General features: G+C 40.8%; 3 protein-coding genes across 4 annotated transcripts; all 3 read left to right on the top strand.

Moving 5' to 3' along the window:
• Nucleotides 1-37,157: 37,157 nt before the first annotated feature.
• Nucleotides 37,158-47,506, top strand: pmt (phosphoethanolamine methyltransferase). Of its 2 annotated transcripts, none has more exons than XM_012866152.3 (12): nucleotides 37,158-37,258; nucleotides 38,598-38,769; nucleotides 39,883-40,038; nucleotides 41,284-41,420; nucleotides 41,685-41,836; nucleotides 41,979-42,167; nucleotides 43,641-43,730; nucleotides 43,841-43,930; nucleotides 44,055-44,177; nucleotides 44,300-44,431; nucleotides 47,107-47,223; nucleotides 47,335-47,506. In XM_012866152.3, exons 2-12 carry the CDS (start codon nucleotides 38,609-38,611, stop codon nucleotides 47,443-47,445), a joined length of 1,458 nt encoding a protein of 485 aa, XP_012721606.2. In that variant the 5' UTR covers nucleotides 37,158-37,258; nucleotides 38,598-38,608; the 3' UTR covers nucleotides 47,446-47,506. The 2 variants fall into 2 exon arrangements, with proteins under 2 accessions (XP_012721606.2, XP_012721605.2); XM_012866151.3 differs by lacking the exon at nucleotides 37,158-37,258 and adding an exon at nucleotides 37,528-37,673.
• Nucleotides 47,507-54,395: 6,889 nt separating this feature from the next.
• Nucleotides 54,396-100,408, top strand: zgc:152774 (uncharacterized protein LOC553526 homolog). Its single transcript, XM_021318310.2, has 17 exons — nucleotides 54,396-54,719; nucleotides 54,843-54,915; nucleotides 59,656-59,788; nucleotides 59,981-60,201; nucleotides 68,414-68,561; nucleotides 69,134-69,287; nucleotides 74,615-74,743; nucleotides 75,395-75,514; nucleotides 75,597-75,700; nucleotides 75,857-75,985; nucleotides 83,825-83,941; nucleotides 84,125-84,202; nucleotides 94,996-95,035; nucleotides 95,113-95,444; nucleotides 95,662-96,154; nucleotides 96,484-96,581; nucleotides 99,684-100,408. Exons 1-17 carry the CDS (start codon nucleotides 54,681-54,683, stop codon nucleotides 99,838-99,840), a joined length of 2,565 nt encoding a protein of 854 aa, XP_021173985.2. The 5' UTR covers nucleotides 54,396-54,680; the 3' UTR covers nucleotides 99,841-100,408.
• A 3,280-nt stretch (nucleotides 100,409-103,688) lies between these two features.
• On the top strand, nucleotides 103,689-128,913 carry f8 (coagulation factor VIII, procoagulant component). The gene is made up of 27 exons (XM_036127523.1): nucleotides 103,689-103,849; nucleotides 103,989-104,089; nucleotides 104,786-104,908; nucleotides 107,336-107,548; nucleotides 107,637-107,819; nucleotides 107,928-108,031; nucleotides 109,845-109,965; nucleotides 110,089-110,356; nucleotides 110,444-110,609; nucleotides 110,702-110,789; nucleotides 111,815-112,032; nucleotides 112,134-112,278; nucleotides 112,389-112,598; nucleotides 114,431-115,068; nucleotides 115,144-115,280; nucleotides 116,218-116,383; nucleotides 116,981-117,211; nucleotides 117,292-117,520; nucleotides 117,608-117,790; nucleotides 119,663-119,779; nucleotides 121,199-121,270; nucleotides 121,453-121,538; nucleotides 121,627-121,779; nucleotides 121,877-122,021; nucleotides 122,134-122,282; nucleotides 125,847-126,029; nucleotides 128,294-128,913. The coding sequence occupies exons 1-27, from the start codon at nucleotides 103,689-103,691 to the stop codon at nucleotides 128,486-128,488; spliced, it is 4,785 nt and encodes a 1,594-aa protein (XP_035983416.1). The 3' UTR covers nucleotides 128,489-128,913.
• The last annotated feature ends 15,266 nt before the right edge of the window (nucleotides 128,914-144,179 follow it).

Raw genomic sequence — 144,179 nt, 5'->3', positions numbered from 1 at the left:
ATGATGTTTCCACAAACTGTTACTAACAAAAAACAGCATTTGCCATTTTTTTTTCTGCAGGCATCCAAAATCTTTTGGCCCGCCGCCTCTTTTCATACAGCATAGTGATTCATCCCACCATCCCTGGTCATGCTAAATTGGCAACTGAATCACAGATCTCATGGTTGGTCCAAAAGTTTCATGAAACCCTCGTCCTTCCTTGGAGTGTTGCTCAATGATGCCCTCACTATTTTTTTTATCCTCCCTAGCTCTTCCAAGACATGAACAGCAGGATCCCTGGGAGAGGAGATGATATTGTTATCCTGGAGGCTGCAACGCTCCGCACAGCTACGCATCAATATCTCCCATCTGCCTTTGATGTTCTATAAATAGATAAACCTTTTCTCTGTGATAATGAACCTGGGCTTGAAGATGTTTCCTGCCAGCTGCACCTTTGTCTGCAGGCTGACTTAGACAGGGCAGAAAAACTGTGGTCATCTATTGGGCAGCTCCCCTCAGAGCACTGCCCCGCTGAGATAAAACGTATCCGAGCCGGATTAACAGAAGGATTAACAGGTAGAATTCGTCCTCGAAGAGGATTTTTTACCCAACTCTTGATATGCTATCTTCTGCTGTTGGATTTGCCATCGCAGGCCTGAATACTCGCCTCTTTACTCAGTCAACTGACATTTCGAAGCTGCCAAAATTGAAATGTCACCATGTGAGGCTTGCAACTGTGTTGTGTGTTAGTTATAACTCATGCTCTGGCACCGACTGCAACTGGTCCATCCGTTCTCTGCAGTGAAGTACGTTAAACTGAGAAAAGGAGGAGAAATGGACAAACGGTGACTACATCAAGAGACATTTTGATACAGACGGTGTCCACTGGATCAGAATATTCAATTTCTATTCAATTCAATTCTATGTATATAGCGCCAATTCATGAAACATGTAAAACTGTAATCTAACTTTTACTGCAATTTACAAAGCTGTATGCAACGAAATTTCGTTCTGTACGCACTCTGTGCATACAAAATGACAAATAAAGTTGTCTAAGTCTATGTCATCTCAAGGCACTTTACAAAGTCAAATTAAATCAGATTATACAGATTGGGTCAGATTATACAGATTGGTCAAAAATTTCCTATATAAGGGAACCAGTTGATTGCATCAAAGTCCCGACATTCAAAGCATTCACTCCTGGAGAAGCGTAGAGCCACAGGAAGAGTCATCTGCATTGTCCATGGCTTTGGAGCAATCACTCATACTGAGCAAGCATGAAGCGACAGTGGAAAGAAAAACTACCCATTAACGAGAAGGAAAAACCTCCTGCAGAACCAGGCTCAGTATGAACAGCCATCTGCCTCGACCGACTGGGGGTTAGAGAAGTCGGTTGAGGATGATGACCGTATGCACTTATCAATAGCTAACTCATATATGCATGCAGTACAATCATCAAAGGATGTATTCAAGTGTTTATTTCCGTTCATTTTAATGAATGATCATGACTTATGGCTAACAAAACACCAAATTCAGTTTCTGAGAGTCTTACAATTTGACACAAGACCAAGAAAAACAGAATATGGAATTGCTATGTTATAGTCTGCACAATCTTCACATCGTGTGAAGATTGTTGACTTGGCAGCTGTTCAGTAGAAAGTCATAGAGACTCTCCACAGCGAGGGTAGGCCACAAAATGCCATAGCTAAAGAAGCTCTCCTTGCAGTTAAATCTAAATTTCATATCTTGTTTTGAAACCAAAGTCCCACACTGTGAAGTAAGGGAGGAGAGACATAGAGTCCAAGTTATTGAAGGTCCAGTGTGAAGTTTCCACAATTAGCGATCACTTGGGGTGCCATGTTTTCCTGGTTTTGGCCCATTGTGTTTGATCTAGTCCAAAGTCAGCAAAGTCACCTACCTGGAAATTTTAGAGCACGTCATGCAGCTCTCTGCTGAGGGGTTCATGGAGATGCTGATTTCATTTTCCAACAAGATTTGGCACCTGCTCCACACTGACAAAAATACCAATATTTGCTTTGATAACCATGTGCTTGACCAAATATTAGCCTTAATCAACAAAAATAAAAGAAAAATTTGACATATATAACTTGATATATTATACAATAAATCTATATAATATCAGAATTAATTTTTTGAATTGAATCTTAAAAATATAAATATTTTATTGATATTCTGATTTATTGAGATGCACTCGTATTTAGGGAATCACAAGCCCAAGGAATTTGAGCATCTGAAGAATAATAGCCTGACATAATCCCTTCATTAAGCAGAAACCATAATTTAGGACTTTGTTTTCAAGACGCAACAGTTGATCTTCTCAAAAGGATTACATTTCAAGGAACAATTAGGATTCCATTAGCAACTAATAATTCAATGTCGGTAGGTCTGACTATGTGTGCTCTGCCACTGCTGCTTTTCTTTATCGAGAAACTCACTTATGCCGACTCTCACGCTCCGAGCTTACCGTAGGTTTTGGTTTACCTCTGCCAGCGATGGCTAATTAAGACCTCTTTTATCCCATCAGACTGCAACAATGCTGGCTCCTATTGGCGGCCCTGTTGTGCTGCAGATGTCTGAATGCAAATTCAACTTTTATCTAACTGTGCACCACTGTGCTGCAAAATGTTTCTAACCACAAACACCTTTGCAAGAGGTTGTTCCTTACTTGAAGCTACTGCATTTATAAAGTTTGGACCTGTACACATATATATGCTCATGTCAGTGTGACTTCCTGCACTGATGTGTGCATACGTGTATTTTTTGTGCAACATATACACACATTCTTCAAAAAAAGTAAAGTCTAAAAAAAAGAGTCTTTTTTATAGTAAGGCAGCCTTTAAAATCCCACCATACATGATGATACATTATGCAAACTTACTGCGTAAGGCATTGTGTCTGTGCAGCTCTCTGCGCACACATCAACCAGATGTAAAAGCCATTCCGAAATAGGTCAGACGAAAGGCAGGTCCACAAGGAGACAGAGCTCCTGAAGGGGTGTGTGATGATGATGATGAATACATGAAAGCAAAGGAAAGAAGAAACATCTTTTTCAGTCATGGCAATATCTACTGTAGCGATAACATTACTGGAGAAAATCCTGCCTTTAAGTTTTGATATAATAAAGAGGAATATTTTAACTCTGTCTTTATGTTTTCCGGCATCCTTTTTCTTTTTATAAACACACCTTAAGGAATAAAACGTGCGCAAATTTACCGGGTCAGTATTGCAATTAAAAAACAACTGGAGCTTATGTGTTTCTTATTCTTTACAACCACTTGAATTATAAACCTTTGAGTTTTAAAGAGGGATGTATCGTGATCCACAGCTGTTTGTGTCTTGTTTTAGTTTTCGCTTATGTTTGTATTAAAAATATTTTTGGTGTTATTTTTAATAGCCTTTCTCCATAGTTCACTCCTTTATGTTGAGTTTCTTAGTTTTTTTTTTTTTCATGTCTCCTTGTAGTTTAGACTCGTATGTTGGTGTTTGTCTTTAGCTGTGGTTAGTTAGATCCTCTTTGTTTTCATTCAGTTTCCCTCAGTGCCCTGCTTCTATTCTCCCCCTGCTGCTCTGCTTTCTGTTGACTGTACTCACCTGGTTTACCTGTTACTCATCACATTTTTAATCTTCTGGGTTTCTTTATCTCGCAGCGGGATTCCACTGATTCCTGTGTGATCTCCTTCGTGTTCTCTGTATGTCTGCTTACGTATTCATTTACACCTCTCCATAGATAGACATCACTATCTATATTTCCATCCAACTGTCAAAAGGCCACTTTTGAGTGAACTTTTCAAATGTCAGGTTTATGTGACCATAAACACACAGCAAGACTTGCAATGGTACAGTTTAGAGCAAAACATACTCATGAATTGCTTAGTCAAGGTCAACAAGACCTAAATCCAATTATGGAAGTCCAGCAATACTTGATGATTGATGTTAAAGGCATACTATGCAACATTTTTCAGTTAATTAATGTGTTCCATACCGTTTTGGACGATTAAATGAGTCATTTCAGGTCGAACAAAGGTTTTCTCGGCCGCCCTGGGGGTCTGTGGGGGAAATACCGCACTTGCAATGCGGTACCGCGCACGTGACGTCACCGTCTCAAGAGCAACGCCCCTTTTGCCGCTTAGGTAGGGCATACAGGAGAGAAAGCACGGATAACCCAGCTATTACAACCGCAACAGAACCAGCGATCTGACCGACTTTACAGCCGTTAAACTTTCCCAAGACGATGTCCCAGGCACACGGTTTACTGGTCGCACTGTTGAAGAACACACCAACCTTCAGCTCAAACGATGGCTTGAGGTTCGAGGGCTTAAAAAAACTGGAAAACTGGCCGAGTTGATCGAACGGTAAGCTTTGTTTTTTTTTCCTGCGCGGCGATCATGGCAGTGTCGGCCGTTTTTTTTTTGTTGTTGTTGTTTGCAATCACCGTCCAGGAATGGGTATATGTTTAATGTTTGTCTCATTTGAAATGTTTTTGAGTAAGCTATCCTGGTAGCAGGCTATCATGTTAGCGCCTGCTACCATGATAGCCTGTATGCTATCATGGTAGCAGGCGCTTCATTATTAACATGTCGGCCACCAAAATACTCTTACCTTGACTTGATGTCGCTGGAATTGGGTCAGGATGTTCTTCGGTTGTGCCCTTTCCTCCGACAAAATGCTTGCTACATATGTACTTGAATTTGGTAACTTTTTCCGGGTTGAACTGTTGTGTAGGCCGACCGCCCCGGTCCCAGCGCACACATTTCTCCTTGGCAGTCTTGAAGAAAACATCCTTCATATGCGGCCGATCAGCGTACCTCGAGTCGCTGTTGCACGTTCCATAGCAACAATGTTTAAAAACCATGGTCTTAGATTTGGAAAAAGCAGTCGTTTACCGAGTAAAACCTAGGCTAACGCACGTCTCTTTTAAAGCAAAGCAGCGGCGGGTTTCAAAAGTTTGCCCCACTGCGTACCACGTGATGTGACGTCATTGTGACGTTGTGTTTCTAAAAATAGCTCGCGCGCGGTACCGCATTGCAAGAGCTCACGGCCCGCACACACAGAAGTCTTGTTTACGGCGAGAACTCCATGTGTTTTTGCCCTGCCATTCACTATATGCACGCGCGAAAGCAACAACAAAGAACCGCGTGTAAACGTCAAATAAACATGCAAGCATATCGAGTTTTTATTATTATTATTATTATTATTATTTAATTATTTATTTATTTATTTATTTTTTATGTTGGCGAGATGCCACCGCGGCGGCCGCGACTTGGCGAGGCGGTGGCGGTATCGTCTCGCCGACATAAAAAAAAAAAAAAAAAAATAATAATAATAATAATAATAATAATAAAACTGGCGAGGCGGCGGCGGCGGCGGCGGCGGCGGCGGCGGCGGCGGCCGCCTCGCCAAGTTAGCGCTGCGGGAACCTTGATGTTCATACCTTCACTGTTAGTCATTGTTTGTACTGCCGTTTTTTCCACTTTTCGTTGTGTTCGCCTGTCTGCTAAGCTCAAAACAACCGCGCCTGGCTTGATGGAGAAACCAGAACAGCTGAGCATCTTTACGACAGTGCACTTTTACTTTCGCCCTCTGGGGGGGGGCTCGCTGGAAAATCAACCCCGGTTGCATAGTATACCTTTAATAGGTGGTCTCAATCCAATCTGATTAAGTTTAACGTATTTTGCAAAGAAGAATGGGCAAAAGTCTCTCTAGATTTTCGAAGCTGGTGGAGGTGTGCCCAGAAAGGCTTGCGGCCATAACTGCAGTGAATGGTGGTTCTAAAAAGTACTGACAAGCAGGAGCGGAATACTAATGCACAACACACTATCAAGATGATTAGTTCTGGAAAACAAAACTGAAAAACATACATTATTTCCCCTGCACTTCAAAATGATGCATTACTTCATGTTAGTCTATTATTATAAACTCCTACTGAAATACATTAAGGCTTGTGTTTACAACTTGACAAAATGTAAAAAAGAGTGAAAAAGGGGTCTGAATCCTTATTGAAGGCTCTGTAAGTCCAATAACAGTGACTAGAAAAATAATTTGAACAGATGTTTGGAGACATGTTAGTTCAGTTCTTTACTCAAAAGCATCAGATCCAATTATCTCAGAGTAGCTAAGCCTGAAGACTGAGGACTTCCTGTTAGCAAGGCTTCTTTTAATTGGATCTCAGAAATGCCTTATGATTGATGTTAATATGATATGAAACTGACATCCCCCTTTGACACATTTAAACAAATTGTGACTGTTATTCTGTTATTTACAAGCCTCTTTTGAGCAGAGACATCAAACTGCCATTACACTTTAGTTTTCCTACATAAGCAAACAGTAAATTGATGCTAAAACAATAATTTAAACTGATTTTACAGATTCAACCCAAAGTATCTGTGTCATCACATTATGTCTCCAAATTGAATTATTTATTTTCTATAAGATGTGTTGATGTAACTTGACATCACATGTGACCAGGCAGGGAAAAACAAAAGGTCTGGAGTAAAATAAAGTTGTGCTGCCTCTATTTATAGACTTACATCTGTATGCCAGACAGAGATCATTCAGGTTCGTTCTAATGTTAACTCGCATGTATCAGCTGTGTGTGTGTAATGATCCAATAATCGCATGTAACACAATGTCAGTCAAGGCCTGTAGAGCTGGGCTAATATAAAACATCACAGATTCAGATGCTCTTGCTTTGGTAAATGAATGATTCTGTGTCAATCACTGAACTGATAGCATTCGCATAGCATATGCTTAAAATGAAGTCATGCTTTTGCAAAGAAACACTTGCATAGAAAATACAATGCAACACATTGTTGTAAGGCAAAAAAAACATGTTTATATGCTAAAAGGCATCCACTGAAATTAGAATCTCAACACTCAAATATAATAGTGAAAAGAGATATGAATGATATCTTGGTCGTACAAACTGAATCAAACCAAAAACCAGTGCAGTTGTTCGAGGTTAGCTTTTTGAAGTTGGCTGAACAGGAGCTTTGACCGGTCGATGTCACACCGGTGAAATGTAGTTTGTATTTTTACTCAAACCCTTCATGTAAACTCACTTTGTTCATCCTAGTAAAGATGTCTCCTGTTACAAATAAAGGCATAGCCTCAGTAGAGCGCTTGGATGTTTCATCATGCTTCATCATTTTGTTGCCTTCATAATTTAAAGTCACGGCCAGTATAAGTTGTTGTTTGATTGCTATGAAAAACAGAAATTAATATTAAGATGAAAAGTTGATTAGTCAAAAATTATTAGCACGGTGAAGCAGTTGTTACCTGTGTTATCTTGCAGCAAGACCATCCTGGGTTTGAATCCAAGATTGAGGATCTTTCTAAATGCAGTTTGCCTGTATTTCCCGTGCAGGTGTGGGTTCTCTCCAGGAGTGAATGTGAGCATGATTCGTTGTTTGTTCTCTGTGTCTCTGTGTTGGCCTGGAAACCTGGCCAGGGTGGACCCCACCTCTGGGCCAAAGACCGCAGGAGACAGTCACCAGTCCCACAATGAGGATGTAAGGAAAAGCGTTTGTAGACAATAGCTGGGTGGATATAAAAGGTAACGTAAATAATTGTAAAAATATTCACTCCCTTCAGTATTTGCTAATTTGGCTGCAAACAGAGGTGAGTCAGTATAAATATTTCTCGTGCATTTTTTTCTGAATTCTTTCTTACAATGTCACTTCAGAATGCTCACCCTGTTTTTTTTTTTTCAACCCTTGTTGCACGCTTGAGGTCATTGTCCTGCAAAAAGATTAATTATCTTCCAAATAGAGGTCAGACTGAGGCTATCCTCCAGGATTTTATCATATTTTGTCAGTGTTCCTGTTCTACTTCTACCACTGTTAAAAAAATGACAATTTGGACAAACTACTACTGTAGAACTACAGCCACATCTTAAGCCTACCATTTATCAGTAAGATTATAAAAAAAAAAGCTGTGTTCCACCAAATTAACACCTTCTTAACCTTGACCAGCTGCTTTAAAGTTTTCCCGTCAGGTTTCCATAATCACCACAGCACAGAGGCTGCTCTTGTCAAGGTGTTTAATGACATCCATATAAATACAGACTGTGGAAGTACCACAGTGCTGGTATTATTGGACCTCAGTGCAGCATTCGATACTGTCGATCACTCCCTCCTGTTAGAACGCCTTGAAAACTGAGTCGGCCTTTCTGGTACAGAATTAAAGGATCTGGAAATATTAGCTGATCGAGAACGCTGCTGCCCCCGTCCTCACTAAAACTAAGAAAGTAGAGCACATCACCCCAGTTCTAAAGTCCTTACACTGGCTCCCTGTATCTCAGAGAATAGACTTTAAAATACTTCTGTTAGTCAATAAATCACCGAATGGCTTAGCACCTAAACACATCACAGAGTTGTTCAGTGCATCAACCCTCCAGACCACTCAGGTCTTCTGGTTCAAATCTACTCTGCATATCCAGAACCAGAATGGAGAAGCTGCATTTAGTTCCTATGCTCCACTTATCTGGAACAGATTTCCAGAAGACTGTAAAAGTGCTGAAATCCTGGGTTCCTTTAAATCAGTGTTAAAAACCTATTTGTTTAGAGATGCCTTTGAATGTTAATGTTCTATTAAACTGTTGTAGTTCACTGAAACTTCATCAAATTAAGTTTGTAGTTTAGGTTATAGGAAATGTCCTCTACAAATAAACGTCCATTGCCTTTTACAAGCCTTTGTACCCTTGCTGCTGAGAAGCATTCCCAGAGCATGATGCTGTTACCACCATGCCTTGCAATGGAGATGTTTAGCTTGTAGTGTTGTTGCAGTGTTTAGTGCTTTTCAAACATTGGGTCTACTTTGATGGGCAAGAAGTTTTATTTTCATCACACTAAATAATATTCTTCTAATTAATGAGGTGTGTGTGTGTGTGTTTGTGTGTGTGTTTGATTGAATACAAATTCTTCTAAAAAAATACATAGTCATATTTAAAAGGAGCAAAAAGTAATTGCTTCATTGTGGTGCAGATTTGTGTAATTTTATCCAATTGATGTAGGAAAAATGTGAGGGTGTCTAAATCTTTGCTCACCAGAATGAGCACTTTAGATTGCTTTTTGTAGATTTTAAAAAAAAAAACATATTTTTTTTAGTTTTTATTAGTTTATTGTTTTCTCAATATTGTACCATTAACATTAAATATACAGTTCTACGAGTCAAAGCTTTGACACAACTCACTCAATGTGTTGTCTTTATTTTTAGAATCAGAATCATCTTTATTTGACCATGAAAATCAAGGAACAAGACTTCAGTTTCTGCGCTCACAGCATGTTTGGTATGCATATAGAAACAAGTTTTTTTTTGTTTGCTTGGTTTTTTTATGAGGGGAGGTGGAGGGTGTCTTGATGTAGCGAGAATAAAAGGGAGGCTGTGACTTTTGAAAGCACAGTATACCTACTTTGTTTCACTACAGTGTAGCTGACTAAGCACGCTGTAAGGTGTTCATGGTGTTCATCAGATTGACAGCCAGGTGGCAGTCTACCTACAGCACTCTGTAGTGCCGACCTAAAGGTAAAAGCACAAACAGTGGGTGTTTGGGCCAAACAACCAATATAAAAGGGTTAAAGTGTGCAGGATGTGTGGGGCCTGCAGAGATGTTAGCAGCGTGTCTCCTGCCCGGTAAGCAAATCGGCAGGTGTCCAGCAGGGGGCGTGTGATCTTCTGATGCTTCAACACCAGTCTCTCATAGGATCTCATGACAAGACTTCATCATGATGATGATGATGATGATGATGATGATGATGATGATGATGATGATTATGAAGATGAAGATGATGATGATGATGATGATGATGATGATAGACTTATTAAAGATCTGAGTGAAGATTGGGGCCAGCTGGTCAACACAGGCTTTCAGGTAGTAGAGGGAAATACGATCAGGTCCTGAGACTTTTCTGGACTTCAGAAGCTGGAAGACCCTGTTTACATCATAAGAGAGAGCAAGGGGGGTTGTAGGGTTGTTGGTTGGGGCTGCAGGAAGGCCTTTTACATAACAGCTGTATTGAACACATCTGTGTAAACATGACGTTTTTTTTTTTGTTTTTTGTGTGTGTGGATGCATATGCCTGTGCAATTGTACTTTCACCAATATGTCCCTATCCCTCCCCACCCAACAAAATAAAAGGGAAACTGATAAATGAGTCTGGAAAACACAGACAGCACGCAACATTAATTTGGAGAATAACAGTTTATTTTTGCTCCAGAAGCCTCAAATAATGATTTATTGAAACACTCTGTGAACGTCTGCAAGCATGGCTGAAAAACTGGAGGGAGGGAGGGAGGGGTGGTTAGTGATTTGTTTGTTTGATCCAGAAGAAATCAACTGCTTTCTTTTTTGGCACAATCATACAATTATTGTGGCTTGTAGTAAGCTACAAATAATTTATGCATCACCGAGCAATTATTGTTTAATTTATGAGACATTTATGAAAGCTTTTTGACGCATGAACCATTGCCAGCATGTGTGTGTGTGTGTGTGTGTGTGTGTGTGTGTGTGTGTGTGTGTGTGTGTGTGTGTGTGTGTGTGTGTGTGTGTGTGTGTGTGTGTGTGTGTGTGTGATGTGTATATATGCCTTGGGCTTATCAGTGTTCTGTCTTGTTTCTGAACAGCACACATCAGATATGGAAAAGTGCATTTTTAACTATGACTGTCCAAGCATGGAGTTTTCCACAGGCCAGAAGATGTACACGGTGACACCAATTACCTACGGCTCATGATTAATGCAATTTATGACATACTATGGCATCATATGAAAAAGTGCAGCGTTGAAAAAGGGCACAAAGTAAATAAGAGATAAAAATGACCGTATAGCAGGAAAACACCAACAATATAATGGAACCACTTGTTTCTGAAGCTTTGAAGACATACGGAGACAAAAGAACCATCTCTTTACTATCATGTCTACAGGAGTTGGGAAATATATTCATCAACTTTGTATATTAAAAATATGAAATGTGTGGCATATATTTTTGTCAGCTCCCTTTACTCTGATACCCATAAAAAAACATACACCACAACTAATTGGCAGAGGTGGGACCGAATCATTGTTTTTGAAAATCACAAATAAGTTTTATGTCTTTCTACTCAAGTCATACGTGAAACGCTTCCTACTTTTGGGAGATGTAGACCCTATACCCCCTCAACATTGCTGGGATCTTACATTACAAATGCATTGCAGTCAGAAGGATTTCGTTAAAGATCATTGGAAAAAATGGTTAAACGTTGTCAGTGGGGAAAGTACAATTCAGACATGTGTTGTCCTGGACGTTTAGAGGGTGGAATACAGTTTATTCTTTCCCCAAAACCCAAACGGAGTTAAGATAAATATAAAAGATGTATTAAAGTCATGTAGCCAACCACATGAACAGCTGAACACGACAGTGATCGATGGGGTACTACCGCATGTATACTGTCTGTACGAAGGTACCTCAATTTTTGTTCAAAGTAACCTTGTATACTCAACTGTTAAATTAAAGGGGCAGTGCTTATTGCTAGTTTTGCTGTGTTGTATGTGCTCTAGATATATGTGTGTTGCAACTTCTGGTTGCATAAGGGGAGTCTTTGTTAGCTACGATCAGTTACCAGGCCTCTGATTTTGCACAAAGCTTTAATAGGTAGTATAATATAAACTTTGCACTCCTAATACAGAAGCTCTCTGTAAATTATTTCCATAGATAGCTCGATGGCATCATGAAAACATCTACTGCAGTAACTTTGTAAAAGTTATTAATATGTATTTTACGTTGGGTACGAGTTGGGTACCTTTAGCTTTAATGTCGATTTGTCCGTGGTCACCTTGAAATAACTTCACTAACTTGATGTACAGCTCGGCTTAACTTTCTGTTCCCCTGTTTTCTGTGCCTTAATAAGGCAAAAATGCCTCTGGTAACACTGTGAGCTTCACCAGGACTGCCATTACGTCTTTGCTGTCGAAGGTTAGAGCAGCCTGGGGTACGCTTCCGCATGGTCGGAGCGTTCTTACAGTTGGTGTCACATCAATTGGCTCCGATTTAAGCCTGTTTACTGTTTCCCCCGTTGTTCACGCTTTTGTTGGTCATTGTTTTTTAGCTGGATTGTTCCGTTTCTGTACGTGCCTCCTCGTTCTCGCTCCTTGCATGTTTTGCCTGCAGGTTGTGCTTTCGGTTCATTGAAATATTTTATTCACTGTGTTGCCTGCATGTCTTCACTTTGCTCCAGCTACACTCCCAAAAACGATGACAATTAGAGGTCCTGATTAAAGTTAGCCAAAAAATCATGTGAAGTTATGGCAAACATAACTTCACAGATGAGACCAAAATGAAACTTTTTGGGCAACATGCAAAACATGATGTGTGGCAGAAAATTAACACTGTATATTACCCAGAAGGCACCTCACTCACAGAGACAGTTGGTGGTAGCATCATATTCAGCAGATAGAGGGGAAGTCTTAAGAGTTATTGGCACCATGGGAGTTCCAACATGAACCAGAAAAATACAAGATCCAAAAACCATTTATTATCTCACTACATGCTCTAATTTCTCATCATATTCTATTCTTAAATTATGCAGTGCCACATTGGCTAAGTGAATTACGTTTACTCTGTGATGTGAACATTACATGAGTGCAGATGACTGTTGTAAAGGTCATGCTGTACGCTTTAATTATCTTTTGCATGGTTTAGTTCTCGGGCAACTCTCGTGCAGTGGTTCTGAACTACAATATGTTACCATTTTATGTTTCATCAAACTACAACAGGAAGATGATCATATCAAAGCAACAACACGTGAACAAGCACGTTATCAACCAGCAAACGAGACAACATTTGGGTTATAGAGGTACAGCAGTGGAATGATCCTCTGCAGTGATCAGCATCACTGATGTTTCTTTACTCAGATTGTCCACAAAGAAAACCAGTCTTTGATAAACCTACTTATACTGAGACAAAAAAAAGGATTATGCTTTGGTGACTACCATTTAAAACTCTGCTTGTTGAAGTGTCAAAATGTCATCATCAGACACGCTCGAGGAGAGATGGCTGTCTTTGTTGAGAATGAATGGTGTGATAACAATCTATTTGATCAGATTTTCAGAAGTGAAAAGCAGTAGGGATTTGGTGCCCCGACACTGTGGACCAGTGTTGTATAAAGTAATGAAATGCCAATGCAACTAAAGTTCAAAATTTCAACATATCGTAGCAAACTTTTGGATTTTAGCGGTGAAACGCTAAAATGCTAAAAAAGTTTTTTTTCTTGGCTTTAACATGATCAAAGCAACAAGCAACATCACAGGCAACCTCTTTTGTTTCTGTTATTCATTTGGTTTACATTCAAATTGTGTTTCCAACATTGCCATATTGGACATTGTACTGCAATGTGTAAATTCATCACATTTTATTTAAATTTTCTAATGAAAGTGTGTTTCTAGAGACATTATCTCTATTCCCTTGGTTTAGTGCAATCATACACTTGTGACCTATTTAGTGTGCCCCATCTCTAAATAAATAATAAAGCAAAAATCCCTCATATACTGTAGATACCTGTCATAAATGGTTTCTGCCTTCAACAGCAACAATCACTGGGATCCCAGGAAAAAAATGAGAACAAAAGACTTAAATTGTTGTTATAGACATTTTGTAACTCAATTATCCCTCTTTTGCTGCATTTCTCTGATAGCTTTTTAACCTCTCTTACCCTCCTCGTGTATGTTGGGGGAAAAACTTTGCTCCAAATCCAATCTTGTTGGTCACACTTTCTAGTTCTTTTAAAAGCATTTTCTACTCTGACAGTATACTGAATGGGAAAGTTAAGATGATCAACCTGAGAGCCTTTCAACTCACAACTGCCTGACTTGAATGGCATTTTCTCTTGTCTTTCCCTTTTTTTTATAGCTGATTCTGTGTCATATTGTCATATTGAGGGAGACTGAAAAGTTATGCGCTTATATTTTAAAAGTTCCTCTACTAAAGTATAATCTAAGCTGAAGCAAAGCCACTGGTGATTTTGCACAAAACTAATTATTTATTCATACAGGATTTCTTTTCTCCCCTGAATGCATGTTATATAATTAAAGGTTGGATTTTTACATGCATCCATATATTCATTTTAGTGTAGGAATACATGAATGCATTAAAATAACATTTTAAGGCCTCTTACACATTTTTACCAGCGGTGTCAACAACCGTGGAGGGTGCTTTATGTTTGTATTGCAGTCTTCAGCTGACACTCACATTGCTTGTCACCAACTGTGTGTTTCTATTTTGCTGATATAAAACAGTGTATGAAGAGGTTGCAGAGGTTTAGATGCAGCTTTCTGAAACACTCTGGCTGCAGGGAAGAAAATCGTCTCATCATAAAAAAAAAAGCTTCAGATGAAATGTTACGTTAGAGGCAAATTGAAGATGAGGGCTTTTATGCCGCTGTCCAATTAGGGATTTTGAAGGAGCTCCAACTGATTTACAGGCCTTGCCGAAATGCTTTTGCTTTGTGTGCAAAGGCCCTAAAGTGGCTTTGGAAGCAAAGTGGACAGAAGAGTCAAAGTGAGTTTCTAACTTTCTTTGAGCTTTTTAAAATTATTTGAAACCAGCATTGAGTGACAGTGATAGCAGTAAAAAAAAAAAAAGGCTTGTGTACATGTCTTTGCTCCCATTAATCTGTTGGAGCCCACGTTTTAACTCTTCGCCCAACTTGAAAAGACTGAATAAGACTGCTCGGCGTTCCAGTTAAAGTCCTGTTTAAGGTACTCATTGCCCACAAAATGAAAAGAACTGAATCCTGATGTGTTTTTGACATGTTTTTCTGAAATGTTTTTATCTTGTTTGATGTTTTATGTAAATCTCAGATGATTCCTCACAGATTCGTGCTAAACTGTCATGTCCATCAGTCGTGGAAGGGGGGCCTCACCAGGATTTGTTGTTTGGATTATCAGCATGAAAATTCGCCAGATTGTGGGACTGTTGTCGGTGGAACAGCGGAGGCAGACAGGAAATCCCTCAAGGGTACTCATACCTGAGCTGATGGAGGAATGAAAATAATTACTTGAGGTTTTTTTTATTTATACTGTCAGCCAGGCTTGAGGGCATGCCTTTATGGTACTTCACTGACTGATTCACTGAGCCATTATCCCCTGGCCTAAGTCTGCAGTTCTCAGTTTGAGCGTAAAGAAAAGCGCTCCTACGTCAGGGAGGAGAAGCCCAAGTTCCAGCTGATTATCAAACATTAGCTGCTAAAGCACCACCTTTCACTCACTGAACTGTAGGTTAATGTTATTTGAATAGAAAAAGGTAAGCATCAAGTCTTTTCGGTTTAAAGTCGAAAAGGTTCTCTGTTTTGTAGCAACACAAACCGGCTGTGTAACAGGTTAAGTGTTTACTGGAAAAACTTTCTAACTTCTGTGCCCACCCATTAAGGACGTTAGCCAGTCTGGATATTTTATCACATGTTATTTGATAAGCAGTCAGCACTTTATTGGCCTATAAATAATCCGAAGCAACATGTCGGGGTCAGGTTTCCAAGATGGAGAAAGATCTAGTTTGACTCCACATGATGAAGGCCAAACATCATGTTTTTGAGACTGAAAAACCCGAAAAAGTTTTAAAAGCAGCATTTGGAGCCGCCCCGTCTCAAACGGATCTCCAGCTCCATATGATGTTGGAGGCTGATGATGCGCATGATGCTGCACTATCTGGAACCACACCACTGTTTCTGGCTGTAAGGAGAAAAATGTTTTATTGACAGAAAAAAAAGAACAATAAATGGTGGATATTTTTGTGGCTGCTCATTTGCCACATAGAAAAGGAAAGAGTGGGCATTATTACTCTAACCAAAGATCCTGTATGCAGGAAATATGGATCAGCTCGGTGAAAGCAAACAGGCGAAGAAGACAAATTTGTCCACCAAAAATATAAAACAATAATCTTTCCTTCTGCAATGACCCAAAGCTGAAGATATAATTACAACAGAGATCAGCTGGGCTCTGCTGGAGATTTCTTTTTGTAAAAAGGTTTCTTTCTCCTCTCCACTGTCACCACATGCTCGTTCAGAAGTTAGTAACTTGTTGCAATCGGCCAGATTTCTTTCGGTCATTAATAAAACAGACAGACTGTGCGGAGAAAAGTAAGGCTTACCCAGCTACTGCACAGATCACCAAAATAAAGAAGGCTACTAGGCTAGGAGAAACTAGGTCACAGCCTTGCACATCAGTGTAAAAAGGCTGATCAGAACTGGAGTAGAAATTACATCTAAACTAAATGCTAGCAGGATTTATTTTATTACAATGTTTTGTTTTGTTTTTTTTACAAGTGGTCATTCCTCGCCGTGGTGAATCACAGACAAACGTCTTTTCTATATTTCTCCTTCCCAGATGTAGATATGATCAAAAGTACTGTGTACCAAATAAATAACTGAATAACTGAAAAAAAACTGAAAATATATGCTCGTCAAAACCCATTTTGTGACCGTACATTTCTTTGGTTATCACAAAGAGCCTCTTTTGTGCGAAGGACCCCTGGGTTTGTCTACACGTTTCTGTTGCACCAGATCTGGGCTCTGACATACCGGAAAAGTAAAAGAATGAGGAAAAAATGTCTCTCTCTCCGTTTTGAATCAATTTATGTGAAAGAGCTAGAGCAACGGAGCTTTTTTAATAAAACGCATCACATTTATTCAATGGGAACTAAAACAACATGAAAATAAGCTGTTTACTGTCTTATTTAGCAGTTTGTGAAAAACATTTTGTGGATATTTGGCCCTTTGATCAAGTTATGCACTTTACCCTCAGCTTCTCTAAAACTACAGAGACAGCAACCATAAAGACTGTTCTCTGTTGAATGTGACCACTGCAGCTTAAACCTCTGCATTACTCTACACCTCTAACTCTTAGTAAGGATAAAAGTTTCTTAAAAGCTAAGCCTATAAATTATCATAATCCAGTAGCCTTTTTGGACAAGGAGTGATTACAATGCAGTCTAATAACTCCTGAAAGCTTTCATACATTCTGAAGATTGATCTTTCACATAAAACAAGGGCTTGCTTGTGGTCTGCGGGTTCAAAAGTGAGAAATCAATCAAACACAATATTACATTAGTTTAAGTCCCAACGCTTTATGAAACTGTGGCCACAAATGGTGAAATACTATACATGAGGCATAAGCAAAGCATTTTATCCTTGGTTTAAAATGCAATACCCCAACCCTCCCTTAGCATCAAGATAAATATGCAGAATTGTGTGTTTAAAATCAACCAGAGAATAGACAGCTGGTCAGCTGGAGACCAGAAAGTAAAAAGTAAAGACACCAAATCTAATGGTGTGAATTTACTTATGCGACATAATTGTTATACAAAAGATTTATTCTCACAGCACATTGTTTTCCTACAGTGACGAGATCACTCTGAGCTCCAAAGTAAATCAATAACCAGTCCAACACATCTTGACAGTTGTTGCTCCCCCAGAAGTATGCTCACAGGTGTTGTTTAGATGTACAGATGTTCAGACATTTTGGACAATTTGTCCCTTTGCAACCACAAACATCAGTGCATTTTATAGTGATTTTATGTGATAGACCAACACAAAGTAGCACATAACTAAGAAGTGGAAGCTATTGCATTTTTGCAAATGAGGAAACTGACAAGTATGATGTGAGTTTGTATTCAGTCACTGAGTCAACGCTTTGTGGAAGCGCCTTTCTCTGCAGGTACAGCTGCAAGTCTACTGGGGCATGTTTCTACAAACTTTGCACTTCTACAGGCTGACATTTTTACCCATTATTATTTTTATTCTTTTTGCAATATAGCTCAGTCTTAACACAGATTTTCAACTGGAATGATTTCTGTACTTTGACTAGGCCATTCGTAAACATGAAAAGGTTTTGATCTAAATCCATATTTTGCATCTCCTATCAAGATTGCTCTGTTGTTGTTTTTTAACCTACATCATTTTCTTTTCTACTTCAGCATTATGCAATACTTTGTTGTTGGTCTACCACATAAAATTTTGTTTGTTGTTATAATGTGACAAAATGTAAAAAAGGTCAAGGGTTGTGAATACTTTGCAAGGCCCTGTGTGTATCTCTCAAGCAACAACCAACATGCAATAACTCATTTTAATTTTGCTACGACAAGCATTAGTTGTCATTATTCTTTATGCAAGTATTTGCTGTTTTTGTTGTTGTTGTTGTTAGGTTTGCTTAGCCCCATCTATCCATCAGTCCCCTGTCAGTGCGCTTCCCGTTTCTATTGTCTCTCTCTCTGTTGTGTTTTCCTTAGTCAATAAGAGGGGCTTCAGTAAATTGTCAAATCTCATTCACTCTTCCATCATTCTTCCTTGTATATCAGCTTGTTGTTGACTGTGATTGTTTGCAAGGGCATCTCAAATCAATCATGTTAAGAACAGTGTCTCTCATTACCTATCACATTTCCACAGTTTGACAGTCAGCCGCTTGCAAAGCCTGATGAGGGGTACAGGGACACACATCCTCACCTTCTTTCAGACCGACACACACACACACACACACACCTCTCAAGGTCCCCTTCATGTCTGAGCGACCACAGAAATTATGTGCTGATGACACCGCCACAGATTGTGTAATTACTTTTGCCCCGGTGGCCCTGGCCTGCAAAAGTGATTTTCAAGTTTTAAAGCTGGTAATTGCAGATCCAGATTTGTAGTGTTTGTGCAAAATTGGACACAGCTGTCTTTTACGATGAGATCCAATATGAATATAGATTCAAGTTTAAGCTTGCACCCAGACCAGCAAAAAAAAAAAAGGGGAGATGATCTGGGTTAAAGACAGCAGGTAACGGTAGAGGCAGAAGGACGAGGACTCATTTTAGATAAGGCCCTAAAAAAACGGGTTGACAACCTGCTGTCATTTAAACGTATGTCCTTATGCCGTGTGTGTGTGTGTGTGTGTGTGTGTGTGTGTGTGTGTGTGTGTGTGTGTGTGTGTGTGTGTGTAGTGCATCATCATATTTATTTACTCATTTTTAATAATTCAGCTTTTTGGACCTAGCGTTTAATTCTGTGAAATAATGAAAGTCCCTGGTTCTCAGAGTCTGGCTGAACACAGAGTTAGGGTTTGGCAGGTTGTCAGGCAGGACGGCCGGATCTGAGCTACAGGAAATAATAAGGCTTCAAGAACACAACTAACAAGGACGTGCATGAAGTGAGGCTTTGGCCTCAGACTTACTCAGCTGGCGAATACAAGGGGCTTGCCAAGAGTTGAGGAAAAACCCTTCGAAGATTTACGGCTTGGTAATGAGTCTGATAAGGATCAGGCGTGTCAGGAGGATCCATTGGGATGGCGGGGGGGGGGGGGGGCACACCTGCAGAAGCTCTGACGGGAAGAGACAGACAAAGAATGCAGACAGAAGTGAGGATCATCCAGCGGGATGACAGGAAGAGAAGCTTGAGCAGAAATAAATTTCCCTATTCAACAACAAAGCAGAGTAGAATATCGACCATCCCTCCACCCAAGGACATTTTTCAAATGTATTAATATGTTAGTCAGCATAATAACCTGCTGAAACATCTCCATAGGCCTGTTCCTCACTGGATTGTGTCTGTGGGTTAGCATGCCACAGAGCGACAGAACGGCTTCTCAAGTCTTACCCACACAGGAGTTGAAGAAAACAACTACCTACTCCCATCCGCAGTTAAGCCATCACACACTGTGCAATAAGCTTTTATGAAACTGAGAAGCAGTGAATACTCAAGTTTGGCATCATGATCAAAATATATATTTTTTTTTTATCTTTTTGCCACAATATGTTGTGGTCCTGACCTTCAAAAGGTTTTCATGTATTGAAACACATGCAAACTAATTAGCGTGTACAAAGCTGATCTTCACACCGGCAGGACCACCCAGAGGCTCTGGAGACGGCTGGGGACCACCAAAGAGCTCCCACAGAAACACAGAGAGGAACCCAAGAAAGATCTGAAGCACCATCCTCAAAGAGCCTAGTCAGGACTGAGTCAGCTCCACTTCTGAAAGCCCGTACCTCCAGGGAGCCGCGCAGGGCTGTGCCGATCCCCGTTAATGCTAACGCATCTGCTTCAGATGCAAAGGCAGCTGATCTACGGCGGTATCTGTGGAGAGCAGAGGAGAATCCTGTTGGCGATGCAGAAGCCATCGCCAACTGTGCCCCGTCGAAACACATCCCACAACTCCTCCAGCAGCAGAAGGTAAGGCGTCTGTGTCCGCGTAAAGTCCCTCAGCCTCTTTCAACTCCTGCTGGATCCGATGCAGAGTCTTGGCTTGGCTGCATGCTCGGTCCAGATTTATGTCAGGTTCTACTGTCAGGTTTAAGGTGTTGTTGTTTGGACCGAAGTGCAGACAAGAGTAGGGAAACCGCATGTTGAGTGAAGAATGACTTTGATATATAAATAAACAAGGCTTAGAGGCAGACATGGAACCAGGAACACGGCAAGGAGGAGACCAGAACAGGGCAGCATGACAAAGGACCTGACAACTCAGTGTGGCTGGCTGGCTGACTAAATGGAGGAGGAAAACAAAAGGGACAGTAGGTGGAGCAATCAAGTGCAGGTGGACTGAGTAAAAGCAATTACACTGCAGAAAATATAGGGTAATGAACTGGTGGGTGCAGGGAATTAACAGAACCTAAGCATACACTGTGCGATATTTTCAATCGTTGTACTCAGATACAACGGGGTTAAAAAGTTCACAGCTCATCATATCTGTTCTTACACTGTACATCCAAAAAACGGACGTCAGACTCAGCCCTATAGAGAGACGGTGCTTGTCAGACTCGTCAATCCGGAAGCCAAATGTAGACAGTAGAAGAAGAAAAAGACGGAAGTGTCGATGCTCACTATTAAATATGAGGCTCAGTGGTACAAAACGCGCTGCTTTGCCTATTCTACGAGTTGCTCCTCCGTAGTTTGACTCCAGTTTGTCACACGTACCGCCGCCATGCTTCTCTCCACTCCTATGTTTTCATCTGAGAAGAACAATTCCCTCTTGTTTGCACATGTGCAGTGTGTGAGGTTGGGGAAAATCGGCTCGTAGCTCTGCTTCAACAGCAGGATGCGCTCACAATCACCTCACCAGGGCCGACTGAATTTCAAACGGGTTTGATTTTCATCCGACCGTACGATTCCTGATCGGGAGGTGTTCGTGAGAGGCTAATCGCGCCTGGTTACTCCTGGATACTACATGAAGCAGGATGCATGATGCAGCTGAAACTAGACCCGATCCAAAAAATTATCGCATGACTGAAGAATCAACCCTAAAAAGGGCAAAAAATCGTACAGTGTATGCCCGGCTCTAGCAGGAGAGGGAGAATGGACCAGATAAGGGGAAGAAATCTAAATAAACCAAGAAAGTACAGAAATAACAGAATTACAAAAATAAGAAGGGAAGCTAACAGAAACCGGATCTACCAGTTACAAGAATCTAATAACCTAAACCCTTAATAGATAAGTAAACATGAATTCTAGGGGACATAAGTGAAAAATCTTTGGTTACGTTATGAAAACTAAACACCCTTCACGTATCTACCACAACATTTTCCATTTTGTTGGCTTGTCACTTTGCAAAACACAAACAACATGGTTTGGAGGGTGTCTTGATATTAGACTGATATAATGATTTGTATAATAAATGTTCCGTTTAAGAGCTGTTATCATTCACATTGCAAAAAAGGACAATAAGTCAACACAAGACAATTATTTGTAACAGCTATACCTTCAACAGTTTGCATGTGAAAATGTAAGGACTCATTCTTAATTGCCTGTAGTTCTGTGGTGTTATAAATCACCTCAACATGGAAGAGATGGCAACCATAAATCCTCAATAAATCTCGGAAAGTTTAAATGTCTATTTTCTCACCTAGAGTGGTGCTGTTGTTTTTGGTTTTCCAGTTTTTAAGTCACCAACCATCAGTCTTACTTAATCAAAAATCTAATTTATTTAAAAAAAAAAAAGGTTAGTTTTGTTTAGGACGCTTGAAGACTTTTTTTCAAACTTACTTCCTGCTGCGATGCATTCCTAAAAATATACTGCAGAAGGTGTTGCACACTTTGCCAGATTGGTGTCTAAATTTCTAATGACATGGCTAAATAACACGCTGTTTTCTAATTTGCTAATTAGCTCATTCGTTGTTAAGTCTGTCTTTGTGGGTTTTATGCTGCAGGCATGTTGTGCCTTCAGGCACTTTAGGACCAGAATATCTGATTTGTTTCCCGCCTGAAAAAATGAAGGATTAACAGGATACAGAACTGAAAAATCTGCTGAATCTTTTCTTTTCTTTTGTTCATTTTGTAATACTTAATCAGTTGTATGCATCGCAGCAGCAACAAAACAGGATTTATTCCTTTGATACATCGCTTTTTGGCCATTTAGCAATATCAAGGGAAGATTCAACTCCAAAAATTGTAATGTGTTACTAACTTCGTATTATGTTGATATGCGTCTGACCCTAATGGGCTATCAGTGTAAATTGAGACGGCAGACCTATTTTGAACATCCTCCATTTAATTTAAGAGTGAAATTCCCTTGTCAAATGAACCTTATCTCAGGAGGCTAAATAAATGTGTCCTTCAGTAAAACAGGGGATGGCACTGGTACAGTTACTCCCACAGAGATTAAAAGAAAAGAGGGGGAAAAAAGCTTAATTTCATATTTAGTAACTGGTTTCTCTTTAGCAGGAAATAGCTGAGGGAATTCTGCATTTTAGATATGCGATACAGCTTAGTTTAAGAGGCGCATACTGCCATCTGTTGTACACTAACATCCATCTTATTCTACCAGTCTACTTGCAGTATTTATTGTAAACTTTTCCTTGTGTGTGGATATATAGTTATACTTTTGATTATAGGAATATATTAGATATGTTTTATATATATATAGCTGCAACATTTGCATTGCATTTTGCATGTGAAATTGCATGTGTGATGTAATATAACTGAATTGGGGTTTACTGCAGCAATGGATTTACATTTTTTAAGTTTATTTAGCAGATTCTTTTTCTAATGTCTGTAATGTAAAACAGGAGAGGTTATCTTTACGCTGCATCTTGAAACACTCGCTGCACTTATTCATCTGTTACTTTAGTGGAGTGTTTGTTCCTGTGGAGAACCGTGCATGTTGTGCACCGTAAATGCGTCGTGTATGAAGCCTAAATGTTTTCACGTTGACTCGCTGTTTGAAGGTTACAATGAAGCCATCTAAAACCACAGTAAAACTAACATACACAGACAAATGTACATTTGGTTAAAAAAATACAGTTGCCTTGATATGCAGTCGAAACCATATATTTGCATACAGGGAATAAAAACACACGTAATACATCAGGCTAAAGCAGATAGGGCTGTCATAAATCTCATTACAATGTCAGATTTTTGCATACATTTCCTTAGTATCTGGTTGAGCTTCTTTTCTTAGTTTATATGACCTGAGTCTGATTTTTCAGTATCCTTCTATAAACCTTTCACACTAGTTCCCCATTTTGTCCTTTATAAACTGGTTTAACTCAGGCTGCCTTGCTCACACACACCTTTTCAACTCTGCTCACAAATTTTCCATGTGCCTGACATTCAGCTTTTGTGAAACATTGACTTCATTGCTGCCAAGCCACTTCGCAGCAATGGATTATGGTTATTTTGAAGACCCATTGTTACCCAAGCTTTAACTTTCTGGCTGATGTTTTGAGATGTTACGTCAATATTTCCATATATTCTTCTTTCCTCGTGATTCCATTTATATTGAGGAGTGAAGTGCACTAGTCCCCCTTGCAGAAAACCATCCCAAGGAGTGATGCTGCCACCCCCCGTATTTCACAGCTTGGAAGGTGCTCTCGGAATGGCAAACTCCCGTTTCCCTGTAAATGTGACCTTGGGTCTCATCAGACCACTGGACATGTCTCCAAAAGTGACAGACTTTGTCCCTGGGTGCATCTGCAAAGTGTAATATGGATTTTTTTTTTGTTGCTTTTGTAGCAATGGCTTCTTCCTGGCTTACTACACAGAATCTGCTTTCTGAACGGTATGAAGGCTGGACTTAAACATTTAGTGTTTGTGAGCTTCTTAAAAAAAAAGAGATAATAATTTAGCCAAGACGCTCTCTCATTATTCTGGCTCTCAGGAGTAATTTGGGTAATTCTAACTGACTTAATGAAAGAAGAGTTTAGTCTGATTTGATCTCACAGAGTGTTACGGCCAGTGGCCTTCGTTTGTGTTTTTTCTTTTCTCACGTTATCTAAATTTAGGGGCAATTGCTGCTTCCTGACAGCTGGCTCCGCTATGGGATCTTGATGCAGATCTTTTCCTGGATTATTTCCTGTATTTCGTCCTGCATCACCACTGATCTCTTTTATACACTGGAGTGCTAATAGCCCACTGTTAGAATGAGTCGCTTTGAAGCCATCAGCCGCCATATTGGTACTCCCTATTTCCCTCCAGTAACTAAGGAATATGTGCGCTACAGCATCGAATAACGAGGATTTTCTCATGTTCAAGGGGGACTTAAAACTTTTAAAATGTCAAATGCCATATACTTTTATGTTATGTTCTAAAACTATCAAGTACTGAGAAAGTCATGTGCTGAAATATTTAGCATTTTATTTATTTTATATATATATATATATATATATATATATATATATATATATTTAATATGAATAACAAGTAAAATATTTCAGCATCTAATTTCCTAGTAGTTGATAGTGTTAGTAGATCCACTGACTGTAGAATTACCTGTGAAACGTTTTCACACAGCCAGAAAACTGCTTGTTGTTGCAACCAAATCCTATTGGATTCTGTGACAGTAGGGAGTAGCAAGATGGCGGCCAGTAACTTCAGTTTTGCGGCAAAATCAGCACTCCAGTGTATAATATAGCTCAGTGCATAGACATAATATAAGAGTAGACGCGTCATTGGGCGGGTTCTGCCTATGCTGCGATGCGTCAGAGCGTCCGCCATCTTAAATGTGGCAAATCTGCAGTTACTCAGTCACTTAAACAGTATCAGAGGGACTTTAATCTCTGAATATACTTTGTATTCGTAGTATTTCTTTTTTGTAATATTACAAGTTTATTTTCGTATCCCTTTAGCTTCATTCTCCTGAATTTATTCTCCTAAAGAATAAAAATATTTAAAATAATCTAACCTGGCCCGATTACTCCAGGAGTGAAATAATTCTGCAAACTGTGATTACTCTGGAATTGTTCCCCCTTAATTCTCATAATATGATGTTTTTATCATAACATTATCACTTTTGTGTTTGTTAGTTTATTTTTTACTTTAGGACTTTTTTTCTCTCATATTATTAATTTTACCTCTTTAATACTCACCCAAAAAGTCTGTTCCTAAAGGTTCACATGTGACACGGTTTTATGAAATAATGAAGACCACAATGTTTAGATTTAACAAATTGAACCTTATATTCATAACACACACACACACACACACACACACACACTATATATATATATATATATATATATATATATATATATATATATATATATATATATATATATATATATATATATATATATATATATATATATATATATATATATATATATATATATATATGCGTGTGTGTGTATTTATTGCAGCACAGGAATGAGGCATCTTCACTGATCCACGTTCACAATAACAGAACTCAACTTTTTTCTGCCACATACAATATGGCGGTGACGTTGACGTGCGAACCTGCGCCCTATGACGCGTCTACGTATATGATGTCTATGGCTCAGTGTGCATCACTTCCTGTTAAAATTCTCTTCTTCTCCTGATTGGATACTCACCTTGATTGCTCCACCAATCCTGAAAGCGACCTCCCTATTTAAACTGGCTCTTCTTTACAGATAGGGCAGCTGTGTTTAGTTTTGTAGCTTGCCTGGTATACATTGTGTTTTTTTCCTTTTTGTTATGGCCTTTGAGCCAGGTTGTAACACAGAGTGATAAAAAACAATTGATTACACCACTTTTCTGGCCATTTGAGAAAAGCACCAGCCCCCACCACCTGGCAAGGACAACTGTGTAGATATTGGATGGATGGATGGATGGATGGATGGTTGGTTGTGCGGACAGGCCGAGCTTCTCCAGGGTTAGGATCAACCTGAAACAATGTATGACTTTTCAGCAGAGTAGAATAAGATTCCTCACAGTCCACTGTAACATTACATCAAATAAAATAATAAATATATAGCATTAAACATTGCGCCTTGTTGAACCTCTGGTTATTTTGTATGTTTACCTTTTTCATTCTGCGATAATTTAAAAAAAAATACACAGGCCCAAACCCATTTTTGCCAGCTAGCTTAAAAAGACATTTAATGCAGATCTTTGGCATCTTTTATGTGGAATAAATAGTATCATCTGCTCAGTTTCCCTCTGTTGTTTCCTTGTCTTCCAGTCATCGCATCGCACCATCTCTATAGTTTAAATCCCCGGGCATCGGCTTGAGGATTTGCCAACGCAGCTAGATATGTTGCTTGTTATCAGATCATGCTCACATAGCATGCTGGCATCCTGGGGGACGGCACAAAGTCCTGCAACTTTACTCAGCTGGCAAACATATGCCTTCAGTCATTGTGATTCCTTAACAACCTCACACACTCCCAACGGTGCCTCTCAGGTGGCTTCAGCATTCATTTTTCAGATGTCACAGCCACAGACACATAAAATCTACACCCAGAGAGGTTTTTTTTCTTTTATTGCAAAGTTTTTCCTTTTCATTGCAATCCTTACATAGCCATCAATGTACCATACAGGTGTCATATTTTCCATTCAGCATGACTCAAGTGTCTCAGAAGCGGGACAAAACCTGAAGTCTTTGTTGAGCGCAGCAGTGACTCATAAAGGTCAGATCAGCATATGGTTTCAGGATTAATCAGCAATCTCTCAGAATCCTGTTTACAGCCGTGTTTTGTCTGTTTGAGCTAAAAGGGCATCCGTGCTGTGCTAAGAATTTAGGAACAACACACCCGTTCAGGAAATGCATGTCTTTTCCTTTGTTTAATAAAGGTTTCCACATTTTGCTGTCGCTGACATTTTAGCTCACGCAGACATTATTTAACCATCTGATGTTTAAACCTCTATTAAAATGCATGTGACTTCTTTTACTGTCTGGCTAAAGCATCCAGAGATGTGGAAGTTACAGCTGACATTTGTTAATGGCTGTAATGTTCTGGTTTAAAAAAAAAAAGGTTATTCTCCATTTATTCTCTTTCTGATACGTTATTTCTCTTCTGCTTTACAGCCTAACTTTAAATGTAGCTTTTTATTCATATTATTTAATCCAGTGTGTGCGTCTGGTGTCGTTTTGCCATTTCTATTCTATTATTACTAAGAAGTCCCACTATCTGCAGCAACTTCAGGCATTGAACAATGCATCTTGGTTGTCAATCTATATAAAACATGAATGTTTAAAATAGAAATGAAATAATTATCAAGATCAGATTAAGAAGTCTAGAAGCAGAAATTGGTTTTCTGCTCATTTACAGGAGTTTTTAAAGGTCCCTACGACATTACTGCATAAACCATTTTATGTAGTTGATATTGCTGCATATCTAAATTCTCCAAAGAATTTTATTTAAAAAATAACGTCATATTGTTAAATGTTCCTCCTCAGTAAAACGGTTGGTTGTGTTTGCTTGATGGTGTGCTCTGATTGGACAATATGAATACTTAGAAAGACGGCTGTGTTCTGATCTGACCGTTTTTGGGCCAATCAACAGAGCTGACCGCCCCTGGGCAGATGCTTTGGTGTTCACGTTTGACATTAACACGGCCTCATCAGTGCACAACAGACCATATTATAACCCCAAAACCTCAGAAAAATGAAATATGTCGTTATGGCCCCTTTAAGCTTTATAGTAGGCTGCCATCAGTTTTCTTCAGTTTGCAGAAATGCTTTTTTGAGCTGGAAATAGTTGTTGACGTATGAAAATAAAAGCCTCTTGACTTGTATGAGTGATCAAGTTAATAATAAGCTGGGGTTTTTTTTATTATTTAGAGAGAAAATGGGCAAAACCTTGACATAAAGAGCTGCTTATAGTGGCGATGATAAGGTTCCGTTCTGTCAATCATATTTTATGAACCTTTTAGTTTAAAAAAATGCAGCTACTGAATAAACGATCTTTGCTTTTGACTTCTTCTTTTAAACATGGGGTTGAAACTAATAATTTTTATTTGTTTTTTTAATTAATCAACTAATGCTGAATTGGCGACCTCTCCTTGCTGTACCTGGCCTGTTGGCCAATGATCGCTGGCAGTAAGCACCCCCCCCCCCCCCCCCCCCAGACCCTCCATGGATAACAAGGCATAGATAACGAATGATTGGATGGATTAATTATCAACTACCTAATCGATTACTCTGACTGAATGTTTTTTTCCAGGCGAAGGGTTTATCTATTCTTTACCATAATTTTCATTTGACTGATGCCTCTCAAGAATAAAAAAAAAAACACAGACAATTTAAACTATTTTTAAAATTTTAAATAGAACGTGTTCATATTTTATTCACCATATATTTTGCTTTCCAGTGACATCCTGTGAATTATTAAAAGGCAGCCCTGGGAGCGCCTAATTTATTAACCTCGCTAAGTATAGCAAACATTTTAGAAGAAAAGGTGACCCATATCCAGGTCTTGTTGCTAAGAATGGACAAAAAAAATTAGACAAAAATCATTGATAAATAGGGAAACTTATTTAGCTTTCTTTTAATATGGCAAACATGCTTTTCCTGAAAGAGATTTGCCATGATTTAGAAATCCCTGTTACGCATGAATCAGACTACTTTGTTTTATAAATATATTTTGTGTTTAGTTTTTCGCAGATTAGAATGAAGAAAAAAAATCACAGTGAAACTTTTAGCTAGACTATTTTCACGGTGCGGCAGAAGGTTTTGACACACCTGGTCTTAAGGCTTGTCAGAGCAGAACAAGTATAAACCTAAACCTCTACCATCTTTAAACAGCCCCAAGACTGTTTAAACAGTGGCTGAAACAGCATTTACACCATAACATATATTCTGACATAGATGACTATAATTTATTAAAGGGTTGATCATGGTGGGATGAGATACTCAACAATAACACTTCCATGTGAGACATGCACCGCTAAAGACCACATAGGAGATCCATCTGGAAAATTATATTCTATTTTATTCTAATACTGACTTTTTTTATTTAGTTATATTTTATTCATGTTCATTTTATTTACAGCACAAAATAACAAAATGCATAATATCAATTCAAATACCATTGCGCAGAATCCTAATCAGTCCAAATTTCATTTATATCAAGCTGATCCATTAAAATGCAGTCCAGTCACATTCGGCTCTGATTATATAAAGTTCAGCGTGATCATAAGTATGGTGGAGAACCTCATAAACTCATAATGCCATTGAATTATATATGAATGGAAGGCCAACCCGGTGCATCAAGTGAGGACGACAAGAAAGTGAACCTCTGCAGGTAAGGTGCTGACTATCCACAGCCTCCTAATAGACACACACATCAGTAATCTGAAGTATTAATTTAAGTTCAGTGTCCTTTCTACTTCTCCATCATGGTTTCCAGATCAGTCATTGTTCGGTACTGTATAGCATGTATGTCCATTTTAAATTTTAGTGTATTTGAGCTGTGGAGGTTGTTGTGGTTCATCATAACATTTTCAATGACAGGATGATAGGCTGACAACTGAGTAATTACTGGCACCGGGCAGGTAGGGAGAAATGTTGGATTGGATGAAGCTGTGCGGAGAATTCAGTCAGTTGTAGATGGAGATGGAAGGAGAAGATGGATACACAGTCAGGAGGGGTGAATCATTTCAGAAAGGCATGCATGGAAGATTAATAAATAAATATGTGCCTCCTACACGTTAGACATAGCATCATATCTTGAATGCTTGCCTCAACTTTTCCCCGAAGAGTCTGTAAATATGGAACAACTGGATGTAGTTTCTGAGCTCTCCAATGAATCTTTAATGCTAAAAGACTTTTTTCATATATTTCCCTCGCCAATGACGGCTTTTGAGCACTCAAGTTCAAGTGAGGAGCAATTACTTGATTGTCTCCTGGGGACCGAGCACAGCCAATATGTCTCCAGTAATTTTACATTTTGTTTTTTTTTTCTGGGGGAAATGCAAATGTTTGTTTTATTCAGCTCCGCATGTCTAACAGCAGCAGCACCCGTCTCTGTCTGTTAGGAACAGCCCTCAGAGAAACGAACCAAGATGCTCGTCTGTCCCAAGACAGACTAATTTTAGGCCTCCGTAAACAACACATCTCCACATCAAAGGCCTGTTGAATATTTATGATGTACCTTGGACTGTTATTATCATCACACCTTATTTCATGGTGGTAATGTTGCAGCAGCTCCTAAAATCAAAGATCTGCTCAATTTCAACTTTAACATGTTAAATGTTGGTTCCTGTTTAGCAGCATTGAAACTCCTCTTGACATGCTGAAAGATACAAAACAATGAAATGAAGATCTTCTTGTTTTTTTCCTTGTGTGTTTAATACTTTTATTGTTTTGAATCAAACTTAAGTACAATGTTTAACTCTTAGCTAAAGCAGAACTAAATGATAATAAATATTCATTTACTATTCTTTTGAAAAATATCTTTACTTTATTATTTAGTTTAAATCTTTTTTAAACTGATGTTTGTTTGATCAGTCTGTTTGTTTTATCAAGCCTGTTTTATCATGAGTTATTTTAAAGAACTTCAAGATTACTACCATCAATGTTTTCATATATTACTATTTTTTAAAAAGAAATTAAATCAATAATGTCTGGATTCTCTAATTGGATCATTTTGTGTAGCAATTCTTCAGTATCTCAGCCTGAAGCAACAGCTTGACTTGTTCCAGAGATATACTGACATCTAGTGGCCAAGGTTGAGATTGCGCCAGATTGAACGCACCAAATAATATGGCAGATTGGGAACAGTTTTAGGGAAAAAACGGGAAACAGAATATCAACACTGGTCAATTTATGCGAGTTCTCATGCAGAAAGAGAGATGTGAGCTTACGTTTATTCCTTAGTAATTGACAAGATTTAAAAGGAAATGCCTTTTCAGATTATAGATTTCATCTTGTAAATTCAATTATGTCTTGTTTATTCATTTAGCGCTTATTTGTAAAAAAAAAAAAATCACAGATCAAAACAGTTAATTTTCAGGTATATGGAATCCATCCATCCATCCTTCCATTTTCTGACCCGCTTATTCCCTCATGGGGTCGCGGGGGTTGCTGGTGCCTATCTCCAGTGTTCACTGGGCGAGAGGCGTGATATGGAATCTAATTCAGCCTAAAATGTATCCAGTTCATTTCTCTTTCTTAATGTCCTCCTTAGAAATAAATACATGGTATTCAAGCCTGCAAAGGAGTGGGGGGAGGTGGGGGGGGGGGGGGGGGGGCTTCAGATCATAACTTGGAGCCATCTTGACAAGCTGCAGACTGGGTGCAGACACATAGGTTGTTTGTGCTTATTACACAATACAGAAAGTGTTGCAGAATGAAGGTGAATTTACCCAGAGACGGGATGCAGTTCACCGGCCTTGCTGAAGCACATTACGTTTTCCCATCATGATAATGATCATAATCAGTAGAATTGTAAATCTACTCCATAGTGAGTTGGAAATTAGCGTAAATTACAATCAAGCCATTTTATTTCAATCTGATCCAATCATACTGTTACTTTAAAACACACATTTTTGTTTTTAACCGATCTCTTGATTTTAACCATTTTAAAATGTGGTTTATTTATGATATTTTTCTCATTTATTTATTTGTCCCAAGATTTGTTTTACTTGGGGAAATATACATTAATTCCAGTGCACAACTACCTTTCAATACAGGTAAATAGCAACACATTATGTTCTAATCTATGCTGAATTGATACTATTTGTAACAAGTTCATTGATTTTTTTTTGTTGGGCTTCTAACTGTTGCTGATCACTAATACCTTGTAACTTTTAATTTATACATCAAATAAGTTTCACAATTAATCTGTGCTGTGACAGCAAATCAAAACCAAAGAATTGCTCAATTTTCTCCTCATTAATCCCTTTTTCCTAGAAAACCACGTAGCGACCCTTGAATGGCCTCCAATCTGAAGTTACTCTGAGCCAACATGTGGGTATTGTGCGATCAGGCTGCTCTTAAACAAACATTCTTACATAAGTTAAAAGCTTTCCAGGTTTTGGAAACTATGAACTCTCCGATTCACTAGTCCTTACTAAACAACGCATGGTCAGGTTATAAAGTTGTAAAAACAAGTTATAGGCTGTAAAATCTAAAATATTGTTTTAAGTGAAATGTGTTACTTAAAATGTGAAAAAGCAAAAAAAAAACATTTGTTCTATCAGATCATTAAATTCTGATGTTAAAAAAAGTGTCTGGTTAATTCTTGTGTGTAAATTTCTGTGTAAACCAAGTATGTACTGTCATAAGCTGAGGTTGGCGAACTTGAAATTCAGCCGCACACAGTGTCATGATTAAGAAGTTTATTGAAAGGATGAACAGTCAACAGCAGATGAAACAGATGAACAGTGCCAGACGTGAGCAGGTTAAATAATGGCAGCAGGAACAAGCGGTCCGGGATGAGCAGGAGGCCGAAAGGTGCAGCTCAGAGCGGAGCAGATCTGGCGGTGAAAGCCCGGGAACCACCAGGGTGGGCAGAGCAGACGGTTGGGGCTGCGGGGGAACCGGTAGCACTGCAGCGTGGAGACACGGGCAACTTGGAGAGCCAGCAGGCAAGACACCGTAGAGAGAGAGAGAGATCCTGGCGGAGATGGGTTGGCTGAGAAGGGTAGATATAGGCTGGTGAACAGGTGGGCTAGGCAAACCTAATTAGTGGTAACAGGTGGAGATGATCTAGGGTGGAGAGAAGGCTGGAGGTAAACTGGGCTGTTAGTGGAAAAGTCCAGAAAATGTCCAAAGTAAAAACAAACAAAACCTGAATCATGACATGTACTGGTGCTTATGATGATTGTTTGAGTTGCGTGTCACAATCTGTTGGAATTAGAGTTTTGATTAGTCATTTTGGTTTATTTAAGCTTTATTGTTTTATGATTTATGACGTTTTAGGACATTTTAGTCTACAAATTAATTTGATCATAACCTTCGGCCGTATTTTGTGTAGTTGACACAGAACGGAGTAAGAACCAACTTCATTCCTCAAGTTTGTGGGCACAAATAAAAGATCTGACTCCGGATTCAAACGCTTGCAGCGTTTAAAAACAAACAAACAAAGAAAACAGGCAGACAAGTCACAGCAGGCAGAAAAACAAATTACAATCGATAACAGAAAAACAGTATGTTAGAATAACGATCACATATTTTACATAGTACAAAGTCCACTTGAAAGCCCTGCAATGATTTAAGAACATTCCTTGAGATTTGGATTAACCTAAATGTGTCAACAAGATGTGAACAATGCAGGCGCGGGATTTTAAACAAACAAACTTCACACTTAAAAAGTTACGTTCCTTCAAGGACTATTGTGAAGTGTAAGAGGTACTAATAGAAACCTTATCCTTAAAATAGTTAATTTTAGCATTACCTATTACCCAGTTATTTTGCTGGCAGCCAAAGGAAAGGAGTCAGATTCTTAAGTTCTCAATCATTATTAGAATACAATGCATATTAATCTTCTTGGGCTGATTGTGCCCCGTACAATAGGCTGGACTGAGGCATGCAACGCGATCTATTTGGCTTTATGTAAATACTGTGGGTAAGCCAGCTTCTGCACACATTATTCAGATGAATATACAAGAAAAGTGTATGTGTTGGTCCCTGGTGTGTATCTAATTGCAACAGACCTACAGAAACATAGAGAGAAGACCTTGAACATCCCTCCTCTATTCCTCAGCCCTATGAAGAGCGTCTCAATACAAAAGAATATAATGTTGAATACAAAGGAAGTTTCCATAAAATATCATAAAACTAATCAAATGAATGCTACCACACAGACTAACCAGTATATGTCTAGTATTAATTCAAGTAAATGACTAATATAACTTTTAACAAAATCAAAAAAGGCCAATTCTAACCATTAACAAGAAATAAAAAGCAAAGCTAGGTGCTAAAGGAAGTTAGAGTTGTTGTAAACATCAATGAGCCATTGCTTCAAAAAGTCATGACATTGTTGTGGAAAACAAGTTAGCAGATAACTAATGAGCTGAAAAAGTTTTTACTATTTCTGAAAATGTTTAACATGATAGCCCCAATAACAAAAGATCCTCCTGAAATGACTTTTATGCTGCCAGTCTGAACCACCTTTAAAGACCTTCTAACTCTAACTCTCCTACCAGAGCCTGACTCTGCCCACATTTGATATTGTAAAAATGCGCCTAAAGAGGTAGTGCATTGCTAACCAGGTAAGGTGCGGGGGTTGAGGGCTTCGCTTGGCCTGGGCTACTACAACAAAGTAAATAAATCCTAAATAAATTAACTGTATGCTAAACTAATACATTTCTAACCTGGAAATCAATAGAAACATCATAAAGCTTGCTAATTTCCAACTCACTACGGAGGCGTACAAATTGGGGCCACTTTTTATCCCACAGCGGCAGAGCTGCTGATGTTAATAACTGAGATACTGGCATCAGAGAACCAGGGAAATAATGAACAGGAAACTGAAAGGCAATAGAAACACAAAGAAACCAGCATGGAGACAATGGAGAATGAGGAGATAAGGAAACTACTGGGAGGGCTGATGAGTGGCGTGAGAACCAGGAGAATGTAAAGCAGATAGTAAAGCATCTCAGCAAGGAAGCTGAGGGAAGGTGACTAGTATACAAGGAAATTAATATAAAAGGGCACAAAAATATCCTACTAATCAAAAGCTAAAATCTAGCTAATTATAAAGGAAACCTAAACCTATACATAGTAAACATTACATATCCAAGGACAAAGAAACTGAACAGAAAGTGATTGACTGGCTATGGAAACCCCTAACTGGCAATTATCAACACCCCACTTACAAAACCAACTGAGAACCAAAACCATAAATGGCCACCAATCATGACAGAAATGTTTTGCAACGTAAACTGATTCACTTGTTCTTACAAAATCTACACACAATCCCAGAATAATGCATCCCCCATGAGCCTGAAAGCACAATCCACAGGGTCCAATTAAAGTATTTAAACATTTTGTACGAGTTGTGTCATTCACATTAGGAAAGAGATGCACAACATAAACATGTTCTTGCTCTGAATGCACTAACAAAAAAACTCAAACCATAGTTTTTCTCATGGAAGTAGTCCTGCACACTCCTTAGGTTACGGCTCTCTTATCTCTTCTCAGCGAAAGCATGACAGAAAGACAACAATGGCAAAGTTCACAGCCAACCTCACTTTCGGCAGGTCAAAGTTCAGACTAGGCTCACATCAGGAAGGAAAAACACTACTTACAAATAAGGCGGAAAAAAACTGGGTCAAAATTAAAGTATGGATAGCTGATAGTCTGACACTGGGCATGACAACCACAAGATGTTAAACATTTACAGTCCCGACAAGCAACAGTGTGGCGTGAGAAAGAAAGTACATCACACCACCTGCACTGCAGAGAACTGTGACGACGCAGAACCCGCTCCACAGTCATTACAACCAAACACTGGTAGTTCATCACAGAGTCAGACACATCCCACACAGACTGCAGAATACGAACAAGATGATATATACTGGACCTTAGAACCTTTTCACATTTTGTCACGTTACAAACACAAATCTAAGGTATTGAACAGTTATGTAACAGAACCATCACGGAGGGAAAGGATATATACTTTTGAATGTTTTCGTTTCCTATTAGAAAACTGAAAAGTGTGGAGTGCTAAGCCCCTTTTTCAGAGTCCCACTCAGCATCTGTTCTACAAAGCTCCTAGAGGTTTGTCATGAAATATTAATCAACAAACAGCTTCCTGACGACGGAGCACATCACACAGGTCAGGGGGAAAGGTTTGAAGGAGATACACCCAAAGTGACAGGTCAGGCAAGAAAACCATTGATCAGAGGAGCAGCAAAGAGGACCATGGTAACTCTGGATGAGCTGCATACATCCACAGCTCAGGTGGTAAAATATGTCAAGAGGACACCCATTAGTCATGGACTTCTTCACTAATCTGGAAGATTGGCAAGAAGAAAACCATTATTGAAAAAAAGACATAAGGAGTTGTGTTCAAATTTTGCCAAAAGTCTTATAGGGGACACAGCAAGGATGAGGCAGAAGGGACTTTGGTCAGGTAAGGCTGTTGATTTGGTCTACATTGAAAACGGCACAGTTGGCAAAAAACAACATCATCCAGAGCACACCATCCTCATTGTGAAACACGGTGGTACCAGCATCATGCTGTGGGCAAAGAAGCTGGTCACAACTGATGGGAAGATGAATGGAGTTAGAGGAAAATGGTTCTAAAATTAGTGACGCAAGAAGGTGGTATAAAAATGCAAATTACGGATCTCATTATTGTAGAGCTGGCGTCCAGTGAAAAAGACTCGTGTCTTTCAGGATTCCAAACAAAAAGGGTGCTTTATTTTAAAAAAGTCTTTCAGAAATAAAAAAATAAAAAAAATATGTAGCAGTGTTCCTGAAACATTAACATCCTCACTTCTTTCATCTTAGCTGAGTACTCTAAACTGAGGCAAACAACGGTTTAAAAAAGGCAGCTCCTCCCGCCATGCCATGTCCTCTTCCTCTTTGCCTATTTCCTTGTCTGTGATGAAAACATGCTCACACTGCTCCCTTGTGGCTTAAAACGTAAAGGAAATTAACTAATGTTCACATTCACAGTTAAAGATGATGCAATAATCAAATTTGAGTATTAATATAAAATTGCCCCTACAATGGTTATTATTATTATTATTGTTGTTGTTGTTGTTGTTGTTGTTATTATTATTATTATTATTATTATTATTATTATTATTATTATTATTATTATTCCTGTTGCTATTTTGGGGAAACAAGATTTTACACAACCTAGTAACTCGTACTTCATATATTGAGTACATACTATGTAATAACCCCCAATTGATGTGCACTATTTTCTAATTTTAAAAGTCAGAAATCCAAAGATAAAAGCCCATTGAACTTTCTAGCAACTTTTGCAGCTTTGACCTACAGTGAAGCAGTACTGACTTTGAGCCTGAACTGGATGAGGCAATATTGCGTAATTCACACATGCCACGAGACATTTCCTATCGTGTCAGCACAACCCCGATGAGGTGAGACAGAACCAGTGAAGCAGACCATCGCCTGGAAACATCACAGAGACCGACCGTCGAGCAAAAACAGAAGTAAGTGCGCATCACAAAGCCTCTGTCCTGCCTTAGGCTGATAGCTATCACAGGTGTGTGTTGTTTTTTTTTTTATGATGGGAAATCTGTGCCTCTAACAGTGGGGACTCTTGTCCTTGTTTGATTATTCATGTTCATCCCCTCCCCTGCCATCGCATTGGACGCATTCTAATGGTCAGTTCCCAGCATGCAGACCACCTCCTATCCGCGCCACTTTGACCTTTTTATTTAAAGAGCGACCACACAGGCAAAAATCTGCACTTTGTTTACGAGGGGCTACAAGTAGTAAAAAAAAAAAAAAAAAAGTCTTATCTGAGACAATAATAGCTATTACCAGCCAGATTGAATGGATATTGGAGATTAAATCTTATTATCTCCGGCTGCACTAATCAACCAGAAGTCACCATGGAAAAAGGTATGAGGAGAACAGAAATCTCTTGCTGTCTTTGGGGGGATTTCAGCGAGCCTTCTGCAAATGATGACGCCAAAGTTGGGATACAGCTGGAGCCGCCTCGTGTGGTTTTGTTGTAATTGTTCACTCAACTGTTGGAAGTAATCCTACTGGGAGCGCTGGGCTGCCAAAACATCCCTGAAGCTTTGTCAGGTTCACAGTGCTAACAGGCAATTATCTCAGCTCTGTGGACAATGACCACAACAAATGTTCCTGCTCATTCATTTTCCTTTTTTTTATTCATGGTAATGAATTGGGAGGAGGTTTTTTTAAATATATGAAACAAAAGACAGTCAAGAACTAATAAATTATATGGCTATTTTTAATTCACTTGTGATGCATTTTTTTTTATCTGATATTACCGACACGTTACTGTAAATATTTCCTTTACATGACTATTTTTTTTCGTCAAGAAAGCAAGATAAAACCTTGAGAGAAAACCTAACATGGATTTCTGTCTATATATGCAGCATGTCACTGTACTGTTTTAAAGATTGTCTAATCCATTTAATTAATGGTTAATCTGTATGCTGGACAGGATGTTAGGGTGGATTTATGTTTAAAAGATTTTAGCTCAAACATTTTACATCAACCTCCTGTTCAGAATATAATGAATGGATGTAGCAAACAATTACAGGAATTGGTTTTAGGCGGATTATGATTTACTAGATGCCTGTCTTTTTAACCCGCTTGTCAAAAATCTGTGACACAGGAAAGAGTTCAATAGTACAAATTACGTAACAACTTAATATTGATGTGGCAATAAAATCCTTTACACCTGACCGAAGTTTGTTTTGTTATTTGACTAACCTTTTTTTTTTTTTTTTTAATCCTCAGTTTCAACTCACACAGTCTTTTGCCCTCTCTGTTCCCCTGTTTGCTTGACAGTCCGTAGCAACATGACCGAGTTTTGGAAAGAGCACTCCAAGGCCGCCACCGTGGAGGAGATGATGCTGGATAGTCGAGCCAAAGAGCTGACTGAGCACGAGCTGCCCGAGATCCTCGCCATGCTGCCTCCCCTGGAGGGACGCAGAGTGCTGGAGCTGGGAGCTGGGATCGGGTGAGCATAGAGCTCAGTAACATTCTGTATTTGATCAGTGTAATTGTTACAAAGGCAAGATTTCTTTTGTGGAACATCATTAATACGTAAGATGAATGAAAATACTTCCCAGGACGATAAAGGAACAGAGAGTAAAGGAATAGGTGCTGCACCCATATAAATTGCAGGAAAAAGGTAGACACAGTAAACATAAATTACAAAAAAAAATAAATTATTATTATATCTGTTCCCTGATAAAACTTCAAGTCTAAATTCATATTTTCTTAATGGCTAACGGGTGCCAGCAGAATAAGTGTGTATGTGTGCTTTTAACTTCTGGCTTCTATGTGACTTCATTCTGGTCTCTAATTGGTTACTTAAAGATTTGCCTCAGGATGCAAGCTCTCTGGGGCCAATCCCCTCTGTTTTTTTTTTTTTGTTTTTTTGTCATTTCTGGTCCAATCAGATTAATTCATGATGCCTGTCAATCAAAGACACACCCCTGGCAGTTTAGATGGACAGATGCAAATATTACTCGTGCATAAGATGCAACAGAAAAGTCTGGCAACAACAGTACTGGAGAGAATGGTGACAGAAAAACAAAATCCCGCCATTTACTTTCAAAATGATAATTTCACGCTTAAATCGGAGGCAATCGGACTTTCGCTCAGGTCTCTCTGAAAACGTTTCGACACCTACCAGATCGACCGGACTTAAAAATTCAGCAGCAGCAAGTGACTGTGGATGGATTCATGTTTAAGTAGTTTACTGTTGTGTTGTAATCCCAAATCTCTAGTGTGAACGCTCACTCTTCCTATCTGCCCGGTAGGTAATATATTGTGACCAGATGTGTCGACTGCAGCACCAAGATCCAGTAATGCTAAGACTGAAAATTTGGACGCATCACTTTTAAGATTTTTATCATTTTAAACCTTTAACAATCCAGTCTCAGTGCTGTAGTGTGGTTTAGACTATGTTTTTTTCATTGAAAAAGAATCCAAAACAGAGCTTTGTTATGCATGAAAAATCTTAGCTATACTGAAATTATAAATGTCTCATTTCAATAGTTAAAGTTATTTGAATGAGGTTCAGTTTACATGATGCCTCATAGAAAACTGTGCTGTGCCAAAACAGCCGCTACACCAGCCACCTGCTGACCAAGGCGGCCCACGTGACGGCGGTGGACTTCATGCAAAGCTTTGTGGACAAGAACAGACAGAACAATGGTCACCATAGCAACGTGACCTTCATGCAAGCTGACGTCACCAAGCTGGACATCCCCAAGCACAGGTATGAGTGAAAAGTAACAACTTGTTAAAGGTTGAGCAGAACGGAGCAGAGAAACCACGACTCCTCGGTGAACCAGTCCAGAAACAAGTGGCAGAGAAGATGATCCACGGACTTTTGCCGTCACACAATCGGATGAAGCTCATAGCTACGGTTTTCAGTGAAGTACACCAACAAATTGTGAATTAGTTTCACTAAATTGAGTTGCTTGATTTGCTTTGAAAATGGTTTTGTGTAACGGATCTTATAGTAGCTACCTGCTGTTGATTCTAACCTACTTTTCAGGACTGATCTCAATGGAAGATGGACAGCTCCTGTTTACTGTTATTATGATTCTCTGTTAGTATGTCTGCATCTTTGTTTGAAATAACAGAGAGAAGTTACTTACATTACAATGTTTAATATTTCACCATTTACTTTCACTTTATATTATTTATTGGTGTCCAAAATATTTTTCAACATATTGTTCTCTGTGTTTAGTTCTTGAGCTCTGTCCTCTCTATTGACTGTTTGAATCCCATTGAATTAAAATTATTTGACAGTAACATATTTATAAAACTTGTCCTCAATGTGAATCTCATAACAGAGGGGTGCTTAAGATGGTATTGTTATGGCTGTTTTCATAGTTTTGTTTTTAATATAGACTATCATGATACAGGCAAAAGAAAACAAGAAATTAGAAAACTATTTTTTGTTTGCTTTTGACAGTTAGGCCTTTGTGGAGCTAAGAGAGTGTCATTAAGGATAAATACACTCACTACATTCACATATGCACACTCAACACATAACATCTGACTTAAAGACATTTAAACATTGCAAAAATGTTTTGTTTGTTTTTTTATCTTGACTCGTCATCAAATTGTGGTTCAAGATCACAAGTTATATCTGTGAATTGTCTCTAATTTTCCAGATAAATCTGAAGAAATTAGAACGAAACTGAATTTCGTTTTTTTTTAGCTATTTGCCCTTAATATTAAAATTAAACAAAATGCACTTTTGAAATATATCACTTTGTGTGCAATGAATCTATTTATACATTTCCCTTTTAGAACTGAATTACTGAAATATTATCCTTTTTAAATATATTTCAAATAGTTTGAATGCACATGGGGTACATGCACGTTTCCGGTGAAGTTTAGTAAAAAAAAAAAAAAAAAGGTCCAGGGTTGCACTAACTTCTCCTGCATATTCTTTATTTTCAATCTAGCTGTACATTTTTTTTTTTTATTTCCTTATTTGTTTCCTCAGCGTTGATTTGATCTTCTCCAACTGGCTGCTTATGTATCTGAGTGAGGAAGAGCTGAAGTCCTTCATGGAGAAAACATTGGACTGGCTGCAGCCTGGTGGCTTTCTCTTCTTCAGAGAGTCCTGCAACCATCGCTCAGGTACTGAGCAAGCAGGAAACCTTTTTTATCCATTGAATTCAGCATTTAAACAAATGTAAAAATATTAACTGTATGTAGTAAACCTAAATTAAGAATTCACATCAAATGAAGTCTCATTATTTTGAAGAAAAAATGTAGCTTTAGTAATTAAGTTTGGTTTCACCAATGCATATATGTCATCATGTGTCCTTTGTTTCTAACTAAATAGTCAACTGTTTTGTTTTATTCTATAGGAATAATTACTAATTTTGAAATTATTTACAGGTGACTGCAAGAGAGATTTCAACCCCACCTGCTACCGCAGTGAGGCAGAGTACACTCACCAGGCCACCTCAGTACAGGTGGAAGCACCAGAGGGGGGCCAAAACTTTGGTTTCGACATTGTCTTCAAGAAAAGAGTTCAGACCTATGTTGAGGTACTAGAAAGTCCCTATCTCCAGATAGTTATTTTGATCTATGGGATTTTCCCGTATTAAAGTGGAAAAAAAGTAGTTTTAGATACAGACATGTCATCCCTTAATCCCCTTTTATTTGCTCCTCATCCTTCTTCTGTTTCAGATGAAAAACAATCCGAACCAGATGTGCTGGTTGCTGCAGAAGGTGCCCCGCTCCTCAAACAGCCAGAGCGGTTTCAGCACATTCCAGCAGTTCCTAGACAACCAGCAATACACCAGACGAGGCATCCTGCGCTATGAAAAGATGTTCGGGGCTGGCTATGTCAGCACAGGAGGACCGAGCACCACCAAGGTAAGGGAATACATTTAAGGAGATTTCAGAAAGAGGGTAAAATGCTGAATAAATACAAAACATGTGATTCTGATGACAGTAAATGACAAGCTTATCCATTCCTCTGGCTGATTTAGATTTAAAATAATCGGTTAATTTTAGGCTTCCTTTTTTTCTGACTAGAAGCGATGTTAATGTTCTGGATTGTCCTGTTTTCAATCTGATATCTGAATGTGTGGAATGAACTCCTGATTAGGGTGATGGCAGCGATGGCTTCCAACCTCAAAGACCCAATCCTCAAAAACAAATTGTCAAAGGCTGGTGGAAAAATGCTAAACGCTGATTAGGAATTATAAAATGGGTTTTATTTGTGTAATACCAATAAAGATTTTTCCAAACATCATCAAAAAGAGTGTAATTAATCAAATAATTTTCAAAAGCAGGCCATATTTAATTCTAAATACAAACAGCACAGTTATTTGTATCAAAACTGATGTTGTTTTTTTTATATAGTTTGAGAGATGCTGGTCTCATTTTCCTATAGGGAACAAAGCTATTGGTTGAATGAGAAGAATTTAAATCTAAATCTGCCAGAGGCATGAACGAATTTGAGCTTGACTGTATATGGTATTAGGTTAGTATATTTCTGCATTTTCATAGGCCAATACCACAAAACAAACAGTTATACTCTCATCAGCTTTAGGCTTACCTCATTTTTATAGTTAATATGAAACTATTGCAAATGACCCAAGGAAGGAAGCCTTTTCATGAAAGGGGTTGCTTTATTCTCTGTTAATGTTGCTGAATTTAAGTTAGAAAGGTTTGAATACTGATGTCACACTTCTCATGTGCTGGGAAAAACATGTTAGCATAACATCAAGAATTTAAACTCATGTTTCATCAGGTACTGTCATTTCTAGCAAGCATAATTTTCACTTATGATGCACCTTGGTTTGTAAAGTGGATGTGTTTTAGAATGAATGATGTGCAATGAGCGACTTTATTACCGAAATGTTTGTTTGTTTGGTTTTGTTTTGTCATTTTCCTTGCTTGGTGCCTTAGTTTCCTTGCCTGACCACCCTTTATAGTTTTTGAGTGCCTCCCAAGTGGATGAATAAAACTTTGCAATAAAAATAAAAAACTTCAACATAGTAAATGGATTTGTCTTCAGTAGTGCAGACCAAGCATCTGCATAGTGTATGTTGAGAGTATGAAACATTATAATTGTTTCTGTGTCATTCACATAGTGCCTGTATAAATTCTGTAGTGGTGGTGCATATTTGCACTATATCTGAGTCTCTAAATTGATTTCCTTTTTCAAATAGTACAAAAAGTTCTGTGGCGTACTCGTTTAGCAGAAGTTCACACCACCCATGCCAGCAGCAGAAACCATGTCTTTGTTATCTATTGAAGCATAAGGCCGTAGTTGTGTAACAGGGAGACAGGGGTTTGATCTTTAAGAAAATTAAAGATTTAAAAAAAATCTCCCAACAGGAGTTTGTGGACCTACTGAACCTGAAGACTGGACAGAAGGTTCTGGATGTTGGTTGTGGCATTGGTGGAGGAGACTTCTACATGGCAAAGGTAAGAGCCACAAAACCTGGGAAAGTACCATCATTAGCAGCCAGGTTTAGGCTGATGTTAAAATTATTACAAAAAGTAAAAGTAAAGCAACATTTTATGTTATTCTGCAGATGTTTGGGGTGGAAGTGCTCGGTTTGGATCTGTCAGACAACATGATTGACATTGCAGTAGAGAGGGCAAGAACGGAGAAGCTGCCATCAGTATGTATCGTGTTAATTTCCCTTTTCTTATTCATTTGAAAGTCACAGAGGTGACTCTGTAGGTCCGTTGGAACCACTTAACAACTGTGAAGCCAAATATCTCTAAGCCGTTTCTTTTCCTTAGGTGCAGTTTGAGGTGGCAGATGCCACCAAGAGGACATTTCCAGAAGGGTCATTTGATGTGATCTACAGCAGAGACACAATTTTGCACATAGATGATAAACTGGCACTTTTCAAGCGCTTCCATGTAAGCATGTCATTTATATTATTGCTAAAAACAATACTTTGTTTATTAGAGATAGATAAGAAAAACAATGTTTCTATTATTTTGCCATTTGATCAATGATTTATCTGCTTCTTGGTATCCAGTCCTGGTTAAAGCCGGGCGGTCAGCTGCTACTCAGTGACTACTGCTGCGGGGAGAAGCCATGGACTCCAGTGTTTGAGGCCTACGTCAAACAGAGAGGTTACATCCTCTACACACCATCAGAGTATGGCAAGGTAAACCACAGTCCTTTAGTTCAGGGGCCACTAACCCTCTTGAAATCACTGGTACAGAGTCATACAAAGGGCAACCAGTACTGAATTTGGAACTAAAAGGAAATCTATATAAATGCAAGTGTGAATAAACAGGAAGCGTAGCAGAATAAAATAAGGTTTTTGACGCAGTTCACTGGTGGATTGTGCTGTTTTATAATAGGCTTGTGGGCACCACATGTGGTCCTCGGGGGCTACTTGGTGCCTGCGGGCACCATGTTGGAAACCCCTGCTTTAGGTCATAGTGTGGATGATCATCCGGTTTAAACTAAGCAGTCTTATTTATATAATGTTTTGTTTTTACACCTTTTGTTTGAGTCAAAATATAAAATACAGTGGCCATAATCTAGTTATGAATTTGTTTTCCCAAATATCATTATCATTTTACATGAAAACCAATAAGCTCATAAATATAAAGTACATTTTTTAACCAACTTCTGTAAACCTTTTGTGACTGCTTTTTTGTGCCATTACTGTTATCTATTGCCTATAGAGCAATAAAATATTGGAATAGTTAGCTTTCATGACAAAGTTGCATGCATTAAAACACAGCAATCCATTTGGTGCTTTCAGATGGAGACATCAATTGTTGCTTTAGATTACAACTAGGATTAAGTAAAACAAAGTAGAATTTATAAGTGCATTGATAGAACATTTAAAGTGAATTTATTGACCCCTTATACTGTAAAAGATCATTGATCTATATAAAGATGCAAATGGGATTAATAGTATTACCAAGAGAAATAGCAGCACTCACCTTTGAAGCTTAGGATTCAGTGTAATAAATTTGAAATCAAATCAATCTATTAATCATCAGCAAGAAAGGAACAATAAAGTCAAAGTTCAAGACACGTCATCTCTATCTACCCCAGAGACTGCTCACGGGTTTGAAACTCTGCAACATCACACTTCTAACACGTATGACGCCTAGCTTCCTGCATCCACCCCAACCAGTGTCAGTTTATTTGGTTGTTTCGAAGTGATACGAGTATGATAGTGTAGTTACATTACATCCTTCATTGTAAATCAAACATTAATCAGTTTTATTATTACTGAGCTTATCTCTACTTTTCTACTCAGAAATTTCTAATCAGAGATTTATTGCCATTTATTCATTTTTTTAAGACAAAATCAACTTGTTTTGCATAAACAAAAGAGACATTTATGTCTTTAAGGGGAAAGAGAAGGTTAGGCGCAATGTAGATGCTATGATTTTTGCTAAAACAGTGTAACAGGGTAATGGGTCTGTCTCTTTAGTTCCACTGTAGAGATTTTACTGACTGAATGTTTGGTCTGTGACCATATGCTGCTTCTGTCCAGCTGAGACATCGCTCCCACTGTGTCAGTGTTTTTCCTGCATGAGTGTGAAAGTGTGAATAATCTGTAGGAATATTTACCGGGTGTTGTAGGCATCAAAACAAGATCCAACTGAATGCCAGTTGTATTGAAAAAAAAGTCCATTTTACCAGTCAATGGTTATCATGTTTTGCCTAATTGGTGTAATTATACAGTATGTTTAATTATATTTATTACTTGTGAACTCATTCTCCATTTGATTTGGTCAGTAATAGTTGTTCTAAAGAGGAACAACAGGCCAAAAAACAAAGAAAAAGAAATAAACTTCCATGCAAACAGTACAAATGTGACTGTTTTAGTGATCTAACTGTGCTGCTGCCTCCTCGACCAGCTCTCTCTTGTTAAAGATGGGATTATCCTGGTGAAATAAAGGCAAATAAATAAATTAATTAATTAATTAAAAATACAGTCTGTCAGTTCTGTCCTAATGGAATAGCATCTGGGCCTTCCACAGTTTCTCACAGGCTCACTGTGTACACAGCTGCTGAAGGAACTGGTGCACATGTTGCTTTCACTACACCAAACATTTCAGTTTGTATCCTCCTTCAGCTTAACCACTTCCTTGCCTCATGGCTGCGCTGTTCAGATCCCTGCTGTCTCTACAGCCCCGGCAAACTCCCGTTTCACCTGAGTTTTCCCAGCTGTGTGACTCCTACAGGCGGTGGCACTTTCTGATGCAGACCATACGGGCAGTTGCCCACGATGGCACTAGAAGAGGGAGCGCACAAGCATTATATGATAAAAAATACAATTATTTATGTGTAATTTGAAATGTAAGTAGGTTTTATATTGTGCATGTGTGAGCACCCCTGCTTGGTGCTGGGAATAGAGATATCAGGCTCTGTTTGCTGTCAACCACACTGAGCTTGTGTTGAGTGATGTGCAATGTACCCTGTGTCTGAGTGTTATCCACCCCCAACCGAGAAATTTGAAAAAAAAAAATTTAACAAACTCTTATAGTTGCTGTCGAAGGTGGCAAAAGCCTCTAACTTGATACAGTGCTGCTTAAAGGCAACGTTACAAACAAAAAAAAAGGCTACTGTCCTTCTGTTTGTCAAAAATCCAAAGCTACAAATGATTGTTTAGATTTGCAGCAAGACATTCTTGACAGATATGTAAAAGGACAACTGTAATTCTCCTACTAAAACCAGCAGCTTATTTTTGATCTCTGAGTAAATTAGTACTAAAGTCCACCAGGAGACGGTGCTGTCCCCTCTCTTCCTCACCACCCCCTCTCTTTCTCTCTCTTTCTTTCTCTCTCTCTCTCTCTCTCTCTGATGCAGTTCATTGAGGAAGCTGGTTTCTGCAGCGTTCGAGTAGAGGACCGAACAGCCCAGTTCATCCAAGTGATCCAGACTGAGCTGCAGAAAGCAGAGGCCATCAAAGAAGAATTTATTCAGGTTAGTATTAAGAGGAGCCAAACAAAAAAACTCACACTTTTACAGAGAGTTGCAAGAGTTTCATGTTTCATTGACTTACTAACATATTTTTCTCTTTTATGTCATTTGCAGGAATTTTCTGAGGAGGACTATTTTGCAATAGTTAACGGATGGAGGGAAAAGCTGGGACGCTCTAAAAGCGGAGACCAGCGATGGGGACTCTTTCATGCAACAAGAACCTGAGGGATTTCTCAAAAAAAAGTGAAGGAGATAGTAAAAGGAGAGAAATAAAAGCTGTTGTTTTTTTTTTATAAAAGTCCCTGAAAACTATGTTGTTAATTTATATTTAAAAAAAAAGAGTTTCAAAGCTTTATAACTCTAATTACAATGCTTTTCAAAATAAAGAAAGAAAACGTTTTTTGCCTGGTTTTGGTTGTACTTTAAACTTATTATCTGATCAGCAAATCACAGAAATCTCGCCAAGAGTTAAAGATCAAAACACAAGAAAGACAATGAAAAGTTCTGCAGTTTTTTGGTGCAAGATTCAGGTCTTGGAAACATTTAGTTTCGCTTTATTCTGTTCGATGATGTATGAAGGCATCGGTGAGTCTTTCATTTTGTCTCTTGAACACTTGTCATGGTGAAATTTGGCAAACATGTTCCTGTTCATCTCTGGTTGAGAAACTGTGCAGTGTTGGGGACGTGATTTAATTTTGTGGTGCATTTGTTACTCTGGACACCACAGTTTGTTTGAGTTGGCCAAGAGTTTATCAGATCTTCTCTTACCACACATGTCTATTGATATGGCAACACATGGTTGACCAAAGTGCTGCACAACAAGTAAAAAAAAGCTTGTTTTATATGCACAGGCAGGTTGTTCCAGAGTTTTGGGGCCACAGCAGAAAATTCTCAGCTCGATCACCTGTCCTGTGATTTGGGAACCCCCAGCACCATCTGGTTAGTGGATCTGAGGGAATAAGATGGAGTATGGGGGTACAGCAGGTTGGTCAAATATGCTAGCATGAGGCCATCAAGAGATGTTGTTATTTTACCCGGGGTCTGATTTGCGGACGTTTTCCCCTCATGGGAGCAACAAATGGACAAACTGAGTCACAGTGAGAAAGTAACTCCCCATGGTTGAGATGACACTTCTCCAGGAGTGCTTTAATACTATTAGACTTGATATTCTGGGAGGCAGCCTGGAGGGGATGGGTGTGGTTTATTTCCTTACCTCCTGGATAATAGACTATCTGAAGGAGCGGCCGCAGTTTTTCAGGTTGCAGAGTTGGGTTTCTGAGCAGCACAGGGGCCCCATAAGGGACAGTGCTAGCTCCTTTCCCTGTAGACGTTTGACTTCCAGTACTGCTTCGTGTACTGCCATGTCCAGAAGTATTCAGATGACACCACCATCATGGGTCTTTTTTATTTCCAGGTTCATTCCCACTGCAATCAGAATACAGCGCTCTGTTAGCTAAAGACCTGGCTGTTTGTATATTGTCTGTTGCATACTTCCACATCTGATACTTTAGCTAACAGTGTATTGAGACACTGTAGCTAAATACATTATTCATTGTACATCATATTTATGTAAATGACTTTAGATTTAATTTTATTCTATTCAACTTTTTATTTTCCTCTATATTCTACTCTCTATACAATTTCCCTTAGGGGATCAATGAAGTAATACTGATCTTTAAAAGTCAATTAGAAAGTTCTTACTATACTTTGGATGCCGACAAATTAATGGCTCTTAATGAGTGACATTCTACTTGTCACGTTATAAAAACAAGATTTAAAAAGTGTGTTTTTAAATTTGGTGCATGCTCTAGCCGTCCAGCACCGCAGACTTGGTGAAAACCTGTCAGTCTTGTCCTTCCAGAGAACGATCTCCGAGGCCCCACCCTCTCACACCAGCACTAGTTCCAACACATCCATCCTGACTAAAACCCACCAGCAGCTCGGACAAGCAAGCTGCTCATCACATTTGACAACAAACTAAATGTGTATGATAGCAGATGCACGTGTCGTCGTTTGCAGTGCTGTTGTTGACCCCGTTTTACCAGGGAAAAGAAGATTCTGTTTATAGGGAGTAATCACTATGAAGGATGACATAATGTGTACTGTTTTGCATACCATTCTTTACAGGAAGACAGTGAAAATTACATGGAAAGTTATTACATCCGTCTATTCTCAGCCTCAGTACAGTTTCCAGTTAATTCAGTTTCTAGATTTAGAATCCAGCATAAAAGTGTTGTGCTCTTGGTCAATGGGGTCATAGTACGACTGACCGAAGCAGTCAGCTCCAAAAACAGGCAGAAGCTAGAGACTCATATAAGACATCATTACAAGAAAATAAACTACAAGCAAAAGTTAAACATGGCAAACAACGGCAAATCTTAAACTTCCTCTGCCCAGACACTTTTAGATGTTCGATCTGCCGTAAAAAAATCCAGATTAGTACCTCCTCTCACTTTTTTCTCTCTTAGATTTTCCTAGACATGAGAGATAATAATCTATATCCATAAAAATGCTTATTTTCTTGTATTTTAGCGGATGGATGTGCTTACTGGTTCGGGTTGGCAAAGTGTATTTATGAAAAAAATTAAACATCTGTAGCAAAAACAGTTATTAAGAATATATAAATAAAATCCTGGGCTTCTCGCCTCATCACTCGTAGGTACATTTACACAAGTAAAAACAACAATAGAGTTAACAAACCATACATTTCCCTAAAACAGAAGCTAACTGATTGAATTTGACTTTGTAAAGTGCCTTGAGATGACATGCTTCATGAATTAGCGCTATATAAATAAAATTGAATTTAAACTGAATTGAACTATACCTGAATTTAGATCTATTTAGTGTTCATTATAAGAATAGGTGACATTGCTGGAGTGTGATGTTCATCCCTGGAGATTGCAATATTCAGTTTCACCTGATTGTCAAATCCTAACCTCATTCCTATCATTATTTAATCCCTCCCAATACCACAAAACATTCCAACCCCTTGAACATTACAACTTTTTCACATTAAAACTACAAACTCTATTGTGTTATGTGTTTTATCTGTGTTTTATTTGACAGAACAAGTAGTTCATAATTGTTCAATGGAAGAAAGTTTAAACGTATATAGCCACATTAATATGCTTTTAAAAAACAAAAGACCAAAAAAAAACGTATGATCATGATAAAATGGGGTTATATACGCCAAGACTCCTTCCTGATAGCGTTTTGATAGTAATTTATGTGGATAAATATAGCCCCAGTGCCAGGCGGATATAAACAGCCGTAGCGCCATCTAGCAACAGTATCGCAGAACTAGCTGTTTCACAAGCTAAAAACTGAAAAGTGTGGCGTGCATTTTCATTCCTCAGGGAGCCAGAGGAATATCGCTACGAAAGAGGTGCTAATAATGTTTAATGAAAGTAAGAAATCAAGTCAGAGGGAATCTAGTAGTTGCCAGATGACAAAGATACAGGTTTATCAACTAAATTAATTGAATTTCTTGAGGACAACTGACAAACTGACAGTGACTGAGCCAAGAACAGAGAGATTATTAAAGTGTGAATAATGTGCCACATAGGTGTGACGAAGCTATCCAGAACAGCCGAGTATTTGGACATGCCAATGTTACGGATTACAAGATTACAGAGACTGGGCTGCGAAAAGCAGTTACCATGGAAACAACAGATAAACAACAGACACTGGAGACACAGAGCCTGACATGCTTAGATTGGACAGAACGATTGATTAGGAGGAAATGTGTCAGTTTGGACACGTCTACATTATAGTATGATTTTCTCCACCAATGTGATGAAAGGAACACTGATATGTGTAAAAGCCTATTTGGGCATTTTAATACGCAATTTTGTAATAAATGACACTAGTAAAAAACATGCTTGTACAAAAAACTATTTTCATTTTTATTAAAACTGACAACCCTAATTTGAACATATATAATCTAAAAGGCAGAGGAATGTTTACAGCTTCATTACTGGACTCTCATACACAACAATGCGAGACGGGTAGATATCCGGATGCCAGAGAGTGCCCGTTCATTCCTCACACAGACATTAAGTTATATATATATATATATATATATATATATATATATATATATATATATATATATATATATATATATATATATATATATACATATGTGTGTGTGTGTGTGTGTAGACAGACAGACAGACGGATAGACAGATAGACAGACAGACAGATAGATAGATGGGATCTGGTTCCATAGGAGAAAGTTCTGCAAACTAACAACCTCCCAATATACTTTTTGAATGTAACAAGTACTCTGATAGGACAATACACACTCACTAACCACTTTATTAGGTACACCAAATCAGCCAGTCACATGGCTGCAATGCAATGAATCTTGGCTTCTAGACTTACAGAAGCTGACTCACTAAAGTGAGCATCGTTTAACCACGACAGCCTTCCTTAGTTTAGTTAATGACCATGTCTAATCTTGTTATGACCACAGTGTAGCCATCTTATGGTTGGCTCCTTCCAGCACGATAAAGCTCTGTGCCACAAAGTCCTGAGAATTACCTAAGAAAGGGTTCTGGAAGAAAATGGATTTTACAAAGCTTTCTCCTGTTGCCACAGGAGAAAGCTCATCTCTTTGTATGTTATCTTTATGTTGCCATGAGAAATTGCTCGAGGACCTACCAATGAGGTTTTTCAGGTTCTCAAGTGGCCAAGGAAACTGGAGTAATAACTTGTTTAGAGAGCAGGTTTTGTTTTAGGAGTATAAACAATTCAGTTTGATTTAATGTTAGAGGACCAGAGTCACATGATCTGCATTCAGGCATATTTTTTGTTTAGCTTTATTCACCAGAGTTTCATAGTTAAACAACTGAGACTTGTGAGGAGCAAAGAGATAATGCATGTAACACGTCGTTGTGCTGCTTAAGGGAAAACCGCCAATGAGTATGTCATAACAACAAAAAGGGTGGGACCAAGAAAATTACTATAGTTACATTTTCAGAGAAACGAGTTCAGTCTCATTGTTTTCCATTGCGCAATACTGATGCACAAAGGTGATCAAAAGTGGGACTTGTTAAATAAATAAACATTGGCTTGGGTTTATCTTTTGTGGAACTTGGAAGATTGCCACCAATTGATCTTTGTCTCTGAGAAAGTGATATGACTCAGGGGCCTTTGACTTTCCCCAGGGTTAAGATAAAGAAGTAAATTAAGCATGAAATGATTCATAAAACTATGGGAATCATGTACACAACCAAATATTATTGCTTTAATTATTTATATTATGTTAGCAAAATGGACAAGAAACAGTAAAATGTCCATAGGCACGGATGAAAAGCAGCAAAGATATTTCATATGAGCAAAACGGACACATTCAAACACCAAATTTAGAACAGACCCAGTTATTTCCATGCTTCTTCTAGGCATATAGAAGCTTTCTCAGATGCTTTATGGCCAAGCCAAGCTGAGAACAGGCAGGAGGTCTTCTATGTTTTAATTGAAAATACTAAATAATGTTTAATTTTAAGAACAGTATGAAATATTACCAAAAAGAAAAAAAAATGTCCATCTGCATCTGCTCCATTTGCTGAAGAGCCAAATATGTACCATTCTTGAACTGCAGTCTGGGAGCACACAAAATTGTTCCAATGGCTGCAAATGGGCCACACTTTGGAGACCCCTGGTTTAAGAAACGCACAACCCGATGTAATATCCTGCACATTACAATGAATTTTTATTCATTCCTATCAATCAAAGTTGACAAACGTCATTCCTGAACTGCACCTTGATCCCCCCCTCCCCCCGTCCAAGCAGGATTATCCCTGAGACAGGAGCCTTATCTCTGAGAGGCTTTAAATCAGTTGTCATCGGTTTATTTGCTTGTTGTTTTTCTTTTCTCGTTGGTCTTCAGCAAAGCTAGACTTGATCCCCAGAAAGTTCAGCTGAGTCTTGGCTCAGGTTGACCTTCAGACTCTACGTGAACTTATGAACGCTATTTTGGGGTTTCGTTTTTTTTTTTTGCACCTCCAACTCAAAACAACTATACTCCACAGCAATATTGCTGAAATGTGCTGACGAATCTCAATAAATTACAATATTATGGAACGTTAATTTATTTCTATACTTTAGTTTATTAACTTATGTGAAAATCATAATTAGGTGCATTATGCGGGTTCATAACCCACAGCGTGATTTATTTCAAGCAGTTATTAGGTTGACTTTCATAATATGCCATACAGTTAATTATACCCTAAAATTGAATTTCTGATTTTTCAGGTGGTTTATTTAGTGACAACAAACATGGTGGTACATGGTAGTACTCGTAGTACTTTTACCAGTGTATACAGGTGCCAAGCTGTTTGAAAAATGAAAACTCCATCTCCGTAAAGTTTGTCAGCAGGTAGGAAAGCATCTAACAGTTCCTGCTAGACGGCTGTGTTGACTGGACACTCCAGAGAACACATGGACCCACACCAGCTAATTCCCAAATCATCACTTGACTGTGGAAACTTGGCACTAGACCTTGAGCAACTCTGATGCCCAGGGACTCCAGGACCTTGATTCCCTGAATGCAAAGTGTACAATGGATCACAGATCATCAAAGCTTGGCTTGGCTTGGCTATGGCTTGGTTTTGTTTGAATCTCTCACAGACTCTTGAATGGGCTTTGGTATACAGTCCCCTCAACACTGCGGTTATCCCAATTCATTGTGTATGTTGTTTTTTTTCTACCACACTTTCTCCTTCCACTTAACTTTCTGTCAGTATGCTTGGATATTGCACTTTGCAAACAACCAGCTTCTTTAGCAATAGTATTTGTGTGTCCCCAGGACAATGGAGCCACAAAATATTAATTCCTAATTAGCTGTGAAATATAATAATCAAATTTAACATAAAAGCTTAATATACCTGTGCATCCATGTCTTATAACATAACATGGGGTTGTGTTTGTCTTATCAGTAGCTACATCAAAAGATGTTGCTCAGTCGGTCTGTGTTTGCTTTATTTTATCTAAAATATTATACATAGAGCATAACGTCATAATGTTGTATCTTGGAAATTAGATTGTCCGTTTAATTTGAATCCTGGGGGTTGAGCATGAGACTTTTATCAGCTTTGTGGGTTTGTTTTAATGTCCTGCAACACAGCAGCTTACAGACATACTTTGAAACAGATAGGAAAATGAGGGCGCGACTCACCAAACCACAACCATGCCTGTAACTGCGAAGGGACCGTGTTCGACTATTTGATTTATTATCGCTAAAATACGGGGAGGAAAAACAAGAGGATTTTTTTGGGACGTGGACAGCGTACCACATGAGTCAATTTAAAGTCGTTTAAAGCAGCACTTCCTCTGTCTGTCTGTCTGTCTGTCTGTGTGTGTGTGTGTGTAGCGACCAACAGGACGCACCCACTGCTCGGCTCTGCCGTGTGAAGTTACGTACCTGCTCTCAGACGCAAAATTATCACAGAGAAAACATGGCGAGGTTAAGCGAGCAGGGGATTCGCCTCAGTTCGGTAAGTTTTTCAAACACACACAATTGCTTCCGCCTCCAAAAAAAAAAAACAACAACAACAACACGTTGATTTAGAAACAACAGGGGAAAGAAAGCGTTAACGATTGTTTCTTTCTTTCTGCAGATGAGCCCTTCCTTTTTGAACAGCAACTCCACCAGTCATACCTGGCCGTTCAGCGCGGTGGCCGAGTTGATAGGTAAAACTGCGATGACACGGAAACTTTGCATAGGACAGCGCACCTGCAGTCTGCATTATTGTGCCTTTTGCTGGCTATCGGGGGTTTTCATTTCGATGTCTCTTCCGCTCCCCCACGCTTGAAAGCTGCGTGTTTCACCAACTTTGTGCTAAACTGGAGCCGTGGACTTCCTCTTAAAGGCTCCTGACCCGATCAGCCTAAAGCGTTTTTCTTTTCTTCTTCTTTGGTTTATGTTTTTGTTTTTTACGCGTGTAAATCTGGCTGCAGTGTAAAATAATTTTTAGTTCTGCGAGTTTTTTCCTCGCACACGGGGCATGTTTTCGGATCATTTCCCCTCCTCTGTTGGTGTTTTCAGGCTGTCGGTCTGAAACGTGACTTCGTAGTGCGTCTCTGGGCTGTCATGCCTCCACTGTGTGTGCTCTCATTGGCTCAGACTCAACCGCCATTATTTAGCTGCCAGGAGTGTTTCAACAGGAACTGTGACAGGGCTGCTGCTGCAGCTGAGAGGTCCGTTTACACTGAGTTTCACCTCAATGCAGTGTGTTGTGTTCAGATAAGGCCCTGTCTGGCCGGAGACTTGCACGATGGTGTTAGATTTTGGGCTGGAGGATAAAAAAAAAGAAAAAAAAAGAAAAGCATATCGATTAAAATTGAAATCATATTGATCGATATCGATTAATTATCAACAAATTCAAAATATATGGTTTGAGTGCAGCAATGCTGATGTTTAGAGACCTATTTTTAAGAACCAACAAACACTGAATTTAAATGTAATTTAGCTTTTTATTTTAAATAGTAATATCATCTTTATTGTCATTGAAACATACATTACAACGAAATTTGTTCCCTGCTTTTAACCCATCACCCTTGGGGAGCAGTGGGCTGCCATGTGCGGCGCCCGGGAATTGTTCTGGGGTTAAGGGTCTTGCTCAGGGATCCAGAGTGCAGGCGCTGGGGATCGAACTGGGTACTTGCATCCTTTTCTGGGTGCAAGCGCGCTGCTCTAACCACTAGGCCAACACTCCCCATACACGGTAGGCAATTTGGGGTTAAGTGCCTTGCCCAGGGGTACAACGACCTGTGGCATGGGGAAGCTGGAATCAAACCCACAACCTTCTGATTGCCAGACAACTACTCAACCCATCAAGCCACAGTCACCCCCAACTGTTTACCAAAACTGCAGGTTTTCAAAAAGAAGAAAAGCAACGCGTGCTCTCTGAACTCTTTGAAGAGTGCTCCGCTTTATCCTTATTTTGGGATTCTTTCAAATTCAATGGACGCAGAAACTGAACGGAAAAATAGGAAAACAGGGAGGGAGAAAAGGTGAGGCACAATGATAAAGGGGAGAGAAGATGACAAAAAATAGAGTAGTGGGAAAAAGAGGGTGCAAGATAACGTCCTCGGAGTCTGCTACACCTGCAGAAAGAGATATAGACTAGGGATGTAACGATATCAAAATCTCACGGTACGATACAATTTCGATATTGACCTCACGGTACGATATTTATTGCGATATTGTGGAAAAGCTCACGGTACTGTTAAATAGCTCACGATAGTGTTTGTGATGATAATAGCAAAAAAATACAGACATTTTTTCTGCTTTTGCCAGTCAACAGGCAATTTATTGTTGTATTTATGGATCATGACAACATAAAACGCTGATCACATAGTGCTTTTAAAGTGCAAGTTGTAGTCAGGAACATCAATATTCTGTTGATTCTTCTGTGCAATGTTCAAGTTAAGAAGAAACCAAACAATTGTAAACAATAGGGAATTCCCTTTAAGTGCAAACAAATATCAAGTTAAGTCAGGTTTAAATGTGCAAGGCAAGTAAAAGCAGCCTTTTAAAACTGGTATTTAGGAACATAACAAACTTAAATAAAATAATCAGTCAAAAAGCCTTTTAAAAAAACACTGACCTATCCAAGCTTATGTTCAGCTTATGTTCACGTTTTTCATCAGAGAGATCAAAAGATCTACATTTCAAGAAAAAAAAAATCCTGAAACAGTCTGGCAAAAAGCCTTCTGAAAAACACTGTCCTTTAGCTAATGTTCAAGTTTTTCTTTAGAAAGATCAAAAGACGCGCTGTTGTGTGGCATAGTTGTTGAAAATGCCTCCTTCAGGGTTTTTTGACCGGACAGGACATTCTTTGTGAGAGAATCTGCAAACTTTTCCGGATGATGAGTCGTCAGATGACTTCGCATATTGCTTGTGTTTCCCGTGTTGTAGCGCAGTTTACTGTGGCAGTGCTTGCATATAGTCCATTGTCTGTCCACCACCACCTTCTCTCCTTTGGCGTTTTTTGAAACGCCGAAACCAAAATGTTTCCAGACATCCGACTGCAGGGGCTGGCACAATCTCAACTTCGGGGTTGTTGTTTTCTTCCTTACAAATATCGCTGTCGGCCATGCTGGCTGGCTGTGAGCTTGTGTGGACACAGCGTGCAATCCGCGTGCAATCCTGTTGGCTTAAGAACGGTTGGTCGACGCAGCGCGACGCAGCGCAAAGTATCATGGTCTATGTAGTTAATGGTTTGTTCCGCGGGGCTGTGTTTATTCCTTTTGCTTTTTGACGGACACCTGTCCTTTTATTATTGTAACCCAACCACGACGATATCGAGACATGTGTACCACCGCGATAGCGCGATAATGTCAATATCGTTACATCCCTAATATAGACATCATCATCAACAACATCACTGAAAAATACGCTGTATTTTTTTAATGCAAGACGTATTTAGTGGCAGCCAAAGCTAAAAATAGAGCGTATCTTGGGTTGTTTTTCAGTTTCGGTTGTTTTCAGACAGTAGCAGTCTGCCTTGGTTGTGATTATAGAAGTATGGGCCTGTTAAAAAGTAATAAGTAGTTAGTATCTTACCTCCAGATTAGCTGCACCAAGAGGCTGAAGCTAATGGCTAGGCCGAGAGAAGCCAAGACCAAAGCAGGCTTTCAGAACGGCGGCACATCTGCATTGGCCTGTATGATTTACACAAGAAATGGAGGTAGGAGGTGGTACACCGCTAATAGTGTTCCTGTGTGAAATACACATTGACAAAAGAATGTATGGTAATATAAAAAGCAACAACATGTTGTTTTAAAGTGAATGTTTTATTGATAGGTCATACCTCAGATAGGTTTTATTCTGAGTTTTTCACACAGGAAGATTATTGGTGGGGGTACAGCCACCTACCTCCATTTCCTGTGTAAATATGTGTTGGTATCTTTGTAAAATACCAACCAATGCACATGTGACAATCATTTAAAGGTTCATAAAATATAGTTTACATCAGCTGCTGTGAGTTTTTTTGAGACTGAAGATGGTTCAAGGCTGTAGGAGTTTGCTTTGGTCTTTGCCCCTGTAGGACAGCCATTACTTTGGCCACTCAGGACCAGCTAATCTAGGTCTGTACAAAGGGAAATTGCTCTATGTAAGATTTTGACCGCTTATAGCCTTGTAACAGAACCTCACTCGAAAAACCCTTCAGGAAAATGTTGGTAAAAGCTGATGTTAAATTAGAATCAAACTGGTTTGTAAACAACTGGATTTGAAATGCTTTTTTATGGTATCCTGAAAATGCTATTTCTTTAAATGCATTTTATAAATGAAATGTAGTATATTTAAAACTAGGAAATTATATTCCCAAATCTTTAGATTTTCTCAGTCACATATTGCTCTTGAATCCTTGGTTTAAATAGATTGCAGAGGTTCCCCACTTTGCCCTTTCGTACCAGCGTCCTTCCATTTGATGCAAGAAAACAAACCATTTTCTCCCCGTGTACCTTATCGTTGTGTGTTAGAGATGCTTCCATCAGCCTTTTCTGGGCCAATTTCTATTTCTCTTTGACATCTAACCTGCCAGTTGTGGTTTTTGACCCATTCTGATTATAGTTTTCTTAAAACTTTAATGTGAAAAGAAAACAGAACAAAATGCTGCAGGTATTTTGATAGAGGGAGAGGTTGGTTCATCTTTGTTTCACTTTTTCCTCTTTGTAGTATGTAGCTAACCCTATTCTGAAAAATTACAGAAGCAAATAATTAGGAAATTGATCAAATGATACTTAAATTAAGGTCATATTCGTACACTTATCCCCGTGTTGGACAGTTGTTTGGGCTAAGATTAACTATGACTGACTTTCAACTGGTAAATATTAAATATGTGAGTTGCAAGATTTGAAAGATTGATTAGATTGCCCGCTACAACGCATCCAAAACTGCAAACATTTGAACAGAAGAAAATGAAAAAAGTGCTGCACACCTCAGATGCATGACAGTCTGGAGGCCCAGAGTTAGATAATTTATCTTTTTCTTTAGCTTTTTACTTCTCATTACAATTACAATGTATTTATGTTACCCATGCACCTGCATAGGTACTTTATTGATTATGTTATGGTAAGAACTGGAACCCTGGCTTTTCACTTTTTGCAGAAAAACTAGATGGTGGGTTATGTTGTTTTTTCTCCATGTGCAGATTGGTTCTCTTGGTAGTCATCTGCATGTGCACACTATAGGATCTCCATCTGAATAAGATTTGCTGTTTTTTTTTTTTTTTTTTTTTTTCTTTCGGATCAACGTTGTGTCCTTGTAGTGCTGGACAATTAGTCAGTTGCAAAAAAAAGCATTTCTTTTTCAGCATCTTTAATCAGTTAAAGTAACTCTTTAATCAGTTATTTCTCTCAGTACTCCCCTTCCTGTCTTTCTGTCTTTTCAAGCTTTTTAATTTTCCCCTTTTCGTCCTCTAGACAATGCGTCAGATCCCGGTGTGTGCGCCAAACAGATCTGGTTAGATGTAGTTAAAATCGACGATCAGACTTGCCTGACATTCACTGATAATGGCAGCGGGATGACACCTAATAAGCTGCATAAGATGCTCAGGTGAGTCACAAACATTTACACGGGAATCTTTTATTGTGGAAAACGACAGAATTCACAACATATCTAACATTCAGTTTAAAACAAAAAAGTCAATTACTGTTTACTAAAGGTAGTTACCGGTAACTGCAATGTTGTTAAATGGGTACATAAATATCAGTATGTCATCACTATTGTGCTCCCATTTTATTCCAGCTTTGGCTTCACAGAAAAGGGGTCTGGGAAGGCCAGTCAGCAGGCCATCGGCTTGTACGGAAACGGCTTCAAGTCCGGCTCCATGCGTCTGGGCCGCGATGCGCTCATCTTCACTAAAAATGGCGGCTGTCAGACGGTGGGACTGCTCTCTCAGACCTACCTGCAAAACATCAAAGCCCAGGCAGTCATTGTTCCCATGGTGCCCTTCAACCAACAGACCAATATCCTTTTGAAAAAAAAATGAAGATGCAAAACACTCTGTGTGTGATGATTAGCATCAAGGTAGGTTATAACTTTGTAGTCGTCTAGGGACAGTGATGGTTCCCAGCCTAAGGAGATCAATATCATGTGTTCCTAATTATTAGGCAGCTTCTAATCCTCAGGCATAATCTGCAAAATAAGAGCTATAACAGATTCTTATAGTCAAAAATCGTTAGACGTTTTGAAATGGCCAATATATTGGCTAATTTGCATTACCCACCTATATGAAAAACGTGTTGCATTTAGGTAGGCCACAGGGTCAACAGATATCTGTCTGTCTTTATAAAAAATATTAATCAACTGCTAAAGATTTGAGGAAAATAATTTCTGATGCTACTTGGAACCAAATTTCTCTGGTGCTGTTCTAATTCAGAACTGCACCCCAGTGTCCAGGGAACCATAGTTTTCAGGGCCCAGAGACATGGCCAAGGTAAGGAGGGCTGAAACCTGACCACCACCACGCACTGAAAAAAATACTTGGCCAAAAAATCTCTGAAAAAACACATTTTCCAAAATGTTGGAAAATGTTCTTCACTGATAAGATTAGAGAGAAATGATTGACCATGGCTGGAGTAGTAAAAAGCAAGGAGAAGGAGACCTGCTTCTACCCAGACACCAGCAAGGTGGAGGTGTTTTACTAGTATGGGCTGGTATCAACAATGATGGGCTAGATGGACCTTTTCTAGTTAGAGATGGATTCAAAATTGAAACATTCTGCCAGTTTTAGAAGACACTTTCTTCAATGGTAGAGAGAAATGTTTGCTTCTTTTAAGAAGACCATGCCTTTTATGCAGAAACATGCTCCTTCACATGCCTCAAAATACCCCATTGTATGGCTCACAAGTAAAAAATAATGACATGGCCTTGTTCCTCCTATGACCTAAGCCCTATTGTGGACCCATCTGGAACTAGAGATTTATGGTGAAGGAGAACATTACGTCTGTCAGACTAGGGTATAGGAGACTGTTGTTGCTACAACATGAAAAGTTTAGAAGAAAACCAAAACCTCGTTTTTACTTTGAGGTCTATAAACTTTTAGATTGACAAAGAGCACTCAGTTGTCCAATAATAAAATTAATCCTAAATAATTTACCTAACAATTGTACATTTAGTTTATTAGCCCCTAAACACATGTTTTCTGTTTTTGGTTTTCTCACAGATTTTAAGAGATTTTTATCCAGTTATTAAGGACAAAAGGGTATTTAAAAAAAAAATAAAAAAAAATCTGAATTTATATAAAGAACTAACACCCACCACAGCCCCAGCTGTCGTGTTAAATCATAATTTACCTGTGATCAGCCAGATTTTACATCGGGACATGGCAGTGGGATTCTTTGATATTGTTTGTTCTACTTCATGTTGTCAGACAGATTCTATCAAAGGGATTTTGTGATTGCACAGGTCTGGCAGCAATCAGATGTGTGTGGCTGGTGAGATTGAACACAGCTTTTTCCCCAGAAAAATGTGATAGATTACACTTGCTTTGAAAAGAAGGGGTGGTTACTTCCTCACTTAGAGCTGTGTCTTTTAAAAAAAAAAAAAAAAAAAAAAAAGAAAATTGTTATGATATATTTTTCTGGGATGAACCCGGACACAGCACGCACACACAGAGTCAGTTCTTATGAGTGAGTTTTTATTGAATAGTGTGGAAGATGGATCATTAGACCAGAGTCTTTCAACGGACGGAGGTGAAGGGTGTAGAAGCTGGCCGGCAGGAGGAGTGTGGAGAGACTGACCGGGAGGAACTCTGGAGCCGAGCACTGGAGAGCAGGACATCTGAGCAGAGCCGTGGAGCGCAGAGCATCAGAGCCGAGCAGTGGCGAGCAGAGCATCAGAGCCGAGCAGAGGCGAGCAGAACGTCAGAGCCGAGCAGTGGCGAGCAGAGCATCAGAGCCGAGCAGAGGCGAGCAGAACGTCAGAGCCGAGCAGTGGCGAGCAGAGCATCAGAGCCGAGCAGTGGCGAGCAGAGCATCAGAGCCGAGCAGTGGCGAGCAGAGCATCAGAGCCGAGCAGAGGCGAGCAGAACGTCAGAGCCGAGCAGTGGCGAGCAGAGCATCAGAGCCGAGCAGAGGCGAGCAGAACCTCAGAGCCGAGCAGTGGCGAGCAGAGCATCAGAGCTGAGCAGAGGCGAGCAGAACCTCAGAGCCGAGTAGTGGAGCACAGGACGTCCGAGCCGTGCAGTGGAGGGCTGAACGTCCGAGCCGAGCGGTAGAGGTCTGAACGTCTGAGCCGAGCGGTGGAGGTCTGAACGTCTGAGCCGAGCGGTGGAGGTCTGAACGTCTGAGCCGAGCGGTGGAGGTCTGAACGTCTGAGCCGAGCGGTGGAGGTCTGAACGTCTGAGCCGAGTGGTGGAGGTCTGAACGTCTGAGCTGAATACTGGAGAAAACAAACTGTCGGAAAGTCCTTGGGCTGACTGTAACAAGACCAGGTGAAAGGAGTCTTCAGGCTGACGGGTACAAACGGAGCTGACAAGAAAAACTGGCAGGGACTGAGCGGGAGTGAACGCTATGGACCGGCGACGGGAACAGAAAGAGGTGAGTCTGATAAAGCGGTGGGAACAGGTGGAAGCAGTTGTGGGTTAATTGCAGCCTGCCAGGTGAAACCGATCAGGCTGCGCAGGAACAAGAGAGAGGGAGAGAGGCTCAGCATGCAGCCAATAAGCTGCATCCTGACAGTACCCCCCCCCCCAAGGCCGGACACCGGACGGCCCAGAATCCCCACGCCGGGCGGGTGGAGGGGGCCCAGGAAGGCGGGCAAGAGTTGAAACCGAACACTGAGGGACCAAAGAGCCTGCAAACACGAGGAACCAAAAGGGGCCAGAGAACACGGGGAACCAAGGAACTAGAGAACAGCGGGGAACCAAGGAACTAGAGAACAGCGGGGAATCAAGGAGCCAAAGAACACGGGGGAACCAAGGAGCTAGACACTGATGTGCCAAAGCACAATCAGGGGGCGGCACATCAGGGAAAGGCACGAACGCTTGACTGCGCCGGGGGAAAAAGCGAGCGCAACACAGCGCCAAAGGGAAGGAAGGGGCGCAACACAGCGCCAAAGGGAAGGAACGGGTGCAACACAGCGCCAAAGGGAAGGAACGGGTGCAACACAGCGCCAAAGGGAAGGAACTGGCGCAACACAGCGCCAAAAGGGAAAGAACGGGCGTACACAACGCCAAAAAGGGAAGGATCGGACGTATGGAAACGCCAAAAGGGAAGGATCGGGCGTATGGAAACGCCAAAGGGAAGGAACGGGCGTATGGAAACGCCAAAGGGAAGGAACGGGCGTATGGAAACGCCAAGGGGAAGGAACGGGTGTATGGAAACGCCAAGGGCAAGGAACGGGCGTGTGGAAACGCCAAGGAGAAACAACGCCGAAGCGTGAGAGGAGCGCTGGGGCCCAAGGGGCGAGATCGCCGGGGCGTGAGGGAACCGCCGGGGCAAAACGGACGCATGACAGCGCCAAGGGGAAAATATAGGCGTACGAAAACGCCAAGAGGGAAAGAACGGACGTACTTAACGCCAAGGGAAAAGAACGGGCGTACCTAACGCCAAAGGGAAGGACCGGGCGTACTTAACGCCAAAGGGAAGGACCGGGCGTACTTAACGCCAAAGGGAAGGACCGGGCGTACTTAACGCCAAAGGGAAGGAACGGGCGTACTTAACGCCAAAGGGAAGGAACGGGCGTACTTAACGCCAAAGGGAAGGAACGGGCGTACTTAACGCCAAAGGGAAGGAACGGGCGTACTTAACGCCAAAGGGAAGGAACGGGCGTACTTAACGCCAAGGGGAAGGAACGGGCGTACTTAACGCCAAGGGGAAAGAACGGGCGTACTTAACGCCAAGGGAAGGAACGGGCGTACTTAACGCCAAGGGGAAGGAACGGGCGTACTTAACGCCAAAGGGAAGGAACGGGCGTACCTAACGCCAAAGGGAAGGAACGGGCGTACCTAACGCCAAAAGGAAGGAACGGGCGTACTTAACGCCAAAGGGAAGGAACAGGCGTATGACAACGCCAGAGGGAAGAACAGGCGTACGACAACGCCAGAGGGAAGAACAAGCGTACGACAACGCCAGAGGGAAGAACAGGCGTACGACAACGCCAGAGGGAAGAACAGGCGTACGAAAACACCAAGGCTCAACAACTCCTGCTGGAACACGACTGGTGTACAGAAACGCCAGGGGAAAACCCGCCGGGGCGTGAGGGAAACGCCAGGACTTGGGGAAGAGAACGCCGGGGCGTGGGGAGAACGCCGGGGCGTGAGGAAAGAACACACCAGGATGCGAGGAAAACGCCGGGGCGCAAGGAAGAAGAATGCCGGAGCGCAAAGGAAACGCCGGGGCACAAGGGAAACAGGAATATCTAAAACACCAGGGAACAAGAACGGAGGGCGTCCTAACACGCCAAGGAACCGAGAAAAGAGGACGTCCTAACACGCCGGGGATCACTAAATCTAAACGCCAGGAAAACAAGACCTAAACACCAGGGAACTAAAGGGTGAGCTAGGCAGCAACAGGCCAAGCGCGCCAGAGGGCACAGACAGCGACTTAAGCACCGGAGGGCTCTGGCGGCGACCTGCGTGCACTGGGTAGTGACAGGCTGGCGTACCAGAGGGCTCAGCCGGCGACATAGGAGCGCCGGAGGGCTCTGGCAGCGACCTGCATGCGCAGGGCAGCGACAGTCTGGCGCACCAGAGGGCTCAGCCGGCGACATGGGTGCGCCGGAGGGCTCTGGCGGCGACCTGTATGCGCCTAAACAAGGGAACAACACAGATACACTAGGACAAGACAGAACAAAACAACTACTGAAGGGAACTAAACTAACCTAAACAGGGCAAAACATACAACGAAAACAGGAGAAGGGTGTAGGGACCTAGAAAGCGCAGGGACCTTAGAGAGCGCAGGGACCTTTAAGAGCGCTGGACTCCATCCAACGCAGGAACCCATACAGTGCAGGAACCCAGATACCTAAATACAAAAGGGGGAAAAATAAAGACAAACAAAACTAAAATAAAGAAAAAACAAATACAGAACAAGACTAGAACTACAGGGCTGGGACAGAAACTACAGAGGCTAGACTGAAATTACAGAGGCTAGACTGAAACTACAGGGGCTAGACAGGGACTACAGGGTCAAGACAGGGACTACAGAGCTAACGAAACTACAGGGCTGACGAAACTACAGGGTCTCAAACTGAAAAATCAAAACAAGACTGGTAAACTAGGAAAGGAACCAAAAGCTAAAGCAAAACTATGAAACGAAACAGAACAGGGAGATGAGGGCAAGTACGACTAAACTAATGAAAAACTAGACAACTAGAGCTAGAAATCTGTACAGAAGCAAGCAAGAAGTCTAAAATAAAAAACTGGAATTCAAAAACAAAACTCAGAAGACTAAGGCGAACCTAGAACACTAAATCAGGGCTATGGCTAAAACAAGAAGACGGAGAACAAAACCCGAACTAGCTGACTAAGAAAACCAAAAACTAGACTACTAAAGAAAAACCCGAACGACTAGAATAAACCTGGGACACAAAAACCCGGACAAAAACAACAAAATAAAACACAATACTCAAAAGCAACATAAATCTCAAAAAATCCTAAGTAAAGCAAAAACTAAGGTTGAGCCAAAACAAAGAACAGAAGGCGGAAATAATTCTTCTAAAACAAATAAAAATATACAAAAAGACTAGAAACTAAAGCAGATCTAGAACACAACGCCAAAAAAATAACTCCAAACAAAAACCAGAAGGCGCTGGGCAGCAAAGTCTGAATATGCTGGGCAGCAGCAAAAGTTAGCGCTGGGCAGCGACGGCGAGGAGCGCCGTCCTTAGTGCTGAGCAGCGGGGAAGGCGGACCAGGAAAACAGAGTCAGAGGCGGGGCGTCGCAACTCTGCGACCCAGGCGAGACGAAACAGAAACGTGGCGTCGCAACTTTGCGACCCAGGCGAGACGAGACGGAAACGTGGCGTCGCAACTCAGCGACCCAGGCAAGATGAATCCAGAAGCGTGGCGTCGCAACTTTGCGACCCAGGCGAGACGAACCGGAGGCGAGGCAGATCCTACCAGCTTCTACACCAGGCTCTGTGCGTGCTCGGGTTCATCCCTTGGCCGGTCCATAATGTTATGATATATTTTTCTGGGATGAACCCGGACACAGCACGCACACACAGAGTCAGTTCTTATGAGTGAGTTTTTATTGAATAGTGTGGAAGATGGATGATTAGACCAGAGTCTTTCAACGGACGGAGGTGAAGGGTGTAGAAGCTGGCCGGCAGGAGGAGTGTGGAGAGACTGACCGGGAGGAACTCTGGAGCCGAGCACTGGAGAGCAGGACATCTGAGCAGAGCCGTGGAGCGCAGAGCATCAGAGCCGAGCAGAGCATCAGAGCCGAGCAGTGGCGAGCAGAGCATCAGAGCCGAGCAGAGGCGAGCAGAGCATCAGAGCCGAGCAGTGGCGAGCAGAGCATCAGAGCCGAGCAGTGGCGAGCAGAGCTTCAGAGCCGAGCAGAGGCGAGCAGAACGTCAGAGCCGAGCAGTGGCGAGCAGAGCATCAGAGCCGAGCAGAGGCGAGCAGAACCTCAGAGCCGAGCAGTGGCGAGCAGAGCATCAGAGCTGAGCAGAGGCGAGCAGAACCTCAGAGCCGAGTAGTGGAGCACAGGACGTCCGAGCCGTGCAGTGGAGGGCTGAACGTCCGAGCCGAGCGGTAGAGGTCTGAACGTCTGAGCCGAGCGGTGGAGGTCTGAACGTCTGAGCCGAGCGGTGGAGGTCTGAACGTCTGAGCCGAGTGGTGGAGGTCTGAACGTCTGAGCTGAATACTGGAGAAAACAAACTGTCGGAAAGTCCTTGGGCTGACTGTAACAAGACCAGGTGAAAGGAGTCTTCAGGCTGACGGGTACAAACGGAGCTGACAAGAAAAACTGGCAGGGACTGAGCGGGAGTGAACGCTATGGACCGGCGACGGGAACAGAAAGAGGTGAGTCTGATAAAGCGGTGGGAACAGGTGGAAGCAGTTGTGGGTTAATTGCAGCCTGCCAGGTGAAACCGATCAGGCTGCGCAGGAACAAGAGAGAGGGAGAGAGGCTCAGCATGCAGCCAATAAGCTGCATCCTGACAAAAATATATTACCTGTAATGAATCACGGCCGCGGACCCAGAATTCAGCCAGACCAGCAGAGGTTCTTAAAAAAGGGATTTATTAAACAAAAAGCAGAGCAATGCAAAAAAGGACTAAAGAATCAAAAACGACTAATAAAAAACATCCAGAACTTCATAGGAACAGAAACTGACTGGTAACATGACAGAATAACTCAGGTTCTCTGGAAGGGGAAAAACTACAAGACCAACAAGACGACCTGGCACTGATGTCTGGTCCCAACAGTTTATATGGAGGTGGAGGCAGGTGAAACCAGTGAGAGGTGATTGCAGCAGGGGTGGAATTAGGCAGGTGTGCAGAGTAAGTAATTAGACCAGACATCAGTGCTGAGGCTCAAAACAAGAAGAAGAAGAAGAAGAACCAAACCTAAAAAGCTGAGAGGACAAGTGGACAGAAACAAACTACACCAGACCTGATAAGAAACAAAACAACCCCGAAGTATAAATCTAAAACAGAAGATAAAGCTAAGACTAACACGGATGACCACAGGATAAACTAACTGTAAACAAGCTAAACAGGAACCTAGACAAGACAAAACTCAAAGCAGCCAGAGAACCTAAGGCAGGAGAGTAAACAAACCAAAACAGAACCTAGAATATTACATTACCTCCATGTTTGAGAAAACTAAGAATTGCTTTTTTGTTGATTGTTTTTATGCAAAAGCTGTGTTTTCACGAGTAGAGGGAAGTATCTCAGTTCAGTGTAGAATAATCCAGTTCATGTTTGATAAATCCAGGTATTTCAGATTTTTGCGCTCCAGATCATCACATTTCTTGAAAAATAAGGTAATAGCCTTTCAGTTTCATATTGACAACATCAGCCACCCACGAAGTACTGCCACAGTCTCTGAAAATGTTCAAACAGGGGGTCCCATTATCTGCAAATGCAAATATTCAATAGAAATGTCACTCCAGGGGCCCCATGATGGACATTTGCCCTGGACAGGGAGCCATATTGCTCAAATAAAAAGACACCACTGTCTAGGTGTGTACTGTAGTGCATTATGTGACCTTAATTCAGCATCATGGTCCCTGGTTGTGACTGAAGACTCAGAGGCCAGCCTGGCAGCCATCCTACAACACTCCATCATCAGGTCCCAGGAGGAGATACTCACTCACTTCGACTCCATCCCATCAAAAAAAGGCACCAAGATACTGATCTGGAATATCCGCAGGTCAGAAAGTCTTTTTTTTTTTCATGTTGTGTTCAGGTATATCTTCACTTGATTACTGTATCTTTGTTTTTAGTCTAGTTTAATATGACTAAGGAGGATTCGGTCAGAGATACATACACACAGCAGATGTTTATAGCCATGTTTGTCTAAGCAAGGTTTTGGTAAATAGGTTGAGGATGACACAGTTTATCACAAGCCTTGATCTACCGGGTCACAACACAAGCAGACAAGTTGTTTCTCTCCTGGACGTCTTGAGAAAAAAAAAAAAATGGTAGACAACCTATCTGTTCAAGTTTCTCATGTTTTTATTTTCACTTCCTCTTTGAAGCACTGATCATAATCACTGTGTCTTTAGAAGTGTAGCAACTCATCTTAGATAAAACGGCCTATGTGGCATTAAGAGGGAGTTTTAGGTAAAAGTAGAATATGTGTATATGTAATGCATACTTGGGTTTTCCTATTGTCTGCACTTTGCATGGAATTTGAATATGTGGCACTTCCTTACTCCTTTAAAAGTAGCTTCAGAGCTGAAAAACTTGTTCTAACAGAGACCTTGTTTTGTGTTCCCAAAGAGCCAAAGACGGTAAGACAGAGATTGACTTTGACACGGATTCAACCGACTTTCGTTTGCCTGTGATTCATCTCGAAGAGCTGAAGCAGGGCCTGAGGAACAGTGGGTCCCTAAGACCTGAGCAGAATGTCCCAGACATGTATTGCAGCCTAAGGGTGAGCTATTGAAACACACCTGATCACAAACACAGTTATTAACTTGTTTTAAGCACTAATGATTTTGCTGTTGTTGGGAAATTGTGGGTGTTGTTATGAGCCCAGCAAGAATCATTTGAGGACAAAACCAACAACGGTGCAGCTGTGAAAACCATTATTTGTATTGCATGTTTGACCCAACAACAGTTTTGCTCTGAGCTGATAAAAGCTCAAGTATAGTACTGTGCTTAGCTTAACTAAAATAGCATTTTTGACAAATAGCAGGTGTTACTTGAATTTAAGCCACTCGCCTCTAATTGCCTAGTGCTGGTGAAGATTCTCAGTCATCCAGGTCATGGTCATTCCAAAAAAAAGTAAAAAACAAAGCAACTGGACTTGTTTTCCGTAGTTAAAAACGTTTCGCTTCCTCTCCCGGAAGCTTTCTCAATTCAAAAAGTCTGGAGTAATGTGGAGTAACAAGCTTTATACCATTGCCAAACAAAGGCCTTGCAATGGCTTAGATAACATGCAAATTCAATCAATAACATGCAAATTCAATCGAAACAGGTCCACCCCTTAGTGATGGGCAGTCGTTAACGGTTGTTAACTCTAATTGCCTTATGAAGAACAAGGTAGTTAAGCAGCATTTCTAACCTTACACCCTCCTTAAAGCTAGGGTCGGTGATTTTTCCAGACGTTTCCCCAATTACCTTTTTGAATAACTGCACATGCACAAGACCGTATTACCTTGCTCATCTGCTCTTCAGAGGGATCGTGAAAAAAATCTCCCAAATCCACTCTGGTCTTATTTCTTACTTCTGAGGCCAATTTAAACAGTTATCCCCATATGGCCATTTTTGCCAAAAATGGTATGCTCTGATGTCATTGTTTAGTTTAGTGGCTACTTTCACCTAGACAGGGAAAAGATTGAACGACCTTGCAGATCTATTAGCTGTGTCAGCCTTTGTCACGGGTGTTGCAGAAAACACATCACCCGGGCCCGAATGCATGATGAGGCCGTGTGAATGTCAAAAGTGAATACCAAAAGACCTACTAAGGGGGTCAGCCTTGTTGCTTTGCTCAAAATCGGCCAGATCAGAAAATGGGGCATCTCTCTATGTAGGTTGTCTTTCTATGTAATTCATATCCTCCAATCAAAACACACCATCAAGTAAATAGCCTTCCCTTGCCTCCCCCCCCCCTCCCCTCCTCCCCTCAGCTAGCATGTCTGACTGCTCCACTTGAGAGGAGGCTGGTGGAGGAGCAGCAGCCCCAGATCAGCCTCCCTGTATGCGCTCGAACAGGTAGCCGTCGCCGCAGAAGACGCTGAGCTCAAATGTCCCATATTCAACCTCAAACTAACTTCACAGCAGTTACTAAAAAGGGGAGCTGATATGTCCGATGGTGCTCAAAAATGCGTGAAGTTTCCACTCACTCCCAAAGGATGAGAGAAACACAGAAGAGTGGCTGAAATTAATTTGTGGGGACTTTACTGAACACTGTTTCCTGTGGGGGAATTCAAGTAATGTATTTCGAACAAACGGATTTAAAAAAAAACAAAAAAACTTCAGCACCAACACGGAAGCTGGCGATCACGACACTGTCATCATCCGTATGTTTATTTAATTTCTAAATGCTGTCAAATGTAAGAAAGACGTGTTTGTAACTGAAAAATCCAATTGTCGAGTCAAACTGTTGTCCGCTGCACGATTTTCCTGTTGCTGCCCGGGAGAGCCAGCTGTCCGCCGCAGTCACGGCGGTGGAGAGCTGGCAGTCAGCTGCATAACGTTTCTGTGTCGCGGCTGTACTGACAGCAAGTTCTTCGCTGAGGTACGGCGGCGAAGAGCTGGATCCCAGGTGCATACTCCTGTGTCGTGGCAGTGCTGCCAGCAAGCTGCGGTACCGTGGTGGTTCTGCTGCATAAGTGCTGCTGCAGCGAGCTACCTGCTGTGTCGCAGTTTATTTGGCTATTTATTCCGGTCCCACTTTCTTGAATCTCGCCGCCAGGTTAAAACCTTTGGTCAGCTTGGCCTTGTCTGTCCGACATCCTGCAACACAAACGCTTCAACTAGCCATAAAACCATAATAATAGATTTGCAATAGAGTGTTTCCCCGAGAAGGGCGGTTTGGATTGAGGGGGGGGGGGGGGGGGAGTGGTGTGGGGGTGGGGCGGTTTTGACCGGTTTTCCAAATATGGCTGTGGCCAATCAGAGTGAAGTCAACAAGGTGGAGTTGCATATCATTACTGCAACCAACCCTTTTAGTGAGAGCAACATTTGGCCTGACAAAACAACAAGCTGACTTTTTTTTTTTATGAAATTCTTTAGAGAATTTACATATGCAGCAATATCAATCACAGGAAATGGTTTTGACAGTGATGTCGTGGCACCTTTAATGTAGGGACTTATGTTTCCCTGATAAATTAGGTTTTTTTCTGAAACCATTTTCCCTGGGAGCTATCTAGAAGACAGAGCAGATGCTTCATAAAAAAAAAAAAAAAAAAATTCTGATCCGCAGAAAGAAATGACACCTGGAAAACAAACATATAGGCCAAATTAAAAAAAATGCAATCCCATGATATCAATCATCGGATGTCCTTGTTTTTCTTCCATTGGTCATAATAAAACTGATATCAATCAACTTCTAGATTGCTTTGGATAGCTTCTGCAGTCCGTCACACTGTAAAGAAAAAAGAGAGGAGAAAATAAAGGAAATGCATAACGTGGAGTAAGGGATATTTTTCTCTGCTGGACATCAGTTTTTAAAAAGGAAAACATTAGTCAAAACCTCCATATGTGTTTAATGCTCGGAAAACCATTTAGCTGTTTTACACTTATGCCTTCAACATCTGATAAAGCATCTGTGGTTAAGTTTCTAGCAGAATTATCATCTTAAAAAAATATACTTTTTTGTATTAGTCTTGTGGTTGCAGACAGCTTTTTGACTGCAGGAGCTCAGGGAATGGGTAAAGTTTATGTACATACTGGGTGAATAGACCCCTTGGGCTTCTGCCACAGCAATTTCCTGTTTCAGCTCAGCTCAATTCTGAAATATAGTAAAATCTGAATTGAAGTTATAGACCTGGAAAACAATAATGGCAGTGAAGGGAAATGAGATAGCCGCTGCTTTGCTCATATTTTCAACCACACACAGTAAGCGTTGGGTTCTTGCTGGAGATATTTTAGAAGTGGTCTGGTGCACTTCCTCATCTTGCTTCCGAATGTTCTGGTCTTCACAAATATAGCGCTTGTTGCTAGGTAGCGCTGGTACGGGCCCTATCCAGCTGAGGGTAGTTACTCATGTCTTGTACTGCAGTAGGCAGGTTTTTTGTGCCACTAAAGCAGATGCCAATGAAGATTTATGTGGCTGAAATTACAGCAGGTAGATGTGAGGTTTGCTGCTTTAGTTCCTGCTTAGCTAACAGCTCTTTAGCTTGCTTTGTTAGCTTGCAGCATTAACTCAAGTTCCCCTGTTGGACAGAAGGTGACCTCAAGGAAGCAAGTCTAGCCGAGTTAGTTAGCTTGACAACTTACTTAGATATATCTTTAAGATAAAAGCAGGCTTTATATTTCACTAATTGTTGTAGTTTCACATGTTTTAAAGAAATCTAAACTTTTAAGTCACATGTTTACCTTAAATGTTTCACATCAGACAAAGATCACTAGAGTCAGAACAAAAAAAAGCAGTTTTCAAGTGATGATTGGTCCATATCTTAAAGGGAATAAAAGCAATTCAAACCAACCTGCCACTATGTGAAAAAAATATTTTTTTTTCCTAAACCCTGTAACTGTTTGTGCTAGCCTCGGTGGTAACAACACCCATTAGGTATTTATGATAAGTAGCAACAAGTCTCCTACGATGCTGTTAAAGAACCATAGCTCACTCTTCTTTCCAGAATTGATTTGGTTGAGCAGCATTGGAGGGTTTGCGAGCAGGAAACCACATAGCATGGTCGTGTCACTGTTTATGAAATGATTTTGCATCTGAACATTGATTGGCCACTCCAAAACTTTTACTTTGTAGTTTTAAGCCATTCAGATGTGGGCTTTCTGTTGTGCTTGTTGTTCTGGTCCAAAACTCAACAGTGCTTGAGCTTACGGTAACAAGCTGATAGTTCAGGATTGTCGGGTAGAGAGCAGATCTCGTGGTTTCATCTCTTATGGAAAGTCCTTAAGGTCCTGAAGCAGAAAAGCAGCCCCAGACTATTAAACTTAAATTATTGGCATATCTTAGACAGGCTCTTGTGATCTTTTTGGTCCTCAGTGTTCGTTTTTTGGAGATCTCCCATTGTGGTATTTTACCCAGTCTCTTGCTTATTGCTGAATCACCATCTCTGACCTTAACTGAAGCAAATGAGGGCTCCTGTTTCTCAGATGTCTTACTTTTTAATCTCCTGGATGAGCCATTGATGCAGTATATTGGTAGTGAATTTGGTAGCCCCTCCTGGAAAGGTTCACACTGTTCCTTGTTGTCTCCATTTGTTGGTAATTACATCCACTCCAGTAACCTTGTATCCACTTTCCAGACTCAAGAGACAACAATTACGTACTTTCTACTTTATGGTGCTTAGAGTCATTTCTTAAAGGAGCAGTAATTAAGTAATAATGATACTTAGAGGCTCTAATCAGTACAATGGCCTGCCACTGACAACAATCTAATAGGCCGCTTCTACATGATGTGTTGCTGTCGTGAAACCCCAGTGAATTTTTACTTACACAGGATTGTTTGTTTGTATTTTGCTCTATTTCTCTATTTCCTAATATCCCCACCTTTTATTTATTAGCACAGTTTTAAACAACAAGCAGTGCCTTATTTGGTGGTATAGGCTCCATAGGCCACGTTGGCTTTTTTACCTTATAAGTCAAATCATAATTTTATTAAATTAATGTCAATCAGATATAAACATGTTTTTGATTATTTGAAACAGTTAAGTGTGACAAAAAAAAAAGCAAAAACAGAAGAATCTGTAATGGGGCATGTGCTTTTTCACAGCACTGTACAGCATGCAAGCAAAGCTGAGTTGAGAATTAAAGAGCAGGCATAAAACTGAAACAGGTGCAGTGGTTGTGGTTAACGTCAAGGTAAGCCCAGCTAGAGCTCACATGAGGGAGAAAGGGCGAGTGTAGCTTTCTGAGCTCCAATTTCAAGCACAAACCTCTTCACCACTGAAGACATCTGTGGTTTTGTAGTAAGCCATATCCCAGTTGCATTTTTTCAAATCAGCCTAGGGGGTTTGAGTATACCAGCTCTGTTTTAACAGTCATAGGATTCCTGTTCAAATGCAAATTTTAGATCAAGGTTTAGCTATATAATACCTGAATCTTTGCATCTTCTCTTGTTTTCCTCAGGCCTACCTCAGTATCTTGTACCTGAAACCACGGACGCAGGTCATTCTGAGAGGGAAGAAGGTTCTGGCCAAGTTGGTGTCCAAGAGTCTTAGCCACATCGAACATGACGTCTACAAACCTCAGTTTAGCGTATCCTTGTGTTATCTGCTTATATAGCCTATTCTGAAATGAACAAGAAATGGGAAGGTCTGGGCTTTAAGTGTTGAATCAGGCAATGCTATTTATTGGGCTCTTTTAATATAGTTCACTAACAGTGAGGTTTCATTTCTCTCTTAAAATATCCTCACTGTGTTAAGTGTTGGAAATTGTAAACTGGGATCCCCTTCTAGCCTTGTTTATCTGCGTCGCAGTTTTAAATGTTTGTGATTTCTCTCTGACTGTATAGATCAGGGGTCACCAACCTGTTTTAAACTGTGAGCTACTTCATTGGTACAGAATCATACAAGCGGCTACCAGATGCAAATCACTGGTGGATTGTGCTTTTATTTTTTTCAACATGCTTGTGCGCAGGCGCACCACATGTGGTCCTCTGGGGCTACTTGGTGCCCACAGGCACTATGTTGGTGACCCCTGGTATAGATGATGGGGCTGTTTTTAGCAAGTAAATATGTTCCAGTTGCAGATTTCTAACCTGTCAGGATTAATGCCAATCTGCCTTACTTGATTGAAATGTCTTTCCCATTTTGAAGAGTGCCAGAGAGAAACAGGCCACATTGTCCATCTACAGAATGTATGAAATGATCATCAATTAGTAATTCCTCCCTGACTGATGTCCATCAGAAAGAGAAGGTGAGGGTGACTTTTGGACTAAACCCTAAAAAGAAAGAGCACTATGGCATCATGATGTACCACAAGAACCGACTCATTAAGGCCTACGAGAAAGTGGGCTGCCAGCTTAAGGTAAACAAAAAGGATCATGCTTTATATTTTAGAACATGCCAAGTATTGTTCTACCTCCTGAATTTTTTTTAATCTCCTGCAGGTCTCAGGTCAAAGAGTAGGCATTGGGGTGATCGGCATCATCGAGTGTAATTTTCTCAAACCCGCTCACAACAAGCAGGACTTTGAGTACACTAAAGAATACAGGTAGATTAAAAGGAAACATATTAGCTCATTAGGATCTGCAACTATAATACCTAATATCATGGTACTTAGAGTCAATGTATTTCATATAAATAAATAAATGTTTACCTTATTTCCTTTTTCTTCTGCAATTTTGTTTTCCTTTCTTTTGCTTTCCAGACTCACCCTTGGTGCCCTGGGTCTAAAACTTAATGACTTCTGGAAGGAGGTCATAGAGAAGAGGGCCAGGGAGCGAGAGTTTCAATCACTTGATAAAGATGACAGCGAAGACCAGGACGACACCGACATGTGAGTCTTTGGTTCAACTATTCTGCTGTGCAAATGTCGACATTTGTTACCCTGTTTATGTTGTCTCACTGTCCGTAGTCCTTGTGGGTTCTGTACTCGGACAGCATCACTCCGCTGAATCTTTTCTGTGGTCAACAAATCTTTTAAAGGGGCCATGACAACCAGTTTAATTTTTTTTGAGGTTTTGAGGGTATAATATGGTCTGTTGTGCGCTGATGAGGCCGTGTTGATGTCAAAATTGAATACCAACGCACCTTCTCAAGGGCAGTCCGCTTTTTATTGGCGCAAAACTGGTCAGATCAGAAAAAGGTTATCTTTCTATGTTAGTCGCCTTTCTACATATTCATATTGTCCAATCAGAGCACACCATCAAGCAAACAGCCTTCCCCCTCCCCTCCTCCCCCCAGCTGCTTCACCGGCTGACCTGAGAGGAGAAAGGCGGAGCAGCAAGCAGATGGCATCCCCAGATCAGGCTCCCTGTATCGGCTCAAAAAGGAGGTAGAGGCCCTAAATGGCAAATAATCCCATATTCAACCTGAAACTAACTTCACAGCGGTTACTAAAAAGGGGAGCTGAAATGTCAGAGGGTGCTCTAAAATGCACAAAGTCTCCCCTCACTCCCGAAGGACGAGCGAAACACGGAAGAGTTTTATGGGGACTTTACTGAAGACTGTTTGTTGGTTTTTCCAACAAATGGATTAAAAAAACAATTCTGCACCAACACAGAAGGTGGCAACCACTACGCTGTCATTACCTGTAAGTTTATTTAATTTCTAAATGCTGTCAAATGTAAGGAAGGTGTGTTTGTAACCGAAATATCTGGCTGACTGACGACCACCGCGACTGTCACTGTGACCGTGGTGGAGCGCTGGCAGACAGCTCCATAACGTAACTGTGCTGCGGGTATGATGGCAGCGAGAAGAACCGGAACCCAGCTGCACATTGCTGTGTCGCGGTGCGACGGGGAGCTTGCTACGGTGCCGCGGTGGCTCTGGCTCCCAGCTGCATTAACAGCTGCTGCGAACTCCCCCGCCACGTCGAGGTCTATGTGGCTTTGTGTTTCGGCCCGGCTGTGTCGAATCGCGTGCTAGTTTAAAGGTTGTCGGACAGTTGAGCAACCTGCGACACAAACACTTCAACCAGCCATAAAACCATGATGGATTTGTAACGGAGTGTTGCGATAAGAATGGCGTGTGTGTTTCTGGGGTGGGTGGGTTTCTAAATATGGTTATAGCCAATCAGAGTGAAGCCAACCCTTTTACTGAGGAAGGGCATTTGGGCTGAAAAAATAACAACCTGACGTTATTGTTTTAAATGAAATTCTTTGGATAATTTACATATGCAGCAATATCAACTACATGAAATTTTTTATACTGTGACGTCAGGGGACCTTTAAGTCTCACAGTTTTTATCTGGACTATTCTCCTTGTCTTAGTCTTATGCTCATTATTGTGGCTTACACAGTTTTGGAGGAGGACCGCTGATTTGCCAGTTGCCTAGTTGCCCAGTCGCAAAGTCATTGCTGAAGAAGCTGGTTCTTTACAGAGTGCTGTAGCATATTAATGGAAAGTTGAGTGGAAGGAAACAGTGTGGTAGAAAAAAATTATCCACGGTTAAGAGAGATGATCTCTACCTCTACCAATCAAGAGATTGGGAGGGATCTGCAGGGTGTAGATAACAGGTGGGGTCAGTGCTTCAAGAGCTACCACAGAAAGACGTATCTAGAATAGGCAAGGCAAATTTATTTGTATAGCACATTTCAGTACAAAGACAATGCAAAGTGCTTTACATGGTTAAAACATAGGAAAACAAAACAGAATAAAGTTGGAATAAAATGTAGAAACAAAATAGAAATTAAAAGAAAACATTAAAAACAGTTGGACTACAACGATGCTTTGATTTATTAGAACAGTTTAACTGGAACAGTCAAAGGCAAACCTAAACAAATGTGTTTTTAATCTTGATTTAAAGGAACTCAAGCTTTTAGCACTTTTACAGTTTTCTGGAAGTTTGTTCCAGATAAGTGGAGCATAGGAACTAAATGCTGCTTCTCCATGTCTGGTTCTGGTTCTGGTTCTGGTTCTGGTTCTGGTTCTAGGTTTGCAGAGTAGGCTGGAGTCAGAAGACCGTAGTGGTCTGGAGGGTTGATACACTGATAACAAGTCTGATGTATTTAGGTGCTAAGCCATTCAGGGATTTATAGACTAACAGAAGTATTTTAAAGTCTATTCTCTGAGATACAGGGAGTCAGTGTAAGGACTTTAGAACTGGGGTTATGTGCTCTACTTTCTTAGTCTTAGTGAGGACGCGGGCAGCAGCGCTCTGGATCAGCTGCAGCTGTCTGATCCACAATTTTTTGCAACACTGTTGCAGTAATCAATTCGACTAAAAATATACGCATGGGTTAGTTTTTCCAGGTCCTGCTGAGACATCAGTTCTTTAATCCTGGAAATAAAAGAAGAGGGACTGCAATTTGAGTATTCTTTATGTTTAGCTACTACTGAATCAGAAATTGGATCAGAAGCATTTACCTCAGCTGAGGAGCACAAGACGGTTGTTCCAAAGCCCTTCTTGCAGATCCAACAAAATGTTGCATTTCATTCGGAAATCAAGGAATGGGTTTTTTAATGACTGATAGTTTGGGGAGTTGTGTTATCTTTTGGTGTTGGTCTGCTGTCTTATCAAGTCCAAGATCAGCGCAGCGGTCTACCAGGAAATTTAAGGGCACTCCACATTTCCCTCTGCTGACAAACTTTATGGAGATGCTGATTTCTTTTTCCAGAATGCTTTGGTACCTGCTTGCCAATATGTTAACTCTTGACCATGTAAATATTGTACTTGATAAATCAGAAAATTCGCATAAACATGAACTTATCTAGTCTACAGTGCAGATGAGCTGCCCAGTTTAACCCATCAGCAGTGCCACAGGCCTCTTGTCAAGTAGATTTAAAGGGCAAATGATTATAACCAACTTTGTTGTCTACACTTGATGGTTCTGTGATGTTGGCTTGTTAATGTAAGCGCACTTTTCTCTGGTGCAGGGATTTCTGGGTGGGGAGTGGTAACCCAGTGGGTAGAGCATTGCGCTTGTGTCGCAGAGGTTGGGTTCAACTTCCACAGACTGCCGCTCTGGGTCCCTGAGCAAGACCCTTAACCCCAGATTGCTCCCCAGGCGATGATTTCCTTGAGATGAGTAATGAGCAGTGTCATGATGCAGCCTAATGGCTGCATTCTGAGCATTTCCTGCCTCCTCCTTTCCCAGCACAGCCCTGATTAGGATCGCCTGTCAGGCTGCAATTAACTAGTGACTGGCTCGACCTGTTCTCACCCCTAAATATATACTCACCTCAGTCTGTTTCTCGTGGCCGGCTCATCTTCAGTCATCCGAACATCACGCCTGTCTAGTTCTTGTTCGTCTCCAGATCCTGCTCTGTTTGCTCCGGTCTGTTCCCATCAGCCAGCTCCTGCACCCTTCAACTCCGTCTGGTAAACTGACTCTGGCTCTCATCATCCACTACCCGCTGTTGCAATAAACTCTCGAAACCAGTTCGGTGTGTGCGTGCTGTGTCTGGGTTCATCCAAGACAAATCGTGACAAGCAGTATATATATAGATTTATCTGTTCAGCATTGGAGATAAATTAGATTCCAGGCATTGGCTTATTGATCAGTTTTGCTCGACAACCTCCTCAGGTACCTGTGGCTTACCGCATCTGATTCCTAGAGCTGCTTGAGTTGGTGTCTGCTGGATCTTTGCTTGATAAGTCCCTGTTTTACTTTCTTACACAACTTTAGACACAACATTTCAAAAAGTTACCTGATCGGTTTATATTAAAAGACTGGCTGGTTGATTGTTACTTTCTTTAAGTTCCAGTAAAATAGAAATTATAGCCCCACGTGAAATACAATCAGTGGAGTAATTTTTTGATTCAAAACCAATCCTGGACTCACAAATGAAATGTACCTACCAGTCTTGGTTCTTTCAGCTAAAGAACATTTCTAAACTCTGATTTGTTGTGGTGTCCATTGAACTTGTATAAATTTTTCATGCAATTATTTCTTCACTTCTTGATTATTGTAAAGCATTTATTAGGATTTAGAGTTACATTTTAACAACCACAAAAGCTTTGACTAAATGATGTAACAATTTCTGGGAAAACAGGGCACAGAAAAACAGGAACATGCTTTTATTTTCTGTAGGTTAGATTATTGTAACAGATTTGTTCATTATTTCCTTCCCAAAACTGCTGTGGGAGAAACTTCTGTGCGATTTATTGGATCCTTATAAAAACTGTTAAAGACTCTTATACCTTATGTTGTGTTTTTTTTTTTTTTTTATCATGGTGATGTTCATAGTTTATTATGTAGGCACGTTATCATGTTTGCCAAAAGTACTTTTTGTATGAATTTATTTCTTTATACACATAAACTCCTTTTCCATTACAAGCCCCAGGATTTAAAGCCCCAGGCTTAGGTTTCCCAGGGTAAACCAAGGTCTGTGGCTTTTGGGGTTTTGTGTTTCCATTTGCTAAGGGCCATTTATATAAATAGGTTATGACGTCTGGGGAAGTTGTGAGGGAAACTGCAGTACCACTCCGGTAAAATGAGTGGTGGCAAAAAGAAACTGTAGGTCAAACAGTCAAAGGCAGACTGAGAAGCTGAATCTGGACTCCGGATAAAACAGCATGGAGAGCTTCTGCTCCCCATCCACTTTTAGACCGATCCTACCTTATTTTGCCCGCTCGGATCCACTGGGCTTTATTCTATTTTACTCCTGTCGGTATAAATAAAAACAAAGCACAGGAGTGGGGCGGCCCAGGGCAGGTTGGGGCAGAGCAGACCGACTGATCTGTCGGATTCAAACTTCGCCTCACTCACTTAAAATTTAGACCTTCATGAGAAGGATTTTGCCTCATCCACGAGAGGAATAACCAGGCGGATTTTTCAGGACAATACCGCAGACTTTTAATGGGAGCAAATTTATTTTTATAGGTGTATAACATATTCGCTCTGTGCAGATTCGGCAGCAAAAGAAGTAGATTTCTCTAGTTTTCCTGTCGCGGAAGAAAAGCAGAGCCAGGTTGTTCCGATCTGATTTAGGTTATTGAATACAGCGTGCCCATCTGTGGTTTGTAAATGGTAAAAGAGTTCACAGTCTACCAATATAGATTTAGATGAAAAGTCAGTCTTAGGGAAATGTGTGTTTTCTGTGCCCGCTACATCAAAGGTATGGATTAGGTTCGCTTACAAACAGACCACAAGCCAGTGGTGCCATTAATCAACTTCTACGATCTTGACAAAACGGCGCTAAAATGTCAGAGACAGCTTATGCGCTTAATGCGGTTTCTGAACTTGTTAGCAGAATGAGAACGATCATGGAGAAAGCTGTAAGCTGGACTCTGGCAGAATGACCACAATTTTGGCTTTCTTGGAATCGCTGTTGAGATGTACCAGTGAGACTTTAAGGCAGACAGAAAAACAAGAGTCGGCCTTCACAGAAGAAATGCTCCAAACTGGCTTCCTTGCAATCTTAATTTCTCCTGGATGTAAACTAGATGCTCTGTGACATCTGTGACCTGTACTGAGTACACCTGATGATGTTCACAAACGCAGGCGCAAGCATGCGTGTGCGCACACACACACGTGCAATTACACTAAAACGCAAGCACACACACACACACCAACTCTACTGTGCTTTCTTCTCTTACAGTGCTGCATTCTGTTTTAGCTGTAGTGTCCGAAAGGTCAGATCAGAGACCTCAAGCTTAAGCTTTATGGATATAAACAATTAAGCTTTGAAATTTTAGTGATGAAGCTCGTTCCAGTAAAACAATGAAACACAAGAAGTAATTCTAATTGTAGCTTTGGAAAGGTTCGACAAAATGACTTTAGATCAGAAATCCCCAAGAATATACTTAGCTTATTTCTTAGTATTAATAGAAACAATTAAGTCTTTCTGTTTGTTTGTTAATGAATGAAATAAGTCTAGTCATGTATTTATTCAGCTTATTACTTTGTTTTTCATGCACAGCACTTTGAATCGTGTTTTTACTGAAAAGTGCTAAATAAAGAAACTTGCCTTTCCTATCGGATAATTTCCTTTGTCATGAAGATAGAGAAATTAATGCAGAAAACAGAAATGCAGATATGGAAGTTAAAGACACCTGTTGCAACTGATGTTTGCAATCTTGCTATTGTCTGTTTTTAAAAGAGGGGAGATATGAGATTAGTCTCTATTGTCCATACAAAGCTCCTGTAGTTTGGGGTACGGGAATGATTAGGGGGCACGGCAGGATAGAGGATTGAGTTTTTGATGCAGTTTGTACTGTGTTGTGGCTAAATAAAGGGAGTTTTCCACGAAGATCTCGACCTGAGTTTTCCTTCATATCATGATGGTAAACTAGTAAACTCCTTACTGTTTCTTACTCCCCCTTGTGGCGAACAGTTGTTTTCTTGCTGCACGCAGCCCCACCCCTCAAGCCCTGAGAAAGCAGAGCGCAGTACTGGGTCGCTTGAGGGACCAAAGCCCCGGGAAAGTGAAATTAGCTGGGTAAATGTGTATGGAAACATTACCTGGGATTTAAAAAGCCACAGGCTTTTGAGTGACAATGGGAAAATGGCACTAGTTCTAAACTTGTGGTTTTAAGTGAATATTAACTTTTTTTAAACTTTATCCCTCATTTCCCACACCTATAGTTAATAAAAGACTTTGAATGGACTTTAATACGGTGGTTCTTAAAAGTGCCAACATCTATTCTCCAATTGGTTTAATCCAACCTGGGTTGAGGGTTCAAATACCAGTCAATTTTGTTCCAAAACATATAAGAAAACTGAAGACAAAGAAGGATAGACAAGTTCAGCATCAAAGTAAACTTTGCAGATATCCATAAAAATCAAGAGACGAATAACTTCATGAGAAAAAAAAAGAAAGGTAATGAATGCCCTGGTTAGAGTCTGCACTGCAAAAAAGAGCATCCCAAATCAAGATAAAAAAGTTAAATATGAGGGGAAATTATCCGTCCCTGCAGCAAGATAATTCCACTTGACGAGATTTCTTGATTTAAGCTTATAGTATAAAGTTAAACACTTAAAATAAAAAATAACCCTTAAAACCAGATAAATTACACTAACACTTCTAAAGTTATACTTTTTTTATCTTGGTGAGAAGAACCAAATGATTTCAAGTGTAGGACTAAAATCTGTTGGGTCACCCGAAGAAGACTCTGGGCAAAGAGTTGTCCTCAAAATCTAACAGAACAGAAGAAGGGCTTAGAGAGAGCATAAGCATCGGCAAGTCAAGATATGAAGAACACTGAATACTAAACTCAAATACATAGGTGCTTAAGCAAAGTATTAGTTTAATGCACCCTTTTCACTTTTAATCCCTTTCCTTCTGTTGACTCATGCAGGATAAATGTCCAATCATATGTGGAAAATGTTAAGAAAGTATTTAAAATGACAAAATCCTGTCATTTTAACACTTTGGATATCTTCCATATCTTGTCCATCTGGATTTTGAGTTTGATCTTGAAACTTTTATCACCCTTTCTGCCTGCCTGTAAAAAGATGACCCAAGTCACTTTGCAACCGTCTCATGCAGAAGCTTGTCTTGGAAAGCTGAAAACAGCTTTGGTTTTATGGGTTGAAAGTGGAAAGCGTAAGGAAGCAAACATGCTGAGGCAGGCCTGTGGAGCCAATTTGGAACGCCATTTAAACTGGGAGATTCAGCTGAAAATATTCTCTCTGTGCAGCTGTTGAACCGTAATACTGAATTTCTAAGTATAATAATCTCTGCTGAATGAGTAAATGCTTAAATACTTCTGCTCTGCTTGTATTCACAGTGGTCCCCTGTGGTTGCAGTGTGAAGAATGCCTGAAATGGCGAAGTGTCCCACCACAACAATATAAGGTCACTCCCGAAAACTGGCGCTGCAGCCAGAATCCCAACCCACGTTACAGGTGGAGCATTTTTTTATTTCTTTTATTTGTTTTATCCCACTTAAAAAGAAAACGTAAAAGTAACTTCTATTGCTTTCCATTTAAAATAACCTTCAATTTCTGATGTCTTTCAGCGTTTTGGGTTTTATTTTATACAAACTGTAACCTCAGCTGTTCCTAACGTTGGGCCTCATGTCTTTGCAGAAGCTGCTCGTCGCCAGAGGAAGCTGAGGAGAGCGAGGAACAGTTAACACCCAGCTACCAGAAAAACCACAAAAAGATGTAAATTCCTACTTCTCTAGACCTTTCACACCTACCTTTTCACACGGCTGCTCTTCCTGTGTGCCTGCGTGCATGTGTGAACCGTTTAGTGGTTTATATTGGTCGGGTTCGTGCTCTTAAAACTTGAGGGCTAAGCTCTCCATGTGAAAGCACGTGTGTCTGGTAATCAGAGAAGCATTATCTCATTGTGAAATGAGGTGACTCAGTCAGTTCTCATACACAACATGTCAGTGGTGGAGTTGATATCACTTGGGTCTGTGCTACAATTTCTGATGAAATCTTAAACCAGGTTTTTAACTCTGAAGGACATGTATCATAATTTTAACTAAAATTCAATATTACGTTCATAATGAAATACTCTATAGTCTAATCTATAATGTGCCATTCCGTCAAGATAAAAGTAGTGTTTTAATCTGCATTATGAAGTATCGTATTAGAACAGGTTGATGAAAACGGCCAAATTTGAATTAACTCACTAAAGGTTCTACACTCGCTTGAGGTGATATTTTATTTTTTGGAAAAACAGTGAATGTGCTAAAGAGGAAATGGAAACAAATTTGTCGAATCCGTTCTTACGTAGCAAACGTTTACCTCACTTGACCGATCAGCTATTTCTGCCGCCGGCGTCTTCGCAAATATTCTCATAACATTCGAAAACAGGCCTGGAAGCAACAACGGGTACATGTGGACCGACAAAGTGACTCAAGCATTACTTAGTCTCATCCGTGAAACAGAAATCTTCACATTCATTAAAGCCTCGCTCCTGATCTGTGGTCTGTGCTAGTTAGCAACTTCTTCGTCCTGTTTATTTCGGCCAACGTCAACGTATAACGACGTTACGCTGTGCGTCTCCTCCTTAATTCGCAGCAAACCAGTAGATGGAACCACGTCTGATACGCGTTTTCTTTTTTGCGATATTTTAAAAGTTCGCTCAAAATTTGCATGGGAATTGGATGGAAACACAGCTGATGTCTCCAGCTCAGGCTTGAGCTCATGAAGTGACGCCAATGTTGTCTGAGGGCAGTTACTTGGAGAGCTAACAAACCGGCACCCCACAGAAGGATTTAAAAAAAACTTTCACAACGCGGGTCTGCCTGCAAATCAACATCGAGAGAAGTGACAAAAACTGTCATTTGAATCCATAAAATTCTGCCAGCATCCATCCATCCATCGTCTTCCGTCGCGGCGGTAGCAGCTTCAGTAGGGAGGCCCAGACTCCCCAGCCACTTGGGCCAGCTCCTCCAGGGTAATCCCCGAGGCGTTCCCAGGCCAGCCGGGAGACATAGTTCCTCCAGCGTGTCCTGGGTCTTCCCCTGGGTCTCCTCCCGGTGGAACACCTCACCAGGGAGGCGTCCAGGAGGCATCCTAACCAGATGCCCAAGCCACCTCAACTGGCTCCTCTCGACGTAGAGGAGCAGTGGCTCTACTCTGATGACTATTTGTCTATTTGGACACAGTATTTGGTAAAAAATTATATTTGAAGCGTCTGACATTCAGGCACTGGAGTTTGATCATATATTTGCACAGCTGAGTGGACCTTAACAGCCCTTAATACCCACACTGGATGTATATATGCCTGGATCACATGGCAAGATCTTAAAATTGTCTGCCAATTTTCCAAACCTGAGAGACCCCGCACATGGCGATGACAACTCATAGATATAACAGGCTGCGTGCTCGTTTGTCCTCGGGGAACAGCACACATGCTAGGATATTGGTCCAAGGCAATCCAGCTGTTGAATATCCCCGATTTGAGGTCCGAGCAGTCCAGGACGTCCTTCCGACCAGACTAGATCACTCTTAACACACACCGCAGGAATATCCCATCAGATTATCTTTAGAGCCATACCGATAATCAGAGCATTCTTAAGGGGCAAACATCCAGCTGTTTATCTTGCCGCGTAAGTGGTCAACACGCTAAAACTCCCAGAAAGTGGGCAGGACCTTTTGCAACCGAAAAGTCAGAAATGCTTTTAACCGATTTTATATTCTCATTCGAATCTGAAGCAATAATAATCACCATTAAACATTTTGCTAATATCCTGCAGCCCTGCTGATAAACTTTTTGCTCAAAAACAACAGCTGTGGTCGCCTTACTATTGACTCCACTTAAGCTACTGGTAGTCATGGCATAAACTAAGGTGTATCATCTTCCTTTAATTTTACTACGTCTCCTTTCGTTAATCCTTTATTTCCATGGAGCTCACCCTGGTTCGCTGCTCAATTGATGTTTGTAGCTCTAGTTCTCAATCCATTCTTTTTCTGTGTCGCTTTTAAGCACCCACACAACCATTCGTCACGTCACTATTTAAAAGGTATTTTTGACCAGAATACAATTTTGTTCTCTGTTTACAACAACAGAGAATGATATGCTTCAAAATGATGTCGTAATGGACATATGTCATCGACAACATATGAATATATGGTTTAAACATCCTGTTTTAGTGGGCAAGACCCGAAAGGTGTTTTTCCTCGTAGAGCCACAGGGAGAGACGTCTGCATTGTGCATGACTTTGCAGCAATCCCTCATACTGAGCAAGCATGAAGCGACAGCGGAAAGAAAAACTCCCCTTTAACGGGAAGGAAAAACCTCCAGCAGAACCAGGCTCAGTGTGAACGGTCATCTGCCTCGACCGACTGGGAGTTAGAGAAGACATAGCAGAGACACAAAAAGACAGACAAAAAGTACAGAAGCACACATTGATCCAGTAATCTGTTCTACATTAGATGTAGATTATATTAGATTAGATTAATAGCGGGTGATCTGTCTTCCCTGGATGATGTCACAGTTAACAGAACGTCAGACCAGGTGTACCTACTATGAAGAAAAAAGAGAGAGAACAAAACGTTAAAAGCTGAAATAACAACAAGCAATGCAAAACTGGAGAACAGTAGAACTCAGTAGAGTGAGAAAAATATACCCTGATGTCCTCCAGCAGCCTAAGCCTATAGCAGCTTAACTATAGAGGTAGCTCAGGGTAACATGAGCCACTCTAACTATAAGCTTTGTCAAAAAGGAAAGTTTTAAGCCTAGTCTTAAAAGTAGACAGGGTGTCTGCCTCACGGACCAAAACTGGGAGTTGGTTCCACAGGAGAGGAGCCTGATAGCTAAAGGATCTGCCTCCCATTCTACTTTTAGAGACTCTAGGAACCACCAGCAGACCTGCAGTCTCAGAGTGAAGTGCTCTGTTAGGAACAGCATGATTATAATAACTCTAAAACAAATAATACAATTAGATTATCTCACTGCTGCAACTCTTTTCCCCTCCATGTGGAGGAAAACCCACTTTAACCATATCACCGACACCTAAAGGTCGTGTGTTATCTTGGGCGACGGTGTTCGCAAGAATTGGGGAGTTCGTCCTGTAACGGGCGGGTTGCCGGTTCTATCCCCAGCTCCGAATGTCTCAGTTCTTGTGTTCTTGGGCAAGACACTTCACCCACATTGCGTGCTGCCGGTGAGCAGCCTCACTTCTGTCAGTCTGCCACAGCTCGCCACCGTCAAGGTGTGAATGAGTGATTGTAGTGGAAACGCTTTGGGGTCATTGGACTTGATAAAGCACTATACAAGTACAAGCCATTTACCATTGAAAATGCAATTAATTGTTCAGCCCTGTTTAAAAGTTGAAATGTTTCATGTTTCCATTGTATTTTTAAGCCTCAGCATTTAGTTTAGGGAAGTGACCATATTTGGACTAAATACGGGAGGGGAGATGGCTCAGGAGGTCAAGCAGGGGTTGTAAGAAACCTGATAAGATGAGAACATTGCAGAGAAAGACTGAATCCACTCAGCATGAGTTCCACCATGTGTTTCCTAAGGTAAAATCCCAGAGTTAAAGCATTTTTTTTCCGTCTTGTAAATTTGTATCATTCATGGTGTAGAAATATTCAACAATGTGATGAAAAGGTGCAAAAAGGGAGAAAAGGGTACACAGGAGATGGTTACAAACACCACACAGTTTTATCAAAGTTTAATGTACTGTTAAAAGTGCATGGAGATTGTTAGAAAGTTGGCATTTCTTAGAATGTCACTCCCTCGTGGCTATGTGCTACACTACATAATTTCCCGTCATGACATGCTTATCATACTCTTGGTCAAATCACAACTTAGATACTTATTGGTCATTTCATTCATCTAAAAAAAAGTCTTCACCCAAGAGTTCAAGTGGACTGAATCAAAACACCTTATGATAGTTACAGAGATGCAGCAATTAGAATTTTGTGTCTGACTTCTGAGCTCTTGGTTTTGTAAAAATGTATCCAGTCAATTGCAAATGTAGCAGTTAATCTTTAATGATTGTAATTTAAAAAAGATATGAGAGCAGCATTTTAAAATAATGCACCTTCCTGCGAGAGTAGTTATTGATTATTTACATTAGGAGCAGATTATTAGAGAGCTAACAGTACCCACAGAAGGATTTTAATGGACTGAGATAAAGTAGCATTCGGTCAGATGATGTTTTTACTCTAATGTGAACAGTTCATTCCAACACCCTTTGTCACCAGAATACCCTGGGTTCTATTGGTGAGCCATGCAGTGGTTGTGCAAGACTCACTTTTCTCCACATAATCAGCCCATACCAGAATAAAATCAGAAGAAGCTAGTTATCTCTAACCTGACTCTAGCCAGATTGATATCGCTCCGCCTAGCTTCACTCACATCCATCTGGGACCTCTCCCATAGAAAGTGATTTCTCCAACCAGTTTTATTGTCCAGCCAATCAGGACGCAGGGCTGGAGTTTCATAGATGTGACGTAGTGGAGAAGCAACCGTGACGTGAGACTGTTTTGATTCAACAATGGCGGCTCGCATTGAGGAAGCAAGCGTTAACATTGATGCTGCTATTTCTTCCGTGTTGTCCAATCTACCTAATATTGTTTCATTAAAAGAACATCAGAGAACGGCTCTGAAGGCTTTTGTTGGTGGAAACGATGTTTTCGCCCTTCTCCCGACCGGATTTGGCAAGTTTTGTTTTCCGGCGGCGGAGCAGTTAGCGCAAACCATATTAGGAGGCCTTTAGTCCTCAACGAGGTCGGCCTGGGATCGACTCCGACCCGCGGCGCTTTGCCGCCTGTCTTCCCCCCTCTTCTTGTCAGCTCACTGTCAATAAAACACGTGCCACTAGAGCCGCAAACACATTTAAAAAAAAAAAGAAAAGTTTGTTTTTTTTCCTGTGTCGCTCTCATCAATGTCTAGGGTTGGCTTCGGTGTGAGTGGTTGAAATAGCACGTCGATAAAGATGACAAACAAGTGGCTTATCCAATCATATGCAAGGATTTTTGATAAGGCCCGCCTTCAAAAAAGGCAATTCCTATGGATCTGTCCCAGATGGATGTGAGTGGAGCTAGGCGGAGTGAAATACATCTGGCTAGAGTCAGGTTAAGTTATCTCGGCTAACCATGCAGGAATGCGTGTGTGGGAGAGCATGCCTGAGTTGACCATTTAAACTTTTCAGCATGTAATTTTTTCCCCTTTTACCTCTGAGATGTTGAAAAAGCTACCAACGTTTCCAGATCCAGCTCGGTTTATAAGATACAGGTTGAAAGCTCAAAAGAATAAAACCGAAGAACTTTGCTGTAATAAGTTCATGCTTCCTGGTATCCAAAGACAATTTAATTCTGTCTCTCGTTCACTTGAAGCCTGAATGACATGTCTCAGAAAATAATTTCTTTTCAAATGACTTTTTACATCCAATGTTTCCTCTGACTTAGCCAACTACAAGTTAATGTATATCCCATCTAACATCTCCCACCCAGGGGAGTGCTGTTATTGCTGGGGGTGTTTGGAAATGATGTGTTCACTGACTGACCCTAATATGCTGACCAGCCAGTTTTCTTGGTGCATTTATACAAAATATTGATGCTTATTTTGCTAGTTGTTTTGTAAACTGCAGTGATATTAACACTTTGGCTTTCCCTCTCTTAATGCTTTTGGAAACGGTGTCTTTTTAAAGCAAACCCTTAGTAGGTCTAAAAGTCGATAAAATGTAGCTTGATGTTATTTTGGAGTTTCTAAATTCTTAAGCTGCTGTCACAGTGGCTTGTGTCTTTCCACGTATCTAAAAATCCTTTTTATGTGGGTCCAAATGTGTTGAAATGAAATACCTTTTGTGCTGTCCTGGCATAAAGGGTGTTCATATGAAAAGTCTGCTACAGTGTAATCACAGAGTAGGTTTTGTTTTACCCTAATGTCACCATCTTGTTTTTTTTTCTTTCTTCTTTTTGCATATGTGACTGATTGAATTGACTGGCGAAAAGTTTAATGTACGGTGTCTAGGGGTTACCCTAGTGGTCATATAATCATAGGTTATTCCAAGGGAAACTTCAAGCATTCAGCATGCTGAGGTCAGCGAATCTTCATCACTATAGAAAGAGTGTCGGCATTAGGAAGCATGATATTAAGTAACATTTTTACTGAGTCAATGCTATGCTATTTGATATACGTTTTTTAGTGCCATCTCTAGTTGCAGTTCTCATGTCAGAGAATTACCTTGCCCTAAAATATCAATGCCGAAAGCTGTTTGCTCCACTTGTGAAAGTAAAATCTGTCGAGCTCTATTTGGCATTAAGATATCTTATTGCCACATTGCTAGACAGGACACTGGGAAAAAAAAAAAAAAAAAAGACAAGGCTACATATGAACAGGATATATTACAGTTGAAGTGGCCTAGTAACATATGATGACTTTACAAATTTTTCTCTGGTTGCATACAAAGGCTTTCCAATAAAGTATGGTACACGGTTGGCTTATTGTATTCTGAAAAAATAAATAAATAAATATCAATGGCTGTCAGGCTTTGCTGGAAAATAAATTTTATATGCTACAGTATCAGAAACACAGAAAGACAATGTGGGAGTGTTATTTACTTAAGGCTGTGTCGATTCTCGCACCACTGAAATTCAAGAAAAGAAGAGAATAGTTTGATGGGTCCATTAGAAAGCAAATTAAGCATCTTCATGCCTCATCCTGTCTTTACTAACTTGCATTCAATAAAAATACTTCAGAACCGTGTGGAATGCTGCGGTTTGATGAGCAGACCAAGTGTTTTGCCCAATTTGTTGTTCAGAGGCAGCAGGCAGGCTGTCTCTTGCAGCAGTGTCAGTAGGGTGTGGCTGCACACCCAGAGCCTACTGCAGCTGAAGCCCCCTGTTGAGGGGGCATCCAGATTCAAGGACACCACGAGAGAATGGGGCAGCAGTCTTTTACATTATGGGAAATTTTTTAGCACATTCCATTGTAACTGTATTTGTATTTTCTTAGATACAGCTAAAATTACAGCTCAGATTGTTTTGTGTTCAACTTAAGCGGATAGCATCATCGGCTCCAAGATGCCATGTTTTAAGAGTTTGGCTTTTGACTGAGAGTGTCTCTAAATAACCACAGTTGGGCTGGCCAAGGATGAGATTGTTACAGGAGGAGAGACTTGAGCACAATGAATAGCTTAGGCAAGTTTATTTGTATATCATATTTCTGTAAAAAAAAAAAAAACAAGTCAAAAGGCTGTACATGAACAGAACATAAGGAAAGAAAACACACAGGAAAGGACATTGGAGTGGAATAGTAGCAGCAGGTCAAGATAAGTTGGACTATAAACCTAATCTAATGACGTTTCAATGAACTACAACAGTTTAAGCAGAACATCAACATTCAAAATCATCTCTAAACAAAAAGGTTTTTAGCCTTTTTAAAGGAACTCAGGCTTTCTGCGCTTTTACAGTTTTCTGGAAGTTTGTTCCAGATAAGTGGAGCATAGGAACTAAATGCTGCTTCTCCGTGTTTAGTTCTGGTTCTAGGTATATAGATCAGGCTGGAGCGAGAAAACCTTAGTGGTCTGGATGGATGATACACTGATAACAAGTCTGTGATGTATTTAGATGCTAAGCCATTCTGTGATTTATAGACTAACAGAAGTATTTTAAAGTCTATTCTCTGAGATACAGGGAGCCAGTGTAAGGACTTTAGAACTGGGGTGATGTGCTCTACTTTCTTAGTCTTAGTGCGGACGCGGGCAGCAGCGTTCTGGATCAGCTGCAGCTGTCTGATCGACCAATAGGGTTTATTTTTCTCACTGTGTTAAAAACCAAAATAAACCACAAGACCTTAATTCAATCACATGCCACTCCCCCAAATAATAGTGTGACTATTACAGTGATAATAATGTCATCTGTATCATTTTTTTATAATTTTCAACATAAATGTAGAACACCCACTAGTCTGGTTTCCTGTATACTTATCTTTTCTAATGTTTTGCTCTTTACAGAGTAATAGAAGCTAATATTGTTGTTCATGATTTTTACAAACAGAAATATTTCTGGACAGACGAAATTTTCTTTCAGAGAAATGCAAAGTAGCTTTCTTTCAGCCAGCTGTTAGTGTGCAGCAACATGTTAAAAAACTGTTATTTAATTTAAAAAAGGCTTTAAACCAGAAGAGCATTATGGTGGAATATTGTAATTGTTTGTTAACTGTAGCTTTATGATATAAACTGATACCTGTAACTAGCTTACATCTGTAGAGTACCTTAATTTGGAATAGGGATGGGTTTACAATACAGAAATTAATAAAAATGCAAAAATGTAGAGAGCCGGAAGAAAGGGTGCAAATCTGATGCTCAACATCATCAGGGAAATATTTTGCACTAGATTTCTGCTTCTTTTGTTTGGAAATAGCTGGCAATGCTGATAAAGTCTTTAAATCTTTTAGGAAGCAAAACTTGTCTTGACAGATTTAAGTACCAAGAAGTGATTAGTGTAGCGCCGTGCTAGCAGTTTGATGGGGAATTTAAAGACTGGGCATATTCATCTTTTATAAATGCTGTACTATGCAGCTACACCTCCCTCTCAAAAAGCCTCTAGAAAGGGGAAGTTTAAAAAACAGGAGCTGTAAAATGCCACAGGATCCCAGCAAACTAAACGAACTGGCTTAAAACTAGAAAAGTTGCCATAACATTAAAATTCCTACCTTACATTTTAGTTTAATGACTAATAAGCCGACTGGTCATACATTTTTAAGACATGATCAGTTTCAATAGCTTCTTATGCTGTTTGGTTCCAGAGATGTGGACTGAAGTTTAGACTGGTGTTGCGCTGCATCTGCATGTTTCCGTGTCAAAGGGTGGGCTTGAGTCACCGTTCTGGTAATCATTATTCATACCCCTGGCAGATTTAGGTGTATCATTTTGGAGGGAACGACCCAAAGCCTGAGTGAGAATCTGTGGAGGGAGCTAAAGTTTAGGATGACGGCAAGGAGGCCTTCCAACGCTAAAGACTTGGAGCTCATATACAAACTCCAGTTAATATTACAGCAATACGTTCTGTCTACTTTGATCCTAGATGCAGTCTTGAGCTGATAAAGTCATTCACACAATTAGGATTTCATGTTTAGATCCTTTTTTGTAGAGCAAAGTAAGCAAACATCGTTTCTGTGGATTATATCCGTAATGCCACGACAGGACACAACTAGAAAATATAAATTGCAAAGATAAATGGTTAAAATACCAATAAAAGCATTCAAAAAGCTGGTCAGTGAGGGGGTTTGACAGCTTAAATGCCATTAAAGATCTTTTTATTAATTATTGAGATGGGCATAATGACAATTTTCCTTAAAATGTCTAAAAGAGGTTGTTGTTTTTTCAAAACTGTTGTTCCTTTTATGTTGTTATTATTTATAAAAGGTTTTCTATCTTAAACTTCATGTTTGAATTAAAAGTATTTAAAGAGAATACTTTTCCCCCCAGGTCCCTGTTCCTATATAAAATAGTTTTCTTTCCCCTTTTAATAGATAAATCATCATTTGAAAATTGCTGTTTGCGTGCATATTGGTCCAAAGAGACAAAATCTCTAATCGCAGCATTACTCTTTCCCCCGTACTCTTTGAAAGAGTTGATAATGCGATAAAAAGATGTTAAGTAGATTATTATAAAGATGCAATAATAAGCACTTTGTTTTCAGCAATTTGACACTAACAAGTGATCATGTCTTTAAAAAAAACATAATAGCATATTCAGATATCTAATGTTAATATTAGGCTCTATCAGTTTTTTTATTATTATTAAAGCAGCTCAAAACTCTTTTGCATGAGCCAAATCTCAAAAGACTACAAGAGTATTGTTAGTTGATGATGATGATGATGATGATGATGATGATGATGATGATGATGATGATGATGATGATGATGATGATGATGATGATGATGAGGATGATGAACTTTATTGTCCCAAAGGAAATTTGTCTTGGGTGCAGACTCTGGCTGCTGCATAGTCCAGACCATGTCTGTCACAGTACATTCACACATAAAAACCATTCTATGAAGAATCCATTATAAGAAAATAAATGCATAAAAGAAGCATGTCAGTTTAGTTTAAAATTTTGGATACCGTTGACTACTTCCACAATTTACTGTTTGATGCTGTTTATCGCTTTAATGGAAAGTAGAACAAATGAGTTCTTATAGTGGTTCAGTCTACAAAGACTCTAAGACGTCGACCTGAAGGAAGAAACTGTCTGGTTAATGTTTCATTGAAGATGGTCTGAAGTGAGGCGTGCTGCTTGACTCCCATCAACTTCATAGCTCTTGCGTTAAGTCAGGCCTAAGGACTAGTATTCCCGTATTGGTCATTGGCCTGCCTGATCATCAATTGATGAGAAAATCTTCATTTCAGTCGTTAGGGACTTGAGACCTGGCTTGAACTTGGGGAAAAATGATGTATGAACATCTCTGTTTTTATCCAACCGTAACGTGTAAAAGCGCCACGCTCCCAGCGTCTCACTGTGTTTTTATTATTTCTTTCCAGAAAGCACTTCAAAAGCAGAAAACAGGAAAAATCAAAAGAGGTATGTGGCATTTTTAGCAACAGTTCTCCCCAAACCGCATTTGTAAGACTTTCTGAGCAAGCCCGGTTGTGTTGCAGGCGTGGCACTCGGAGGACAAGGTGGCTAAGCACGAAACCTCGTCCTGCGCCTCATCAGAGGAGCCTTCTTCCCCGGCCACGCACACACCTGAACACAGCACGCCAGAAAAGAGACTGGAACAGGATGAGGCAGATTTGCATACAGACACTCGTGCGAATGACGCGAAGACTCGACTGGTCACACACTACCGAGAGAAGGTTGCTGGAAGAAAAACAGCAACAGAGGAGCAACACGAACTTTCACACGTGGAAAATGATCCGACCCTCGAAGATGAGGAGGACAAAAAGAAGGAGGTCGTGGAGAAAGAGGAGGAGCACACAGACACTTTCAGGTGGGGTATGGAGGGACTGATAGCGGAAGAAAAAAAATAGAATCAGCACAGGGGGGCGCTGTTGTGCGTAAAAAGAATACATGCTTAGTTCTGAAGCAATTAGTCATTAACAGTGGTTTTATGAACAGCGCCCGGTTTGAGTTTGAAGAAAAAAATCTAAAGTGTCTGCTTATATTTCCAAACAGGCCAGTAACCGACTGTTCTTTGTGTGTTGCAGCCGCAAAAGAAAGTCTGGACCTATTTTTACCTACATCACAGAAAAGCGCTGGAGACAGCAGCCGGCGGACTCAGTGGCGGCGACGACGGCGGCGGAGGATTTGCCTTCTGGGAAACAAATACACACGTTAAAAAAGGACAGCAACAGCAGCCAAGTGGAGAAGTCGAACGGTTTGCAGCAGACCCCGACCAACCACACCTGGACCTACTCGCCGCTGGCCACCCAGACCGTGGTGGTGTCCCCGCTGAGGACGGAGCGGCCGCAGAGCACGGCGCTGCCTCCGGAGCTGGGCGAGCGGGAGGTGAAAGTGCAGAAGCTGGCTGCGTTGGAGAAGGAAGCCGAGCGGCTACGGAGCCTCCTGGGGCTGGAGGTGTCCAAGGCGACGCGGGGCACCATGACGACTGCGGACGGTGCGGTCGAGAAAGAGGGGATGGAGAGATCTACGGTGTCCACAACAAGCCAGGAGGTCGGCTGCCAAACAGTTGTTCCTGAGGTTAGCACAGATTATTACGTCTGGAAAACACATTTACAATCTGGTGGATTTGGGCATTCTTTGGATTTTTCATGCCTTTGATTTTGTCCTTTTTGGTCTAGGAACGGCCGAACGTTAAGCAACACTGACAGCATCGTTAATAACTCTGCTAAAGGAAACACATTTACCTAGAAAATTTATATTTCAAATTAGGATAGATAATAAAAAATTTAAGATTCTATCAGTGCCGTAGCCTGAAAAAAATTCTATTTAGCCCTTGAATTGTATCAAACCTTAAAAACTCTGGAAGCGTCCGGCAGTAAAGCTCTAAATGCTCTGTGTCCCAGCAGTGCTCCACTTCTGCGCTGGAGAGCAAGCCGAAGAAAGAGAGGAGTGAAAGTCAGAGCAGAGTGAGAACGAGTGACGGTGACGCCTGTGATGACAGCAGGTAAGTGTTTAAGATATTCCCACAGTGCAGTAACACACACACACACGCACACACACACACGCACACACACAACGGCTGCACACATCATTTCATTAGGCTTAAGATGCTGACTTGTGACTTATCTCTTCTTTCTTTCACCTCTTCTTTCTCTTTTTTTTCTCTTCTTGTTTTTCTTTTACTCTCCTAAAAAAAAAAAAAAAAAAAAATGCTGACTTGTTTTTTCTGGGATTTTATATGGTAAAGCACCACAAAGTATGGCGTAATTATGAAGTGGAAGAAAACTGATACATGGTTTCCAGAGTTTTATTTATTTTTTTATTAATATCTGAAACATTTTGCCATTTATCATTTAGTTTTAGTAAAAATGCTTCTGTTCTGTGAAAGTAAAGCTGATTTAGACTGTAAAATATAAACATCTGAAGCTTTGGACAGCTCACAGACCAGTGCTCAATCCGTCATCTCAGAAGGAAAAGAATATGGCAAAACTGCGAGCCTTTCAAGACATCTAAAGATGAGTTAGGTGGTCGGAGGTGTCGCACAGGTCTGCGCAGACAATGCGCAAGCCCATAAAAGCGCTGTAGTAGCATTTATACTTGACGCAGACATAGGGGCGGTATTCTTTAAAAACACAGGGGGGCAGCACTCAACAAAACCAGTGGAAATGCAGTAAAAAAGAGAAGAAACAGTTGAAGCCACACACCCAAAATAGCCGTGCGCAGTAGCAAAAACAATCATGAAAAAGGGTTGTTGTGTTTATGGCAGCTAAATAGAAATAGACGAAGGGTTAGAGACGTCGAAGAAGACGCTATGTTCGCTCGTTGCATACAGAAAGACGTGAAGATGGGTTATACAGCCTCTCTGTGAAGCCCATAGGGGTCTTTTCTTAATGCAAGGTTTAAAAAAAAAACACTTTGTTTTATTAAATAAAAGCCGATGGCTTCACATGCTGTGGGTTGTTGTTTTAGACATGATTTACAATGTAACCCAAAGTCAAAATGCTTGCTGTATCCACGGACTTGGCCAATAAACTCACCTCTGAAAGTATGCTAATAATATGTGTATGCTGTCTTCAGTCACAGAACAAACAGTACAAGCAGCATGTAACAAAGTTGTGCCACTTGAAACCTCTGTGCCGTTTGATGCCAGTACAGACGACCTTGCTTGATGAGGACTCCTTAAAAATCCTCCATTTTGAATGAAACTTTACGCACATGGTCAGCGCTAAGTTACAAAAATGCGGACCATCAAGTATAAACCTAGCTTAGCAGGCTGGGCAAAGAGCAGATTAATCAGAGAAGTAGCCAAAAGACCCATTGTAACTCTGGAGGAGCTGCAGAGATTCACAACTCAGGTAGGAGAATCTGTTGACAGGACAACCTCTCTCCCCAAATCAGGCTTTTATGGAAGAGTGGCAAGATGCTAAAAGGAAAAAGTTTTTCCCTTCAGGCCATATAAGGAACAGCCACGTTTGAGAAGAGGGTGAAACGGTTTAGATCATGTTGGTGTATTAGAGCGGCCCAATCAAAGTCCAGACCTAAATCCAATCGAGAATCTGAGGAAAGATTTGAAAATTGACCCTCAGAGAGGCTCTGCTTCCAGTATGACTGAGCTTAAGCTGTTTTGCAAAGATGAATAGGCATTCGCTGGTAGAGAAACACTCCAAAAAACGTGCATCCTGAAATGTGTTCTTCATGACGCTTTTTTTTCCCATTAGTGTTCTCTAACAAACATCCTAGGTCTTCATGGACATCAATTCAATTTTATATATATATAGAGCCAATTTCTAACACATGTCATCTCAAGGCACTTTACAAAGTCAAATTTAACCAAATCATACAGATTGGTCAAAAAGTTCCCTAAGGAAACCCAGCAGATTTCATAGAATTTTTGACAAGCAGCATTCACTCCTCCTGAAAGAGCGTAGAGCCACAGGGAGAGTAGTCTGCATTATTGATGGCTTTGCAGCAATCCCTCATACTGAGCATGCATGAAGCGACAGTAGAGAGGAAACCTCCCTTTAAACAGGAAGGAGAACCTCCAGCAGAACCAGGCTCAGTGTGAACCGTCATCTGCCTTGACCGACTGGGGGTTAGAGAAGATGGAGCAGAGACACAAATGGGACAGAAGCACACATTGATCGAGGAATCTTTTCTACGTTATATGGTAATAAACAAACGCCTTTTGAACGTCAAGAGCATATATGCAACAGGTTTATATGCAAAGTCTATGGCGGACGCGCCTCGAGGGGCATCGAGAGGTCCTACGTTGCATCTTGTGCTGCGCGTTTTGAAGCTTTCAGCGCGTTTCGTGCTGCAAATTTGTTTTTCCCTGAGTTAATCGCCTCTAGGTAAGCCGACACTAGAGTTGGAAAATCTGAACTTTTGCAGCTGGACGCGAGGCGTCAACCAATCAGAGAGACTCCCACTCCACTTTGTGACGTAGTGGGGGCTTTTCCGAGAGGAAAAATATTTTTACTTCAGCTCACAGATGAATGTTAACATGGAGATGCCCACTAACCGTAGACAGAGGCACAGATACTCCTCAGCTGAAATGGGGCGCCTGTAGTTGGTGTCCTGGCCTACTTCCTTGTCAAATTTGCCTGAGTGAGCATAAAGAGTGCTGAAAGCGACCCTCGCCAGCACGCAGCTCCTGCTGTTGGTCGTAAAACTCACCAAAGTCAAAACGTCTCTGAATTATCTGGTGAATTGAGACACGGCGCAGATTATATTATATTATTCAGTAAATAAAGCCAAGCCACTCACTTGATTTCGTCTGCAATTTCACATAGAGTCAGGCAGAGGAAAAGAACTGGGTAGCTCCTCCCAATGGCAGCCACTTTGCCTGACGCGCCGTCAGTGTTTAGGTTCTAGACAGCGAGTCGGCCTTTCATATGCACAAGTATCCACAATTTTCAGACTTTTTTTTTATAGAGAAACACGGATATTTTTTCTTAATTTCACAATTTTGTGTTTCTTTGTGTCAACCCAATTTCAAATTGCTCAAATTGTGCCATTCAAATTAAGAGAAGAATGCTTCACCTTTCCAAGTACAAAGTTTCTGCATTTCATCCTTTTAACAGCGATTTTCCTTTTCTTTCCTCAGGTCGGCTGAGCAGAGCCTGCGTGACATGCGTAACAACGTGGTGGTGCTCCTCACAGCCCTGCTGCCCCAGCTGGACCTGGCCGGCATCAGCCTAGAGACAGCAGACGTGGACAACATCCTGCAGCAGATCATAGAGGTTAACTCGCTCAAACTATGAGCGCCTCCAAGTCCTGCAGAGGACGGTCGCCTTGTGTTTCCTGCAGAGGAATGCACTAAATGCCCAGGTTCTTCCTTCATCCGATTACTTTCCTTACCTCATGGCCTTCAGATTATTGAAAAGGAGCATCTTGTGGGTGGATTACGCATTTCTATGATGTTAGTGAAAAACCAAAGAGTTCAGAATCCAAACAACTTGACATATTTGAGGATGTGCTCCAAAAGAGTTGTTCAAAACCTGATTCATTCAAGGCAGAAATAAAAGTTGTGTCATTGCATAAGCTTAATAAAATGATGTGAGCCATCATCAAAACTAAAGTGGTCATACACAGTTATAAATTGTTAGCCTGGCCATCCACACTGACTTGTGCCATGTGCGTTCAGTGCACAGATTGTCAGTCTGGGCAGGCCTGGACTCTCCGGTCTAAAACTTACCGGACCAATCACAGCGCAGGAGGCGGGAGTTTACAATGGGTCACTCTTAGCAGCAGAATGACTTAGGGCTGGATGATAATTCAATAACAATATATCGATCAATAGACGTGTGGCGTGATAGGAAAAAATAGGGTCGATAAAAGTTCGATAGAGAGTTTTCCTTCCTTGCTTTCAGCCTATCATATTAGTTGATGCTACAGTCACTACTTCCTCTCGGCCAATCGTAATCGCGGACCCAGGCACGCCGTCACAAAGCACCGCCCTCTCAAACCACAACACAGAGCACGTGAAAATGTCGCAGCAAGGAGCGGCGGAGGAAACGGTCCCAAAACAGGGTTTTACTAGTTCACCAGTCTGACAGAAATAAACCAGTGATTTGTAAAACTTGCAAGAAACCGGTAAAAACAAAGTCTGGTAACGCAACCAACTTGTTTCATCACGTAAGCCGCTCACACCCGCAGCAGCGCGAGCTATGCAGCCCCGCGTCATCTTCGTAGGAATCTTCTTCCAAAACAAGGCAGGTATAGCAGCTAAACTGGGCTCCCTTCTTTGTGATAAAATGAAAAAGCGTCCAAGCGGCATAAGGACATCATGCATGCAGTAACGTGCTTCATAGTGATGGATATGCTGCTGTTCTCTGCAGCTGAAAAACCTGGCTTCAAACAACTACTCACCACTCTTGATCCGCGATATAAAGTTCCGGGACGCAAGTTTTTCTCTAACAGCGCTCCCTAAATTGTGCAACTAGTGCAGAGAATCAGTGCAAAATGAGCTGCAATCTGTGTCCTTACATGCCACAACCTCAGATCTCAGCCCTGCGTCAGCCTCTCAATTATAAAACCTGAGAAGTAACTAGTGTACTATTCCCACCTAAATAGGCTATTTTATTTATTTATTTGGTTTATTTGGTCATTTTACTGGTCACTTTAGTTTATTCTTTGTCCGTATTTAGTAACATAACTCAGGTCTCTTAAGTTATTTTTCTTTAAAAAAAAATCTGTTATGGTTAAAAAAAAAGTTGGTTAAATGAAGATTTAATTGGAATTCTGTGTGTGTGTTCTTTATTACAATTAAATCATTTAGCAATATCATAAAATGTCCAGGCAGAGCTGCACATAAAATATGGTTTTAAATATTTTCAATAATTATCGATATCGATGAGCTTTTTTTCTATATCGTCCAGCCCTAAAATGACTCACAATGGTGCTTTTCTGTAACGACACAGTCAAGATGACGGCTGCAACGGAGTGATGTTTTTAAAATTTGTGGGGGGCGCGCTGGTGGTGTAGCAGGTAGGGACAACCCATGTACAGAGGCCTTACCCACTAGAGCTGTGAAAAATCTAAAAAAAAAAAAAAAACACCTGTAGGTATCTGATGAGTTTTAACCTGTTTCCGCTGCCCTTGTAAGTCCCGCCCCTGACATCGGGCTCTACCCGCTGCGTTCCAGACTGATTTGCCGTGTTTACGGCGTGAGTCAGTCTGGCTGGCCAGGCTAATACGTCGTAGCATATAAAGTCAGTCAGTGTGCCATCGGGATTACTAGACCCACAACAGGTCTCTTTAAAGCCGTTCTTAGACAATCAAACCGGTGACACTGTAATATTTGTTCCACTTCACAGGGTTTAAGTTTACTTCCTATTCCTTAACTATTGAACTTTTATGTACAATTATATTACTTATTTAACTGCAGTCTGCTTCGATGTTATTTTGAATATCGTGGAGTCTTTGTTGAGAGCTTGTCTGCTGTAAAAATGGTTATTCTTTTTTTCTATTATCTAAAACTGCTTCTTATATTGTAATGTTTGTGTTTGGCATCTGTTTTACATACGGTTAAAGGACTTTTAAAACGAGATACAAGTGTTTTTTTTTTGTTTTTTTTTTAGTAAACTCTGTCAATGAGAGATGGAGTAGTTTGTATATGTGTTTAAAAAAACGTTGTTTGAATTAAATATTTAAACCATTGTGGTCTATTGTGCTCTTTATTTTTAATTTTTATTTTTATTTTTTTCCCAATGGTGTGCTTGTAGTCAGAATACAACGCGCTGTTTGGGGGAGCTCTGTAGATCTGTAGATTTGCCACAAGAGGGCAGCAAAGTGCTGTAAGAAAAATATTTTTTTCTCTCCACACCTGGAAGCGCCCGAGAGCAGATTATTGGCTGTTTTGTGCTTTTTAGTCAAACAAAATGTAATAAAGATTTAATTTATCTTTGAGAACATTTTTTTATTAGCGTTTAGTTTACCAAACAATCTCCTGACACATCCAGGAACCATTTGCATAAGATTTATTTTCCCCCCCTAAGTTTTCCAGTTGAGCCACTACCAATTCATTTAGCACATGCAACAGGAATAAAACTGTGTTGCTCACGGACCCAGAGTGGCAGTCTGTGGGAGTTGAACCTCCGGGACACAAGCACACAATGCTCTAGTCTCTAGGCCACCGCTCCCTTAAATAATGCTTTATGAATTGTTACATAATAAATGTTATTGTTCCATAATAAATGCCTTGATGTGACTTTTCTGCTGATTAAACCACAAGTGAAAAACTATGTTTTTTTCTTCTTGTAGTCTGAATCCTTGTTTAGTGTAGAATAAAGGTTTGTCAAATGAACGTACAATAATGGAATCCAGGTTGACCCAGTCTATGTACTGCAGTTTGCACACCTGAAATAGCCTACTATCTATCTATCTATCTATCTATCTATCTATCTATCTATCTATCTATCTATCTATCTATCTATCTATCTATCTATCTATCTATCTATCTATCTATCTATCTATCTATCTATCTATCTATCTATCTATCTATATGAGAGAGAGAAAGATGCAGTATTTTATTTACCTTTGGTAAAATTGGTATAAACTCGTTTTGATGTTGCTTTATGTTTATTGTAGCTTCTCTTTTTACTGCCTGATTTCTACGATGTTCGTGAAGAAAAACATATATCGGCTAGAACTTGAACTTTTGCTAAATATGCTCCCTCCTAACGTAGGCCTATGTTTGAAAATGTTATAGATGTACTTCATGAACAGATAAATAGGTTCACGTTTCATTTATTAAAGCTCTATTTTATATATATATATATATATATATATATATATATATATATATACAATGCCAGTCTTTCAGATCGTTTATGAACAATTTATTTCCATGATCTGTCATAGGCTGTTTTATCATGACGTCTCCAAGTAACGGTCCAGTTTAGGAAAACCAATGTGACGTCATAAAAGCATGTGTACCACCCCCCACGTGCTCCGCTCTCCCGCCACTCTCTGCTTGACCTTCCTCCTCCTCCTCCTCCTCCCCCTCCTCCGTTAAATATGTGAGCCCAGAGGTGGCGCAGCAGAGCCCGGCCACTGTTGGACACCGGGACGCTGAGAAGTGGAGCTGACAGGTGCGCACACAGAGAGGATGAGGACACTGTTGCTGCTGCTGCCCCTGCTGCCGCTCCTCCTCCGCTGCTCCGCTGAGGAGGTGCAGCAGCCCGCTGTCAGGGAGTACTTCATAGCCGCGGTGGAGATCGGCTGGGACTACATCCACCTGGACGATCGGGACAGCGCGTCCGCGCAAAGGTGAACATGTGCTCCACTTCTGTTCACACATTGGTGCTTTAAACCTGCTGCCAGTTTCATCTGGCAGCAGGAGAAAATGGTGGGAATTTGATCATAAGCTTGTTTTATTAATAACTCGTCGTTAATAATCTCTCCTCAGAGGACGCTCCAAAGCCATTCCTCAGAAATACATCAAGGCTGTCTACAGGGAGTACACGGATGCTGCGTTCACTGTCCCCAGACCAAGACCAGCCTGGACAGGTGGGCCCCTGGGTCCTTTTTCTTAAATCACAACACATTTTAATTCATATTAACTCATTGATGGCAATAGATTTGTAACATTGTGAATGAATGAATGAATTAATGAATAAATGAATGTATGTGGCCAGTGGTGCCTCACTCATATAATTAGAAAATAGAAATTTAATTTAGAAGTTTAATCCTTTTAGGATTTTTTGAAAATAATAAAAATAGTCTGTAGGTAAGGGGGGATTTAAAAAGGGACATTATAAAAAAGACAAAAAGAAAGCATTTTGATAAGTAATATTTGATAAATAATATATATAATATTATTCTTATTATAATAATAGTTAATAAAACAGTAAATAATTTATCAAATAAACAAATGGTGCAACCCATCAAATTGTTCTCTTTCACCTCTATTGCATTCGATAATAATAATAATAATAATAATAATAATAATAATAATAATAATAATAATAATAATAATAATAATAATAATAATAATAGTTATTATAACGATAATAATAATAATAATAATAATAATAATAATAATAATAATAATATTAAGAAGAATAAGATTCTGGTCCCCATATTGCACCTCTGAATTTATTATAGTAACTTTACCTTCTCACAGAAATAACATTGCATCAGATCCATTTGAAAACGTTAAAATGATGGCGTCCCATGTCTGAGCACCGTGTCGTGTGACCGCAGGTATTCAGGGCCCGGTGATTGTGGCCCAGGCTGGAGATAGAGTGGTGGTCCACTTCAAAAACCTGGCGTCTCAGCCCTACAGCATCAGCCCTGTGGGGATCACCTACTCGAAGCAGTCTGAAGGTAAGCCCTCCAGCGTATTTTTATTTATCTATTTCCCCTGAAAGCTTCTGAAACCTGTGCAACGCATTAACTGCACCAGTGTTTTACCACCGCAACACAAGTTAAAACATTAGTGGGCAGCATTCCCCATCTCCTCTGTCCAATAATGAGCCACAGCTTGACTCAGATTGTTGACTCATGGTAAGGTCTAAGCGCCCGTGCCGCAGCGCAGATGAGAAAATGGAAAAAGTTGACAGAAATAGCTGCCTGCTCGCTGTTTCTGTGAGTTACATTTCGTTTCCACGTGGGATTGTTTAATGTCTTTGTGAGTCACCACAGGGGTCTCACCTTTTCAGGGAAATTTGACATTCCAAATCAATTTTTGGAGACAAGACTAACATGAAACTGGCTTTTTTTTTACATGTAATGTCAAGGGACAGTGAGAAGTGCTTATAGTGGAAAGGAACCCCGACAGAAAAGCCTCCCTTTTCTCAAGAACTGACAGAGAACAACGGTCACCACTATCTCATGCGTGCAGACCTCGTGGATGGGTAGCGGGAGCCAAACGGCTCGTCTCTCTGGCTCTTTCTGAGAATCTTGCGGCCACATGTGGCGGCTCGCGGCTAATCCCGTCCACAGACGGCACCGGATTAGGTTGTAACGCTGCTAAACATGCCGGACCGTCACTTCCTGCAAACGGGGCAGATTCCCGCTAACCGCTTTTATAATCTCAAAAGCCGCTTTTGTCACGTCCAGGGATTAACCTTCGCCGAAAGCGTCCGGGGCCTCCGTGTTTTTCACACACCGTATCACGTTACAGCCAGGAAACGTATCACAATTTGTCTGGATTTTATGGGACACTCTAAAACGCTTAACGTGAAAAAGCTTAACGTGGCTTAAGGTAGAAAAACAACGAGGAAATCATCACCAAATTTCTCATGGCCATATCTTGTCATGAAGACTTAAGCCTGTCAAAAAATATAAACCGAAACCCAATGATTATAGAAGATATCTCACATTAACGTTTTCTTCTTCATTGGCGCCTATGGCGAGAAAAAGGCTTTATGTGGTTTCATGTACCTAATCAACGATCAATGATCACCAAATTTCTCTTTCATATTGCTCCTAATAAGCACATAAAACTGACAAAATGTCAAACCCAAAGTCCAATTATTATGGACGTTATCTAACATTAAGCGTTTCTGCTTCATTGAGGCCTATTGAAAGGAAAAAGCTTAACGCAATTCAATGCACCTAAACACCGCTCAGTGATCACCAAATTTATCTCATATATTGCTCCTCATAAGCACATGAAACTATCAAAAAAATCGAAACCAAAGTCCAATTATTATGTAAGTTATCTGACATTAAGCGTTGCTGCTTCATTGAGGCTTATATTAAAAGAAAAAAGCTTAACGTGATTCAATGTACTTAAACAACGCTCAGTGATCACCAAATTTCTCTCATATATTGCTCCTCATAACCCCTTAAAACTGTCAAGAAATCGAACCCAAAGTCCAATTATTATGGACGTTATTTGACATTAAGTATTTCATAGGCCTAGAGGCTGGCTATATGAAAGCAGAAACGCTTAATGTTAGATAACATCCATAATAATTGGACTTTGGGTTTGACATTTTGTCAGTTTTATGTGCTTATTAGGAGCAATATGAAAGAGAAAATTGGTGATCATTGATCGTTGATTAGGTACATTAAGCCACGTTAAGCTTTTTCACGTTAAGCTTTTTCACGTTAAGCGTTTTAGAATGTCCCCGTTTCGGTAAATCAATTCAATTCAATTAAATTCAATTCAATTTTATTTATATAGCGCCAAATCATGAAACATGTCATCTCAAGGAACTTTACAAAATCAAGTTCAATCATATTATACAGATTGGGTCAGATTATACAGATTGGTCAAAAATGTCCTATATAAGGAAACCAGTTGATTGCATCAAAGTCCCGACAAGCAGCATTCACTCCTGAAGAAGCGTAGAGCTACAGGGAGAGTCATCTGCATTGTCCATGGCTTTGCTGCAATCCCTCATACTGAGCAAGCATGAAGCGACAGTGGAAAGGAAAACTCCCCTTTAACGGGAAGGAAAAACCTCCAACAGAACCGGGCTCAGTATGAACGGTCATCTGCCTCGACCGACTGGGGTTACAGAAGACAGAGCAGAGACACAACAAGAGAGACATAAAAGCACAGAAGCACACATTGATCTAGTAATCTGTTCTACATTAGATCATGGGGAGGAAAGGACGTGTTTTGGTGTCCATTTGTCTGATTAAAGCCTTCGCCATGAGTCACTGCTTCCAAAGAACTTTAATTACTCTCGAACATTTCATTTTATTTTTTCCTTATCTTGCATTCAGTAGCAGTCCCTGTTTGCTTTGATCCACGTGGAGAGCTGAAATGACACATCCTGTATTACCCGCTTCTTCCAGGAGCTGGCTACGATGACTCCACGGCAGGTCAGGAGAAGGAGGATGACGCCGTCCCGCCCGGCGGCTACTACGAGTACGTCTGGGACATCAGCCCCAAGGACGGCCCAACCGCCAGCGACCCTGACTGCCTCACATACTCGTACTCCTCCCAGGTGGACGCGGTCCGGGACATGAACTCCGGACTCCTCGGCGCCCTGCTCATCTGCAAACCAAGTCAGTCAGACTCAGAAACACGAAACGCCGTAACCACTGCTGACCCACGTCGAGGTTAAATCCAGCATGACCATGGCGCTTTTCTCAGGTGCCTTCACGGAGGACGGCCAGAGGCAGTTCCAGGCCTTCGTCCTGCTGTTCGCCGTGTTTGACGAGAGCAAAAGCTGGTACGGCGAGGTGGGGGAGAGGGCGAGCAGGGAGAGGTTCAGGAGAAGCGACGGCAGGAAGGAATACCACACCATCAACGGATACGTCAACTCCACTTTACCTGGTAAAAAAAAAAAAAAAAAAAAAAAAAAGATGGTCGCAGCATGAACGCCTGCAGCACGAATCACTCTGCGTCCAGCGGCTTCAGCTTTCTGTCTCTGTCCATTTCCAGGTTTAACCATGTGCCAGGGCCATAACCCGGTGTCTTGGCACATGATCGGGTTAGGCACTACGCCAGAGATCCACTCCATTCGCTTCCAGGATCACACGCTGCAGGTAAACAGAGAGTCTAGATCTCCTTCTGGCTTCTCGGTCTATCAGTTCAGTTATCAGGATGACCTTTATCTGCCAGATTGTGTCTGTTTGCCTGAAAAACGTAACGGCATGTTCCCCGCCTGCACACACCAAGTAGGAAAACTGTTGCTTAGTGCAGCTTTTTTTTTTTTTTTTTTTTTCTACTGAGAGCTTGTAAATTAGAAAAAAAAAACTTCAAGGAAGATGCTTTAGATGCAGGATGAAGCCATGAATGGTTTTACGGTCTAATCTGTGCAAAAGTGCCAAAGGTAAACCTCGTCCTTCTTGGCTGGCACATCTGTTAAGAGCAGAGTTATGTGATGCATTGTGTTGTTAATAAACGGAGCCAGTTAGATGCTTTATTATGTACAAAATGGTGCAAAGATTAAAAAAAAAAAATGACAGTTCAATATCCATATCTACACATCTATATCTATATAAAAACGCAGAAAGCTTGTCATTTCAACTGTAAATTTGAGGTTACAATAATTGCCAACTGCTGCAGTCACTTTTTACACCTAGCATTTTACAAAGCATGGCAGATTTTAGGAATCTTTTGTGTGGCGTATTGAATTGAGAAGCCCAGATCAGATTGTTTTGCCCAATGCTGATTTATGATTTTCTTTGAGGTCTCATCACATTTTTATAAAGAATGTTACAGTTCTTTGGACGAGGGAAGACTTTTGAATCCAGCAGAAAGTGAAATAATTAGAAGACCCATCTACAATAATGCATCAGATGCTGATTCCCTGTTTTCTCGGCTGGTTTTTCTTAAACCCAACGCGCAGTGAAGTACATTCTGTTTGTTCATTTACGGACAGGAAGCTGCGGGAGTTCTTATTCTTGATGCATTTAATGAAACGAAAGACAAACTGCGTTTTCGGTGTTTTACTTAACAACCAGAGTTCAGGTCAGAACCGATTTAAGGAAGTTTGGCCAACACTGACCTCTAGATGATTGAGTGATGCGTCTCTAATGTTAAAATGCACTGAGTCATTGTTAACCTGCTGCGCACCAGTCAGAGGTCAGGCTCTTTTTGGATATGGGGGAGTCTTACTTCCTCGATGTCTTTTATTATGAGTAATTACAGGACGGCGTGGGAGAGAAATGGACAGATCTGAGCTTTGTCAGCAGTAATCTGGGCGCAGCTCTGCTCCGTCATGCACCGTGAAGGAAAGAGTTAGATCAAAGATACAAGGAGCAAATCTGGCCTGCAGGAACAGGCGGATCGAAATGTTTGTTCTCTCATGGAGTCACATTGCTAAATAGAACCACCCTTATTATAAAACCAGCGTCAGGTCCAACGCAAGAAATTTCTCACTTGTTAACCGGGGCTTAATTTTTTTAGTAAACAGAACCACAAACATCCAAGGCAAATTAAGTTTATTTATAAAGCACTTCTCAGTAACAAGATGATTCAAACGGGAATCCAGCAGCTTTTTCTCAGAAGTGGCTTGGGCGTTGAAATTATTTTGGCCTGCAAAGTGATTTCAACTTGATGATTTTGGCTCTCGTGGGAAAAGGTTTGGACGCCTTTGGCTTAAAAAGTGTTTACAAAGTAACTGTGTAGCATCTTATCAGATATTTCATCCTAAAGGTTAGCTGAGTCGTCCAATATCTTGTATATATATATATATATATATATATATATATATATATATATATATATATATATATATATATATATATATATATATATATATATATATATATATGAATGATGACTCATATAGAATCATTTGTATTGGGAAATGTGTTAAATCCATGCTGTTTTTTTTTGTTTTTTTATCTCCAGGTACTGACCCATCGTAAGGTCACAGTGGAAGTGACTCCGATGACATTCATCACGGCAGAAATGAGACCTTCAACTATTGGCCAATTCCTCATCAGCTGTCAGATCCATGCTCATCGCTATGGTAAAAAAAAAAAAAAAAAATTTAAAAAATAAAATCCAAACAGTGCAGCAATAATCATCTTATTAAAATATTATCCGAACTTCTCAACTTTGGAATAACCACCTCTGTGATTATGCCTCACAGACGGCATGAATGCGTTGTTCAGGGTGGAGAAATGCCCCGATCCCGTCACCAAGGAACTGCGAAACGTCAAACACGGCGGCCAAGACGGCGAGGAGGGCAGCGAGGAAGACTTCGATCACACGTCGTACAACACCATTCAAATTCTGCCCAAGCAGCAACAGCTGCAAGCCAGATCCAGCGGAGGACAGCGTTCCAACACCAGGCTCCATTTTATTGCTGCTGAGGAAGTCTCCTGGAACTACGCCCCCCACCTGAAACCCACAGACAGGTGAGGAAGAGAATGTGGAAACAGTCAGGAAAGAAGTTAATGTTCGGAAGGCAAACCATCTGTTTCACTTCTTTCTCCTTTTCTCAGTGAACTACAGTCCAGGTATCTGCCTGCATCTCCTCACCACCTCGGCTACACGTATAAAAAGGTTGTGTACGTGGAATACACGGACGGATCCTTCACGAAGAGGAAAAACCCCACACAGACCTTGCTGGGTCCTATTCTGAAGGGAATGGTCAACCAAGAGATCCACGTGAGTGATTTGAGCGTCTGGGGAGGGCTCGCTAACACGCTGCTGGGTTTGGGATTCCTTCTGTTTATCCGCTGTTGGTTGATTCTTTCCAGGTTTTTTTTCGAAACTTAGCCAGTCGTCCTTTCAATATCTACCCCAACGGCCTTACCAAGATCCGTCTGCTGCATAGCCCCATGAATGGTAAGCCTGACACCTAAAAAAAAACAAAACAAAAAAAAGGCGCATTCACTGTGATTGTGGAGAGTAAAAAAACAAAAAAAAAAAAAGATTTCCTCAGGCGGTGGTTGTCCGCTCACTTCTGATGCAAGTTGGTTTTAGCAGTGATGCAACAGGGCACAGGAGGATGTGCGAATCTGCTGCAATGACCATAGTATTCATAGTCTTTGAACCTTTTCACATTTTGCTAATAACACCCACAGACCTGATGGGATTTACTGGGATTTTATGCCACACGGCAACATATACTGGTGTATTTTTGTGAAGAAAAAATCATTCATGGGGTTCGACATTTTTCACAAAAATAAAATCTAAAAAGCGTCACCTTCATTTGTGTCCGCCTCCTCTGAGTCAAAAATTCGCAGAACCACCATATAGGGTATATCTGTCAGTTTTGTAAATCTAGAGACTGAATTCCCAAGTCCTGCCATGGATTCTCGGTTGGATTGAGGTCTCAAAATGTTTTTAACCATCTAGCTCACCCAGACGTCCCTCTGAGGTGTTTAAATCTTGGGAAATAGCTTTATAATGTACATACATATCTGGTGACGTTTGATGGCAGTTGGTAAGACTACTAGATTTAATTTAGTGGTATTAGAATAAATGGGTCTTGAATAAAAAAGCACGCAACACTTTTCAGATTTTTTATTAAAAATTGGGGTTTTTTTGGAGGGGAAAACTATGTATTATTTTCCTCCCACTTAATACTGTGTGTTACTTCCTGTTTGCCTGTCTCATAGAATCCCAAGAAAATGCATTGTGAATGTAATTTGACAAAATGTGGACAAGCTCAAGGAGCAGGAATCTCAATAAAAAGGCATTGTAGACTAAACAGCACAATAAAATGAACAAATATCGTCTATATTGTAAGCAAAGCCCCAGATAAATAGAAAAACACTGCAAATGAGTTACTAATGAAACCCTAACTGGCGGCGTTATTCTCCATCTTCACCGTCTCCATCCCAATCCTCTCAAATCTCTTTAAACAGCTGCTGTGAATGACCTGCGCTCGCTGGGAGTGCCCCCCAACAAGACGTTAGTCTACACTTGGACGCTAACCCCGGACGACGGGCCCTTGGAGGGGGACCCCAAGTGTCTGACCCAGCTGTATCAGAGCACCATCTCCCCAGAGCAGGACCTGGCCTCTGGCTTGGTGGGGACCCTGCTCATCTGCAAGTACAAAGCTATTGACACCCGAGGAAATCTGGTGAGGTGATCGACGGAAGCTTCAGGGATATACCATCCTTAGTGAGGACAATTGGATGTAACGATTTCTTTTTTTTTTTTTTGACTGCTCATTCCTCGCAGCGGGGCCCCGACGAGAATCTGAGTCTGATCTTTGCGGTGTTTGACGAGAACAGGAGTTGGTACTTTAGGGAAAACATGCAGAGGTCACTTCAGAGCTCCTACAACGACACGGACCCTGAGTTCTACGAGTCCAACGTCATCTATAGTGAGTTCGCCACGCCCACGCTCGTCTTTACATTTCCTCTCCCACCTTTTTTAGCAGACAGTGTGAATAAAAAAGACCACGTGCTTTGAATGTCCCTCCTCCTCCTCCAGGCATAAACGGCGTCATGTTCAGCAGGCGTCAGTTCGCGGTGTGTCCGACGGACGTCCCCTTCTGGCACGTGGCCCACGTGGGAACCAGGAGCGAGTTCCTCTCCGTCTATTTCACCGGGAACCTGTTTCAGTACCAAGGCCTCTACCAGTCTGTTCTCACCCTCTTCCCCATGACGGCCTTAATCGTACCCATGGAGACCGAGGTGACCGGTGAGGGCAAAAGATCGCATTCACACCCGGTTCCTGACACGAACACGTTGGCTCGTTGCGAAACAAGTCAATTGCGGGTTGATTTTTCATCGTGGTAATAAGTGGGTGGACGGAGATTCTAGTTTGGTTGGTGAGGCATGAAGGCGTGGCATCTCAGGTCCATTCAGGTGCATCTCAGCACCAACGCTGGGTTTCTAAATATGTTACATTTCACAAAGCATGGGGATCGAAACAACAGATTTAGGTAGCGAGGAGTAATTTTTGGTGCTTAAAAAAGGTTTTAGTACCACTTCAACTTTTACACTTTGTCAAGTTACGAACACGAACGTCAACGTATTTGTTTGGGCTTGTAGGCGACGGACCAGAACAAAGTGGCACGTAACTGGGAAGAAGAAATCTTCAGCAAATCAAAAGCCTAAAAGCGGGGCGCGCATTTCTATGCAGCCCCCAGAGTCCATAGTTTGCAGAACGGCTGCTGTTAACACAGCTTTGCACATGCAGAGAAGGAACATGTTGCGGAATTAGAGCTTAAGTTAAGTTGGATGGAGACCCTCTGTCTGAAGATTAGTATTCAAGTCGTGCCACAGGTTCGCAATCACATTTAGGTTTGGACTTTGACTAGGCCATTCTATCATAGAGCATCAACATGGTTTGTTCTATCGACCAAAATTATCAATACAAAAGCGCACAGAGGCCACAAAGTTTATTTAGTTTTCATTAAGAACACAAACAGTGGTAAGTAACGTTTTATTATTTTTCTATGCTCAACAACGAATTAAATATGCAATATGAAACCAGTAAAGTAGCCTGGATTCTAGTAGGGAAGGCATCTGTAAATCTTTGTAGATCTGCACCATAAAAAGGGTCACCAATGGGCGCCTCCGCCTCTTCCCATTTGAGCAAACCTTGCTGGATGGGGCCCCATTTACTGTGGTATTACAATTATTTTTTTAAATGGGTTCAAGGATAAATACTATGTCAGGAACCTGACATTTTGCATTTTAAGAATATTTTAATTTGTCGCTGAAACTCTTTAAGTGCTTACACACCCTTAACTCTTTAAGATTCATATCAGCCGTCTGTGCTGGCGGGGCAAACATCCCTGCTTAAGCAAACCTTCCCTACGGCAGCATGGGGCGTTCAGGATGACGCTGAGTTAGTTTTCCAATGCATTAATCATGTTGCACGTGGGCCCAAATTTTAATTTTGGTTAAATCTAAACACAACACCCTCCTCCACATGTTTATGTCCTCCTTTGTTTTTTGCAAACTAAAAAAAAAAAAACTCTTATTTGCCTGCTGTCGGTGGTCAGTTGGCCCGGTGGCGCCGATTCTATGGCAGCCCCGCTCTGTCCGCCTGCACCAGGGCAGCTGTGGCTACAGTGTGCTTTACCGCTGTCTGCATGTGAATGAATGGATGAATGCGTGAGAGACTGAATATGGTGTAAAGAGTTTTGAGTTCCTCAGGACCTAAAAAAGCTATTTACCATTTATGGCTTCCTTTTAACAGAGACATTTCTCTTTCCCCTCTTCCATAAAAGCCTGATTTATGGGGTACACAACTAATGGCTGTCCTGTTGACAAATTCTCCCACCTGAGCTGTGGATCTCTGCAGCTTTCAAGAGTTTTTAATAAACCTCTTAGTATCTCTATTAGTGATAATCATCCCTCCTTTCCTTCCACTTCACAATTAGGAGCCACATTGTACAGGTCTTTTACCTAAAATCTCGTAAAACTCGGTAAACTAGTGGCTGAAAAGTGAGATAATCGGGGGGGGAGTTTAAAAGGCACCAATACCGTTGCATGGCACTAAACCATAACTCTCTTTTGCAGGTGAGTGGGAGATCAGTGCCTTTGACAGCAAGCTCAAGAGCCGGGGAATGAGCATCCGTTACACCGTCCGTGCCTGCAACGACAATCCGCTGGTCGACTCTGACAAGGATGAGGACATCTCTCCTTATTTTGACAACATTGACCAGCCGAGGGGCTTGAGACATCAGAACGGCACCGTGTTGGTGCGGGTGTGCAGCAACGCCGTCGGCCAAAACGTGACTTCGGCCAAAGACGCGGGTGCCCTGTGTCAGCTGAGGCGAGTGCCGGCGGCGTCAGTGAAACGGGAACAAGTTCCCATAGACGCAGGGATCCCGTTGGACGTCCTGGAGAAGGTAGCGAGAGATGGGAGCTGGAGAGCTGCTGAAAACCAGACGGAGGCAGGAGAAAAGCGAGGCGGGAGGCGGAAACGAGAGGCGGGTGGGAACTGGACGGAGAGCAACGACGTCTCACTAAGTGCCGAAGCACCGGCGAGACAAACGGCCTCGTCTGAAGACCTGACCTCCCCGGAGGAGGACATGGGAGGAAACTACGTCTATGAGGGTCTTTCAGATGATCTGTTGGACGTTGACTACAACCTCACCGATGACAACACAACAGAGGTCAATCTGTCCCTCGAGTATGACGACTACAACAGCGAGGTACGAGTGCTTAGTGCCCGTCTTATTCAGGAGAACATCCCAACATCCGCTTTAACGGTTTAACCGCTTCAACAGGGGAACGGATCATCGGAAACATTCGTTTCAGTTAACCCACGCTCTGGAGAAACCAGACCGCGTCACTACTACATCGCTGCAGAGGAAATCACCTGGGATTATGGCATCAAAAGGCCATATCAGCTCATTAAACCCAGGTGGGAATAATAGCCATTTTATGCAGGAAAATACGGGTGTTGGTTAGCAGCTTTAATAATTAAATTCCATTTGTATTGTTATAGCCTTTTTTCTAGTTGCCTGTTTCGTCGATTTGTGATAATTTTGAATCTGTCTCCTGAAATGTCTCATGCCTTCATGTTGAGTTGACATTATTACGAGTGATTACGACTCCCATTTTGATCATTTCCATCTTCTTTTGGTTATTTTATACCTAGCTGTCTTTCTATGTCTCATGATAAATAGAACAAATGTATGAGAGAAATACTTGCTCACCTTCCTTTACATACATATGAGCTTGAGTGACATCCCGTTCTTTATCTTCCACTTGAGTTTCCACTCTTTTGAGAAGTCTTGGACCAGGTTTAGGTGTGTTTTTACGGGAGTTTCTGACCACTCAGAAGTGCATCTGTGAGGTCAGACACTGATGTTGGGGTAAAAGGCCTGGGCTGCAGTCTTGTCTCTAATTCATCCCAAAGCTGTTCTGTCATGCTGAGGTCAGAACTTCACAGAAAATGTATACATCCGTTTTTTTGCAAGGGTTTTATGTTTTTCACCACCTTAAAACCTAAAGGTAGGAATAAAATGGGTAGTTCTTTAAACATGAAGAGTTCCTATAGCAGATATTTGTCAAAAACTATAATTTACCTTTTAAAAAAAGTTAATGCAACATTATCGGCTTTAAGTGGTGTTTATTTAGGTGGATGTGGGGGCGAAAATGTCTCTTTGGATTGTAAAGGTTGTAGACCTCCTGGTTTAGAGTCAGTCAAAGTCTAGACCTGAATTCAGAGAGGAATCTGTCGCTGCGGATCTTAAAAATGCGGTTCCCAGGCTCTTGCCTCTGGATCTAAACAGAAATAATGCATCGTCTAACTCGTTAAAACAGCAGCGCTTACTCCTCGATTTTCCTCCAATCAGAGAGATGCGTCGGGGGATGAGGAAGTTCCTGCCCGAATATAAGAAGGTGGTGTATCGCGCTTACATGGATAAGGATTTCCAGCAGCCCCTCCAAAGAGGAGAGCTTGAGGAACACCTGGGAATCTTGGGACCTGTTATCAGAACTGAAGTTAATGATCTCCTCACGGTGAGTTTCGCCTCCCAGAAAGAAAGAAGCACAAGAAAAGTGTCTCCTGTTCCTCTCTATCCTGTTTCTCTGTGATAAGTAGTGTTGTGCCGATGCCATTTTTTGGCCCCGATACCGATACCCGATACCTGGCTGTGCAGTAACGGCCGATACCGATACCGATACCATACCGATACCATTACTTTGAAATTTGTGTGTGTGTATATATGAAGAAAAGCATACTACTTGGATGTAAAATAATTGCTATCATGGCTTTGTCAAGCTGCTACCTTATTAAAGCAGGAAAAAGACTAATACAAAGTGAATCCAGTAGAACTAGTGAGTGTCGGGAGAGAGAAGGCTGTGTTCAAGTGACATATAAACATCAAAATGGTATCTGTGACCTATTTGTTGGTACTTGCCGATACCGATACCACCATTTTAGTGCGGTATCGGCGCCCCGGCCGATACTGGTATTGGTATCGGTGCAACACTAGTGATAAGTTTCGGTTCAGTCTGGATGTAGCCAAGTAAATGCATTATTTCTGTTAACGACAAAAGTATAAATACCGCAGATTGTGAAGGAAAAGCTAACGTGTCTTTCCGTGTCTGACTCAGGTGATCTTTAAGAACAAGGCAAAGAGACCCTACTCCTTTCATCTTCACGGTGTGTATGACCGAAACCAGCATGTTGGCGCCGCACAGGGCAGCTCGCCCTCTGGTGTTCCCGGAGAACCAGTTCCTCCAGGAGAGTCCCGCAGTTACAGCTGGAAAATAATCAAGAAACAAGGACCCTCTGATCCTGAGTTCAACTGCAAGACTGGAGCTTACTACTCCACCGTGGACAAGGTCTGCTGCTGTCTCACCTCCACGCTCACAAACGCATTCATGCAGCAAACATCCTCACTTCATTCCTTTATGCCATCTAGGAGAGGGACCTTCACTCCGGTCTGATTGGTCCACTCGTGGTCTGTAAGTCTGGCACCCTGCAGAATCAGCCCAACTCGCCGCTAGACATGCAGGACTTCTCCCTGCTCTTCCACACCTTTGACGAAACTAAAAGCTGGTACCACGAGGAGAACCTGCAGAAGTACTGCACTCCTCCCTGTCAGGCCAACACAGAGGATCCCTGGTACCACATCAGCAACAAGTTTGCAGGTGATTGCGGTTCTGCCGTCGCTCGCTCCTGCTGTTTGTTGCGTGTAGATGTGTCCACTAACAGAAGCGGCGCGTGTTTCTCCTCAGCAATAAACGGTTATGTGGCCGAGACCCTTCCCGGTTTGATCGTGGCCCAGCATCAGCCAGTGAGGTGGCACCTTCTCAACGTTGGAGGCGACACAGAGTACCACGCCGTGCACTTCCACGGTTTGCCTTTCACTGTCCAGGCTAAACAAGAACACCGTATGGGCGTCTTCAACCTTTTTCCTGGTAAAATACTCCCTCATTTATACGTTTTAAGGAGGCAGACTTACTTGTAGTCTTAATAAGATCAATAGTGGTACAGCCTTTGAAGGTTTTATGAAGTGTTTCTCTTTGGACTTTGGTATCTTTTTAATGCTATGAATATTTTTAAACATATGACTCCTACCAGAAGTGTTTTTCTGGCCTGTCGCCTCAGGCTGCACAGTGGAGAGGTTGTCGGCACTGTTGCCCTGCAGCAAGAAGTTGCCAGGGTTTTAATCCCAAATTTTTTTTTATGTTTTATGTGGAGTTTGCATGTTCTCCCTGTGCATGCATGGGTTCTCTCTGGGTACTCCAGCTTCTTCCCGCGGTCCACTAACATGACTGTTAGGTTAATTGCTCTCTCTAAATTGCCCTTAGGTCTGAGTGTGTGTGTCTGAGTGTGTGCACCGGCCTCCACTACCCGGTACAGATTAAGATTAGTGGGTATAGATGGATGGATGCGTCACATAAAATAAAATTGTATTTCACAAAATCACTTTTTACTATGCAGTGTTTAATAAAACTAACATATAGCTGCAAAAGCCTGAATAAATAAGTTAAAACATTAGTTTAAAAAATAATACTTAATAAATGATAACAACATTTGATTCACAATCTCATGTTGGCAAAGATGCAGTAATTCATCCTGGGCTTGTTTTTTTTTTCACATCCCTGGATCGTTACCAGGGGTGTGTAAGCAGATCAGAGCCACTGTGCGCTTCCAGCAGATCTTATCATCCTGATGTGATTTTGTCCTTTTTACACAGTGAATCCATAAAAAGAGGTTAAAAAATAAAACAACTGAACTTCTATTCTGAAGCTGAAGACGTTTTCGCTTCACATCCAGGAAGCTTTCTCAACCCAAGCTTTATGGACCTGCTGGCGAGGCCTGGTTAGAGCTCAGATGAGGCCTCGCCCCGTTGTCTCTTGATCAGACGGCACAGGAAGCAGGTGCTCTGAGACTTAGACTTAGACTTAGACTTAGACTTTCTTTATTGTCATTTTGTAGCACAGAGTGCATACAGAACGAAATTTCGTTTTTTCATACAGCTCAGAAAGATTGCAGTAACTCTACAGGATACCTTGCAGTGAATTTACAGTACAGGATAAGAAAAATGCAGTGGTAAATCACAGTCAAATACAGCCTTCTCCACCTCTGTGTTATTGACGGCCAGTTCTTCTCAAATCTGCAGCGATCTCTTTGGTCTTAGTGGTATACAGGGTCAGATCGTATGGTGTTCACTGGGCTTCCATTGTTGCACCTATTTTCTGTGAGCCGAATCATCATTGTTTGTGATGAGCCCGGCAACAGTTGTGTCATCAGGGAACTTCATGCCAAGGTTTCCGGTTGAGCTCCCTGAGCAGTTATCTGTCAGCAGTGTGGAAGGTCAGGGACCGGACACACAGCCCTGTGGTGCCCCTGTGCTTACTGCCGTTGTTTGACGTCGCCCACTCTTTCTGCCATAAATCAACCAGCGTACTCCTAGACGCAAACCCAAGAGCAGCAGCTTTTATATAAGCTGTTTTAGTAACGATGTATTCAATGCTGAGATACAAATAAACCGAAGTCTGACAAAAAGACCCATTAATCTGAAAATTAAGACTAATTATGGTGCACAGTGATGTATTTCTATTTTTATTATCTATTAGACAATATAAACACCTGCATAAACCATAGATGACGGTAACAGATGTTAGCATTACTAATATCCTGTGCGATTAAATGATTTTACTCTACGCCAATTAATGGATTTTTTTTAATCAATAAACAGTATTATATTCAATAAATACCAAAGAGGTTTTCCGTCTGTGTAACGTATTCCTAGCTCACTCGTTGATCTGCTCTCATTCCTGAAGGTGTTTATGGGACGGTGGAGATGAAACCCCCCACGGTCGGGACATGGCTGGTGGAGTGCACCATAGGAGACTACCAGCTGGCTGGCATGAGGGCCAAACTCTTGGTCTATGATCCACGTAGGTGCACACACATCGACTCTTATGAGCAGACCCAGAAGAAGGGAATGGGGGCTCGGACACAATGCTGTTTGTGGGTCTAGGTTGAGATGGATTGTGGGACATGCTTATATATAAGTTAAACTCCCTAAATCTAATGAGACACAAAAATGACAGTAACTCAAGCATCCTTGAGGATTTTTTTTTTTTGCCATTTATTTCACCTCTTCTAGTCCTTAATATTTTTATCTGAATTTATATACAATTTGATCATATTAGTGTTCCTTATTGGTTTTTATATAGTATTTATGTACTTTATAATGTTGCTGGCTTAGAGGTACAGCACTTTGTGCCGTCTCTTCATCTACCCGCCTTGTTTAACTTCCTTTGATTGCCCTACTGATGTTTTTTATATCAGCCTTTTTCTATTTATTTTTTATCCCTTCTACTTTGCATGTTTATCTTCCTTTTCCTTTTTTTAGATTTTAACCTCCTTGTTTTCACTTTTATCTTATTTGTTGTTGGTTTCTAATCTTTCCCTCGAGAAATCCCCACAATTAATGCAGCCAAAGGGCACCACTGTATTTGGATAGTGGTGCTAGAAATAATTCACCTGTCCTCAGTGTGGTTCCAATACATTTTTATTTTTATAAATTGCTCTGAACGAAGATGAAGCTTAACATTAATATACATAGAGTCCTGCTTAAATGTCTGGCTATGTTGTGAGTAACACAATCACGGAGAGGACGGCTGACTTGACAGTCGTCCAGCAGATAGTCATAGACACTTACACAATGATGGTAAGTGACAAAAGGTCGTTGCTAAAGAAGCTTGTTGCTCCAAAAGAGCTCTGCTGAGGCTATTAATGGAAAGTTGAGTAAAACGAAAAATGTGTGCATACACAACAGACATAAGCACGGCATTAAGAAAAATTTCGAATTTATTCAGATGCACCTGTTTATAAGGACAGCCTCTTAAGACCAGCCCCCCCACCCTTTTGTGAATTTTTGCTCAAAATATGCTTAAATCTAATCACACTTTATTCAGCAATCACAAACTCCATTTAAATAATCGTGGTTTAATCTTAGATCATCTGTGGATAGCTATTTTTAACAAAAATAATGAGCCTAGAAACAAAGAAGGTTCAATTCCTCCCCTAGAACTGGGGCTGCTGGGTTTAAGAGGTTATGGATGAGATACACACAAACATCACAGATACTCTGTTTCATCTCAATGTTTGAATCACGTCAGAGGTTTTCAATAATGTCCACACTAAAGCCCTCTCAGTGCTTAGAGTAATATGTAGCGTTTCATCAGTTGTAAATTGGCTAAGGCTCAGAAAGACGTTTAAAAACTGAAATTGAGACGGCATGTGTTTTTATATTTTAGGAACACCAACATACTTTACTGAAACTTTTTCTTCCATCTTCTGATAAACAGGATGTGTTTTACCTCTGGGGATGAAATCGGGGCGTATCGAAGACTCCCAGATTACCGCATCTGATCACAGTGGTAAGAACGTCTGGGTTTTTTTTTTGTTTGTTTTTTTCATTTACTGGCAACAGGGCAGTATCACAGGAATAATTACCACAACACTAAGCCCCTCTTAAAGGAAAGGCTTCAGCTTTGAGAATTGCAAACATCTGGAAATTACAGACGGTGAGATGGAAATATGTTCGTGTTTCTGTTTCCAGGTTACTGGGAGCCGAGGCTGGCGAGGCTCGATATGGTTGGTTATTACAACGCCTGGATGGGAAAGGGCACCAAACCATGGCTGCAGGTGAGACCTTCTGAGAGCTTAGAGCCAAAAAAAACGGCCAGCAATAATGTCCTCCTAACGTTAGGTCTAAAGTCACGTCTGTGTTCAGGTTGATCTTCTGAGGCCCACCCTGCTGCATGGTATACAGACGCAGGGGGTGAGCTCAAAGCTGAGGGACTACTACACCGCCATCTTTCAAGTCTCTTACAGCCTTGACCAGACGACTTGGACCACCTACAGAGGGAACGGCTCCAGCCCCCATGTGTGTACACGGACCTGCAGACAGTACATTATAGGCTGCGTGATAATCCTCGTGGTCCCTTTTAGTCTGAGCGCGTCTCTGTGTGGCTGTGTTGCAGAGGTTTCGTGGCAACCTGGACAGCTCCAAGGTAAAGGACAACAGCTTCTCCCCACCCATCGTGGCTCGCTACGTGAGGATTCACCCACACAGGAACAAGCAGAAACCCGCTCTGCGGCTGGAGCTGCTGGGATGTGACCTCAACAGTGAGTTGCACCATAAGGAATCCCAACTTTTTCTACCAGCATGTGGCGAGTCTGGAAAAGTGACCCGGTGTGTGTGTTTTGTGTGTGTGTGTGTGTGTGTGCGTGCGACCAGGCTGCTCTCTGCCCCTGGGACTTGAGAGGGGGCTGATTCCCGACAGCAGCTTCAGCGCCTCGTCCTCTCATTGGTCCCTCCTGCGCAGCTGGAGCCCCAGCCTCGCACGCCTGCACCAGAGCGGCGGAGCCAACGCCTGGAGGCCAAAGGTGTGTTCGCCTTCTCCTCCACATCCAGCGCCTTGCAAAAACAATCGTATCTCTTAAACTTTAGCGTTTATTTTTGTCACGGTGCAACCACAAACTCTGATGTGATTTATTAGGATTTATGTGAGGAAAAAAGAAAACATTGCAACAGTTAAAGTTAAAGAAAAACAGGCAAATAGTTTTCTAATTGTTTAAAGGTTTTAAACTTTTCCTTAATGTCATTTCGCTGTAATTACAACCGTGAGCCTCTAGTGGCACGTCTCTAGCAGCTTTGTACATCTAAAGATCACATTTGTTCCCCGTTCCTCTTTGCCAAATAGCTTCAGTTATTAATTAAATAGCATGGAGAGTAGAGCTGGGTATAGGAGGGATTACGCATGAACAACAATTTGCAAAGGTTGTCACAGATGGGAAGCACTTGGGTTTAGGTCTGGGCTTTGATGAGGCCGTTCTGAAACGTAAGTTTGTTTGGCTCTACACCAGGGTTCTCACCAGGCGCTGCCCTGCAGCTTTTAGGTGTAACGCTTCTCCGGCACACCTGAGTCTAAAGGCAGGATTTACCTCCTCAGCTTGTCATCAACTTCAGCACAGGCCTGGTAATGAGCCGTTTCTTGTATTCAGATGTTTCGGAACATGGATACATCTAAAAGTTTCGGGGCGTTGGCAATCGAGGACTCAAGCTGATACTGGAGTTGAAGAAAAGAATGTCCCAAATGCACTATTTGTTCTCATATATACCAGAGAATATATTATTTTAGCTGGAACAAGATTATTCTGAAGAAGAGCTATCGAGGGACAATCTCTCAATTCCAGTGCCGGGTATCTGGAAATCAGGGGGAAATCAACCAGTCTAAAGAAAATGTTTAAATACCGGGATATTCTTGAGCAAAACCTCATTCAGTCTGTCAGTAATCTGAGACCGGGACGGAGGTTCAGCTTCCAGCGGGACAATGACCCGAAGCGGACTGCTAAAGCCACACTCAGGTGGTTTCAGGAAAAACATTTCAATGTGTTGGAATGGCCTAGTCAAAGTCCACACCTCGATCCGATTGAGAAGCAGTGACTTGAAGCAGTTAGACTTGAAGCTGTTCACAACTGAGAGCCATCCAACCTGAAGGAGCTTCCACAGCTTTTGCCTTGAAGAACAGAAGAAAAATACCGATGGCAAAATGTGGCGAACTGCCAGCTGTGATTGCTCCAAAAAGAGACTCTGTCGTTAGGGAGGAGGGGGTGAATAGTTACGCACGCTGAAGGGTTCTCTTATTTTGTCCTCTTTGTTGTTTGCTTCACACTAAAAACAAATACACAGTGAGGGTTGTGGGCATGTTCTGTTCGTGAAAAAGGTGCAAACTGTCAAACAATCCACTTAAACTCCAGCGTGTGAGGCAACAATACGTGGCAAATGCCAAAGGGAGGGGGGGGGGGGGGTGAATACTTTTGTACCCAGACTCGTTTCAGGAAAGAAAAGAAACATTGGCTCATTTCTGTGCGCTCAGTGCCATTGGTGTCCGTCGGGTGAAGAACCAGCGAAGCTCACAAAGGGACCATTAACCTTTCTCCCGCTGGCTCTGCCATTATCATGCTTGGCTCCAGGTTCTCCTTCCTCCCCTCTTCAGCTTATCGTTCTAACACTCTCCAGAACCGAACTGCAGACGTGTGACCCGTCCTCGTGGCTGATTGCGGAGCCGCGGCACATGTTTGCCCGGTGCGCCGGAGAACAACAGAGGTCACCTACCCGTCACCAGCAGAGGCTGTGATTGTTCTGGGTTGACTGCAAACGCCTCAGCGAATGGCGCGATGTCGCAATAAAACCGAAAGAATTTCAAGAACGGCGAATTAAGGAACTGAGTGTTGCCCACAAACTTGTCTCCACAGCAAGAGCCGTGGGATAATTCATGCTTGTCTATTTTTATCGTTTGTTTTGGATTTCATAACACATGTTTTATGAGGTTTAATGATGGTAAATGAGTGATATCACTCACCAGGAAACGTTGAGAGAACATATGTACAGTATTGTTGTTGGTGTGGTTCTGGAGTTTTATTTTGTTATGTAAATGGTGAGACAAAGTTTTTTTCTTCTGGTTTTGAATGATCAAACTAAATTCAAAGATAACAAAGATAAAATACAAATTTTTTTCTAAAAAGAGTCTTTCCTTTATTATTAGACATACCAATCTTAACCAATCTGGACCTGTGTAAAAAATAATTGTTTGTGCCACGCCGGGCAACAGCTGCCGTCAAATGTTCGCCATAACACGCAACGAGGCGTTTACATCTCATTTGAGGAGTTTTGGCCGACTTTCTTATGCAGATTTTCCCGTCCAGCCACATTGGAGGCTTTTCCAACATGTTCGAGGTAATTTAATTACATCTCAATCAGATGTACGTCCTGAAGGCCGCACCGACACCTTCACCTTGTTTTATGGATCTATCAGCCAGTGGACATGCTACGGTGCTTTTGATCATAGTTCTGCTGCATATAACCTGGGAGCGTTTACGTTAACAATCTCAAACCAATGTCCAGATAGCCTTTTCTCCTTAGAGCATCTATTATTTCAGGTCACCCAGAGCCTGAAGCACCTTCACGCTAACAACCCCCCCCCCCCCCCCCATGTTTGTCTGCCTGTTCTGAAATGCTGTTAGTTTTACCCCAGAGCTCCACTTTAGTCCCATCCTCTAGATATTTTTTGTCCGATTGCTTTCTTATTGTTGAATCTGGAAGTCTGATCCTGACTGAGATAAGTGAGGCCTGCAGAGTAGTTTGGACAGTCTGGCAACTCCAGGGAAGACCCAAAATCTTTGAGATAACTTTGTAAGCGGTTCCACACTGACAGACGTCAGTGGCTCTCTTTCTCATCCATCCATCCATCCATCCATCCATCCATCCATCCATCCATCCATTTATCCATTTTCTTCCACTTGGGGGCAACAGATCCCCAACATCCCTGTACCCAGCAGCATCCTCCAGCTGATTCTAGGGCACATCGATGCATTCCCAGGGCCAGATGGGATACAGAGTCCCTCCAGGGAGTTCTGGGTCTTCCCCAGGGTCTCCTCCCAGTGGGACGCACACAGAAAACCCCCAAAGGGAGGCCACCAATGGGTCTTTCCTGATCAGATGCCCAAACCACCTCAACTGGCTCATTTCGATGCAGAGAAGCAGCAGCTCTGTTTCTCATCTGTTCTTGAATTTCTCCTAACTTGGGGCCCGGTCTGCTGCTTTTTAGACATCTTTCAGCCTGCTTCACGATGTCATACAGGGTCCCATGTGATCCTAGAGATTTCCTGATTCTACTGGTCTGGCCTGGTTTGAACTTAATCTGTTCATAATCACAGTCAGTTCACAAATTAACAAACAGGGAGATTGTACTTGTACATTGCTCTGGTACCAACAAAGAAAATGATCAGTTTGGGTATCACTTAGCCAATAAAATCTGTAAAAGGGGCAAGTATGTTTCACTGTGCTGTATACGTACCAAAAAAAAAAAAAAGATTTGTCAGTGATTTCTAGCTCAGTGTATTTCTTTCTAACGTCTAAAGATCCTTCTGCTGTCTCGTCTGCCTCAGAACAACAACCCGCACGAGTGGCTGCAGGTGGATTTGGGGAAGGTCAAACGGATCACGGGAATCGTCACCCAGGGCGCTCGCTCTATGCTGACCCAGATGATGGTGACGGAGTTCTCGGTCACGTTCAGTCAGGACGGCCATTCCTGGAGCAGCGTGCTGGAGGAGAGCTCTCAGAGAGAAACGGTATGCCGAAAGAATTCACAGGTGGTTTTCATTTCCAGCCAGGCCAGCGACGAAGCCGCCCGGCGGACTCCAGCCTCCGCTCTGTTATTCATTCAGTCTGTCGGTGAATCAGAGCTTTGACCCGGTCCCAAAGCTTCCTTCAGGAAGCTGACTCAACCCATCAGAGTCTTACAGTGACACGCTGTGCACTAAGTGCTAGAATGAGTCTTGGAAAACATTGATCTGTATCTAGGGGTTGCTTGCAACAAGAGAAATACTGTATATTTCTGCACAATGTGGCCTTCGGGATTAATTTAGTAAACGGCGTCTCTTAAAAGTATTCACACCACACAATTTGTCACTTTACAAGCAGAAACTTTATGGATTTTTTTTATACTTTATTATGTTGTTCAAAGGTTTTTAACAGTTGAATAAGTAACAGACAATACAAATGATGGCAACGGGAAAACAAAAACAGAGAACGAACTCGGGTATAAAAGAGGTGTCAAATATACAATAAAATGTAAAAAATGTATAAGAATAAATGAGGACAAGCGCCACAAAATTGCCTTTTATCAAATATCATCCCTTAACATGGGGTAGGTGGTCCATTTCTCCCAGAGGGCATCACCCTTCTGTTTATGAAAGCCTTAGTAAAAAGGTCAAGCGCTCCATGGACTGAATGTTTTTCACTATGATAAGCCACTGGTTTATATTTGGGGGGTCTGTGGTAAACCATCACCCCTGTAAATTAAAAATTTAAGAAGATATTTATCTGCTTTAGACAGGTTTGAATCCAAATTACCAAAGTAAAACAAAATACATGTAAATGTTACATCAAAGCCTGGTATTTCCACTCGATGAACGTCTTCCCAGTATGATTCTTTATGTATCTTATTGGCATTTTAAGTGACAGACAAACAGAAAGTAGCGAATAAATGTGGAGTTTATACATGGTTTAAAGTTATTTTACCAATTAAAACAAATTTGCCAAGCATGGAGTAGTGTTCAGTCCATCATCTGAAACTGGATAGAGTATAGAACGAATGCAGAAATTCAAAGCTGAAACAGGAGAATCTGTCCACGGGAAAACTGTTGGTCGTGCACTAAACCTTTCTCTCCTGCATGAAAGAGGGCCAGAGGAGGCCATTATTGAAAGAAAACGTGAAGAAATCCTGATGGAAGGTTAAACAAGTCATGTAAGGGAAACCGCAGACACGTGGAAGAAGATGCTCTGGTCAGATGACGCTATAATTGAACATTTTGTTCAACGTGCATAATGCTACATATGGTGGAAAACCAACACTTCGCATCGGTGTGTACACGACGCTCCCACTGTGAAACATGGTTGTGGTAGAATCATGCTGTGGGCTTGCTTTTCTTAAGCTAAATACAGGCCAGTCCTAGAAGAAAACCTTATGAGAAGAAGCAAAAGACTTGAGACTAGGATGATGGTTCCCCTTCCAGCTGAACACCCAGCCAGACAGCGGCTTAGGATGTACACGGATAACATGACACACGGACACGACAGTGTTTTTTTTTTTTTTTTTGTTGTTAATAAACATTAAAGTGTGCAAAAATAGTCTTAGGTCCTGATAAGATTTGTACCCAAGTACAAGAAGTCTGATATCAGCAAAGCTGGCAGAGAGCCTTCCATTGAAGCTGTCCTTCACTGACAGACTGCTGCCTCTTGGTGCACTAAAGGACGTTATCACAGATCTTTCCTCCCACTTTATAACCACCGCTGCTCCCAACAGACCCACTAAGTTGTTAAAACCCCTGCTGTTAAATGTGCCGTATTTTCCATTGATTTTCATTCATTTGTGGTCTGTCACTGTTTTTCATGCAGTTATACCGGCACATTTTGTACACTTCTGAGTCGCCCTACTCAGGCAGACATTTCAATAAATGCACAGTATTTTTTTATTTTTTGCTGTGGAGCTGACTCTTAACTGCTGCTGATATATCTGACTGTCCTCGCTGTGGGACATTAAAAGTTTATTCGAAGTCTACTCAAAAAGATTTGTCCCAGTTGTTGCAAAGACAGCTGATAGAAAGTATTGGCCCCAGGGGACCGAATACCAAAGCTTTTCAGATTATTATTTTTTTTATTTAAAAAGAAAGTCAAAAGCCATCTATCATGCTGCTTGTGTTTGTGAGATGAAGAAAATGTACGAAGCTCCAAGAGATGCGGGTGCTTTTCTGAGGAACTGTATGCACGGACATGATAAATGCCATCTTTCTGGGCCGTTTCCTGACTCCTTCCTCTTCCCTTTCCTCATCAGATCTTCACAGGCAACAGCGATCCAGACGAGGAAGCGTTCGCAGTTTTCCAGCCTCCCCTGTTCGCCCGCTACCTCCGCGTCCATCCACGGGGCTGGGTCAACGACATCGCCCTCCGCCTGGAGGTGCTGGGCTGCGACACGCAGCAGGGGGTCGGACCCCCCCGCACGAGCAAACCGGCCACCGCTTCTCACTAGCATATTTAACTAGACCCGTGGTTTTTTTTTTGTTGTTTTTTGTTTTTCTGTATGGTATGCTGGAGAATGAGATATGTAGCGCCCAGTTAAGTTACGCCTGAAGCTGTTTTCTCTGTAGCCGGAACGTTGTTTACATTTTAACCTGTTTGATTTTTTGCCACTGTGATGTTTGAGGAAGGACACAGCTAAGTTAAGTTTATATAGAAATAAGTTTATTTTGGGAAGCTCGACTTTCTTTTATTATTATTATTATTTTTTTTTATTTTTTATTTTTTGGGCACAACATGGCTGTGCTAACCACCGTTTGAATGTAAGCAGGTGTACATATTTCAGACTTAGATTGCTGTTAACTGTTTGACTAGTTGTATATCAATGGAAAAGCTGTATTTTGATGCTTTATTTGACATAATAAACTATGAATTTGATAAGAGTTTAGTTGTCATCTGTTCGATAACACCAAGCTCCGGGCATAAACATAAAAAGACGTATCCATATTTTTTTTTTTTTCTTCCTGCCAGAATTTATTTTTCTGTTTCAAAGTGTCTTGACACCAGAACAATCCTGAAGTGTTGATTTTTCTTATCCACCTCTACCAGGCCCTCCTGGCAGAAACAGTGGGACGGTTTGCGCTCCAGCATTGTTCTAATAAAAGTTAATCTACGCAGTCCCGTTGCGCAGAGGAAGTACAAGTTTGTCCGCAGGCAAAACAACTGGGTCGGAGGGAGCTGGAGGGATCAGCGGTGGATGTGGGAGAGCGTTTGTACCAGAAGTCCTGGCCAAAATGCATCACCTCATTATCAGTCAGGAAGTTTCCAGGCAGGCAGGCGGGAGGTGTTGTGTTTAGTTTGGAGGGTCGGAGCAGACAGGGCAAGGGATGTGGCAGCGGCACATTGTGGCTGGCGCTTTATCTCGCTGGAAACACTGACCCTGCTCTCAAAAAAATAATAATAACAAGAGCCGCATCCGTGTTCATCAGCACGACGCGCAATGGTTGAGACACAAGATGGAAAGCAGGTGAGTCGGAGGGAAGCAGACCCAAAGATGTGACTCTTCGCAGCGTGTGAACGCAGCAGCGACAACAAACACGGACTTAAACACAGAACTGTGTCGTTTTCATTGGACAGCGCCTTGGAAACGTATCGATCCCCGTTTGATTATCCAGAAATTCACCTCGTCTGAAATGTGAGGCGTGCATTTGTACAGAAATAAACAGAAATAAAAAGTTTCAGTGCAAATGTCAAGACGGCATGTTTTCCCAGGACGTGCAGGTGCATCATCATAAAGTAGAACATCTAAAGTGAATTTCATTCTTTCAGATCAAAAAGAGCAGGTTCCTGTAAAATTTGAATATCACATTAAAAAAGAAAAAAAAAAAAAGGATTATGATCAGGGGCGATTCTAGGATCTGACCTTTAGGGGTGCTCAGCCCTCAGTGTTGACTGTGATTCCTGGCATGAACAACAGGCTTTCCATTTTTAGTCCAGATAAGATTCTTAGAGTTGACTCATTTTTGATCTAAACCTCGTCAAACAAACTACAATATAGGCCCATCCAAAGGCAGTGGCAAACAGATTGAAAAATTTTCACGCGATAAAACCTTGTGAATTTGTAAAACCTGCATGATGGTAATAGTTAGACTAGCTATATTGATAAAAGTGAGGAATAATTTCCCTAAAGACAAAAAAACTATCTCAGCTTTCTTGAAATGTAATTTTCTCTGGCTTAACAGAGCAAAACATGGTTGCCCACAAAAACCTTTTGCTGCACAGTGTTTGTCAGCTGGCTGAAAAAAGGACTGATACTACTACACTTTCCTTATTGTTGTATTGCTTTGCTTACAAGAGAGACAAATTTAGCAGTTTGGATATATACCCAGTTGCGCTTCAAACGGAGACGCTCCGGGCGAACCTGTGCATGTACGCACGTCTGGCAGAGCCGAACCGACACGCAGGAATACTCTGAATCAGTCATTTTTTTAGGGGTACTGAGCTAAGATTTAGGGGTGCTTGAGCACCCCTAAAAATGGCCTAAATACACCACTGATTATGATGCAGCGCTTCATAATGGCCCCGACAAGCGAAGAATGGGGACCACAGCTAATCTGACATTGGTCCGACCAAAATTAACTGAGCTAAAAAAAAAAATGGTCAATGTTAAGGCTGCTGGTTGTTCAAAGCGGGTTATTGTACACAAGCATATTAACGGAAAGCAGAAGGAAAACGTTTGATGCAATATGCTGGGTTTCCTTAAATAGGAAACCTTTTAACCAATCTGTATAATCTGATTGAATTTGACTTTGGAAAGTACCTTGAGATGACGTGTATCATGAATTGGCACTACATAAATAAAATTGAATTGAATTGAATAAAAAAAAAAGAAGCAACAGAAATAAAAATGGTACTGAGAGCATGTGAAGCAAAGAGTTTGGGGCAAATTCACAAGGCATGGGCCGTGCCGTGTCCTGTAGCACATGAGCACACTTAACAGTACGCTGACATGTCTGTGTTAGAGATCTTTTCTTTAACCATCTTAGGTAATACTCAAATTTTTGGAGACTCTGAAGTCTAGGGTTTTTTAGCTTTAAGTCACAATTATTAATTATTGTATAAAATAATCCCAGTCTGGGGGCTTTCTGCATCGGTTTTCTCTGAGTTCTCCAACACAGAGACAAGGAGGACGCGCCACCATGCGCTATACACTCATACCTAAGTATGAGAGACCAATTAACCTGACGCTCATAATTTTGGACAGTGGGAGGAAGCTGGAGAACCCGGAGAGAACCAACACTGACAAGGGGAGAACATGCAATCACTGTGCACCAAGACCCCAGGACGGGATTTAAACCCAGAACCCCCTTGCTACCCACTGTTCCACCCTGCAGCTAATGTGCGAGTGTGGTTAGTTGAATGTATTCATACACCTCCAGAGAGTTGGGAATTATGTACAAATCACGTACCAATGTTAAAACATGAAAGATACAAAAGAGACGAGTTGATCAGTGTTGCAGATTTGCTGCCATATTTTGGGATCGTTGTCCTGTTTCACAGAAGGCCCCCCCACCTTTAACTCCATAATACTTTAGTAGAGTGAGTTCATTGTTGAATAAATGACTGGAAAATAGTAGCTGGGACGTTCAAGCTGCAAAATGATTCCACATAATCCCATCTTACTAACAACAAGCATATGTTTCAGGTTGTTGGCTAGAGACGCTGGTTTCCTGAGAACAAATAAACATTTTCTGTTGAAATTGTTACGCTAAAAATGCACTACCTGTAACTACTGTATGTGCAATGAACCACGAATGTTTCTTAAGAAAAAGGGTTCGATCCAGCTTCCTCTTTCTGCTTCTTTATTAGCATTAGCAGAAACTAAAAAGATAACGCTGAGGTCTTACTCTTCAATCTTTTAAAGGAAATCAGCTGCTGGCATTTTGTCTAAAACCCCTTCGTTTCATCACATCACCCCAGTCCTACAGAAGCTCCACCGGCTCCCGGTTAGATTCAGAATATAATAAAAAATGATTCTGTACACATTGAAGGCCATCCACAACCTCGTTCTCCCCTTCCTCTCTGATCTTCTTCACACCGCTACTTCTTCCCCTTTAGATCCCCCTCTTCCATTCACCTTACTCTTCCTCCTTCAGCACCAAAATCTGGAACTCGCTCCATCCGCACGTCAGCAAAACACTGACACTTTTCCAAACTTGACGTACATCCTTAAAAGACACCTGTTCAAGCGTGCCTACTCGCTGTAATTGTCTGTTCTTTGAAACTTTTTAACACATTATTGTTGAAAATCTCACAGCGTCCTTGGATGCTCTGCAGAGGTGGGTCGAGCAGGCAAAAAATTGTACTTGGGTAAGAGTAGCACTACTTCAACATATTTTTAATCAAGTAAAAGTAAAAAAAAAATAAGTAGTTAGCCAAGAAATTACTTAAGTAAGATTTAAAAAAAAAAAGGATTCTGTAAGAAGGCTACTAAAGTACTGAGTATCTCATCACAACATCTGATTTAATGTTTTAAAAAGTATGTAATCGGACAGACAGAAATATAAAGTTATGTGAAAAATTCTTGCATTTTAGAGACTGAAATAATATATATATATATATATATATATATATATATATATATATATATTTGTATATATACTGTATATATATATATATATATATATATATATATATATATATATATATATATATATATATATATAATTTTTAACATTAAACATGAAGCAAGACTTATAGCAGTTACTGTATAAAACAGTATGGCAAAGTTCGACAATATCTAGTGTTTACTGTCCGCTCCGAATGGCTCAACGGGCTCAGCAGACAGAAAATAACATTAAAATAACAAAGCTTGTGTCAACACAAGAAGTCTCACTGTAACAAAAACTGTAGATGTGTCTCTCTGGTGCGTTTTTGGTAAAAACAAGTCAGTCCTTTATTTAGTGAAACTATTGACGGTGGGTAGAGTAGCTGGAAAACATGATTCTGTTTTTATGTTTTGTTAAGTAAGAGTAGCAATACTTTTTGATAATAATACTCAAGTAGAAGTAAAACGTACAGTGCAGTAAAATTACTCCTAAAAGTGCATTTTGTGCTTTTAGTAAATGTCACTGAGTAAATGTAACTAGTTACTGCCCACCTCTGGTGCTCTGAAAGGCACTTTCTAATAAAATGTATTATTATTATTATTATTACACTTAAAATCTTTGAAAATATTAATTTTGTCAGTTTTGACATTTTTTTTGTATCCATTATTCAATCATATGGATGACAACACAGTTTAATCATCTTTTTATTCCATCTTTGGTGCAACTCTAGACTTTCCACGCCTGACCGGTCGTTGAGGAGCTGTTTCAGGCACCCTGGGTTGCGAGTTCGGACCCGATTGCCACACTGAGCTGTGTAACCAGAGCAGGAAGGAATTTCTTCTCCTCGATGAGCTTTTGTCAGAAAACGAAAGCATGAAAAATAATGTTAGGAAATCTTTGTTTAAAAATGCCACACTTTTACCATCATATCTTACATCATGTCTTGCATCAGCACTGAGGCCCATGTCGAACGGCAAGAAAACAGAAGTTTAATTCTATCATAGCGTTTCAGTATTTCTTGTCATTAAATATTCGTGCTAACCCGTCATAAGGACACACATCTCTTCATCTGAAAGGACACATTTTTTAAATAACGTTTGTAATGATTCACAAATTTAGTTTCAGACGAATTATCCTCGTAGGGTTTTCTCACTAAAACAGCTTCCAGGAAGCAGTTGCGCAGCAGAACAAAACGTGGTGTATGAATGATCCTCCGAGTTTCCACAGTGATGACACCAGTTAACCTGAAAAACTCCTAGAAGTAGAAACTTTGCACAACTTACAGCAACTTTGGTGTCAAATTCTCTGTAACAAATCAAATGATTTCTGATAAAAGTATGAATCATACAGATTAAATTTAACATCCTGAAAAATTATTCAACGTGAAACTTTGAGGAAAATGATGCTTTTGTGGGTGTATTTTGGTTCTATGTCAATTTTACTGCCATTATTAGGGGGATCCAGTCGTACGCTGGAGGTGGACTGGTTTATACAATAAAATAATAATAACATGAAACTGTTATAAAACCAGGAAACAAAGTGGCAAGAACCAAACTGTTATTTATTTTTATTTATTTTTTTCACAACAAAACATAAAAACAGAATCATGTTTCACTAAAAAAGAAGAAAATGTGATGGACAACTGCTGAAAAACCCTCAAGGGGCTTAATGAGTGGCAGTCTCCATAATAACAAATATATTTCAAAAACAACAACCTTTCAATATATAAAACGGTTTAAAATATCATTTAGACCACAAATCCATATGGAAAATTCAGACAACTAAGTAGCAGCAATTTTACTCTCCGTTTAAATTGTTCTTTAGAAAGATCTGTCAATGATGTGGGAAGACTGTTCCATATCTATCATCCTCTGTATAATACACTAAACTGTGTTTGAGTTGAGCGAGAGTAAGGAGGCCTGATAAGACAACTACTACGAGTCGGATGCTGGTGAAATTCATTATTAAAAGTAAAAAATATTACAAAAGTGCTGAACTTAACTGGATCTGACAAAAGGGTGAAGGAAACCCATTAAGTATATATAACAGGAGGGTTTTTACCAGATGGGGAACAGGTGAGTTAATTAACACATGCAAAATAGCTGCGAGGGAAACAAGGATAGACTGAGATACGTGAGAGAGAAAAAAACTTCTGACTCAATGGAAAAACAGAAACAATGAGAAATAGAAATTATTCCAATCAAACAATAAGTTGAACATGAGCGAGCCAAAAAAAATCCAGTCAAAACACAAAACCAAGCAACAAAACCCACAGCAGATCATTCGCATCATGGCAAACCTTCAGACATGTTGCACTTTCATTCATCTGAAGGACGTTGTGATATTCTGAATTTTTGTAAAAAAAAAATAAAGAAATAAATAAATTGAATAAAATTAACTTTAAAAAGTGGCTGCTTAGTTTTATCAGCAGGTGGCTTTTATACCGCTTCCTCCCTTATTGGCATCTCTGGTTAAAAGTGTGAAAAAAGCTTTGAAAGAAATAAATTCTTGTAGTTCCAAGTGTATGACCATAATGTTCTGTTTCTCAGGGGGATTGTTAATGTGACGACTAAGAGTGAAGATCAAGAAACAAATATTCCCAAAGGGGAGAAAAAATGCTGAGCATGTGGAAAGATCTGGTCATCGTCGGTCTTACTGTAGAAAAATGACCCAAACCACGGATGACGTCATACATAACTTAGGATTAATGCATTGTTGTGTGTCTCTACCTTATAAGACAAGACTAAGTGCTATCCTGTTTGCAAAAGGGGTCAGAAAAAAAAAAGTTAAGAGCGGGAGGATAACTAATTGTGACGTCATAGATTTACATTTTGATGAACAAATTCTTCTTGACATATGAATTTTTTTCCAGACACAGACTAAATTTATTCAAACTGAAGGTTGGATTTTTCTCTTCTTTCTTTAGAGTGAAATTATGCAAATGCAACAAAATATTAATTTATTTTATCCCTACAGATCAACAACAACGGGTGGCAATAAGCTGGGGAGGCGATATATTGGATTTAGATCAGTTTGTTGTTTATTCACTTCCTGTCATACAAAGCATGTAAAATACATCCCGAGTTAGTTCAATGTTAAATATTTCTAATTAATAGTTGTAATATCTGCAGTAGCTCAATTGCAATCAGCAGGTTTTTGGGACAACTTGAAGGGAGAAGTCTGCCGGAAAAAAATGAGAAGAAGGACCCCTAGTGGTCAGTCCGGAGTGTTACAGAAAGCTGAAACTTTTATTTCGCTTGTCAGAATTTAAAGTGGGCCTCCAGCTCAAAGAAACATCTTGTATTGAGCATTAAAACTTTTTGAAAGTAACAATATCTATATCTGATTCAATAAATTTTTATTTATACAGCGGCAATTCATATAACATGTCATCTCAAGGCACTTTATAAAGTAGAGTGCATATATGACAGGATCCAAATTTCTGACTTTACAATGTCAGAGATATACTTGTTTTAATATAGCACATTTACGCCTTTAATCATAAAAAAATATTTTTCCCCCTGGAAAATTTAAGACATCATAAAACAACAAGTTTTTTTCTTACAATTATGTGAAATTAATCTCTTTTTCTTTTTAGGTCTGTGTAATTTATATTCTGTAATCAACAACGGCCGTAATAAAAAAAAAAACGTTTTTGTTTGTTTGCTTCTTCTTTTTTTGTTTGTTTGTTGAAATTACAAGACTAAAGTCCTAATATAGGCATACAAGAATAAAGAACATCACAAGAATAAACTCAAGAGGAGGGGAAGAGTGCAACCTTCTCCCAAAATTACTATTATATTATCACAATTTTTGGACTTCATTCTTGTAATCTTTTTTTTATTTAATTGAATAAATAAAAGCTATTTTCCTATTTACAGTTTTTACCCCACATTTTTCAAAACAGTTAACGCAGAGGCCTAAACAGTGTCAACAATGGTCAAAATGGCACATTTTGTTTGCAAAAGGCTCCAACATTTAAAATATGAACCAAAAGCAAATTTTGCCCTCAAACAACACAACCTGCACACAAATGTTTGAGCCCTTCCAATCATTCATTACACAAGGGGCGACAAAACACAAAATACCACACTCAATGTGAATCAGTGCAGCATTGCTGGTTCATTATAGTCAAAGACTGTACGCAGCTTACATGTCAGTGTCATTTCTGGTCCAATTTGCCTTCTTGCAAAAAATGGATCATGAATCAGATATGCTGTGATCCAAATTTTATTCATTATTCATTATTTTTTTTTCAGATTGTGGCTACAAATGAAATATTCCAACAGAAGATACTAGAGCTGTCTGACTCTTCTAGTCTCTTCTCTCTTGACGAATAGACCACATGGCCTCAACTTCATCACACTCAATATTTTCCCTTGTGATGAGACTAGGGAAAAATCTTCTTGCATACCTGATCCATCCTTGACATGCCTCTGCATCTACAGCAGCAGTCATTGCATTGAGCAAGGGCATCTGCTCCTAGGTGCAGTGATCATATACCTTCCATCTCCATGCACTGAAGAATTCCATAATAGGAATAGATAGAGATGTATATACTGTATAGCAGCAATACCCGCTCCCCCATCGAAAAACTCTTACAATGGAAGCAACCTTGTTTCTATTGAGAACAGGTTGGACTCTTTGTCCCGCCCCTCTAAGAGAAAGGCCGTGATTTACCACATGATCAATCACAGTTGCCTGAATTTCATATGTAACTTGAGCCCTTCCAGCTACACCTCCACCTCACACATGGATTCCTCTTCCCCAAACTTCTCTTCCCCTGACCCATCAACCTCTTACTCTGACTCTCATCTGCCTTAGACCATCCATGCTTGCAAAGAACAACACACTACATGGCACCTTTTAAGGCCTGCAGACTGATTGCAAATTGAAAAATTGTGTAAAGAGGTGTCAATCAGGTGCTTCAGTGATTTCATACCGATCAAGAAGTTTCTAAGAGCTTGGAACATGTGGTTTCTGTTTTGCTACCACAGCTAAAGCAATGGAGTTTGGACTGCATGAATGACATCTGCGTTAACTGTTTTGCAAAACTGTGGGGAAAATATGTCAAACCAATGATAATGGGTTAACTCATTTGTAAGAAGTGTCTTTTGCTCTGCTGAGGTGATGATGAAAACTTAGAGGTTGCCAGTTTCTTCAAACAGGTCAAAGCAATCAAGAAAAACTGTATTTGACAGCTGACTTTTGTCTTTGTTTTATGTCAAATGAATATAGGAACGAACGAGAGGGATTTTAAACTTCTTTAGGAGAGAAAATGTCCTGATGACTTTTGTAGGTCCTAAGTCTAACATTTAAAACTCCACTAGTTGCATTTTGAATCCTTCATGTTTAGCACGTTAAACGTCAGCAGGCGTAGCAGCACCTGCTAATTAAGAATAAAGCCCAGCAGATGCTTCGAAGCAAAGGAGGAAAAGGTGGGTTATAGTTACAGAGGGTCAATGTTTAAATGTTTAAAAGAAGCAGGCTTCATAGACGCTGATTTTATCACAAGTATATATTAAACACCATTGTTTGTGCTGTTTTCTGGGCTCCACAGCAGGTTTATTCCCAACTTGTGACCGGCACACAATAGTCGCCTGTGTGAACATAAAGCGCTCTGCCTCCAGGAGCCGATCCACTGAGGCGTGCTCTTTACGAGTCAACATGATTGGACGCCTGGGTGTGAAGCGCTGAGGGGAACCAGGAGTGGAGGAAGGAATTAATGCATGAATGAACTCAGCCATGTTACTGTGGTGATAATGAGCAGACTGTACATCCGAAAGCACACTTGCAGCGTCCCTGGAGTCGGAGCAGAAACTCCAACTACTCTCCAAAAAGTCAGTTTTTCAAACATTCATAAGTTTTTCGCAGCGCTTCACTTTTTTTTATTCATTTTATGTTGAAGCCTTACTTCAAAGAGGATTGAATAGATTTTTTCACATACAAGTTTAACATACAGAACCCCATAGTAGGAGTGTGGAAACTGCTTGTTTGATAATTGAACTAATATATTAAAATATTAAATAAATCCATGTACACTTCCACTTACCATCATCAAGAGTCTCTACAGCTCAACAGGAAACCCAACTGTGGTAAATTCAGATGTCTGGACATGATTGGGAGACTCGCCTCCATCTACATTTGTATCACTGCGCATCAGAGCAGGAACTGTTGAGACTGAATTACATCAAGGCACAGATCTGGAGAAAGGAATCACTTCTGTGGCACTGAAGGAGGTTTGGCAGCAGCAGTACTCTTCCTGGAGCTGATGCTCACTCGGACTGAGCTCCAGCGTTGCTCCGTAGAGATGAGAATCTTCCAGCGGGACCAAAATATCAGCACCAATTCATCAATTATGCCCGAAGAGCAGAGTGTCCAGCTGGAAGCCCCCCCTCTGGGTAATAGGCAATAGGTTGCCAAGTGAGACAATGAGAAACAAAAGTGTCTGGTCTGATGAAACAAAGACCGAACTTTTGGGCCTGAATGAGCGTCTCATCTGCAGGAAACTAGCCATTGCTCATCAACTAGCAAATACAACTCCTATAAAAAGAGGCAAGGCAAGGCGGCGGCATCATGATGTGGGATAAACCAGCAGACAGGGAGGAGGAGAAGATGATTGTAAGAATGTACAGAGACTTCCTTGATAAGAAGCACCGCCACACCCTAGAGCTCAGACTTCCAACAAGTGGCCCCAAAGAGTGGCTGTGGGAAAACACTTGATCCTCAGCCCAGACTTGAACCTGAACCGATGGTTGATTGGCTCTATTGACAGTTAGGGTTAGAGCAAATCACAATTTTAAAAACATTTAAAATGGAAACAAAGCAAACTCTAACTATACACTGCAAAAATACAACTAAAAACAAGTAAAATTTTCTTGACATGATAGTATTTACCCTTGATTTGAGCAGGTAAATAAGATTATTTGCCAATGGAATGGGCATTTTTACCCCTAAAATAAGATAATTAGATATACTGCACTTGAAATAAGATGATGAAGATGAATTCTTCCTATTTTAAGTGCTAAAATCTTATTTCATTGGCGAATAGTCTTATTTACCTGCTCAAATCAAGGGTAAATACATTCATGTCAAGAAAATTTTACTTGTTTTTAGTTCTATTTTTGCAGTGTAGGGAACGGCACTGAACTAAACTCAATTAATGGGGGAGTTAAAAAAACAAAAAAAGTCAATTAAAGAATTCAGGGTGCTGCTGAAAAGCTTGAAAAGTAAGCAATAATTAAAGTAACAAACAGGTAATAAAATATTGATACTTGTGGCTAATAATTTGTGTGTGTGTATATATATATATATATATATATATATATATATATATATATATATATATATATATATATATATATAAATATAAATAAATACAGAAAAACAAGATCCTGAGCCATAAGTCGAGCTAAATCCCTTAGCTTGCATAAATTACAGAAGGAAACAGCAAATAATTGTTTGCACTTGTTGCTCTGAACAGAAGGGAAACCGAACCAACAGGTAAAAGCTGAAACTCCGAGCAGAAGGGGTAAGGACTGACAGACGGGATAGAGTTAACTTTTGTTCAGCGTGTGTGGAGGTTGTACAGGTCTGTCAGGCTGCTTTGCTGAGCAGCTATGATTTTGCTGCTGACATTCATTTTGAGACAAAAACTCAAAACTGGTTTCCATCCCAGCAAATAAAAAAAGATCAGAAGAGATTCAGTGCTAAGATTTATAAAAATATGCACATCAGAGTTCTATGTTGAATTTTGACATTTCACAAAGACAGAAACAAATGTTTCAAACCTTCCTTGCACAGTCTATTGTCGATAAGCATCAAAATCTCAATCCCAATCTCATACTAAAAGAAGATAACGTATGTACTTTATTGTTTTAGATAACTTTGCCAAAATTTCTATCTTTTACACTTTGTTATTATTTGTAGAATTATGAGGAATTTTGCCAATTTTGGAAAAGGGTGAAAACATGACAGATAAGAAAAAGTAAAAAAATAAAAAAAACATGGTAAGAAGGTACTACTGCTAAATATGACTTAAAACCTCATCTGAATGACACAGGTAACCAAAGAAGAATATGCAACAACAGGAGTTAGGATTTTACACTTTAATGAAAGTTTGATAGAAAAAAAAACTTGACGCTTTCAAATGAGGATTCAAAATTATAACACAAAGACAATTTATCCTAGCAGCATGACTTAAATTCCCGATCCAATGCGGCCACAGGCCATGTTAGATCATATCGTAAATTGGATTAAACAAAAGGATGACCACGGTGAAGCTAGTGTAGGACAAAAAGGTTGCAGCTTTGAGTTTTAGCAACCGCCTGGAGTTTCCAGACAGAAAAAAAAACTTACCAGACTTCTGCACAGACAGTCTATGCATATTTCAACAGGTAAGGCTGTGTGAAGGCCTGGGCTAGACACGAACGTAGGAGAATGAAAAGCAAAGACCAAGGACCCCAAACGGTGACTGTGAAAACATAATATCTACAGCTGAGCTAATGCTAACACACATATATGAAAACTTCTCCAGAACAGATCAAAAGACAAAGAAAGGTTCACATGGTGTTCAGAAACTCGGATTTGTACTGGCAAAAAAAAAAAAAAATACAAGAGAGTATTCTCGCTGGAAGTCCGGCAGTCTATGAGGTGCAAGACGCGCCGCGTATCATGGCTCAGATTTCTAACAATCGGTCCTTCAGCTATCGGTTTCGCGTATTGTCTGTGTGGTTTTTTACGAAGTGAGGTAAAGCACACCAGTTTAAACAGTAAGCGCACCGAGGTCAGAGGAGTCCAGAGGGACGGCACGCTGCACAAAGTCTGGACTCGCGTCCGGTCAGTGGGTTCAACGACGGGATGAAACTCAGAGGCCGGCTTCTCCCTTCTGACCGGTTCAATAAGAAGAACAGATTCATTGTTTGAACAAGCCGTGTAAACACTTTTAACATCGGCCGACCTGTTCAGCGTGAGTTTCAGAGCATCGTAACAACAGAGGATTGTGCCCTGGGGTAGTTTTACCTTGTCAGAGGGAGTATAAATTACGCCTCCGAGGCTTTGACCTGCAGGCTGTGTGTCGGTAGAAGATTAAAGAGAGCGACGTGGGAGAGAAATACAAAGTTCTCTCCGTGGAAAAGAAAGGAAGGCAAACCGTTTCTAATTACAAAAACACATGTTCAAAACTATTATAAAAACTAGTAGCAGTGTTAGTAGCTCGTTAAAATGAAACACAAGAGGCCCTACTGTGGGTATCTATTGCAGGTCATAGCTTTAAACACCAAATGAACATTTACAGTGCTTTGCAAAAGTATTCAGGCTCCTTCAACTTTTTTTTACAGCTTGTTTCGTTTCGACCACAAACTTTAATGCAGCTCATCAGGATTTTATGTAATAGACCAATAGAAAGTGGTGCATAACTGTAAAGTGGAAGGAACATGGTTTTCATCTTTTTCACACAGTTAAAATATGTGAAAAGTGTGGTGCGCATTTGTTTGGCTCTAATACCACTAAATAAATTCAAGTGCTACCAAATTCCTTCAGAAGTCACCTAATTAGTAAACAGAGTCCACCTGTATCTGGAAATAATACCATTGCGTAGCAGGAATGCTCTAAATACGGGAAATTTAATTCTTGGTCTGCGTGCGAAAGGATGTGTGGTTGAAAACGAACACACGACATCCCGATGGCGTGACACGGTAGTGGCAGCATCATGCTGAGGGGATGCTATCAGCAGGGACAGGGAAGCTGGTCAGAGGGGACGATCAGATGAATGGACCTAAACAACCAACAACAACCAGGTTTAGATTAAAGCATATTCATGTTGGAATGGCCTAGTCAAAGGCCTGACCTAAATCCAATTGAGAATCAGTGCCAAGACATAAAAATAGATGTGCACAGATAATCTCCGTCAAATCTGACAAAGCTTGATCTATTTCTAGATGTGCAAAGCCAGTAGAGACAACCCCCCCAAAAGACTTGCAGTATTAGTTTATTTATTTATTTACCACTTTCTGTTGGTCCATTACATAAAATCCCAATACAATACTCGGCTTTTTTTGTGGTTGTAATGTGAAAAATGCAAGAGCATGAAAACATTTTTAAGGCACTGTATCATCAGGAGTCTGACATGTTCGGATCTCAGCGTTCCCAGTAGGCTGAGGCTGCATAGACAAAAAGACTTTGGCAAACTAAACCTCTGGCAAAAACACGCGCCTTACAACCATCCAAATGCTCTTTCACTCTCCATCCGTTCACCTCGTTCAACCATCACATATCAATCTTCGCTCTAATCTTCACAAATAAGCTAGCACAGCAAATCTCCTGCTTGTAGTATCAATGCAAACAGCGACAACAATTCATAACCGTTACAATTTCTATCAAAACACGTCAGTTTTCTCTTTTAAATCGAGGTTGTTGATATAAAGGAGCACCTAACTGGTTCTGACCAGAAACTAGGTGAAAGTAAAGTCAATACTGACAACTTCAGAGAAAAATAAATTGTTAAAAGTCACATTGCGCAAGGACATTTGGGATTCTTCAAAACAAAAACCAAATCTGCGATTGGTGTCCGGTTTGGCTACCTGATAATGACAGATTTAATGTAAGGCAGAGTTCTCTCTAAGGGTCTCATGTTAATTCACACATCATGACTCGGTTTTAGCGCCTTGCCAAATTAGTTGAATAAAAACACAAGAGGTGTAAGCCGCTGACAAACAAAATCAGAGTCAGTTTAAAAAGGGCACTGCTCATAGTCAATATTGTGACGGGCCACTAGGGGGCTCCACTCACTCCCAGACTACGGGATGGTTAAGATTTACAGGATGTCATCGGATAAGTAATATTGTGTGGTTGCCATGCTGGAGCTGTGCATACGCCGCTCTCAAGCAGCTGCTGCTCTCCCACCCTGGACTGGGCGATGGCTCGACTCTATGTTCATCCATGCTCCGTGCGGCTTTTCCTCTGAAGTGGCACTATTCTCCTAGACTCTAGAGGGCAGTATTGTGCTCCTACGCCAAGCGTACTACGCTTCAGACTTTTACTTCCCAAACATTGTCCACAATCCCACAATTGCACGGGGATCCCCAAGTGCAATTTATTATTTCAGCAGCACAAGAATATTTAGATTCAGTTCAGAAGTTAAATATTAAGATACTTCTATATTTATTTCAATTAAAACGTTTCATACAATTAAAACTTAAAAGTCGGACTTTAATGCAATCCCATTTATACACTCACTTAAAAACCCCTGTAACAAATCTTTTTTGACAGATTGATATACCTTTAAAATACATATTTAAATGTAGCTATCTGAAATATTAGATGCATAGCTTAAAATGCAAGCAGCTCAGTCCTAAAGTAGCCTAAAGCTTAAAAACGTAGTTTCCTGTCCTTACAGTCGTGTGTTTCTGTTGATTGATTTAAAGATATTTGACATTTATCGAAAAAGTTATATAAAGGACATGGGGGGTGGGACGATAAACACATAGCAGTAACATTAAGTCTGTGGATAGGAAAGGGAAAAGTGGGAGTTAATGAAGGCACAGTCAGGAGGACGAAAACAAACCCAACAACTTGGAGGTACGGAAGCAAAGGTTG

The sequence above is a fragment of the Fundulus heteroclitus genome, chromosome 23 (assembly GCF_011125445.2).
Source record: "Fundulus heteroclitus isolate FHET01 chromosome 23, MU-UCD_Fhet_4.1, whole genome shotgun sequence".
Classification (NCBI taxonomy): domain Eukaryota; kingdom Metazoa; phylum Chordata; class Actinopteri; order Cyprinodontiformes; family Fundulidae; genus Fundulus; species Fundulus heteroclitus.
The sequence above is the reverse complement of the archived record's forward strand: the minus strand, read 5'-3'. Positions and strand labels throughout refer to the sequence as shown.

Excerpts from the sequence above, each read along its gene's own strand:
- f8 (XM_036127523.1), top strand. The coding sequence starts at position 103,689 with ATGAGGACACTGTTGCTGCTGCTGCCCCTGCTGCCGCTCCTCCTCCGC. Across the intron at positions 110,790-111,814 it reads GCTGCATAGCCCCATGAATG|CTGCTGTGAATGACCTGCGC; the intron begins GTAAGCCTGACA and ends CTCTTTAAACAG. Across the intron at positions 116,384-116,980 it reads AAGTTAATGATCTCCTCACG|GTGATCTTTAAGAACAAGGC; the intron begins GTGAGTTTCGCC and ends TGTCTGACTCAG.
- pmt (XM_012866151.3), top strand. Across the intron at positions 38,770-39,882 it reads GAGCTGGGAGCTGGGATCGG|CCGCTACACCAGCCACCTGC; the intron begins GTGAGCATAGAG and ends GTGCCAAAACAG. Across the intron at positions 44,178-44,299 it reads CACTTTTCAAGCGCTTCCAT|TCCTGGTTAAAGCCGGGCGG; the intron begins GTAAGCATGTCA and ends CTTGGTATCCAG.
- zgc:152774 (XM_021318310.2), top strand. The coding sequence starts at position 54,681 with ATGGCGAGGTTAAGCGAGCAGGGGATTCGCCTCAGTTCG. Across the intron at positions 74,744-75,394 it reads TCTACAAACCTCAGTTTAGC|AAAGAGAAGGTGAGGGTGAC; the intron begins GTATCCTTGTGT and ends GATGTCCATCAG. Across the intron at positions 96,582-99,683 it reads GACGCCTGTGATGACAGCAG|GTCGGCTGAGCAGAGCCTGC; the intron begins GTAAGTGTTTAA and ends TTCTTTCCTCAG.